Below are 135,345 nucleotides of genomic sequence, written 5' to 3' on the forward strand. Positions count from 1 at the left end.
TTATCAGGGTGTAGTTTGTCAGGGTGATCTTTATCAGGGTGCTCTTTGTCAGGGTGTTCTTTGTCAGGGCGTACTTTGTCAGGGTGTTCTTTATCAGGGTGTTCTTTATCAGGGCGTACTTTATCAGGGCGTACTTTATGAGGGTGTACTTTATCAGGGTGTAGTTTGTCAGGGTGTTCTTTATCAGGGTGTTCTTTGTCAGGGCGTACTTTGTCAGGGTGTTCTTTATTGGGGCGTACTTTATTAGGATGTACTTTATCAGGGTGTTCTTTGTCAGGGCGTACTTTGTCAGGGTGTTTTTATTCAGGGTGTTCTTTATCAGGACGTACTTTGTCAGGGTGTTCTTTATCAGGGCGTAGCTTTATCCGTAGCATGCCCGGCCTTATTAAGAAAGCACCCCTCCTTATGAGCTGCTGTGTCCTGCAATGAAGAATGTTGGGATACTGAAAAATGTGAGATATGATGGAAAATGCTCTGGAACATGTCAAACAAGTTGTCATTCCACATTTGTGCTTGAATGTGCTTAGCATCTTCAGAACTGCTACCAGTACGCAGAATTTATAAAACGTCAATGTCTCCTACAACGTTAACATAAATGTTCTACGTGTTCTATGTACTAGAATACCTGTTGGCAATAAATATGTCAATTGCAATAATCTGATCATTGTCACGGTACGGAGGGCCCCCTGCCGGTCGCCCCCGTCTACAGCGGCAGTTGTCCTGTTGTTGTTGCGTTGTGTTCGTCCCTCAGGTGGGCGGGGCCTATGATTCGCCTCACCTGATGGTCGTTTGTCTGTCTATATATGTCTTGTTTTTGTACCAGTTGACTGCTGGTCATTGTATCCTTAATTCGCATTGTGTCACAGGTTTTTGGTTTGCGCACTTTCTTTATTAAAACCTCCTTTTTCTCTTAGACTTGGCGTGATCACTTCCATTTTATTTCACACTCCCTGCCTGTCACAATCATGATGAATGAATGAAAAATGAATGTCAAATTTAGTTAACATGCAACTGGCCAAATATCTTGCCAAACACACTGTGCATATTTTGAAAAAAAAAACACATATTTTGATATATTTTTATAAAAGTTATTTCATGTTTCAGTACTTTGAAACCATTTTATCTAGATGAGAAATGTTATAAATAAGGGACATAAATGAATGTCAGGGTTCCCGATTGGAATCACAAGGGCCCAGTCTCTGCACGCCCATACTGTATGGACCCCAGAGTTATTACCTGTCCTTTTACCTTTTACATTGTAGAATATGGTTCTGTTTGCCTTCAGTGAACATGCTCGACTTTGTCAGAGCTAATAGTACGTCTGGAGGAAGTCAACCGTGACTTGGTTGAGTGTGACAACAATGACACTGTTTCCTCAAGTCAGAGATGAAAATGTTAACCAGCCTTTCGAGTCATCACGAGGAGCTGCTGTACAGCTCTGAAGGAAGCAGAGGACCCGAGTTCAGAGGAATCGATGCCATCGAGAGTGTGGAGAGGCCCGGGAGTGGAGAGTGCAGCATTCCTGTCGAGGACTTAAAGTCTCGTCCCCCAGTGGACAGGCAGGCCACTGTCCCCTCATTAGAAGCAGGCTGGACCAGGGAGCAGTAATGTAGCTGTGGGTTTGGGACACTGTGTTCCTGCTCACACTCATCAGCTACCAACGTCTGAGGCACAGTAATGTTGAACTGCAAACAAAGCCACTGAAGACCACCAAGGTGATGTTGGGCAGATAGAGCTAAAATGGCTGAATTTGCCAAGACAGTTGGTATACTCTTCTTTACTAAGCAGAAATACAATAAGGCATTAAAAAGCTGCCTCTAGTACTGTCACAAAACACAGCACGACAAGCATGGTGGTCCAAAATGAGTTCAGTTTCACGTTCCGTGTGACTTTGGCATTTGGTAAATGTTGCCTTCTGCTAAACAAGAAACAGCCAGTGTCTGATGTAATGAGTTTGAAAAAGGTTCAATTATAGGTCCAAATCAATAAACTGTCAGTACTGGTTGAGAAACACATTAATTGGTGTGGTACGCAGGTCTTGTTCCATTAATTGGCGTACACTGGTGTTCAGTGTGACATTTGTGAGGCTTTTGGCCATCATGTGCCATTTTGCAATCTCTCTGAAACTCAGGAGAAAGGGACGGCCAGTTCCAGGTGATCGGGGGTGTCAGAGGAGAGAGGCGTGAGAATTTGCCTTTATTCTGTCTATCTCTGCACTGACTTTTTCACAGAAGGGGCCAGATCTGACTGAAAGTGCCCCGCCTCAGTGACATTTAAATTAGGCAGAGGCCATTTGGGCCTTCCCTTGTGAGGTTCCTCTTCCTTGTTGCCTGAGGTTGCACACATCAAATATTAACTGCTGTGTTTTATACCTGCGTGGCAGCCAAAACAAATGGTGCCCCTCAGGGCGAAAATGTCAGAGAAACCTTTACTGGCTCTGATTTAGGCCCTTGGAGGAATGGGCTGTAATGGTAGCGTTTGAGGCTCTTTATCTTTGGCCGCTCTAGTGTGCAATTCCCCTGTTGTCCACCTTGACGATACCTTTTTTTTTAACAAGTTCTCTGCTTCGTCTAGAGGTCTGTCCCAAGTCTTGGACTGTTGACCTCTGACATATAAGGTGGAACTGGAAAGGATTTCCCATGAAAGTCCCAGTGCCGTTCTCATTGCCTGAAACAGGGAGAAGGGACCAGCTGTCGGGTACAAATGAAGTGAAAGGGACAGAATGAGTAACAAAACAAATGATTCGGGGCGTTTTCATAAATAACTAATGCCCTAACAACAACATAACATTAGTGTGGATGACACACTACTCATTTCACACGATTGCATGCAAGAATCTACGTTTTACAAATGTACAGAGTACTGTGAAGTGTTTTAAATGTAAATACTATGTTCATCAGTCCCACACAAAAGTGAAAATATAAGTGATGCCAGATTGTGGGTTTTTCTTTTGAAACAGAGCAGAGAACATTTGGCAAGAGTCCAAAAACAGCAGGTAAGTCGTCAGTGTGTAATGGTCAGGACCTCTAGGGAATGTCTCACTCATATGTCTATAGCACCATCGTCTGTCAGTGGAGACTAACTGTAGAATAGTTGTTCTACTCGCCAAGGCTGGCAACGTGATCACATAATGTTTAGTAACAAACCGCTGTGGCTTAGTTAAAAAAGCACTAGATGTGATGTTTCCACTAGACTCTTTAGACTTTGGTGGATGGAAATCAAAGCAAGATTAAGAAAATCCATCAGTGTACATCATGTGTGTTGTTATTATATAACTTCAAGTAATTACTATTTTAATTTATTTTTTAGTGTTTTGCTAAAACATAGGAAAAGATCATCCATGTTGACATATAGTGTAGTAAGATACATTTAACATTTAATATTGTTATAATTCTTGGTTTAAAATGATCATTGTAATTTGCTTTTCTTTTTCACTGTAGTATTCATGAAAAGCTTGAAAAAGCAGTACATCAGTAGCAGAATTCATTGCAAATGAATAATGAATTGCAATGCATAAATAGATCATTATATACAACCTTTATTAAATTAGTAAAATCATCACTCTACAAAGCATACAACGGTAGCGAGTAAGTCCACTGGACTAATAATGGCGGTACTGTGATGTCCGTTCACTCTAGGTGGCGCTCTCCTCCATTTTGTGTGTGTCTTTGGACAGCGGGAAATTTAGACATGTTCTGAATCGGATGGGTATGAGGCGTTCCTCTGAAGGCGTCTGCTTGGTTTCTGATTGGATGCACAGGAGGCCATCTTCTCCCCGGGTGCAGGTCAGCTTGGCTGGGTCTATGTGCTCTGGCAGTTCCACACTCTGAACAAACCCAGCCGGCTCGGGGTCCGTGCCGTTGCGAGAGTCCACATCTGTGCCTTTGGTCGCCATCATCTCCAGCCGTCGTCCGGACACGGTCACTGTGATGTCTTCTGGAGAGAAGCCTTGGGTGTCCAGTGTGACGGCCAGGGCTCGGTCAGGGACCTTCTGCGTTGTGGGGCCCGTGGGTCTGGAGGAGGAGAGGGGGCAGAGGTTGTCCAGGTTCTGGAGTAGGCTTCCTGAGAGCCCCTCACACAGCTCCCTCGTCAGCCTGTCTCGGACGTCTGCTCTAAAACTCTCCAAGAGCTGGGCGCGGCGATGGAGGAAGTGTTCTCTGAAACCGTCCAGTGCCGTCCTGCCTCTGGGCCACAGCAGATAGGTGTCGTCGTCAAAGAAGGGATCCTCTTTGAAGAGGCTCTCGATGGCTGACTGGCTCATGTCGCTGCCTTCTTCTCTGTGCTCTCCGTGGGATCTTTCAGGGTTTGCTTCAGCCAAGCTCTGGATGATCTGAGCACGCTGACGGCCCTTCCAGTCTTTATATAGGTTTCCTACAGAACCTCCTTCTGTTTCACGGTTCTCAGCGGTGAGGTCATTGCAACAGTATGGAACAAGAAGCCAACGAAAGGCATGCCTAGCACAGTCAGTCAAAGCTAAAAGAAGCTTTACTGTCAAGTCATGTTTAAATTTACGGTTGACTGGATCCTCTTTCTTGCTTCTGTGTTGGTGCTACTGTGAGGACAGCCATGGGCAGTGGGGCAAACCGTGACATCACCATGCTAATTTTAAAGCTTGTTTGCCAAGGCTACCCCTACTTTTGGTGAGGGCTTGTCTAAGACAGGAGCTATGCTGATTGTGTTAACATGATGTCACATCATGCTTCATATTCATTCATTCATTCATTCATTCATTCATTTATTATTAATGACCACACAATGGTGGAATTTGCTTCCGGTACAGCATAACATACTCACATCTCTGTGTCAAAAAAAAAAAAAATGCATAAATACAATATACAGACATAGACAGACAATTCTTTCAGGTCGTACATTGATTTAGTGACCGTACAGCAGTTGGAAAGAAACTGTTTTTGAGTCTGACTGATTTTGTTGGTAGGGGCCTGTAGCGTCTTCCAGAAGGCATGCGTGTAAACAAGTGATATGCAGGGTGAGAGGGGTCTAAAGTGATCTTTTTAGTTCGTTGTATGATGCGTTTTTGATACAGTGTGTCTATGGATGGGAGGGTGTGGCCTGTGATTTTGGATGATTTATCTATTATACATTGTAGTTTTTTCCGTGAATGGTTATCCAGATTTCCGTACCAGACTATTATAGATGAGGTAAGTATGCTTTGAATGATTGCTGTGTAAAACTGAAGGAGGATGTTCGGCCTGATTGTAAATTTTTTCAGTTGTCTGAGGAAAAATTGTCTTTTATTGTCTATTGTCTATATTATACATAGTATGTATATTTTTTGTGCTTTTAACCCTTACATATATATTATTACAAATTATTTACAACATGTGATACACAAGAAATAGTTACAAAGAGTTATTATAATTGTCACGTTACGGTCCCCGAACCCTTCCTTTGGGGCGTGTGTTAACGTAGTCTGCGTCTATTCGTCTGCGTCAGTGTATCTCCGTGGGTGCGGGTGCGTCTTGTCATTATCTGTCTCACCTGTGGCTCGTCTCGTCATCACGTGGGGTTGATGTGGTCTGTATTTAATGTGCGTTCGCGCAGTGTCTTGTGCTCGTCGTTGTCTAAATCTGCACGCTGTGAGCGTTGTTTTTATGCTACTCGTGCGCTATTGCGCAATACCTGTGCACTTAATAAAGTGACCGTGAGTGAAACTGAAGGATTCTGAGTCTCGTCCGTCTGCCGCCTCCCGCGTCACAATAATATTTCATTATATTTATATTATGTTATATATATATATATATATATATATATATATATATATATATATATATATATATATATATATATATATATATATATATATATAGAGAGAGAGAGAGAGAGAGAGAGAGAGAGAGAGAGAGAGATGTGCTGCATATCAAAACTTGCTATAAAATGTTTACTATCCCATATATGCATATATGTGTTCATGACAAACCCTGTCATTTACTCTTCTGGCCAGGAGATGACTGTAAGGGCCTATATCAGACTGTAAGGGCCTATATCAATCTGTGCCTGTAAATGATATTCCTCACAAATATAAATTGTTACTCCACTGTAAAACTCACCACCAGTTTGAGGCACACTGACTTGACTGAAAGGTTTTTTTTACATATGAATGTATCCAACCTGTCACAAGTACAGTATTATGATGATTTACAAAGACATTTTAAAAATAGTAAAGACAGATCTGAACTGAAAAACTGTTTGTCTTAGTGTCTGACAACAAATATGTGGTTTGGGCTGAGATCCATCTCGACTCTCTGCGAATGTCTTATGTACCCATGGCTGCCTGGGAGATTTACTTTGTGAGCTAATCCCACAGTCATGGCTTGGCCTGGGTGAGTTAACCTCAACTAATGGCCTGGTCTGGGTAAGCTAATCCCACAGATATGGCCTGGGATGGGTGAGCTAATCTCACAGGCGTGCCCTGTGTTGGACTGGGGTAGACTGGGTGACTGGGTGATTTTTCAAACATCTGGCCAGCACACAGCCTGGACATCCTTCAGTATCATCCTGATACGAAGATATTTTTAACTATGACACACTTTAAAACACATTCTGCTGGTCTATACCAGTGTATGAAATAACAATTATGAATATGAGTCAAGTCTTAATTGGAAAATAATGAAGATTTCAGGGGGGTGTTCCACAAAGCGGGTTAAGCGAGAAAACCCGGGTAAGTTAACTCAGAGTTCACGGAAACTCGAGGTTTTCCGTTCCAGAAACCGAGCTTAAAGAGAACCGGAGTCAGTTACTGTAGCAACTTATGCTCTGAAGCTAACCTGCTCGCTGGCAGGTTAACTTGGACCTGACCCAGTTACAAACACGTCATCATGACGTGTCCTTTCCTCTAGGATCATGTGGATATTGAAACTCAGTTTATTCGCTGAGTTCTTCGTCGGGAACGCCTTATAAAACCCCGAATAGACATAGGCCTATCATTTTCGGATTATTTTTTTAATGAACGTTATCGTTTTTCAGCACAATCCAATACTTACGTCAATAAAATTATTAAGCGTCACATTTCAAATATTACACATCGCGGATCAGCCCTAAATTCTCTCCAGATTGTTATACGTCGCTCTTCGTTTTTTGCTAGTGGAATTTTTTTTTATAGTGTAGGAGATGCGGGATCTGTCAGCAAAGCTACTGTATGTCGGTCTGTCCAAAAACTATGTCTGGCATCAAAATGACTAGTGCCCAGTTTTGTGGTGTTTCCTGGGCTTAAGCCAGTTATGGACATCAAAGAGGAATTCCACAGCATCGTAGGTTTGTCTTTAATTCACACGGACAATAAAGAAATTAAGCAAAGGAGAAGCAGTAGGCTATATAACAAACTTCATTCCATTTACATTTTAAGGATTTCCTAGAGTGATTGGCTGCATTGATGGAACCTACATATGCTACCTATTCCAGCACCATTAGAACATAAAGGCGATTACATAAACAGAAAATCCATCCATAGCATTAATGTACAGGTACTAACCTTTATAATCCTTAATGAATAATGTACTTATCTTTAATGGTAACAAAACTAACGTAGCTATTGCCACCAGCCACTTTCCCTCAAACTGGACATATATAGACTTACCTCCCCCTGACTATATCTCAGATTTGCCACCAGTCCAGAGACCAGTCCACCAGCCCTTTGGCACCATGCACCATGCACTTTATCCCTGTCCCATTTACCTACCTCACACACACTGTACATACTGTACTTATATTTTTATATTTCATACCTTATACTGTTATCTATTTTACATTTTTTTACCTTGCTTATTTAATGTCTATTGCCTGGCTTGCACCATGACCGTCTTGCACTATGTTGTCCTGCACTATGTTGTATGTAATTGCTGCTGTGATATTTTGTAGTATGTAATTGCACTGAGGCCTAGCCTAAAAGTGTTTCATTGTGCTGTACAACCCTGTTTCAGCATAATGATAATAAAGTTGAATTGAATTGAACTGACCGTTCTCCCCATCAAGATCATATGTGATGCTTCTCACCTCATCACAAATGTTGAAGCCAGATGGCCAGGATCCGTGTATGATTCCACACTGTACAACAAATCTGAATAGAGTAGGCCTGAGGTAGTGCAGTGTAATAGTTAAATCAGTGTAATGCAGTGTAATAGTTAAATCATTGCAAACCCTAGTGTGATTATAGGACACTATGACGGCCTCCTTCATGGAGACAGAGGGTATCCCTGCCTGTCCTATAGGCCTACCTTATGACTCCCTATTCAGATCCTGCACCTGGACCACAGTCCCGCTACAATCAGGCCCACAGCAAAACCAGGGCAAGAATTTAAATGATCCTAGGAATCCTCAAGGCCAGGTTCCAGTGCCTGAAGGGGCTCAGAGTTACCCCTGATAGGGTGTGCCACATAATAATGGCATATGTGGTATTACACAACATTGCAACTATCCAGGAAGAGCGACAGCCTACCATCTTTGACATGCCCACAGATGAGGAACCTTACATGCATGTGGGTGACAACAGAGATGGTGGAGTTGTCAGAGACTCCATCTGCAATCACTGCTTTCCACATTAAATCATGCACCACCACCCACCCCACCCCACCATCCACCCTGTAACCTTTTAATATACATTACAGTCAAATTCACTGTTATGTTTCATTATTTCATTTTTCTTGTAAATAAATATATTTTAGAATATATTTTAAGAATAAGATATAGTTATGTACTGCCATACCACTTTGTACTATATTCTTATACTTCATTTTTATCTGATGCCATGTGTGTTTCACACCACTCAGATTAGACCTGGAATCAGTAAGTGTTCAATTAAAAAATATTTAAAAACTCAATACAGTATTATAAAGGTGGAGAAAATAATAATATAATCGCACCCTTCTGCTAAATATAAAAATATCATTTTCACTCACGCATTAACTCTGTTGGCAATTTTTTGACATGCTGACTGCCTTTCTCTAGCAGCTACCGCAGTATTACATTTACGTTTAATAATATCTAAATATTCTGCATACGCAGTCATTAATACTCCTAAGCTACAGTGGTGTGAAATACGATGCTCGGCTGATTTTCGCGTTTAAGTCCATGATAAATCCTATTTATCTGCGTTCCATTAAGAATGCCTTTTATAGTTACGCGTGAACGCGCTTCTGTCTGGGTCAACCTACTCAGAGTTGAGCGACCCTGATTACTTTAACTCCGATCCGCCGTTTTGGAACCGAAAACTCTGAGTATGTCAGATCGGGGTAAGACAACTCAGAGTTCAGGGTTAAGTTTAGAGTTTGTTAACCCCGCTTTCTGGAATACCCCCCAGATGTATTTTAGTTTTGTTTATTTATTATTTGTTTGTTTATTTTAAAACAAACTAGTCGGCATACGCTTCCAGCACACCAGTCATGAATGAAATAAGATAGAAAAATCAACCTTCTTATAATCTTTCAATGTAATAATTTAATACATAAATGTGACATGTGATATACATGTCATATTACAAATATCGCATATGCACATTTTAAACGTGTTTTTTCATGTTTAACATATAGTTTTAACAAGATATTTAAAACATGTTATGTAAAATATCTGAAAGATTAAAATAGTCAAGAAAGATCTCAAATGAAAACCTGTCATTAGAATTTAGAACTCAGGTTGTTGGTCAAGACCAACAACTTGGTCTAGCACAAATCAAAAATATTTCCTCAAAGTAGTACAAAGCAATACTCATACCTGTAATTCATGTTTTGGCCTGTTGGGGCGCTGATGGGGTATATACAACATCTCCATAGCTTTTCAAAGCTAAACCAGACAAACTGCAGGACATAGTTTTGCTGAAAGGGGGCACTGTTGGATTAACTTTCATGGATTTTCAGACCCTGATTCCGTCTGATTTCCGGCTGATACGACTTCACTACTTGGACCTCCTGTTTCAGCTGTTTCAGTTCTTTTGAAATTATTTTTAATTTCAGAAATACATAAAGAAACCAACATGTTTTCCAAAGAGGCCTGTATAAAACACAACACACAAATACAAATACACAAACACAGAAGAGCACACACACACACACAACTGCAGTCTCACACTCAAACCATTCACCCCAACAATGCTAAATGCTACTGAGGTTTGCAAGGCTCTGTTTTGTGACATGTAGAATAGGGTTCAGTCTAAGAGCCCTCCTCCTCCCTCCCCCACTCTCCTCCACCCTCCTGCACCCTCCCCCACCCTCCTCTACTCTCCTCCACCCTACTCCACCCTCCTGCACCCTCCCCCACCCTCCTCCACCCTCCTCCTCCCTCCCCCACTCTCCCCCACCCTCATCCACTCTCCTCCACTCTCCACCACCCTCCTCTACTCTCCTCCACCCTACTCCACCCTCCTCCACTCTCCTCCACCCTCCTCCTCCCTCCCCCACTCTCCCCCACCCTCATCCACCCTCATCCACTCTCCTCCACTCTCCACCACCCTCCTCTACTCTCCTCCACCCTACTCCACCCTCCTGCACACTCCTCAGCGCTCCCCATGGCCTATAATTCTCATGGACAGGAGAATTATGGAGGAGGAATATGACCGGACAGACAAGGAGACAAGGAGGAAGGGGGGGGGGGGGGGGTGAGATTTACAATTTTAGAAATGGGGCCCACAAACAAAGGGAAAGAAACAGAGAGAGTGTGTGATTTTACCCCAGAGTCGGTGTGATTCAGGGTAATACCTTTTATGGTGTGCAACTAGCGACAGCCCTTCTGGCCTTCTGTTGCAGTTTAAATCCCAGGCAAAGGCAGTCACACCAAACACACAGCACTGAACCCTGATAAAATAGAGAGAGAGAGAGAGAGAGAGAGAGAGAGAGAGAGAGAGAGAGAGAGAGAGATGCTTGCATTTTGTCATTTAGCTCTCATTCTCCCTCCTGTACCCTGGGGGTCTGCACGAAGAAGACTGATGGTGGGTAAAGGCCAAAAACGGAGAGGAGAAGGGACAGGACAGGGTTGCACACACACACATACACGCCTACACACGCACGTACACACACACACACACACGCACACACACACACACACGCCTACACACATGCATGCACGCACACATACGTCTACACACGCATGCACGTACACACACACACACACACGTCTACACACACACGCATGTACACACACACACACACACACGTCTACACATGCATGCGCACACGCACACACACACACACACAAATAACATGCACACTGACACAGAAGCAGAAAGAGGACGAGGATGTGCATGTACACACACACACTCCTATACACACATACACACACATACACAGACACAAACAGAAGCAGAGAGAGGACAGACTTGCAGACACACAGGAGAGAGATGCAGTGAGATGACAGCATTGCAGACACACAGAAACACACTCATAAACACACTTCACCCGAAGACGATGCGGAGAAAGAGAGCTGTAAACACACACACATACACACGTTGGGCACACATTGAAGCAGAAGGAGAAAACGCACGCACACACACACACACACCGAGGTGTAGGCTGTAAAAGACACAGTGGGCTCACATACATATTCATGCATGCACATCCTGGGCTTCCCAGTTTAGGGATAATGTGTGAGACGAGAGCTGTGTGTCCGGAGTGCAGCAGTCTCCACAGTGTTGGGGCTCTGCTCGCCCTGCTGCAGGAATACACACACTGCCCCCTGGTGGAAACAAACAGGGGTGCAAACTCCCAACGCCAGAAGTCCATTATTGAAAAATGGTGCAGAGACTAAAGGAAAGACAGTAGTTTGAACTGCTCAAAGTCCCAGCATATTATTCACTTATTAGTCTAATCACAAACTCCAGACTTATCCCCAGTAGTAGTAATAGTAGGAGTAGTGGTAGTAGTAGGAGTAGTAGTACTAGTAATAGTAGAAGTAGTACAAGTAATAGTAGTAGTATAGTGGTGATAGTAGTAGTAGTAGTAGTAGTAGTAGTAGTGATTATAGTAGTAGCAGTAGTAGTGGTAGTGGTGGTGATAGTAGTAGCAGTAGTGGTAGTAGTAGTAGTGGTTGTAGTAGTTGTAGTAGTAGCAGTGGTAGTGGTAGTAGTAGTAGTAGTAGTAGTGGTGGTGGTGGTGGTAGTAGTGGTAGTAGTAGTAGTTGTAGTAGTGGTGGTGATGGTAGTAGTAGTAGTAGTGGTGGTGGTGGTGGTGATAGTAGTGGTGGTAGTAGTGGTAGTAGTAGTAGTGGTGGTGGTGGTGGTGGTAGTAGTAGCAGTAATTGTAGTAGTGGTGATGATAGTAGTAGTAGTAGTAGTAGTGGTAGTAGTGGTAGTAGTGGTGGTAGTAGTAGTGGTTGTAGTAGTAGTGGTGATAGTAGAAGTAGTAGTAGTAGTGGTGGTGGTGGTGGTGGTAGTAGTAGTAGTGGTTGTAGTAGTAGTGGTGGTTGTAGTAGTAGTAGTAGTAAAAGTAGTGGTGATAGTAGAAGTAGTAGTAGTAGTGGTTGTAGTAGTAGTGGTGATAGTAGAAGTAGTAGTAGTAGTGGTTGTAGTAGTAGTGGTGATAGTAGAAGTAGTAGTAGTAGTAGTGGTGGTGGTGGTAGTAGTAGTAATGGTAGTAGTAGTAATAGTAGTGGTGGTGGTGGTAGTAGTAGTAGTAGTAGTAGTAGTGGTGGTGGTGGTGGTAGTAGTAGTGGTGGTGGTGGTGGTGGTGGTAGTAGTAGTAGTGGTGATAGTAGAAGTAGTAGTAATGGTAGTAGTAGTAATAGTAGTGGTGGTGGTGATAGTAGTAGTAGTAGTAGTGGTAGTAGTAGTAGTAGTGGTAGTAGTAGCAGTCCTTGTAGTAGTGGTGATGATAGTAGTAGTAGTAGTAGTAGTAGTAGTAGTAGTAGTAGTGGTGGTGGTAGTAGTAGTGGTGGTGATAGTAGAAGTAGTAGTAGTAATAGTAGTGGTGGTGGTGGTAGTAGTAGTAGTAGCAGTACTTGTAGTAGTGGTGATGGTAGTAGTAGTAGTGGTTGTAGTAGTAGTGGTGGTGGTGGTGGTGGTAGTAGTAGTAGTGGTGATAGTAGAAGTAGTAGTAGTGGTAGTAGTAGTAATAGTAGTGGTGGTGGTGGTGGTAGTAGTAGTAGTAGTAGTAGTAGTGGTAGTAGAAGCAGTACTTGTAGTAGTGGTGATGATAGTAGTAGTAGTAGTAGTAGTGGTCGTTGTTGTTGTAGTAGTGGTAGTAGTAGTAGTGGTGGTTGTAGTAGTAGTACTAGTGGTGGTTGTAGTAGTAGTGGTGGTGGTAGTAGTAGCAGTACTTGTAGTAGTGGTGATGATAATAGTAGTAGTAGTAGTACACTGTAAAAAATTTCAAGTCTCACCAACTAAAAAAATCTTAGTGACCCGTTGCACCTAATTTTTTTAGTTGGTCTAATTTAAGCTCTGCAAATTGCAAATTTTAAGTTCTGCTGACAACTACAGAATTCAGTCTAATTAAAGAAAATAAGTTGAGCCAACAAAATGTTATATATTAACCAAATACACCTAGTGAGTCCAATAAAATGTTTTATGTTGTTCCAGCTACAATTGTTTAGTTAAGGTAATTATTCATTAGTATCCAAGTTGTCTGAACTATACATTTTATGCTTGATGAAGTAAATTCAAAGTATACAGAATATAATTAAGTAATTGTGCATTTTATTTGCATGTCAAAAAGTAAACATAAAATATTACCAAACAGGCATATGAGAGCTGCTTTATAAATGTAATAAAAATTGAAACGTCGTCGAGTCAGGAGGACAAGAATGAGCCATGACACCAACGTTAGCTCAATGCTAATTTATTAGCAATACGCTAACGGCAAAAACACACTGGTTCTAAGGGAGGGGGGACACTAACACGCATACAACACACATCCAGGGAAACGGGAGAACTGACCGCGGAGCTGTATGTGGTTGAAAAAAGTATCTAAAAAAGTACTTAATTAGAAATCCATTGGGCTTCAGCAAATGCTTAATTACTACGCAGATCTAGCTAGCTAAGTAGCTAACGTTAGTCCGCATGCTAACAGTTTGCCGACGTGAGGTAAACTTAAATTCCAAACGGACAGTTAACGCGTAACGGTTAACCGTTAATCGGTAGCTTGTCCTTGCCAACCACAACAGTATTAACACTAACATTACTAAACTCATAGCAAAGTTAAACACTGAAAAACAACTTGTTGGCTTAGCTCTAGTTTTGATAACTATACGTTTGGAAAATATGTTGAAATACGACCTAGTTCAAAATTCAAACTCAACAAACACCACCAAGTTAGTTGTGTTAGCTTAGTAAAGATCCACATTTACTTCACTCAGTGAACGTTTGAAGTCCTCTAGATAAATGGTGAACCGCTGGGTCTTCATTTTAGTTTTGGTGCAGAAGGCGCCAAGAAAATCTTCTCTCGAGCATGCGCATTAGTTTCACCACTACCACTATTGCTCGTCCAACACAGTTTTTTACTTTGGACTTGACATGTTGACTGAGAACGATAATGCTCATTCACTGAACACAAAATATTAAGTTGAATGGTAAAAATGCAGCAGCTGATGGCACAACTCGTTTTTTGTTTTTGGAGTAACTATTTTTATGTTTCATGCTTTGCCCACATAAATTTTTATATTCACAGAACATAAGCAAACAAAGATTTTTTACAGTGTAGTAGTAGTGGTTGTAGTAGTAGTGGTGGTTGTAGTAGTAGTAGTAGTAGTAGTAGTAGTAGTAGTAGTAGTAGTAGTAATAGTAGTAGTGGTAGTTGTAGTAGTAGTAGTAGTAATAGTAGTGGTGGTGGTGGTAGTAGTAGTAGTAGTAGTAGTAGTAGCAGTACTTGTAGTAGTGGTGATGATAGTAGTAGTAGTAGTAGTAGTGGTTGTAGTAGTAGTGGTGGTTGTTGTAGTAGTAGTAGTAGTAGTAGTAGTAGTAGTAGTAGTGGTGGTGGTAGAAGTAGTGGTTGTAGTAGTAGCAATAGTAGTAATAGTGGTAATAGTAGTAGCAGTAGTAGTAAAAGTAGTGGTAGTGGTGGTAGTAACTGCAGTCGTTATCTCAGAAACAAGCTCACAGGCTCAGACCAGACAAAAACAATACGCCTGAATGAATCAAACTCCAATAGCACTAAGGGAAATATATGTGAACAAACCAAAGCAAAACCTACAAATAGCTTTGTTTTGAATACTCAAAATTCAAGAACGTTTGTAAAAAAGATTCTTTCCAAAATATTATGTTAAATGTCTCAGATTCCACAGCCTCTCTGATATTCAGAAATGCCCACCCCTGGAGAGCTGGACACCAACAATACAATACATCCACGTCTGCCGCCGTAAAAAGGATGCTGAGTGACAATGGCAGGAGACACACACACACACACACACACACACACACACACACACACACACACACATACTTTCATACACATAGTTGTGGAAGAAAAACAAAAGAAAAACAGCCTCACTATAACTTAAATACTCTGCTGCTTTACTTTAGTATTTATTTACTTGGGTTTTATGGGATTTATGTTTTTTTCTACAATTGTCATAATACAGTGTCATATGGAAGAAAAGTTCAATTTTAATTTCCTTTTTCACAAATTATGTAATGTTCAATTCAATAGTCTCAAAGTCTGTAACTCAAACCCCTGCAATACACATGCACCATTATGTGATTGCCATGCCAATATAGCACCTTGAATTGAATCGAAATTGAAAGAGAGAGGGTGAGAGTGTGTGTGTGTGTGTGTGTGTGTGTGTGAGAGAGAGAGAGAGAGAGAGAGAGAGAGAGAGAGAGAGGGACTATAAGGCAGAAGGAGTCAGAAAGAGATAGACAAAAAGAAAGTGTATAAGGTCAATGAGCAGTGCTGACACAGGCTCGCGTGCGAAGCCGGCCCCTCGGGAGGAAGTGAGGCGTGTGAGAATGGCAGACAGCGATGTCTCGTCTCACCGCCTGCCCCCACTCCCTAACCCCTGGCTCCCTCCCTCAACCTTCTCACTTCCTGCCGTAGTTTTTCTGGGGCCCTGCCAAACGGCACCAGTCTCATTTCAAAACAGCAGCATTATGGAAGATGGAGAAGGAAGCGTGTGTTTTCGGCCGTGTCTCGTTGGTTCACTCCAGGTTGACACACACACACACACACACACACACACACACACACACACACACACACACACACACACACCCTTTTTTTTTTTTTGCTTTTTTGCTGATTCTTCAGAATCTGCCCTCCTCTGTTTTTTTGTTGTGTCTGGAAGTTGCCATGAGAGAACAATAAATTATTTCACTTTAATCTATTCAGAACAGCAGGCTTGTAGTTTATTGCATTTTCTGCTTTTTACACCAATCATATGCAATGTAGAGCAAAAGAGAGGGAGAGAGAAAGCCAGAGAGGGGGAGAGAGATAGATAGAGAGAGCGAGATGGTGAAGCATGTGTCAGTTAATTGACTGCTAGTTTCTCTGTAAACTAAGAGCGACTCAGGTGTCCAGAACCTTCTGTCTGGCTTCACTTGGGCCCAGCTGCTGTGTGACCTGCCTTCAGCAGCAGCACAGTGGCTCTGAGGGCATGACCCGCACTACAGACGGGAAGACCACCCCCACAGTCTGGCCGCCTCTCCCCACACACAGGTACCATGCTCTTACACATCGCAGAGGAGGTGGAGAGGAAACGCAGTCTTTGGAAGGTTCACAGACATATGTAAACTTGTGTGTGTGTGTGTGTGTGTGTGTGTGTGTGTGTGTTTGCCACTTATCATGACCTTGAGTCTTGGCATACTGATCAGAGAGCAAAACCTCTACAACCACCAACATTTGTGCCACTTCCTGTCCCAGCATGCTTTTCTTCCTGTAGATTCATATCACATATATCACATGACCTGAACATTCATGCGTTACACACAGACAGTCAACTCTTCACTGCTTCTTGTTTGTTTAACGCACCCTTTTCACTACTGGTGCCTGATATTTATCCCACTGTCATTTCATAACCCAACAGATTGGTAATAATCTGAATGATGGGTATGTATACAGCCTCTCTGCTCGTATGCAGTGTTAGGAGTTTAGTGCACACTTTGGAGTTCACACTGGAGAATGATTCAGTTCCATGCATCCTTTGTCTGTTTCTGACTCATTACAAGTGTAGAGACAGTGATAACAAAATGCTGCATTACAACTATAGTTCCTTGCACATCAAAGTTCAGAATATATACGCCGTATTCTTAATTGTGTAAAGGAATGTATAAAGGAATCGAACACCTCCCTTTCTTCCTCTCCCTCACTTTCACTTCCTGTGGTGCTGGCCAGACTCCACTGGCTGATTTACTGCCACGGGGTCAGAGTTTTACACCAGCTCCACATACGTCTTCTTCTCCCGTCTCCTTCTCCTCCACCACCTCCACCCCCACGTCCTCCACAGCAGTCACTAGACTTTCATCTGCATACCTGGGCTGTTGCTGAAGGGTGGGAGAGAGAGGGAGAGAGAGAGAGAGAGAGGAGAGGAAGAGAGAGAGAGGCACACATCTGATAAACATTCGGAAGGTACTTGTCTTTCACTCTCTCTGTGTTTCCACATATTTCCATTGTTTCCACATTTTCCCAGACAAACTTTTTTTTTACTTTTAAAATGAATTCTCCAGTTCCAAAGTTTCAGAAATAGTCTATTCTGTGGATTTATAGAGTCAGGACTATACAGGGCCTGTGTATCTCGAATAAACCTGTGGAATCATAGTCTTTACTTGAACTTGGAGACATATGTTTAAATATTTTTGTTATTATAGATAACAAACAAATAGATAAAAATCTATAAAATAACTTTAGCTATTGTTATGGTTACATGTGACCTGATTGATTTACAGCCAACTGAAGTATTTTTATGAGTCTATTAAAATGAAGTTTGGAAGACCAAACAGATTTAATATGCAAACAGTATCTATTTTCACCAAAGCCACAAAGTCCCTTCTGTGGCTACTTTATTAGACACGTCTGACCTTTCATGACTGGAGCTTCCTCATATGGAAATGAGACATGTGACCCTGGAGTGTAGCACAAAATCAGGTAGGCATGTTTTCTTTGGATCAGTCTCAGTGTGTGTCCACGTTGAAACGGGAACATTGAATGATCTGAGTGGCATTGAACGAGGCGTGGTCACCGGTGCTACACCAGCCAGTGCCTGTATTTTAAAAACCGACAATCGTGTAGGGTTTTCTCATACAGTGGTGTCCAGAATATATGGAGAAAGGTGTGGTTGATGTCCAGTGAAAAGGGACCTGGTTTATGTAAACAACTCGCTGATTAAGGTGGCCAGAGGAGGACGGCAGGAATCGTGCTAATGAAAAGGTGGTGCGCAGTCAAACAGATCGCAACTGAACGCACAGCTCATTCCTTAGTGGATCTGCTATTACTGCATACGGCCAGTTCAAGTACCACTGATCTGGAAACAGAATAGCAAGACAAAATGGATCCCTGAGCAGCGTAAAAACATCACGTTCTGACACAAATCCAGACTTCTGCTACACCGTGCTGATGGGAAGGACCATAAGCAGCAGTTCAGACTGGTGGAGGTGGAGAATGTTGTGGGGTGTGGGGAATGTTTTCTTGGCACACCCTGGGTCCTCAGATACCTGGGGATGGATGTCTGGACAGTAGGGCTCACCTAAGCGTCCCTTCATGGCAGGTGTTCACCCTCAGAGAGAAGGACACTTTCAGCAAGGTCATCCACCATGCCACAAGGGTCTTATAGTCATGGTTTGATGGCAGGAACACGGCAGCTAGTTCTTCTTCACTGGCGTCCACAGTCCCCAGATCTTAATCCTGTAGGGCATCACAGGGACGAGGTAGAACAGGCTGTTCAGAGCATGTCAGTACCTCCAACTCATTTATAGGCAACTTCGAGATGCTGTGCTGTCTGTTTCTAATAAAGTGACTATTTTGTGTATATATTTGTATAAACAGTAATACTATGAAAAAAAGATAGGGAAGAAAGTTTTTGAGTATCTTCACATCAAATAATTAGAAACTGCTCAGTATAACTGAGAACAGGGAAGTAATAATGCCCCATTAGTTTTCACATATATAAGGAAACCACAGCGAGAGAAAGGCACGTATATGTACTTACACATTTGAAACCCGCTCTGGTACAGACAGCACACAACACACACAAACACACAAAACACACACACAAACACACAAACAGTCTAGTGTCTTATTAGTTTGTATTTTTAATGAGCTGTACATTTTGCTTCGATCCAGCATGTCTCTGTGGATAATCGGATTTGTTTTGGTCCAGAGACACTTGCATTTGAAATACGCCTTTTATAACAGATCTGTGATCCAGGAAAAAATACTGAATGGTTGTGAAAGCAATTTATGACTTTCCATAATCCATAATTTGTAGTGTAGAAAAAATACTTTCTCATATATTTTCCCAACCTATTCCACTGCTCAAAAATCTATTGGTCTCTAGGGTGCAGATTCAACCTTCACGATCAAATGTCATCACGCACACACACACACATATGCAGATACACTCACACACATATATACACACACAAATACATAGACATGCACACAAGGACATGCACATATGGACATGCATACACAACTGCGCATACATGCACATTGACATAAAAGCTCTCACATAACTTGAGCATTGATCAAGCCTGGTGCTGCTCTGGTAGTGGTTCGGTCTGCTCTGGTAGTGATTCAGTCTAATCTGGTAGTGATTCAGTCTAATCTGGTAGTGATTCAATCTGCTCTGGTAGTGGTTCGGTATGCTCTGGTAATGATTCAGTCTGCTCTAGTAGTTATTCTGTCTGCTCTGGTAATGATTCAGTCTGCTCTGGTAGTGATTCGGTCTGCTCTGGTAATGATTCAGTCTGCTCTGGTAATGATTCGGTGTGCTCTGGTAGTGGTTCGGTGTGCTCTGGTAGTGATTCGGTCTGCTCTGGTAATGATTCAGTCTGCTCTGGTAGTGGTTCGGTCTGCTCTGGTAGTGATTCAATCTGCTCTGGTAGTGGTTCGGTCTGATTTGGTAGTGATTCAGTCTGCTCTGGTAGTGGTTTGGTCTGCTCTGGTAGTGATTTAGTCTGCTCTGGTTGTGATTTAGTCTGCTCTGGTTGTGATTCAGTCTGCTCTGGTCAGTTTGATTGGGGTTTGGTCTGTTCTTTTTGAGTTTCAGTCTGCTCTGGTAAGTTTGGTCTGTTCTTCTTGAGGTTCAGTCTGCTCTGGTATGTTTGGTCTGTTCTCCTTGAGGTTCAGTCTGCTCTGGTAAGTTTGGTCTGTTCTTCTTGAGGTTCAGTCTGCTCTGGTATGTTTGGTCTGTTCTCCTTGAGGTTCAGTCTGCTCTGGTATGTTTGGTCTGTTCTTCTTGAGGTTCAGTCTGCTCTGGTAAGTTTGGTCTGTTCTTCTTGAGTTTCAGTCTGCTCTGGTAAGTTTGGTCTGTTCTTCTTGAGGTTCAGTCTGCTCTGTTAAGTTTAGTCTGTTCTTCTTGAGGTTCAGTCTGCTCTGGTAAGTTTGGTCTGTTCTTCTTGAGGTTCAGTCTGCTATGGTAAGTTTGGTCTGTTCTTTTTGAGTTTCAGTCTGCTCTGGTAGGCCTGAGTTAAATCACTTAAACAACAGGGTGAACAGCCCTTAGCCACGTAGATGTTTGCCTCTGGGAGATTCACAGAAAAGTTGCTTCATATTGGTAAAGTGCATGTGAGTATGTGTGTACATATATGACATTGTATCACACATAAATACATGCATATAAATCAATCAGCTTCTCACATGTAAAGGTGTTTAAATATTTAAATAAGATTAAAAGAGCAAAGTTGAGGTGTATATATATATATTTGCATTGTATTACTTCCAGAACATGTTTGTCATGGTTTCATGTTCCCCTGTGATGAACCTCCAGGGCTCGGTGACTCATTCTCTACTTTGGAGAACTTACTTGTAGTAATATTTTTAAAACATCCAAATTTCTCATAATATGCTTCATTTCTGCAGCAGTTTGATGATGGTTACTGGATTAGACACACATTGTTCAATCCAGAAGATTTTGCTATGTCCCTTGCCCAAGTCCTGTCGTGCTTGAAAGACAACCCACCGTTCTGGAGCACCCACAAGGCTCAGGGGGGCGTGTCGGGTGTGCGAGGGAGAGAGAGGGAGAGCAGCTGCTCCCCAGCATGGAGGGGAGGTGCATGTCACGGCCCTGTAGTTTCTTCCCGGGCCCCAGTGACACCAGGTTTCACTTCTTGTCACGGAGGGTGTGGATGGCGACACAAGGGCACCGGGTACAGAGCAGCAGGACGAACAGGAAACACTTAGCCTGGAGCATTGCGTGCGAGATAGAGAGAAGTGGGCTGTGGTTTGGGTGTGTGCACATATGTGTGTGTGTGTGTGTGTGTGTGTGTGTGCGTGTGTGTGTGCGTGTGTGTGTGTGTGTGTGTGTGTGTGTGTGTGTGTGTGTGTGTGTGTGCGTGCATGGCTGTTGGTGTATATGTTTCTCCACCTCTGGACTGGTGTGTGTGGGTGGGTAGAAGACAACCAGTGGTCTTGGAAGAGATTACAGTTAAGCAAAGACATTTTAGTTCTGATGTCAGTCACTCCCCATGACTTATGAATGACTAAAACATGTGCATATAGAACAGAGTCTGAGAACCATAGCTGCATGCTCTGGTTTTCAGTCTAATAACCAGTCATACGTTTTCATCTTCATATGTTCATGTATAGGTATTTTGTTTCTAGTGTTGCACATCATCATACACTCATCTTACACAATTATGGTGCCCATCAACAAAATGTGAGGCTAAGGTGTGTGGTTTGGGTGGGGCTCTGGTAGGCCCAGTGTGTGCACACCTATCATCTGCACACCTGTCACTTGCACAACTAATCACCTGCACACCTGACACCTGCACAACTAATCACCTGCACACCTGTCACATGCACAACTAATCACCTGCACACCTGACACCTGCACAACTAATCATCTGCACACCTGTCACTTGCACAACTAATCACCTGCACACCTGACACCTGCACAACTAATCACCTGCACACCTGTCACATGCACAACTAATCACCTGCACACCTGTCACCTGCACAACTAATCACCTGCACACCTGTCACCTGCACAACTAATCACCTGCACACCTGTCACATGCACACCTGTCACCTGCACAACTAATCACCTGCACACCTGTCACCTGCACAACTAATCACCTGCACACCTGTCACCTGCACAACTAATCACCTGCACACCTGTCACCTGCACAACTAATCACCTGCACACCTGTCACATGTTCTCCCGGTCCCTGTGCACCCTGCATCTGCACACCCAGCACCTGTTCACACCCAGTGCGTGTTCACCATAACATGAAGTGACAGCTCACCTTCACGCACCTGCAGGCAGCAGATCCCAGGAGGACTCGATCAGAGAGAAGGAAAAACACACACACACACACACACAGACACACACACAAGGCTGAAGAAAAAGGAAGTAGAGGGCATGAGAAGGAAACCATCTCCATGGAGACGGTGGTGGAGGGCGGGGCACGAGTATGCGATGTGCACATTCGCTGGTAGCCGGTTCATCGCTCACTGGCTGTTTGCTCCGTGTTGTCAGTGTTGTGTGTGCAACCCCGCACTGAGACACCAGACATGCATGTCCCGTGTACACTGGACCCCTGCAGACGCACTTCAGAAAGTCATTGGTTTAAGTGTTTAGGCCAGCTTTGTTTGTGTTTAGACCAGATTTGCTTGCGCACACACTATTTTTCAAAGCTGTGGAGATGGAGTCAGGAAGAGGGGAGAGATGAGGTGAAAGTTTGCATCACATATTTTAACAGCCCATCCCGCCCATCTGAGTCCTGCTTAGCCGAGCTCTATGTGCCATGTTTCTGCAGACTAGCGATGTTGTGCTCGTGCAACGGGACAGATATCCGTGTCGTACCGTTTCTCTTCATCGTAGAGCAGCAACAGCGATGTGGCCCTACACGCCTGTTCTGTAAGTGTTCAGCTGAGTCTGTAAGTGCCTCGTCAGGCTCTCCACGCTCGTGACCTTTCAGGCTCTCGGCTCTCGTGACCTTTTGTCGCGTGTCTCCGTTGTCTCTGTTGTCCTCGCCCTGCGGTTTGTGTAATCTTATCTCCTCCATCTTACTGCGTAAGGGACTGTTTCCTCAGCTCTGTTTTCACAGCCTCTCTGCCTCTGTCCCTCTTCTCTGTCCTACGTGAGCATGTAGGTGTTGATACAAATGTGCACAAATGCAGTATTAAGATGGCAGTATTGGATGTGCTGGATATTGGATACATGTCCGTCCGCCCTCAGCCTGCTGCGGTTGCTGTAGTTACTGTTGTCATTCTCTACGCAGGATAATCTCTGTGAGCTCTCTCTCATACAACTCCTGCCTCTTCCCACACTTCTGAACCTTGATCAATAACTAATTAAAAAGGTGAGAAGTGGATTAGACCAGTGGAATTCAGGCTTTTACACACGTTCACACACTCAAATCCATCTTCACACTATACTCAGGCTTTTACACACGTTCACACACTCAAATCCACCTTCACACTATACTCAGGCTTTTACACACGTTCACACACTCAAATCTACCTTCACACTATACTCAGTCTTTTACACACGTTCACACACTCAAATCTACCTTCACACTATACTCAGTCTTTTACACACGTTCACACACTCAAATCCATCTTCACACTATACTCAGGCTTTTACACACGTTCACACACTCAAATCTACCTTCACACTATACTCAGGCTTTTACACACGTTCACACACTCAAATCTACCTTCACACTAGGCTTTTACACACGTTCACACACTCAAATCTACCTTCACACTATACTCAGTCTTTTACACATGTCCACACATGTTGTTTATACTAATAAATCATATATTAACCAATATAACCCATAGCTAACCCATAGCAATATAATTCATTATTATTATTATTACACATTACCCTTTAAGATGTTATAGATGTTATTTTGAAACCTACTGAAACTCAGGCCAGACACAACCTCATACAAACACATACCAATACATACGAGATACAAACAGATACAGCCACATACAAATACATATAAACAGATACAACCACATACAACCAGGTGTAACCAGACAGAACTGCTTCCTGCTGCTTTCTGCTTTGTGAGTGTTGGCGGCCATTTTGAGCCCCCTTGTTTTCCCTGGCTCTTGTTTAAAGAGCAGTAATTTCCACCTAATTAGTGCTCACTGCTTTAATTGCGGTTTACAGAGCTGTAGTGTTTTATTGGGCTTGTGGATGTGTGTTTGTGTACAGCCTCTGAGGTCCCGTTAGGCTGTAGTAGGCCACAGTGCTTTTTCTCCACTCTGTTGTGGTTGCTGCTCTGATGGCAGGCAGGCTGATGCATACAGAGAGAGAGAGAGAGAGAGAGAGAGAGAGAGAGAGAGAGAGAGAGAGGTCATTAGAAAAGACCTGCTCATTACCACAGCCAGTTCACCATTAGCGGTCAAACGTCCTACATGGGCTTTCTCCACTGGTGAGCGCTCTGTCATCCAACACCCTGGAAACTTCATTTAATTTCCTGTATGGTTACTCAGGACCAATGTAATCCGAGAGGCTCCCATTTACTGCTGGGCGTATAACAATTAGAGGGTAGATTTACAGCACATCAGCATGGTAGGACACCAGGACCAGTAGTGTACAGCTCTGCCATACATCTCAATATTTACCCACCTTTTACTACATTCCCTCCAGATAAAGGCTGAAATGGGTACTGATTGTGTGAGCAATGTTTTCTGACAGGCAGCGGTTGGAGAAGGCAGAGATGTGGAAAAGCCCGGCAGAGGTGAATAATTTATTGCAGAGACTGTAGCATGAGTATGGCTGAACTGCCGTCTGCCTTGTTATAGCTGTCATCGCACGGCTCGGTCCTCTATAGCACGATGGAGGGCCGTTCACTCTCCGATACCTCTGCAGCAGACCGACGGGCTTGACTGCTGATTACTGCCCCTCATAAAGAGACTGAAAGAGAGATAGAGAGGGAGAGAAAGAGACTGAAAGAGAGACAGAGGGGGAGAGAGAGACCTATCACCGCTTTCTAACATACACCAACCAGTGATGACACCAACTTTAGTGTGGATGTAATCAAGAAGCCCCATGTACGTGCACCAGCTACTTGTTGCTCTTCTCCAAGTTCTCCCAGTTCTCCCAGTTGATTACCAGTGCAGAGTTCAGAAAACAGCAGTGGACTCCTGTGAGGTGAATCCATTCGGGAACATGTGGGAACGACACCAAGACAGGAACACCTCTGCAGTATTGTAGAACCCTGTAAACAAATAAGCAAACATCACATAAACACCTGGTGGTGCTGAAAGAGGCAGACTTTTGTAGCCAATAGGAGTTGAGCAGGGGGCGTCGCTCTCTTTTAAGCTCGATCTCTGCTGTGTTCTGCCGCACAGGCAGCCCTAGTGACCCACATATCCAATGGCATTTTCCATCTGCCTTCATCCCTGTGTATTGTTATCAGGTGGCCTAAAAGGCCTTATTCCAGCATTTCACCTTGGCTGGCAGGCAGGCAAACTGGCAGGCAGTCAGACAAGCATAGAAAGCTCCAAGAGAGGGCAGGAGCAGTGAAGTGTGTGTGTGTGTGGGGGGGGGATAGTGCACTCGAGTTCATTTCTCTAAAGGATATCAACAATCTCTCTGTGCCCGCACTCAGACAGTGGGTTCATAGCACGTGACTTCCTACATCTCCTTTCAAGAGCAGCGACTACCCTGCCTGCGTTTCATACATATTAAGGGTGTTGCTACTCCAATAAACATCTACAAGCGTGTTAGCATGCTCGTAAAATGGCCGCCACAACAGTAAAGCTGGACTAACTGTTGTCATAAAGTTAACAACAACGTGTGGAGGGCTTGGGGAGAAGCTTCCGGATGTGTGCAGCAGCTGGAGACTCTGGTGAGCGCAAGCTTCTGCAGAGTCAGGAGAACATACGAGGGTTCTTCTCCCATCGGGATGGTGTTTCGCCAGATGTGTCATTTAACGGAAAAGCACACAGCATGGAAAACCTGTAAATGTTACATGTGATCCAGAGTGATGCTATCGTGACCCTTACAGATGTCATGGAGCGCGCTAAAACTGTACAACACCAGTCTTACTCCGTGTCAATCTTTATATTCCCATACAAACTGGTGTTCGTCAGCTAATTCACACAACACAGGGGATCATTCTGAAACACACTGTATATGATGAGAATGTCAGCATTGCTCAAAAGTGGGTACACTTACAATCTTCCAGCACTTGGGAGCCTCCCTCTTTCTTGTCTCGATCTGTGCACAGATGTCTCCCGAAGGCCCAGCCCCAGAGCTCCGGATCCAGCAAACACGCAGATAAGCTCAGCTCGGCGTCCAGATCCTCAGCCCACAGCACCTCGGGGGTTAAAGGCGGCCACTGCCCACATCTGGGAGTCATTACAAACATTCCACATGGCTTACCACATGTTTTTACACAGCCTAAACCCCACAAAGCACATTTTGCTGTCCAGGATTGGAAAAGTGACTTTTCAAAGAATGCATTTCAGATCATTAAACAGCGTTATAGCCTCTTTTTTTCTTTAACAGGACAGCCTGTCCCTGTATGAGACAGTAATAGAAAATAGTGTAGTGTGTGTGTGTGTGTGTGTGTGTGTGTGTGTGTTCTCCTCTCTGAAGCAGCAGACCTCTGCAAACATCACGGGTCCTGCTCTCTCTACCCCTAGGCAGGACTTGTGACCCATCAAAACTCAAATGGTTTTCAGGCTTTCTCAAATAACAAACCAAATCTAAACTAAACAAAACTAAACTAAACCCAGAGTGTGAAGGAATCTAAAATGAGACCCGGATCAAGCAATAGCACCATAGACCAAGCTCACGATTCGAGCAATCTAAAGGCCCACTGGAAACAGGTGTGAGGACCTCGGCTTTCTATGAGCATCGTTTACTCGGCCAATAACATGGAATCTTACACAAGACTCGAGTGATGTTACGGAGATGACCATAATCCATACGGTTTTATCAGTTATCCATTATGTAACTGAATACGGACATCGATTTAAGCTGTTGCTTCTACAGCGATTGATGTCACAAAACACTGCTGACGAATTAGTGATAAAGATATAACGAGAGTTATTTGAACGCAGATATCAGCTGCCAAAAATAAGGAAAACAGTAGTACAGCACATTTTAATTAACCAGGGGTTTGGGGGTTAACGGTATTGGCTTAGTGGCAGCATTTGTCCAATTTGTAAAAGCATAGGACTGTAAACCAGAAATGCTCAGCCATTAAGTACTACAGAAGCGTACAGAACTGCATCAATCAGTGGCAAGTAGAGGATCCAGAAATAGCCGGTGGATCCGCCTTCAGTCTGCAAATAGCACTTCGTGTTAACGAGGCAAAGGAGAGGAAGTGATGGCGGTGACCAGGGGGTTTCGTGTGTGCCAGCCTTTCACAATTCAAAGATGTCAGTAACGGCCTCGACAGCGTTGTGCACCTGTTGTGGTCAACAAAACGCCAACGCGCAAACTGCTCGTCTAGACCGAAATGTGGTGAGAGCTGCACTTTGTGTAGACAGAAATCGAGTGTCACTCAAGATGCCAGCAGTTTTACGGACCGCACTCATCCAGCTGTTCTCACACTTTCTAGAACACGAGCTGTATAGCCAAGTTCAACTAAACGTAGTATCTGCACCAGCAAACACACTGCACCAACACCGCCCCTTTTGAAACGGTGTTAAGGCATGGGATCTCCTACAAAGTAAAATGTCACACTAATCTTTCTTAACGTGAGAAAGATCAGTCCTGGGAAACAGAAGGCATCAGTATATCTTATGTGTACCAGTCACTAAGTTGCTGCGCTTTGAGCAGGTTTTATCATCAAAAAAGGCGCGTGCACGACGGTAGCGCGCCAGTAGCGTGCCCTGAAGTGACTCGACGGAAGGGATGAGTGGGAGGAGCCGGCGAAGAGCGGCGGGGAGGGGCTTGGCTTCGTCCGCGATCACGTGACCGCAATGGCTGCTCGTCTGCTGCGGGTAGAGACAGATTTGGCTGCCGCTTCTGCGCCGACACAGGATTCGTCTTGCTTCGCTGAATTATAAGAGGACGCGGTCGGCAGCGTGCGGAGTGAAAATACCCTCGCGGTCCTCGTCCGGTCGACAGGACAGCAACTGCGAACCAAAAGGACCCTCTGGCGGAACCGTTTCTGGACTGAACTTCCACCAACCAACGCGGCGGTGGGAGGAGTCAACAGGTATCGGCGCTCTTTATGTCACAGCCGCGCAGGCGACAGCCCGACAGGTACCGTAACTGTAGCGCGGTCGGGTTCACCTCGACAAACACAAGTGGAAGTAGCCTGTCGGGGAGCGGGTGTTGTTCGCCGCTCGGCGTCAGAAACTTGGTGTAAAGCACTCCGCGTTTCATTCCTGTCACGAGAGGCGGTTTGTGCGTGAACGCGCGTAACGTCGTCCGCGTTGTGCCGCCGCAGTGGAGAACCGAGACGGAGCCGCGGCGAGACGCGTGTGGTTCGTCCCGCTGACGGAACCGCGGCGAGCAGTATTTGGACCGTTTGGTGCCATGAGCGTTTGCTGGCCACCGGTGGAAAAACCTATATAATTTGTTCGCCATACACAACATGGCATTCTTATATGATCCTTAACTACTGTAAATAGTGACACGTGAGCGCGCGTCCCAAACTCGTTTTACTGTATGAAGCGTCTATCGTGTGAAATGCGCCGCTCAATCTGTCGTCTTCAGGATAACTGACTAAATGTGACATGAAATACGAGCATCCCGTGTTCCCAAATACGTGTGCCCACGTTAATGCACCACACTGGTGAATTCTGTCAAACACCCGGCACCTTCAGGCCCAGATCACTACAGTCGTTAGTGCACTTTCTTTTGAGATCCCTTACATTTTCTTTCGCGCGGGCTTTTATAAATCTGCATCTTCTCTCGAAAAAGGGTCTGCGTCTGTTCAGCGTGTTGACAACAAAAAACTGCCTTATCACCCATTCCGGGATGAGTTTGGTGGTTTTAAGATTGGTTGTCACCAACATGTTGCTATAACAGCTGATAACGTACTCGAGGCCGCCTGGTGTTCCAGCTGAAAGGGGAAGCTTCCAGGGGCGAGATGTCAGTAGTTGAAAGAGGAATGAACACCTCATTTGAGGATTGCTTCCTTAAAACTGCTGCCATTCATCTAGGGCTTTATTTATCAACTGGCCTTGGCTTTCTGATTTCATTGTGCATTGCAGGAACGGGACCCAGTGTAAGCTCCCTCCCCTGTTTCTTCTCCTTCTCTCTCTCTCTCTCTCTCTCTTTATCCCTCTCTCTCCAAGTTTCTCTCCTTCTCTCTGATTTCCTTCTAAACTCTGGGGGAGGGAGAACTGACTAAATGGGACGATGCCTCGTGTTGTCTGCAGCGCAGGGCGAGGGTGTGTGTGTGTGTGTGTGTGTGTGTGTGTGTGTGTGTGTGTGTGTGTGTGTGTGTGTGTGTGTGTGTGTGTGTGTGTGAGTGATGGAGAGTGTGTGCAGAACTAGCGCTCACACAGACTCATCATTTATGTCAAACATTTCCAGGAACTAGTGAACAGAAACTCGGGCAATCTGTGTGAAATCTGCATTCCTCACCCCCACCCTATATGATGAGACAGGCGTGTGTGTGTGCTGGTGCAGGTTCACTTTTGTGATTGTGATTTGAATGTTCCATCAGCACTGAAGCAATGTAATGTTTAGCTGTGATTTTGCTCTTTTGTAGAAGTGGCGTTGCTCCATGAACAGGAGATTTTCAGGACTCTGCTTCATAAAAGTCGCTGGAGTTCCTCCATTTATGTTCATTATCATTCCTCATACTCATATGGGGCTTGTTCTGATCTCAAAACCATCTGTCATTGGTGTCTAGCACATATGGACCAATTTGCTGCTGTTCTCTGCATTGAGAAACTTTAATAAAAGTTTCTTTTATTATTTAACACCTAAAATCATTTTGCTCTGCACTCTTTGGATCAATCAAATGTTCAAGGACACTCAGTCATGCAGTCAAGGATTCTGGGAAACTGGCCCAAATTTTCTTAAACAAGGTTACCAGCAGAGCTTACTGAATGGAAAATGTGAGAGACATGGAGTATATGACCAACCACACACACACACACAAGCGTGGAAGGCACAGATAAAGCCTGCTGGTTGAGACATTTGTGAGGACTCTGAATGTCAGCACAGAGTTATTACATTATTTCAGCAGTAAATACTAGCCAGACTACATGATTACTGTGTTATCATTTTTTAAATGAAAATGCTAATGTTATTATTTTTGACAACCATGTGTCTTCTAGCTTCATATTTTCAGTAAAGTGCTTGTCACTTCTGAATATCATATCACTCAGTAGGTCTCCCTGTCCCTGCTTTGGTATGCTCCATGTTACTGCAAGAGGACAGCCTCTTAACAAAATCATTTAATGAAGTCTCAGAGGGGACAGAAAGTCCCAGGAAACCCTGTGGTGACTTGGGTGGAGCCTGGTGGATGCCCTGCCCAGGTGGGGCTGTATCTCAGCTACTTTCATCCCTCCACGTGGGTCTTGTGCAGGCTCTCATCCATCACCCAGGAGTCCGGTGGAGGGCGTGGTCAGAACTGTGCGTAGCCTGGGATTCTCCTGCCTGTGGTGTAGGAGCATGCGACAACGAGGGCAATAAATTCCTGCCCCTTGACTTCTCCACCTGCACCCCCACCCTGGCTTCTAAGCCTCTCGGTGCTGCTACTGCATTATGGGTCTGCAGGCTCGTTCGTGTGTACGCTGCTCCAGTCTGTCCATGCATGCTGGAATGTGTCCGGATGCTTTGAGTCTGGAGAGGCGGGGTTTGCAATCCCGAGCCGCCAACTAAAGAGGTCAGGGGTCACAATGTCCTCCAGACAGACAGAGGACACCTGCGACTTACTAGAGAGGGACTAGGAAGTAAGTGGGTGTATTTTAAGGCAGCACTGGCCATCGGGACTGACCTAGACTCACTGGGGTTGGTAGTTCAAGAGGGGATGGTCTAAAGACCGTTGATGATCATATACTTCATCTCATCCCCACTACAGCCACCTCAGCAAACTGTGGAGTGCTTTCAGCTCCAGATGGACCCATTCACACAGCAGTGGAGGGAGTGGTATAAGAAGCCGTCTATCTCTGATTCCCTCAGGCTCTTAAACTCATCCATGGCGTCTCGGAAACGGTGGATAGTGACGTCACTCAAAACCAAGGTCCTTATACTGTAGCGCTTTGATTGTTTATATGCTCTGTGCTGGCCATGACACTTGGTGAAGCGTCAAGTGATTGATTTACTCGTTTAGCATATGTAGTCTGTAGTCTAGTCACTGTTTCCTGTCTAAATATCCTTTCTTGGTTTAAACCTCAAGTTCTGGGCATTTTTCCTTTTGCATCTGAAACTTAATATGAGGTCTGACGGTGACCTCATACTAAAGAAGACGCACTAAACAAATCTGCATCCTCCTTGCCAGTCCACAAGTGTCAACAAGCCTCACCGTGTCTACAAGGTGAGACGGCGTGAAACTCGCACAGCGCTACTCTGACGTTGTTTTCTTCTTTTGACAAAGGTGATGCGGTAGGCTGCTTGGATTTAACGCTCCCTGCTGTTACGGTGTTCTCGCACACATGCGGGTTCGCCTTTCACACCAAACATCATGCGGAGACACACCAGATGTGATCTCGTGCTCTGTCTGGATTTGGCTGGAGTCCAAACATGCGCGGCCTCAGCCGTCGCAGCTGTTTCGCTTCTGCGAACGTGGTGACGCTCTCCGCTGCCACACAGCGTCTGCTCCGCCCCCAGCCGAGGTGGCCGGTGAGGTCAGGGGTCACGAGCACAGCCACACCCACGTCTTCACAGGGTCGAACACTCCGCACGAACGCTGAATTAGGGCATTATTTTATTGTGCTTGTCTCCCTGAGCTGTTGTATGCTATGTTAAAATAAGTAAATCATATGTCCTTGGTGCTTGTAGTATATGTTGCACGAGTGCCGGTCTTTACTCACCGATGCTGTCGAGTGTACGGAGCGAGCCGAGACCTTCAGTTCATGCGGAAGAAGCTGAAACATCCTCTCAGGTCTTGTTGTTAGTGAGGGCTGCAGAGGGAATCTGCAAGTGTGATGGGGGGGCCTGAGCCGTCCCTGGGGGGCGTCTGCCGCACGAGACTGATGGAGCCGGGAAACACGCCAGGCACCGGTCCTGGTCCACACTCCCACCGAGCCGCTAGCATGGCAGTGGAGTCGTGGCATTATTTAACAGCTAGCGTTAATGGGCCCTGTCTACTGGCAGATCCTCTGTCTGCATGGAGAGAGAACATGATGCCCAGTGCAGTGTGGGTAGGAGAAATGAACTTGCTTCCTCTCCATGGGACTGTACTGCATACATTTTATCAGTGATTTGTCAATCACCTTTTCCACACACACACACACAGTGCTGGGTGTGCTGTCGGATTGCACACGCAGGGGGGCAGCAGCAGTGGGTTCGTGTTGATAATCCCACCGGAGGCCCTCAGTTGCACGGCCCCTTAAGTTCCGATCCGACTCAAAAAGAGCGAGTTTCACACCCATGGTGCCGGGACCAGCTTCGCCAGCTCAGCAGAATGGACCGGAAAGCCCGGAGACCTCGCCTAACTTCGCAGCTGTGTCGGAAACGGCCGTCCTGTCCTGTCAGCACACGTGCGACATGCGTCCTGATGAAGTGGCCCCAGTCTGGCACCTGCAGCTGCTCCGTGGTCCACAGAATGTCCCGCTGCGGCTCGTGTGCAGCCTGCGGGGTTAGCTGTGAGTTACAGGAAAGGTTGTGACCCTGGAGGAAAGACGGGGACATGGTGGGAGACCTCGGCTGGTCCTCGGTGCCCCCGAGGACGCGAGTCCTGAGGTAGCGTGAAAGAGTGAAGGAGGGAAACATTACATTTATTATACAAGTATCCATACTGTTAAAGGACAGTTAAATGGTCACAAGACTGGATGAGGAAAGCCGTGATTGATCGTTCGTGTCCATCTCTGTTACCTGTTCCTAAAATGGTACGTTCCTACCAATTAAGGGAGGAGTAAAGGAGCCCAGAGAGGCAGTAGTGAGAAATGAGCCAGTCACTGATGAGTCTAAAGCTTTGTGTAGTATGTTGTGGGACTACTTTGCTGTTTCAACCTTGCAGACTGTGCTAGTTTGAATAGCCTAGCCTGAGGACTGTTGTATTTAGCATAGAGCTAAACCGCATTGAGCCCTACCTGTAAACTGTTTTTATTGCCTTCATGGGAATATTTCATTCTTGAGCACCTGTAAATAGAATCTTCTGAGCACTAGAAAACCGGCTCGGAGAAGTTCTGGCTTCCCGTTTGGCAGGGTCTGCTTTCCTCTGCCTGATTACTAGCCTGACGACACCGCGTGGACCTTTGAGATTATGTACTCAATGGTTCACATGTGACCTTTTTGAATGCTGGGAAGTGGACATGAAAAAGCTGCGTGGATCTGGATGAAGACAAGCATGAATTTAGAGGAGTGTGTGTGTGTGTGTGAGAGAGAGAGAGAGAGAGAGTGTGGGAGAGAATGAGCGTGAACATGTATGTTTTGAATTAAACGTCTCATTCAAACCCCACACCATTAAAATGGGCCCGAGACCTGCAGTTGTGTGTCCAAGGCTTCCACTCTGTTGAAGAAGGCCCGAGGGACCGTGGACTGATTGAAATTCCATTCACCGTGCCCATTTCTTTTTGGCATCTCTAGGTCCACTGGCAGCCGTGAGCAGCTAGTCCCAGTAGAGCACAACTCCAGCTGTCTTCTGTTTGGACAGCCTTATTTATGCGGTGTCCATCACTTTAACTCGCATGTAACACAGCCAAAAACAGACATGTAAGGTGGGCCTGAAATAAGGGCCTGGATCCATTAAAGACATTTAAAGGAGCACCGGGGGAGGATGCCCCCCCCCCCCTTTCTGTTATGATTCCCTAGAACAAGTTTTATGGTCCAGGAGAGCTTGTTCAGCACTTGTATTTAAAACCATTCCTGGTCAAAGGCTGTTTGCATTTAGATAGCTCTTCGTTTTGTTTCTTGGTACCTCTTCTTAACTCTAAATGTGGTTTCTCTTCTTGCTGGAGGCTACAGGTTCACTGCTCTGATGTGTTTTGTTTCTAGCTCTGTTGGAACAGGAGATCAGAGTGCAAATGTGTGAATGGTCCAAAGTGTTGGACCTTGGGGCAGTGAGCCGTAGAACCTACAGAACCACGGTTTCACTTCATTATTGTAATGCACAGAATGATCTGGTATATTTGAAAAAAGCTTATATCCATTCTGGCCTTTGATTTCAAACACCTTCCACTGCTTTGTAGAAGTTTGCAAACAGGTAGTGAAGCTACTCGGATGCTTGTTCACCACACCTGATGGTCAAGAAGCTGCTAAACTCAGGCCCAGGAACAATGTTTGGATTTCAGGGCCTAAATGTCAGAGATGGTGATTCAAACTTGAGTCATTTTTTTCATGGTTAAGTTTGTGATTCAACTCATGACTTTTAAGTGTGGGTAAAGAAAAAGAATCTAGCCAATCATTTGAATAATACATCTCTTTTCTGCAGTATTTTTAATTTAGTCAGTCCCACCAGGATTTCGTGGGCCTTTTTTGTGATTGTTGCGGGCTAAAATGTTTGATGTTGCGGGTGTTTTTCAAAAAAATTGCGATGGAAGTTGCGGTGTGTTTTTGCTTTTTTGCGAGTACATTACAATAGGGAGTAAATGTTGTATGGTTTCCTCTATTTTGTAGTCCATTTTAAGTATTTTTTTACCTATTTAATCAGGGTTGCCAACTTTTCAAGATCGCTTGAAGTGAGATTTGAACCTGGAGGGAGTGGCGAACATTAATTGTTGACGGGGGGGGGGGGGGGGGGGGGGTTAGCGAACGTAAGTTGTTACCGGGGGGCCTGTAAAATGGACACAAATTAAGTATTATATCGAGATCGATCGCCAGTGGTTGGCGCCAGAGCGAACTAGTAACTCATAGATATGGATCAGAGATAAATAACCTTTATCTCAGTTTAAAGTTTAAACTTATAAACTTTATCTCAGACCCTCGCCACTTGCGTGCGCTGCAGTGACTTCGCAGGCTACCGTTGCATTGTGGGGAATGTAGTGTTTGTGCGTGCAAAACACCATCGGGCGGCTGTGGCCTGCGGGCAGGTTCTAATAGTAATTAAATATCATCCAGGGGGCCATAGATAATCAATTCGCGGGTAGGATCTGGACAGTTTACCCCCGCTTTCATGTAGTGTACCGGGATACTGCTTTTCCCGATCTTTTTGCCGTTATTTTCGTCGCTCATGCTACTTTCAGTCTGCTCCTCTTGAACGTATATACGGAAGTAAGCCGGGAGTTTGTCGACGTCACATCAATACGACATCAGTGATTGGTCAAATTTGCGGGAAAGTTGCGGTGATTGGCTGAAGTTGCAACACCGCCCTGAATTCGCGGGGTTTGCTTGAAGTTGCGTTGAAGTTGCAAATCGCAACATCGCGACTTTCTGGAGGGTCTGTTTAGTACATGAGACTTTACCCAGACTCCAGAGACTTTGACTCATATCTCAGAGATTCTAAACTTTACTCTGACTTGCTCCTTAGACACTCGAGACTTGACTTGCATTCATATACAAAGTGATTCTTGAACATCTCTAAATATAACCCAGCCACGGTCTCTTTCAGGGAGGGGGGACCAGGTGTTGTTTAGCAGCAGCACAGGGTGAAATGTCCAATCTGGCAGAGCCGGATCAGGTGTGAAGTGTCTAGTCCGGCAGATCCGGGTCAGGTGTGACGTGTCCCGTCCAGCAGAGCCGGGTCAGGTGTGACGTGTCCCGTCCGGCAGAGTGAGGTCAGGTGCCCAAGGTTCAAGTTGCTTTGGCAGACGATCTCTCTCCTCACCTTCTCAAGCTGACAGGTTCACTCCGGTGGCCTCATCACTAGGCTTCCAAGACTAAAGCTGTCGGGCAGATTTCAAACACTGACGAGCAGATGGCCCCAGCGTAACGGTGCAGCGGAACTTAGCGGGGGAGTGTACTCCGCCCCAGCTTCTCTGCAGAACACCCTTGAAGTATCCATCCATCCATCCGTCCATCCATCCATACACATCTTGTCTTCGATTTCCCTACTGCCTGCTTGGGTAGCTCAGGTCCATTCAGGGTTGAAGCTTAATTCAGTGGGCACTGATTAAGATGTTGTTACTCGTCAGGAAAAGGTTGTATGTAAATTAATAGCGGGATGAAAGTTTTTGGATGTGTCAAAACTCTGATACAGATAGCAGAACTGTAAAGATGAGGCTTCATTTCAAGGACCCGTGTGTTCCGCCACGAACCATCGAAAATATCTGTAAAAGAACGTTTTTAGCGCCCTGTCTGACGGGTGGAGACGTGGGTGGGGGTGTGTCCAGACGTGCGCTCCACTGTGACAGGACACACAGGATATCCTGTTGGGCAGGAGCTCGGATGGAAACTGTCACCATGCTGCTGGCACCACTTCTACAGGACGTGGCTCCCAGGAGAAGCCTGGGGTCTTGGCAGCCATATTGGAGGTGTAAAATGCACCACCAGTTCCGGTTTGAGGAGGAGGCGGTGGCGTTTCCTCTGGGAGTCTCCATGGCTGTGTTTGCATGCTGACATGGATCAGCGTATGCATTTGGGTGTAGGTTTGGTGATCAGCTCTGCGCTAACGTGTATTTGAGGGTTTCACATCGGACCACTGGTTAACTAAACACTTCACTTCTGCTACACAGAAGTTCATTACTGTCTCTATTCGTATTTTGGTCTGCAAAACTCATTGTGTGCATGTGTGTAAACCTCCTTTTTAAAAATCTTATTTATATATTTAAATATGGAACAAACCCACTGACCCCAGGGTCTCATTTAACTATAATTTCAAAAATTCAAATAACTTGGAATGTAATCTAAAACGAGTAACAACAAAACTTTAACACAGAACGTTTGTGTGCATGTGTTCATGCGTTCATGCATGTGTGTTTGTGTGTGTGTGCGTGCATGCGTCCGTGTGTGTGTTCATGCATCTGTGTGTGCTTGTGTGTGTGTGTGTGTGTGTGTGTGTGTGTGTGTGTGTGTGTGTGTGTGTGTGTGAGAATATAAGTTGGGATTTCACCTCTCCCATAATGTTCCAGCCTCTTGGGCTACATCACTAGCTGCTTTCTGCTGAGAGCGTTGGCGAAGGAGTCCTCACCCTCCGACTGTGTTTCCTCGTACGTCTTGTACAACACGTGGATGTGGTGATCTCACGCATGCATCACGCTGTGCACACGTGCAGACATTCAGACTGTTCAGAGAAAACCACTTTCACCCAAGCCTGGAAAATGTCTTCCCACTGCCTTAAGATTGAAGGGGTGTCGTTTGGGTGCTTACCTTGGCACACGGTGCTTCATAAAATAAGCCATCTTAAAAGTAGGTGGTCTGTGTGTGTGTATGTGCACACATGATTGTGAATTGCGGGAGGTGTGTGTGTGTGTGTGTGTGTATGTGTGTATGTGTGTGTGTGTGTGTGTGTGTGTGTGTGTGTGTGCGTGCGTCTTTGCACATCTGGGAGCAGATTTTTTTCTTTTTCCCCCCAGAACTCTTTTGGTCTTGTTTTATGATGAATGACCCGTTCACAGGGGTTAAGGGAATCCTCTGTCCTCTAGGGTTAGAGTAATCACACGTCCACAACGGGAGTGTGTGAGAGGCTGCGTGCATGTGTGTGTGAACGTGCATGTGTGTATGTGTGCATCTGCGTTGTATGTCCCTACGTTTGTGTGTGTGTGTGTGTGTGTGTGTGTGTGTGTGTGTGTGTGTGTGTGTGTACGTGTGCGTCATTTGGGTGGGATGGTCTTGATGGTTTTGCAAGTCTTGGTCTGGTAATAATAAATATTTGCGTCCAGCGGAGTGACGCCAGTGTGTCCTATTACGACACTGTGTGTGTGTGTGTGTGTGTGTGTGTGTGTGTGTGTGTGTGTGTGTGGAATAACTGGGCTGCTAATGACCCAGTTTGCCTGGTGCTGTGTGGAGCAGCTTCCACGGCAACTCGGTGTTCTGTGGTGTCACCAGCCGTACGTGTGTAGTCACAAACGGGTGTTTTCAGTCATGTACTGCTTTAACACACCGATTAAGCCCTTTGAAGATCTAGATGGCAGAACTGGTTTGCATCTTCCAGAAACTCGTACTCCCTCCAGAACACTACTGGCTACCAGTAAGGTGTATTCCCTGATATTGAAGGGCTTAGGCTGGTAGTGTCATCAGTAACAGGTTCGGTTGCACCTCTTGACCAGTCAGGTGGTGACCGTTTAGAAATGAACACGATACGTTGGTGAGCTGGTCTGGAGCGGCGCTGGAGCTGCCTGAGGCGTGTGGCTCCGCCCACCTGACTCACCCACAGCTGACTGAGCCAGAGGTCATTTGAGTTCATTATCAACCCGTGAGTCATACACAGTGTCAGTGTGGTGCAGTTCACTGTGGGAAGTTTAACGTGTGTGCGCGCGCGTGTGTGTGGTATAGCAGTTTATCTGGGCACTGGGTCATTTTTCATGGGCTTTTTTTTCTGTAGAGGTCAGAGGTTGAGGTAGTGTGCTATAGAGGTGTGGCTAGGTGTTGTTTACCAGAGTTTGCAGAAGTGAAATCTGGGATTTCTTTTCAGCCTGTAGAGATGTTGGGGCTGAGGTACCTTTACTCAAACCAGGAACCACTGGAAGCACCAGCCAGTCCAGCAGCAGGGTCATGGGTTCACCTGACAGGCTGTCAATTATCTGCAGTTCTCTAGATAAGAAAAAGCTGCAGACGATTGTTAAAACCCGAAAGCAGAAGACACCGCAGTTATCATAAACAATAGTGCTGTCACCCACTTCATTTAATCGTGTCTTACTTATCCGTCCCAGGAATAATGATGTCAGTTAATAGATCTCCAGTCCTTTCTGTGTCAGAAATGTCCCGTGTCTAAAAAAAAACAAAAAACAAAAAAAAATACCTCTCCATTGCTGGGGGGCTGCTGTATGTTTTATGTTTATTTATCTATTATTTGTGCAGAGAAGAACCACTGTAAGCATCATCACTGATGAAGAGGGCTTCCATAAACAGTGACGGTTATATAAACACCAGACGTTATAAATATATCCAGTGTTGGATGACAACTGGGTTTAAAAGAACCAGATGCTGTATATTCATCTGAGCATTTTACTGGAGGTCACTTCTGCTTTTGATCAGAGCTCAGATCTTTAAAACACTCCTGGAGAGCTACACCAGTCCTGCTGGCCTCCTCTTCATTTGTGTTCCACCTCAGCGGTGCCCAAGACAAAGGAATTGAACTAAAGGAACGAAACTTTTAAAACTGCGAGAGCGTAATTTTGTCATGCGTACGCTCATAATTGTTTTATATACTACTCTATAGTATTTATACTATATATATAAATCTATAGTTTTAGCACCTGACTGTAGTCTTACCCCCTTTTACCATGGTGCATCTGCGGACCTGCTGCCCTGTGGGACGTGGGCTGATCCCAGTGTCTGATCCCAGCCTGCAGTGGCGAAGCCCCAGCCCGGTGTCGGGTCAGTCAGAACCTTTCCGACCTGGGCCAGCTGTCCTAGAGCCCCTGCTGTAATAGCCTGCAGCAGAAAAGGACCTTTCTGCAGGAGCCAATAGACTTGTGTAATTGATCAGCCATAATTAAACATCAGTAATTAATTATCACCCGGTCCAGTCGTTTCTGGGCAGCATTGGGATGAGGTAGTAAGTCATTCGACCTTACAGGCTTTACAATTCATCTATCAAATGATTTGAAAATGATAACGGCAGCTGTGGAAGTGGTCTCGCACCTCTGTCTGTGCGCACACGTGGGCCCAGAGAGAGATGTTCTGCGTCTCCAGCCCGGTCTCCAGCGCTTCCAACATTGATCAGAGTGGAGAGCGACTGGCCTGCTGGTCGATAGCAGCCTATTAAAGAGATGTTTCTGCACTCACTGAAACGCCAGGGCATGTTGGGTGGGGGTCTGTGTGAGTGGGGGTGCGAACACCTGTGTTCTGGACTGTTTTGGAGACTGCCGTCTGGTTGTTCCTGCATCTGTAGCTTTGTGCAGTAAAATAAATGTTCTGACTTTGCATTAACATTGGTATTTACGATACTTTTTTACGTTTATTTTACATTGTCCCATTTTGCTGTTTTCTGTAAATGGTTGCCACAGCAAAAGCATTCTTCATAGGTACTCACAGGTGCACTTTGAGCCCGCCTCTCGCCCCAGACACCCGGGGAGTGGCGGCCGGATCCCACCCGCCCAGTCACGGTGCTCTCTGTGGCTACACTCGTGTTCCTCTCAGCCCGGTGGCTCGCTTGTGTGTCCTTCCTTGTCCTGCTCCATTTTGCCTGAGGAGAAGCAGTCGGTTCTTGAGTTGAGTGGGACAGCCTAAAACTGTCCTGGAGTTTGACTCCAGTGAAGAACCAACTCAAGTGGAAGTGGAAGTATTGTACAAAAACCAAACCTGTGCTAAAAAAAAAAACTAAAATACTCTAATAATGATTTACCTAAATGTAATTTATTAGTCCAGATCCATCTGTCCTTGTGAAAACTGATGTTTATTAATATAAATCTATCAGTCCTTATGAAAGTTGATTAGGTGCTGCTGTGGAGCAGAAGTCTGAGAAAATCAAACACGTCAGTATTGTGCATATTAAAATGTACATGTACCACTTAAATGTAACTTGCTGTGTTTTTTTACATTTGCATGTTGGGATCATTTGTGATCAGTAGTTCAGCAGATCTTATTACAAGAAAGTAATGTGAATGGTGTAGCAATTTGGGGGGATTTTGTCTGGTCTGACATTCTGACTGTGTTCTTCCTGCAGTCTGATCTGACTGCCTGTTCATATTGCCGTATGCCCTGTTTGTCTGATTGTATTCATACTGCAGTCTGACCTGACTGTGCCTAGCACAGTCTGTTCTGACAGACGGCCTGTTTGACTGTCTGATACCATGTGACTGTATATTCATACTGTTGTGTTTGTATGACTATTGATTGTGTTATTCGTCATTATTTATTATGGGTAGTAAATAATAACAAGTATAGTATCATATCATATATTGTATCATGTATTGTGTTGCCTGTATCATGATACATATATTGTGGCTTTACTTGCAATACCCAACACTAGTTCCGACTATCTGACACATGATCATTTTGACAGCGTTCTGTGTGCTGTCTGTTCTTCTGTCCTGACAGTCTGAGTGACCATCTGTTCTGATTGAATTACCACCTGTATTGACAGCAGTCTCTTCTGTCTCAATGAATGTCTGAATGACCGTCTGTTTTGACAGCCGTCTGTTTTGACTGTCTGTCTTTCTTTGGTCCATCTCTTCTGAATACAGTGCTTTATGACCATTTCTCTAACTGCCTTCTTCTGACTGTCTAACGGACCATTGCTCTGTTTGACTGACTGACCATCTGTTCTAAATGCAGTCTGTTCTGACTGTATTACTGTCGGCAGTTCTGACTATATTACTGTAGTCTGTTCTGGCTGTATGGCTAAAGTCTGGCTATATGGTTGTAGTCTGGCTGTATGGCTTTAGTCTGTTCTGTCTATATGGCTGTAGTCTGGCTGTATGGCTTTAGTCTGTTCTGTCTATATGGCTGTAGTCTGGCTGTATGGCTATAGTCTAGTCTGGTTGTAGTCTGGTCTTGCTGTATGGCTGTAGTCTGGTCTGGTTGTAGTCTGTTCTGGCTGTATGGCTGTAGTCTAGTCTGGTTGTAGTCTGTTCTGGCTGCATGGCTGTAGTCTAGTCTGGTTGTAGTCTGTTCTGGCTGCATGGCTGTAGTCTAGTCTGGTTGTAGTCTGGTCTTGCTGTATGGCTGTAGTCTAGTCTGGTTGTAGTCTGGTCTTGCTGTATGGCTGTAGTCTAGTCTGGCTGTAGTCTTGTATGGCTGTAGTCTAGTCTGGTTGTAGTCTGGTCTTGCTGTATGGCTGTAGTCTAGTCTGGCTGTAGTCTAGTCTGGTTGTAGTCTGGTCTGGCTTCTGTTTTGCCCATCCTGCTTTAACATGTGTTTTCCCCCAAGGGGACTCAGATAAGCCCATAGGGGACCTACAGTCCAGTCTGCCAATCTCTTAATTCCTGGCTGTCTCTTCAGGAAATTAGCTATTTATCTGAATTATGTGGGAGCTTGTTGGTAATGCAGCTGTTGGTCAGTGTTTGGCGGTCTGTGTGGTGGTGTGTCAGTCAGTGTGGTGGTCTGTGTGGCGGTGTGGTGGTCTGTGTGGCGGTGTGTCAGTCGGTGTGGTGGTGTGTGTCGGTGTGGTGGTGTGCTGGCCTGTGTGGACGGGTGTCTGAATGCTGTTCTCCATGGCTGGTGTTGTCTTGCTGGGAGGCAGGCCATCTGCGTGCTTGAGTGGTTTAGACGGGTGTTGACACATTGGAATACACATAACTTACACTGACTTACACACATGCAGAATCCACATAAAGCTATATAGTGTCTCTCTCGAGTGTCTTTTGCCTTCTATGTCTGTTTTTTTTCTTTCTCACTTTTTCTTTTTGCTAACACACACACACACACACACACACACACACACACACACACGTGCAGGCCAGCTCCTTGTCAAAGAGATTGGATTGCAGTATTCAGTGAGCAGTCCTCCATCTTGTTCCAATGCAGGGTGGTCGTGTTTGGATAGGCTAGGGTCAGGGGTGAGAAGAGTGTGACCTTTGACCCCCTTTGGGTCCTCATCCATTAGACCCTGATGTGTGAATATCATTGGCCACCCTGCTATGACCATTTGTCTTACAGAGGGTCATCTTACTCTCTGTCTGCGGGACTCCAATTTCTCTCCTTGTCTTCAGAGTTGTGGACCTCATCCACAAGTTCTCAGCGCTGCTGATCGTTTGTATTCACAGACCCACATCTTCCCGTCCTCCTCACCCTCACCCTGCTCTACAGTTCTCTCCTTCTCTCACTCCTCTGCTCTCTTGTTTGTCATGAGACAGAGCTCAAATGTCCTGCAGTGTTTGCCAACCTGTGATGTTTGAATTTTAAGCATCACCTGTTTTTCTCCTGGTACTTCAGCTCAGATGTCTCCTCTGTCATGTCAGAAGAGCGTTCAGGTGGGTCGGGTGGCCTGGTTTTATTTGAGCACGTGTGTTGTCTTGCCTTCTTCACCTCCTGAGTTCTGCAGGTCCTACTCTGCTCTGTCCTGCTGTACTCTTACCTGCCCTACTGTACTATACTCTGCTCTACTGTACTCTGCCCTACTCCGCTATACTCTACTCTACTCTGGGGCATTGTGACTTGCAGGTTAACTGCTAAAGTGGGTCATCTGATACGCTGGTGCCACTTCCTGCCGGGCCTTTTTTATCCCGGAAGGAGAGAGAAGAGGAATCACGTGAAGCTCTGGTCCTTTGGGTAAATGCAAAAGAGGAGCAGCGTGACTGTGTCTGTAGCTTTGTCAGGAAACCAACGGCCCTTTCTTCTTTTACAAAACCTGATCATCCAATCACGTGCGGGCGAGTTGTGTTCATACGGTGTGGTATGCAAACATTCCGGAAAGTTGTTTGAGGTTGTTTTTGATGTCTCGCTCTCAGACAAACTCAGATAACCTGCCTTATAGGCAGATAACCTGCCCTTAAGGCAGTGCACTACCCCAGTAATTGGCTGATGTCTTAGGAAAAGGTTGCATGCTGTTTTGGTCTCATGAGTATGCGGGAAGTTCATAACCTTGTTTTTGCTGAGCAGAAATGAGATGCAGAGGTCAAACAGTCTCTCATACAACATCAGACCAGACCAGACCAGACTTTATGGAATTCAAACATAAATATCTTGGTTAAAAAAAAAATTGAATGTCCCAGATAAGACACATGCCTCCCTCCCGTACCCCATCATGTGGTGTGTGTGTGTGTGTGTGTGTGTGTGTGTGGTTGGTGGGAGGTCAGGGGTCGCAGCAGGGACTGGCCTGATCCTGGGGTGGGATGACAGGACAGACGACCTGCTGACCAAGCCCCGCCCACTGCAGCCTGCTGTCTCTACCCAGGCGGGCTCCACGCATGGCTGGAGTTGAGCAGTGCGGCAGCCTGTGGAGCACCACAGCAGCAGGAACCTCTGGGTAGTCGGGCAACTTTGAACCAATCAGGAGGCTTGAGGTGGATTTGCTTTTTGCAGTGTTGCTGGGTTAGATTTGTTAGAAATGACTCCTGTTCGTCTGTTTGCATTGGGCAGGCTCCGAGCGAGAAGATTGTTCTTGGAAAGAGGCGCTCAGTGTGGCCGTGCGAGGGATCTGCTGATGCTACGCTACGTTGGTGTGGCAGACTAGATCATGTGTGATCAGGAGATGATTGTTTTGCTCTTTTGGATGTGGAAGCACATCCAGTCACACTTCAGTTTACCAGATTTGATCTAGTTGACCAGATAGGTTGTGAAATCACGATCGCTTCCACGTCAGTGATGGAAAAGCTAATACTAGCAACTATAGAGTGGATGTCTCTAAGCAGCTGATTAGCTTCTCAGTTATGCCATGTTGATGAAAAAAATTGAAGTTTACTTGAAAGGGGGCTTGACAAAGATACGTCATGTTTTGTAGGTTTATATGACAACACCAACCTATTTATTTGAATCAGTGAAACCCAATACTGTTAATGACAAAATCTTAGCTAAAAAGGGCAACAAAGAAGTCCTAACAAACATAATGTGAATATTGTAACAGCTACACCGTTTCGTCATGATATCCTGACATTTTCTACCACACATCACCCACCAAGTATTTTATGCATTTAGGAATAAATCATAGAAAAAAATGTTTAAAAAAGTTGTAAAGGGGGACCAAACCCACTGCTGTACTGGGGACCAAACCCACTGCTGTACTGGGGACCAAACCCACTGCTGTACTGGGGACCAAACCCACTGCTGTAATGGGGACCAAACCCACTGCTGTAATGGGGACCAAACCCACTGCTGTAATGGGGACCAAGCCCACTGCTGTACTGGGGACCAAACCCACTGCTGTACTGGGGACCAAACCCACTGCTGTACTGGGGACCAAACCCACTGCTGTAATGGGGACCAAGCCCACTGCTGTAATGGGGACCAAGCCCACTGCTGTACTGGGGACCAAACCCACTGCTGTAATGGGGACCAAGCCCACTGCTGTAATGGGGACCAAACCCACTGCTGTACTGGGGACCAAACCCACTGCTGTAATGGGGACCAAGCCCACTGCTGTAATGGGGACCAAGCCCACTGCTGTAATGGGGACCAAGCCCACTGCTGTAATGGGGACCAAGCCCACTGCTGTAATGGGGACCCAACACACTGCTGTATTGGGGACCAAACCCACTGCTGTAATGGGGACCAAGCCCACTGCTGTAATGGGGACCAAACCCACTGCTGTAATGGGGACCAAACACACTGCTGTAATGGGGACCAAACCCACTGCTGTACTGGGGACCAAACCCACTGCTGTACTGGGGACCAAACCCACTGCTGTACTGGGGACCAAACCCACTGCTGTAATGGGGACCAAGCCCACTGCTGTAATGGGGACCAAGCCCACTGCTGTACTGGGGACCAAACCCACTGCTGTACTGGGGACCAAACCCACTGCTGTACTGGGGACCAAACCCACTGCTGTACTGGGGACCAAACCCACTGCTGTACTGGGGACCAAACCCACTGCTGTACTGGGGACCAAACACACTGCTGTACTGGGGACCCAACACACTGCTGTACTGGGGACCAAACCCACTGCTGTATTGGGGACCCAACACACTGCTGTATTGGGGACCAAACCCACTGCTGTAATGGGGACCAAGCCCACTGCTGTACTGGGGACCAAACCCACTGCTGTACTGGGGACCAAACCCACTGCTGTACTGGGGACCAAACCCACTGCTGTACTGGGGACCAAACCCACTGCTGTACTGGGGACCAAACCCACTGCTGTACTGGGGACCCAACACACTGCTGTACTGGGGACCCAACACACTGCTGTACTGGGGACCCAACACACTGCTGTACTGGGGACCAAACCCACTGCTGTATTGGGGACCCAACACACTGCTGTATTGGGGACCAAACCCACTGCTGTATTGGGGACCAAACCCACTGCTGTACTGGGGACCAAACCCACTGCTGTATTGGGGACCCAACACACTGCTGTAATGGGGACCAAACCCACTGCTGTATTGTGGACCAAACACACTGCTGTATTGGGGACCAACCCCATTGCTATCTTGTACATTTTATTATAGGTGCCGTAGAATGGAAAACTATATTACTCCTTGACATAGTTAAATAAGGAGATTTTTGTACATGGAACTGACATTCAGTGAACCACAGACACTGCTGTTTCCTCATATAAATGTAAATCCCACATAAACAGAAGAGGGGGAATTCCAAAGCCTAAACTCTACCAGTCTTGGCTCATTAATATTTACACTCCCAAAATTTACATTCACGAGTTCACAGCATCTAGCCCAGGCAACATGGACCTGCCCGGCGGAAATTCAACAGTTCTGCATGTATTGTTGTGAACAAAACGACCACATTGGAGCGTTAATTCACTTACTGCTGGCAAGATCGAAAGTAAGTAGCTAGAGTAGGTAACATAAGCTTCCAAGTAACTAGCATAGCTTACTAGCAAAACAACTAGCTTTTTTTTACACAGGGTCTAATTTTTTTTCTACCTGTCCCATATTTAGGTTTAGGCCTAGTTCTCCTATTTTCAAAAGACATGGGTGTTGAAATTATTTTGCAATTATACAGTCTCTACAGTTATTAAATTTTACATCCTGGTAATGCTAAAATATGACTAAATCACCAAGCTGCATGTTCTAATGTCTGCAGGCCCATTACATAACACGGTGCCAATTATCTGAGGTTGATTATGAGGTTGATCTGTTTTTTGGTGTTCCTCGTGATTCAAAGCTGAACTGTTCCATACACAGTCGAGCTGGAACAGATCCAGGGTCAGACTGAGCATAGGATTCTTTGGGGACAGTTTTTTGAAGAGCATGGCTTAAAAACCAACAATGGAAAAACTGAAGTCACTTTTGTGGAGGACAAAGTTGTTTTGAAAAGATGACGAAAGGTTCTTTCACGCACCTGTTCTGGGGTGCTGTTGGGAGAAATGCCCCCAGCTGAGCCACTCCTTTCTCTGGGTTTCTTTTCTCTTTCTCTCTCTCTCTCTCTCTCTGTCTGTCTGTCTGTCTCTCTCTCTCTCTATCTCCCCCCTCCACTTCCCTCCCCTGGTTTCCTCAGTACTGGTTGAGTTTTTGATTATTATGCTACTGCATATTAAGTGTACTTCTTACCCAAGCTAAACGCGAGCAGAAGAGAAAATTCCTCCTGCAATACGAAGCACTCAGTGCAGTCTTGTCATAAATGAAGATCATAGAATGTTCATACATTTATAGAGTATGGTTTATATTTTACTTGGTGCTTGCATCCAAAATAACTGACACTAGGATTTATATCCCCACACCATATCCCCTTAATTCTGATTTTCTGAATTTCTCTATGGTTCAGTGTACAATGATGGGCCTTCAGACCTTCATGCATCTCGCCAGCTGCAGGCGTCCTGCCTCTTTGGGCGTACGTGCCCGACTCAAAGTGTCTGCCTTCCATCTGCAGATGTGCCTTAAGCATCTCTGAAGAGACCTAAGATTATTGTTCCTTTAACCAAGACCACAACCAGCAGGGAAACCTAATGGACTATTTCTGATTTTTTCAATGCTCTGAGCTGCTTCATTGCTGTTGTATTTAATATTGCAGCTCTGTGCGTCTTATAGGTTCATATCTTAGAGGGGGAAAAAACAAAACAATCAAGCAAAAAGCTACTTCAGAATTTAGTTGCTTATCATTTTGTTCCAGCTAGCCCTCGCCTGTCCCCATGATGTGTGTGTTTCAGAAATGGCTTTTGATTGGGTTGAAGTGGTTGTGGGAATCCTATGTGGGTATGATGGGACCCAGCAGCCCAGCAGGGTGGAGTCCAGGGGCAAAATGAAGGCATGAGACTAAACGCTGATGCCAGAGCTGTTCGGGTGACGAGTCATTTCATGTTCTCCCTTAAGGTCTTTTTTTATATTTGATTGTAAAGGTTAAAGGCGCCATGATGATGGTATTTTAATAAGAGAGCATGATTTAAATCATGCAGACTTCACTCTCATTTTACACGCTCAGCCTGGCGGCCTGGCCATGAATAATGTAATATTTATGTCATTTTTTTTTCCTGAATGCCTGCTGACATGAAGGAGAAAGCTGCTGTGAACAATTGAACATTCTAACACACTCACACACAGGTATTTACCGCAGTATATCTTTCTCTGTCTCTCTGTGCAGAATTCTCTATGGGAGGAACCTTTTCTTCCGACGTGGGTTTGTGAAGAGGATTTGAACGAGTCCAGGCTGCAGGTAACCACTCTGCAGTTCTCAGGCTTTCACTCCGTTTGAATCTGTAGTGAGATCAAGAGGAATTTTGGGGGAAGGGGGGGAGGATAAGCTGAGAGGAACCCACTCGCAGGTCACTTCTGCTGGGCTGTACCTCTCCTGTGGTCCAGGACTCTCCAGGCTGTTCCTCTGCCATCCTCCAGGACTCTCCTGAGGAGAACTGAGTGTTTCGGGCTCTCCACTCTGAAGGACTCCTCAGAGTGGGTCTCTGGCTGGTCTGGGACGAGAGGCATTATCTCATATGCGAATATGAACAGAGCCTGGAAATTCTGATATTATCTGAGCGATTGGCAGGAGGGTGAAAATGGCAGTCAGAACTTTGAATGCTGGCACTGTGACGGACAAGGGGAGAGGACTGGCTGATACGATGGAGAGAAGGAAGGTAGATGTACCGCTCCGTGCGGTATAGAGCCCAGGTGGATGGGAATCAAGACGAGGAACAACAGGGGTGGTTCAAGCTGTTCTGTCAGGGTGGATGGAGGTACAGGTAATGGGGTACAGGTAATGGGGTACAGGTAATGGGGTACAGGTAATGGGGTACAGGTAATCCAGAAGGAAAAGTACGCTAAAGTTAAGCGTGCTAGAGGTGAGAAGAGTGTTGGAACAAGTGATGAGTATGAAGTTTGAAACCGAAAGTGTGATGACAAGGTGTGATGTGCGTATAAGCCGACACATTGGGAGTGGAAAAGGAAGCGAGTTGGACGAAGTGGGTGGGAGGTTGGAGTGGACCTCTGTGGGTATGTTGGTGAAGGGGTCAGAGGTGATGAGGAGGTGACCTGTAGGTATCGTGTCAGGGAGAGGAAGGAGCATGGTGGTGGTTTTGTGACTATGAAGGAAATGGCCATGTTGAATACTTATTTCAAGACGAGAGTAAAAATAAGCTGACATGAGACGGAAGCAAGATGCTCACAGATGGATTATAATTTATGCGGGAGGCGTAACCTATAGGAGACCCCAAGATGGTGGCCGAGGAGGACGTAGCTGGGCAACATAAGATGGTGATCTGTAGGGTGACTTTGGAGACCAGGGGTGGAGGAAGCTGAAGAAGGTGCTGTGAGGAACTCGGGGAGGGGTTAAGGCTCTGAGCACTGAGGATGAGCTGCAGGTCGACTACACGTCTCCTGCAGAAGCGTGGAGAGAGACGGCTAGGGAGGTAGTTGGCACGTCAGGCGGACAGAGGAAGGAAGACGAGATTTGGTGGCGGATTGAGGAAGTGCGGGGCAGAATACAGAGGAAGAAGACGTGCAATAGGCGAAGAAGACAGGATGGCAGGGCTCAAGATGGAGGCAGTGAAGGCTGAGGGAGAGGCATATGGAGGGGTGTGAGAGGCTGGATGGCAGGTGCACTTGTACCACTAGGCTACACAGAAGGCCAGAGCTGAGAAGGAAGTCTACGGGGTTGGTGTGATGAAGGACGGTGATCGCAGTGTACTGACAAGTGAGGAGAGAGTGTTGAGAAGTTGGAAGGAGCACTGATGAACGAGGAGAACGGGAGTGAGAAGGTAGATGATGCAAGGCTTGCAAATCACCAAGTACAGGGGAAGAGCAAAGCTGAAGCGAGGGCAGCTGTGAAGCGGATGAAGACATTTGGTCCAGATGACACATTCCTGTGGAGTAGAGACGGCAGTGGAGTCCTTGACCAGATTGTTTAACACAGTCTTGGGAAGTGAGAGGACTGGGAAGCGGACTGGACCGGTTCTCAGGAATACGGGTGATTTATGTCTCTGCGGATGCTACAGCTTTGCACCACGCTGATCACTCACAGCATGGGGACGGTATGGGAAAGGTTGGCTGAAGCGAGATTAAGAGGAGGCGTGTGGATTAGTGCGCACCAGTACAGACTAAGAGCACCATAGGTGCCGTGTGTGCTCTGGGAATGTTGATGGAGAAGTTTTGAGTAGAGCACTTTCCCTGCACAAGAGGAGTTGCACTTTCTTTGCAAATTGTTTGACAGTGCGAGGTGCGGGAGCGGTTCTGGATCTGCGGGAGCGGTCCGGGATCCGTAAGGAGGCAGTGTGACGGCGGCAAGGTGGGCGCTGGGATTGATGGATGGTTTCAGGGTAGAAGTGGGTTTGCATCATGGATCAGCGCTGCGACAAAAACGGGAATCAAGGACACGCAGTGGTGACCCCAAATGGAAATAGCCGAACAATGAAGGTCTCGGTGTCTGGCATGTGATTGGCCTGCAGTGATGGTGCTCTAATAAAAAGCTGGAGGCTAATTTGGTCATGTAAAAAAAAAATATAGGCCCAATAGCAACGGATACTACAACTCCTCCTCCTTCTAATAAATAATAAAAATTCTAATATACTAACCTACCTGCCTATTCCACTCAAAGCTGTGTCTGTGTGTGTCTGTGTGTGTCTGTGTGTGTCTGTGTGTGTCTGTGTGTGTCTGTGTGTGTGTGTGTGTGTGTGTGTGTGTGTGTGTGTGTGTGTGTGTGTGTGTGTGTGTGTGTGTGTGTGTGTGTGTGTGTGTGTTTTCTTTTTCTTTATCGCTATAGTAGAGGATCAGGCCTGGAGCCTAAGGACGTTTATTATTTCAATCTGAGCAGGTCTTCATGAAGTTCAGATTATGTTCAGGAGGGATATTTGAGATATGAGGGTCCCAGGTGCTCTTTATCCCAGCTTAAGAGGAGACCTTTGGGTCTCAACAGTCATATCAGTGTGTGTTGACCGCGTCCTTATTATGAATTCCTGGCAGCTATTACCCCTGGGTTTTATAAGGCTTTTTTTTTATTTTACTTAAGTCCAGTCATTATGAGGGGCATTTATAACTAATGTTAATAGGACACATAACATGTTTTAAATCACGTAAAATGTACTGCATTAAAAATATATTCCAGTACATTGCATTTAGATTAACGGCCAATATGCTGTAATATGGTCAATTACAAATGAGCAAGCTAATTCTTATTGGCAACTTACCAATGAATACAACACTGTGCATGGCCACTGTGCAGAACGCTGTGTGGTGTCTGTGTTGGGGGACTTGACCTCACGTTGGCATCCCACAGCTATTCCCACTAGAAGTAAAACGCAGTTTGACCTGGTCTAGTCGAACGATCATGGCAGCTGTGTTGTGGTTTTCTGACATTATACAATCATTTTAAATGTGGAATATAACCAAACTCTCAAAATACTGTCAGGAAATTAGTGCTTATGGAGAATCTGCTCTACATAGTGTGTGCATGAAAGGGGGTAGGTACCATGTCTTATTTAGTCATCCAGTAAACATAATATAGGTCCTGTAAAACTGAAACTGGCATTTAGTACTTTAAAAATGTGTGCCAAGCCACAGCACAAAACAAGTGGACTTCCTGAACACTTGTGGACTGCACTGGGCTGGCATGCGCATTCCGTTTAGTGGAGGGTGTGTAAACGTGTGGTCACGTGCTCGTGTGTAAACGTGTGATCACGTGCTCGTGTGTAAACGCGTGGTCATGTGCTCGTGTGTAAACGCGTGGTCACGTGCTCGTGTGTAAACGCGTGGTCACGTGCTCGTGTGTAAACGTGCTCGTGTGTAAACGTGTGGTCACGTGCTCGTGTGTAAACGCGTGGTCACGTGCTCGTGTGTAAACGCGTGGTCACGTGCACGTGTGTAAACGCGTGGTCACGTGCTCTGGTCTTTCTGAAGTCCTGCGGGATGAACAGTGGTCTCTCTATATTCCTTCTTTCCTACTTAACTGGAGGACATTTCAGTTGTAATGAGTTGCAGGTTTTGCTGGGCCTGTGTTCCTCTCGGTGGGGGGGTCGCTGGCTCTGTGCCAGCCGCGGTCAGGGGCAGCTGGGATTACAGCGACTTATTGCATCTCAGCATGAAATCGAGATATCAGAGCAGCGTTTATTACTCCCGAAGTGGTGGTGTGGACATGAAGAGCACCCACCTGCACGTTTGGCTCCAACGTGTGAACACGCAGTTGTCTGGAGACGTTTCGTAGAATAATCCTCCTTCAGAGCAGAGTCTTGAGGTGGTGCTAGAAATATAGTTGGTGTTGCTATTAGGCGAGTGAATCATTGGTTGGACTTTGTAAGATAGTAGTATTTTTATTCATATCATGCTGCACTAACACGCGCTACAGGTCAATATTTTCAAGCGAGACCTCCACTTGGTGACAGGACTGTGTTGTGTAAGGCGGTGTAAGATACGCAGGGTAGAGGGCTCTGCTCCGACATGTTCCCTATGATGTCCACTAGATTTTCAACTGCTGCATATCATACTGACCATGTTCAGTGGACTAGGGGACAGCAGTTCCCTAGCTGACCTTTAACCTTTGCCTTTCCAGTTCTTGCTGTATTGCTTTCTGGTCCGATACTGCTTCTGCCCCCTTTGTGAACATGGCAGTAGATGGAGACTGCTGGGCATTAGCTGGGTCCCTCTCTCTCTCTCTCCCTCCCTCCCTCCCTCTCTCCCTCTCTCCCTCCCTCCCTCTCTCCCTCCCTCTCTCCCCCCTCCCTCCCTCCCTCCCTCTGTGTGGGGGTGTAGCAGGGGGCGGAGTTTTGTGGGGAGCTCTGCAGTGTTGTCCCTGATGGCGGTGTGCGTGCATATCATTGCTAATGGCATCATTAGGAAGGCAGTGTTCCAAACTGTATTAAAGGCCCCTAGCCCGAGCACACTTGAAGAATGATGGTCCATGCTCCACTCCGACTCAGGCAACAGTTGTCGCCTCCATCAACCTAGCCGCAATCCTCCTCCTCCACACTAATGCTGTGGATAGTAGTTTGCTTTTTATATTCTTTTTTTTATATAGTCATTTATCTCATTTTGAGCTAATCTTGTAATTTAGAATTTATAGAACTGTAGACAGTATAGTTTAATCAGTAATTATTAGTAATAACTTTATTATTCTTTAACATGAAGTCAGCAATAGATTACAGTGTGTGAATTTTATAGGTATAAATATATTCTTATTATATATAGTATAACAATTCAGCATAGTGTACAAGGATTACAGAGAAATAGGCCATTTAAGACAGAGGCTCCTTAGTCAGCTGTGCAAAGTGTGCGCATATATATTTAAATGTCCTGTTTCTCTGGAAATCTTTTGTGCTTCACTACTATTTGGAAGATCTCTACATCTCCTGCTACACACACACACACACACACACACACACACACACACACACACACACACACAATCATATATATATAAAGCTGGTGGTTAAAGTCTCCTTTTCAGGTTATTCTTATTCTTATCTTTACATATAAGTAGGCCTTGCTGTTCTGAAGGCATATTGAGAGAAGCTGTTAGTTGACAGCTACCCCTTCTGTGTGTGTGTGTGTGTGTGTGTGTGTGTGTGTGTGTGTGTGTGTGTGTGTGTGTGTGTGTGTGTGTGTGTGTGTGTGTGTGTGTGTGTGTGTGTGTGTGTGTGGTGTGTGTGTGTGTGTGTGTGTGTGTGGTGTGTGGTGTGTGGTGTGTGGTGTGTGGTGTGTGTGTGTGTGTGTGTGTGTGTGTGTGTGGGTGCCTGAAGTGGTGGTGGCTGTTGGAAGAGTGGGGGGGGGGGGGGTGTGGAGTGGCGTTCTGTGCTCACATGCACCGGGTGATGGATAATCGTGCTCTCAGCAGGCTGAGGGAGCTGGAGGCGTAGTGCTGATTAAAACTCAGTCTACTATCTATCACCCCCCCCCCCCCCCCCCCCCCCCCCTTATAGTGTCTCGTAATGGATGGATTTCCCAGAATCCAATATTGTTTGCTGCCGCCGAAGCCGTTTGCATGTGGCCGTCCTCCACAGTGTGGGGCAGTTTTCTGGGCTTCGTCCCCTTTCCCTTATCCCACTATTTCTCTCCCCCTTGTTCTCGCACACTCACCCTTCTCTTCCTCTCTTCTCTTCTAGCTCTTCCTCACCCTCTCCCACGTTCCTCAGGCCTCCGCCAGCTGAAGTTCCTCCTCTTATCTTCTCATTAAGCCTTCACAATGAAATACAAACTCTCCCCCTATCTCTCTCTCCTCCATCTCTGCCCCCACTCCCTCCCTCCCTCCCTCCCTCCCCTCTCTTCTCCTCCTTCGTGCTGCGGTGCCCTGGGTGTTGAGTGCTACTCTGACAGGATCATGCATACTGTACTTGCCTTTGTATAGAACAGGAGCCAATGACACGAGCACTGTGATTCAGACTGGTTGTGCACAGACTTCAAACGAGGCTTCAGACACACACCCAGCTCACCAGGATGTACACACACACACACACACACACACACACAGCTCACCAGGGTGTGTGGGAACAGTGAGCATCCTGTGAGCACCCTGGTCAGGCAGGCGATCGCCCACTGGGATAAATAAAGAAACACACACACACACACAGTTTCTGGGACACAGATGCAGGCCACTTGACTGCCCCATTCAGACCTATTGACAGATTTCTATTCACTCACTGAATTTTTCACTCTCTCTCTCATCTCATTCACTCACTCTCTCTCTCGTCTCATTCACTCACTCTCTTTCTCGTCTCACTCACTTTGACTCACACTCACATGCCTGCTCACTTGCTGCCTCATTCCCTCTCAGTCACTGTTACTCACTCACTCACTCACTCTTACTCACGTCATTATCGCGTGTGCGTGCGTGCGTGCGTGTGCTTGCGTGCGTGTGCTTGCGTGCGTGTGCTTGCGTGCGTGTGCTTGCGTGCGTCCGTGTGCTTGTGTGCGTCCGTGTGCTTGCGTGCGTGCGTGTGCTTGCGTGCGCTTGCGTGCGTGCGCTTGCGTGCGTGTGCGTGCGTGTGCGTGCGTGTGCGTGCGTGTGCGTGCGTGCGTGTGCGTTCCCTTGCATTACTCATTCTCCTTCAGTGAGGATGTGGCAGGAGTGGCTTCAGGTTAAAGACCGCCCAGCTGTCACCTCTACCGCCACTCCTTCTACACTGGGAGGAGCCAGAGGAGGTCGTCCCCCTCGGAGTGGCCTGACCCATGGACTAAAGGGGAGAGGAACTCACCTGGGTGGGGTCTTCTAAATGTGCTGCCTTTTCCTTTATGTGTGGCTGTGTGGTGGAACATCTGATTTTATGGGGGAAGCCCCTTGGTCTGGATCTTCTGAGGCTCCTTGTCATTTTTAATCATGCTCTTAAAGACAGATCAGCTCCCCCTTTTCGTTAGCTTCCTTATCTCTGTTTCCCAGGCATGGCCTCTCTCCCTGGTGCTGTCTCTCTCTCTCTCCCCGGTGCTGTCTCTCTCTCTCTCTCTCTCCCCGGTGCTGTCTCTCTCTCTCTATCCCTGGTGCTGTCTCTCTCTCTCTATCCCTGGTGCTGTCTCTCTCTCTCTCTCCCTGGTGCTGTCTCTCTCTCTCTCTCCCTGGTGCTGTCTCTCTCTCTATCCCTGGTGCTGTCTCTCTCTCTCTCTCTCTCTCCCTGGTGCTGTCTCTCTCACTTCCCGGTGCTGTCTCTCTCTCTCTCTCCCCCCGGTGCTGTCTCTCTCTCCCCGGTGCTGTCTCTCTCTCTCTCTCTCTCTCTCTCTCTCTCTCTCTCTCTCTCTCTCTCTCTCTCTCTCTCCCCGGTGCTCTCTCTCTCTCTCCCCGGTGCTCTCTCTCTCTATCCCTGATGCTGTCTCTCTCTCTCTATCCCTGGTGCTGTCTCTCTCTCTCTCTCTCTCTCCCTGGTGCTGTCTCTCTCTCTCTCTCTCTCTCTCTCTCTCTCTCTCTCTCTCTCTCTCTCTCTCTCTCTCTCTCTCTCTCTCCTGATGCTGTCTCTCTCTCTCTATCCCTGGTGCTGTCTCTCTCACTCCCCGGTGCTGTCTCTCTCTCCCCGGTGCTGTCTCTCTCTCCCTGGTGCTAACTCGGCTTCCCTGTCTCCCTCTCCATGAGTGGAGGTCTCTCGCTGCGGTCCCACGTGTGAGAAGTTCAATTCTGTTTTAGCCCGTGTCACTCAGCATGTGTTCTGTTGGAATGTGGCAATGCCCTGAGCTCACTCCGGCCCTGAGCTCACTCCGGCCCAGAGCTCACTCCGGCCCTGAGCTCATTCCGGCCCTGAGCTCACTCCGGCCCTGAGCTCACTCCGGCCCTGAGCTCACTCCGGCCCTGAGCTCACTCCGGCCCTGAGCTCACTCCGGCCCTGAGCTCACTACGGCCCTTAGCTCACTACGGCCCTTAGCTCACTACGGTCACTTCAGTCATTCAGAAGTTCAGTAGCGTGTGTCTGTCCTTTCACCACATGCGTCCTGCTTGCCTCTTTTTCGCCTCAGCCCCTTGTTCTCTCTCTCTCTCTCTCTCCCTCTCTCCCTCTCTCACACACACACACACACACACACACACACACACACACACACATAGAAGCACACATTCTGTAATTGCTACTTAGCTAAAGGCATGAGTACGCTGCAAGTGTGTGTGTGTGTGTGTGTGTGTGTGTGTGTGTGTGTGTGTGTGAGTGTGTGTGTTCTGCTTTAATTGCACTGTATCCTCAGTACCCTATACATGCATGATGAACATGTCCATTTAGCGCTGCCTGTTTCAGAAAGGTGATGGACCTCATTTAGTTTAACGATTTATTGCCTCCTCTTAGCTCATGGCTTCAGTAATGGCTCTCTCTCTCTCCTCTCTCCTTTCTCTCACTCTCTCTCTCCCAACCCCCCTCTCTCATGTGCCTCCTTTACTGTGTGCCTCTGCAATATCTCAATTCATTTTCTTTCATTTCATTTAGATGTCTTAATGGACGAGGGGATGGGGAAGTGGAAGCCATTACTGAGCTATGGACTTTCATTATTCTCTCTCTCTCTCTCTCTCTCTCTCTCTCTCTCGTTCACTTGCTCCAGTTCCCTTCTGTGCATCTTTAATGGCGAATGATAATGAACAGCGACATCTTTAACAAAAAGACATTGAACCAAAGAGCAGCCTTCTGTTAGGGAGAACGGATTACGTTGTATTGTTTCTGTGTGTGTGTGTGTGTGTGTGTCACGTGCTCTGGGGCGCGTGTTCAGTGCTGACGGGTTGTCATGGCTTTGCTAGTGACCGCTCTCTTTGCCCGTGGTCACTGTGCCCCCCAACCAGTTAAAGGAGACATGCATGGGTTAAATGGAAAACACCGCACACAGCACCCAGCTCAACTTGGGCAGGTTGGACAGGGTCCAGAAAGCCCTTCCCTGGTGCCTCTTCTGCTGAGATCCTGGCCCAGCTAACGTCCCGAGCCCTGCTGAGTCCACCAGAGCAGTCCTCCCCCATCTCTCTCCTATCTGGAGGGTTGCCAGATTCTCCCCACAGTTATCCCTGCCTTCAGCATACACTGCCCTGGCTAGATGCTCTTACTCTGGCCTACATTGCTCTTTCTCTTGGCTGGAGGGTTGCCAGACCCTCTTCCTTTTTTCTTTTTTTTTTAAAACTCTCCTTGAATGCAAGCTCTCTTTCCAAAAGTCCTTGGCTTGAAGTCTCCTGCTGAACGTTAAATGTCCCCAGGGGAGTGCTTGTATGGTAAGAGTGTCACATTCCTCGAACTTGCACATTTTCCTCCCCGATACACACATACACACATACACACACACACACACACAGCCACACGCACATATACACACATGCAGGCACACATAAATATAAAAATCCATTCCATGTGGGCGGTCAAACTGTAAATTTGAGGTGTGTGTGCGCATGTGTGTGTGTGTTTTAAAAATTATAGCAAGTTTATTTTATGAGTATTTTCTAGGCCTTTGTGTCTTGGGTTTTGTGTGCTGGGAGAATCCATTAGTCCAGTGGTGCTTTGTCACGGACTATGTGGGTGTGTGTCTTAGAGACGAGGGTGAGACAGACGAGGGAGTACTGCTGTGGATTTGATGTTATCACTGTTTGTCAGCATATTCTCCACCTCAGACAGATGAGGAGTGAGTTTGTGGGAGTGAGTGTATCAGCGGAGTGAGTTGGTGGGAGTGAGTGTATCAGCGGAGTGAGTTGGTGGGAGTGAGTGTATCAGCGGAGTGAGTTGGTGGGAGTGAGTGTATCAGCGGAGTGAGTTGGTGGGAGTGAGTGTATCAGCGGAGTGAGTAGGTCAGCTTCAGCGTCTCTCGCATTCCAGCCCTCCGCCTGTATAACCTGCTACATTCATTTATCCTCTTTTGGGGTTTCGGCTGGTGGGGTTTCTGCTGGGGGAGGCAGTGTTGGAGACATCACACTGATGAACACATCCAAACCAACATTCTGCCTAAACATCAGCGTTCCCTGTTGAATACCCACTACTACACACCAAACTCCAGCGTTCCCTGTTGAATACCCACTACTACACACCAAACTCCAGCATTCCCTGTTGAATACCCACTACTACACACCAAACTCCAGCATTCCCTGTTGAATACCCACTACTACACACCAAACTCCAGCGTTCCCTGTTGAATACCCACTACTACACACCAAACTCCAGCGTTCCCTGTTGAATACCCACTACTACACACCAAACTCCAGCGTCCCCTGTTGAATACCCACTACTACACACCAAACTCCAGCGTTCCCTGTTGAATACCCACTACTACACACCAAACTCCAGCGTCCCCTGTTGAATACCCACTACTACACACCAAACTCCAGCATTCCCTGTTGAATACCCACTACTACACACCAAACTCCAGCATCCCCTGTTGAATACCCACTACTACACACCAAACTCCAGCGTTCCCTGTTGAATACCCACTACTACACACCAAACTCCAGCGTTCCCTGTTGAACACCCACTACTACACACCAAACTCCAGCGTCCCCTGTTGAATACCCACTACTACACACCAAACTCCAGCGTCCCCTGTTGAATACCCACTACTACACACCAAACTCCAGCATTCCCTGTTGAATACCCACTACTACACACCAAACTCCAGCGTCCCCTGTTGAATACCCACTACTACACACCAAACTCCAGCGTTCCCTGTTGAACACCCACTACTACACACCAAACTCCAGCGTTCCCTGTTGAATACCCACTACTACACACCAAACTCCAGCGTCCCCTGTTGAACACCCACTACTACACACCAAACTCCAGCGTTCCCTGTTGAATACCCACTACTACACACCAAACTCCAGCGTTCCCTGTTGAATACCCACTACTACACACCAAACTCCAGCGTTCCCTGTTGAATACCCACTACTACACACCAAACTCCAGCATTCCCTGTTGAATACCCATTACTACACACCAAACTCCAGCGTTCCCTGTTGAATACCCACTACTACACACCAAACTCCAGCGTCCCCATGTTGAATACCCACTACTACACACCAAACTCCAGCGTTCCCTGTTGAATACCCACTACTACACACCAAACTCCAGCGTCCCCTGTTGAATACCCACTACTACACACCAAACTCCAGCGTTCCCTGTTGAATACCCACTACTACACACCAAACTCCAGCGTCCCCTGTTGAATACCCACTAGTACACACCAAACTCTAGCATTCCCTGTTGAATACCCACTACTACACACCAAACTCTAGCATTCCCTGTTGAATACCCACTACTACACACCAAACTCCAGCGTTCCCTGTTGAATACCCACTACTACACACCAAACTCCAGCGTTCCCTGTTGAATACCCACTACTACACACCAAACTCCAGCGTCCCCTGTTGAATACCCACTACTACACACCAAACTCCAGCGTCCCCTGTTGAATCCACACCAGTAGTGCCCACCAAACACCAGCAGTGCCCACCAAACACCAGCAGTGCCCACCAAACACCAGCAGTGCCCACCAAACACCAGCAGTGCCCACCAAACACCAGCAGTGCCCACCAAACACCAGTAGTGCCCACCAAACACCAGTAGTGCCCTAGATTCTTCTGTTTGCAGTTGGCTTTATATATGAGGAAAAGGAAAAACCCCGAAGCGCCAAATAAAGCCGTGTGAAATGGGGTGAAGATTTCTAGACGCTTTCCAGTTATGGCACTCAAGTACACGACACCAGCCCAGTGTGGGAGTCGTCTCGTATGAGACCAGAACACTTTATGGTTTGGTTTTATTGCTTGGAGGAAAGTCCATGAAACCATTAAAATGCCTTTATGGTTTAGACAAGATAAGCTGAGGCCAGCAGTAAGAGTAATCAACACATTCTCAGCAGCGAGTGAGTGAGGGTGAAGTGTGAAGAGTGGTTTGATTATAGGGCTCCAACAGTCCTTATAGAGTTGTTAAACCTTTAAAACATTGATTTGGTGATTTGGATATATCGATCAGTCATAAACAATAATAAGTCACTTGTCAAGGAGGAGTTACACGCAGCTGTAAACCGTACAAGGGACATTCCTGACACACCTGGCTTTACCCCCCCCCCCCCCCCCCCCCCCCATGTCACCTATATGTTGTCCTTCAACTCCAGCCTTTGTGTTTCTGATCGAGTCCAGATGGAGGAGTTTTCTGGAGCAGCAGGTCTCCATGGCCACACTCATTTCCTTACAAAGTGAAGGGTGTGCTTGTGGAACGTTCTCTTCTTCACACTGTGTCAGAAAGGGTCAGCACTGGAGACAGGACCGTCCTGCTGTGCTGGAGAAGGACAGGCCTGTCGGGATCACTTTGACCTTACTAAACAAAATAATGTGCAGTGAAAAGACCCCGGGGGGGGCAGCGGTGCCTGCTGGGTAGTCTTGGAGGGCCAGTGGGGGGGGGGGGGGGGGATTCCTTGTTTGGGTGGCTTTGAGAATAATGCTACGTGTTGCATCGTGATGCCCTGCAGACTCAGTCTGCAATGGTGTAACAAGAACAAACCCGTACGTAAAAGCCAATCAGATGAATCACCGTGGACCCAATCATCAAACTGAAGATCTGGGTCAAATAACCACATGATGTCAAACCTGTGTGAATATCGAACGTCGACATCTTTTAATGGATAATGGTGAGGTTGTCTGTGTGCAGCCGTATACAAGCGGGAGATGCTGTAATGGTATCAGTCCTCCCCTCCAGCGGTTGGCACTGTGTGTTTACAATAAGTAATTTTCCCATGGTGGTATATATTTGGCATGGAAGACTCCTGCAGACATAATGCCAAGAGTAATTGTTGCTGACAGTTGCCATCCACACACGCACATGTGCGTGCGCACACACACACACACACACACACACACACACACACACACACACACGAGTGCTCAGGGCTTCATGCTTCACTGGTTCTGACATTCTCATCCATTAGTGCATGTAGGTGAGATGCAGACCTGTGCCACAGGCAACCTTGGAAGGAGTAAAGGGGATGTGTGTGTGTGTGTGTGTGTGTGTGTGTGTGTGTGTGTGTGTGTGTGTGTGTGAGGCATGGAAGGATGGAAAGTCTGTAAAATTTGGCACAAACATCCTCCTACTGAAAACAACAAAGGTCAAAGGTCAAGTCCTATGTTACCTCCTCCCTTACCTTCTTCCTTCCCACCTCTCTGTCCAAGACACAAAGTCCAAAAACAAAAATCATGACGCGAGTATTTAAAATGTTTCAAAAGATTTGAAACGTTTCATAATGTAATATGATTCTCTTTACACAAGGCCGTGTTTTTGACCAATATGGGCCAGTGCCAATTCACATTCCTTTCTGATCTGTTGGTGCACTTGACTATAATTCTATTGCATATATGACGTGACCCGGTAGTAAGAGCGCTGTACAGCACACACTTGCACATGCACACGGGCTCAGTAACATGCCGCCCAGCAGCCCTGCTCCTGTGGGCCTGATAGGCGCTCCACACACTAGCCCTGCTCCTGTGGGCCTGATAGGCGCTCCACGCACTAGCCCTGCTCCTGTGGGCCTGATAGGCGCTCCACGCACTAGCCCTGCTCCTGTGGGCCTGATAGGCGCTCCACGCACTAGCCCTGCTCCTGTGGGCCTGATAGGCGCTTCACGCACTAGCCCTGCTCCTGTGGGCCTGATAGGCGCTCCACGCACTACACCTGCTCCTGTGGGCCTGATAGGCGCTCCACGCACTACACCTGCTCCTGTGGGCCTATTAGGCATTCCCTGTGGGGCAGGTTCCTCACACTAGTCCTGCTCTTCTGAGCCTGTTAGGCGCTCCCTGTGGGGCAGGTTCCTCACACTAGTCCTGCTACTCTGGGCCTGATGGGCACTACCTGCAGGGCAGGATCCACACGCTCTTGTGGATTTCATACCTGTTCCTCTTTGTAGTAACGTAGCATGTTTTGGTGACCAGTTAACCTGCAGTTTGCCCTTATTGGATCAGAACTAGCCCATGGGTTTTGAAAGGCATGTATAATAATGTTGATTAAAAATGCTTCATTTATAGTTCACACACACAGTGAACTGGTGTTATTTCACAGTTATTGTGTGTGTGTGTGTGTGTGTGTGTGTGTGTGTGTGTGTGTGTGTGTGTGTGTGTGTGTGTGTGTGTGCGTGTAAACAGTAAATATTATCTTCAGTATAAATGCACATACAGATAGTTGCATGTGCTTGCATGCCTAAACTCGCGTGCTCATTGCAGTAAAGGAGACCTATGGGCTTTAACCTACTTAGCACAGCATTTAAAAATGTATGAGTGCGATTTGAGAGCCGTGCACAGCACAATAAGGCATCCTTACCCACTTTGATCTCTCTCTCTCTCTCTCTCTCTCTCTCTCTCTCCCTCTCTCTCTCTCTCTCTCTCTCTCTCTCTCCTCTCTCTCTCTCTCTCTCTCTCTCTCTCCCCCCCTCTCTCTCTCTCTCATATATATATTCCCCTAACCATGTTCTGTATGCTTCTCTTTCTTTCATTTATTCTTTATGTATTTTAGGTCTCATATCTTTTAATTTCTCATTTTTTCTGTCTTTCTGTCTTCCTCTGAAGCGACCCATGCTGCTGGTGTGTGCGGCTTCTCCCTGTGCCTTCTGGGGAGATTTAGAATCCGTATTACACATGGGAGGAATTGTGAATGAGATTTATCTGTGCAGAATTTCATATCTTTTTTGCGTAGGCTCAGGAAATGGAAGGGCAAACGAGATTAATGAAAGATGGATGAGAGATGGAAAGATGCTAATATAAACAGATGGACTGAGTGAAGGAGAGATAGATGGTTAGATTTTAGCAATGAAGGAATGATGTACAAGCAGGTCTGTGAAATACACAGACAGGCACACACACACACACACACACACACACTCAGACACACAACCCAACGCTTGAGCTCCAAGAAGTCTGAGATCATTTAGCTCCTTTCGATACAGAGAGACTTTGTCTTTAAAAAAAGAGATTTCACATGATGTTCACTGGAGAGAGAGATTTCTGTTGCCCTAATGGTCCCCCGTGGAGTGTTCCTGTTCTTCTGTGATGTTCAAAGGGCTCGTGGAGAACCCGCTCCTCACTGGAGCTCACTCGGATCCAGGTCGTATCCAGACGGCTCGTGCTAATGAGCGCTTCTGACAGCCCGCGTGTGTGAGGAGCTTGCGCTGCGTTCCTGGGGGAGCGCGGCGGCTCACGAGGGCGTCGGGGAAGACCTTGGCCTCCTTTTCCCACGCTGTCATGCCGCTTCCTTCACACAAACAGAACAACTTGTGTATTCCGTCTGCATGTTGCTCCCGCTCTCTCCCTCTCTTTCTCCCTCCCTCCCTTTCTCCCTCCCTTTCCCCTCTTAATGTTGGATGATATCATTATTGCAAAATATATTACAAATATATTACGGTCTATGAACGAACAAGCACACACGCGCATACTCGCACGAGCACACACGGAAGAGTTTAGGAGTGCCTCAGTTTCATCCTCTAGGCCAATTTAATTTGTGAATTTGTTAAGGGAGAATGTCCTTATGACTAGAAAGTTTTCAGTGTAAAGGAGGAAGAGCGCCTTTGTCTCTGTTCTTTCAGGACCCGTCACAGGTCTTACAGAACCACTGTTTTCCATGAGAGGACTCGGGTCACTGAACAAATCCATACACAGCCTGTGTTTCTGCACAGCTTTGCATGAACAGACTCTTTATCACATGTTGAATGGATCCCATGCCTAACATCAATAGTCCATTTAGATTAAGGACCAACAGCATGCTAACGTCCAGATACATATTTTCTGAGTCACCGATTTTTTGTAATATATGTAGGACATATGAAATATGTAGGACAGTGCTTTTTGTTTATTTGTTTATCTTTTAAGCTGTCTTGTATCCTGCAAAGTGGATTTCTACAGGAAGATTACAGTTTTGGTTTGGTCCAAATGTTAGAACCTCTGAGCGTACTCCTCATGAGTGTCCAGGTGTTGCTGTAACCCTCTCTGTGTTGGTAACAGCAGTGAGAGGTGATGTGCACAGAGGAAGCATTTAACGTCTGCACTGTTCTGTAAGGGGGGCTGACAGATGTTCATGGAACGCCTCTAACGCATTTCTAACTATTGGAATTGGTATGCAGCTCAGAAAGTGTGTGAGTTAGAATCTCTGTTCTGACGCAGGACCATTTCACAGGCTCTGCTGGCATTCTGCTTCTAGGATTTGGACTCTCTCATTTCCTGTGGTGCAAAGAGAGCCCTACGTCCTATGTACAGTCCTAAAGAGGGTCGTCAGATCCTAGTTTTAAACACACAGTCCTACAGAGGGTCCTCAGATCCTAGTTTTAAACACACCGTCCTAAAGAGGGTCGTCAGATCCTAGTTTTAAACACACCGTCCTAAAGAGGGTCCTCAGATCCTAGTTTTAAACACACCGTCCTAAAGAGGGTCCTCAGATCCTAGTTTTAAACACACCGTCCTAAAGAGGGTCCTCAGATCCTAGTTTTAAACACACCGTCCTAAAGAGGGTCGTCAGATCCTAGTTTTAAACACACCGTCCTAAAGAGGGTCCTCAGATCCTAGTTTTAAACACACCGTCCTAAGGAGGGTCCTCAGATCCTAGTTTTAAACACACAGTCCTAAAGAGGGTCCTCAGATCCAACTGTTAAACATGTACAAACATAAACAGGGTGTTTATATCCTACTGTTAAACGTGTACTAACCTAAACCACTACTCTCTTTCTCTCTCCCCTCTCAGGGACTGCTCCACTGACTCATAGGGGCGGAGCTTGGCCCAGGAACACCATGTGACCTCCCAAGTTCATCCTCACTTCCTGTCACCCAGCAAGCCGAGCTCATTTTGGAAGCTTCTGAAGCTCTGGAGGCCCCTCTGTGGGCGGGACTCTCTACAGACCCTCCCTCTCCTCCACCTCCCTCTCCTCCACCTCCCTCTGCTCCTCTCTAGGATGGTAGAAGCAGTCTTCACCCCTTGGTGTTTAGTATTGCCCTGGTTGGGTTCTTGATGGAGGCAGACGGATTGGTAATTTATTGACTGGTTTCCTTGATCTTTGGGAAGTTAGGAAGCTGAACGGAAGGATCCCTCTCACGGTGCAGCGCTCTGGACTACCACACACACATCAGGGAATTCTCACGCAAATGGTTGGATGGGCTCATCAATATTTTCATAAATTGCTTGCACTGGATTGATAAAACTGGTGACCTCTTGCTTACACACACACACATCCACAGTGAGCGTCTTCATGCTGGACCACCCCAGGACCTCATGATGGAGTAAGTGTGTGTTGTCACCGTGTGTACTCTGCGTACAACTGTCAACGACCAAGGCCATGTCCAGCAACGGCAAGCCCCTCTCCAGCTCGGCTGGGGTGGGCACCCATTTGGGGGCCTTCCCTGTGCCTCCTTACCCATACTTCTTCCCCCATATGCTTGGGGGTCTCTCCCCACCTCCTCTGCCCGCCCTGCCAGTGAGTGGATACAGCACGCCTTCTCCTGCCAGTGAGTACCAGCACATTCCCTACAACTCCGTCTTCGTGACACTGCGTGGTCTTTAGGCAGCGTGATGGATCCTCTCTCACTGCTGGAAGTTTATGCACTTACCTGTCTCACCTGCTCGTGTAGCTGTCTGCAGACTCTAGCTCCTCCTCCTGGCTGGCCAGTCCCGTTTTTTCCCCACCGTAACATAGCTGTGGTGACGGCTGACCTTGGCCGGCTGACCTAGGCTGGCTGTTCAGGGTGATGACCTACAGGTCGGGTCTGTTTTTGTTTTTGCTTCTTTGGCTTTTCGCTGATGCTGCTTTCATGTTTCTTCATAATACATCATGTCACCTTTGATCTAGCTTTCAGAGTGGCTATTGCCCATGTAGGGCTTTGTTATTAGTTGTGTTGTCATGGATATGTCCCTTATTTATCATCACACAGCACGTGGTTAAAATCAGCATACGGCATCAACTCTCTCCTGCCCGTCCCCGCCAGTCCTGCAGAGCTTGTGTGAAATCCGAAGCGTCTCTCACCTGTACTCCTGTTAACACGCGTGTTGCTGATTCCTGACACATGCGTGAGACGTGGCTTCTTCAGGAAGCGTTTAGCTTTTGTGTGTCTTGATCGCTGTCCTGCCTCTGCGGGGGTGGGTGTCCTTCACGTAGATATGAACAGACTATTTCCGCTCTTCCTGTCTAAACGGCGTGCTGTCTGGAACCTCTGTCTGTTATTCTGGCCCCTGATTCGTCCAGCCCTGTTGGTGTGGTTATCCTCTGATTGGTCGATTTGACCTGACCTTTGTCTAAATGAAAACCAGCAGAACGTTCCAGAGCAGCATATTTACATCACATAAGCAGGTGGTCATCCATTATTACTATTATTGTTATCAACTTATTTATTTATTATTTTTATTACTACTACTAGTAGTACATCAAGTTACTTATATACCTTTCACATGCCCAAGGTCACTTTACCAAAAAAGAAATAAAAAACATTAGCCTCAAACAGGGAGTAAAATTATTCTAAGGAAAGAGGTCTTAAGTTGGACTTTGTAGGTAGAGAGTGAGAGAGATGCGAGTATCACTAGATGTGGGTAAGGAGTGAGTAGAACAGCAGTGCTAAAAGACCTGCTGCCCACACTGGACACAGCTAGGCACAGCTAGGCACAGCTAGGCACAGCTAGGCACAGCTAGGCACAGCTAGGCAAAGGACCATAGTTTGTGAGATGGGACATGTGGGAGTTGTAGTTTAGAAAGACAAGTAGGTGCAAGGCCAATCAGGGAAAGTACTACAGAAAGTGAAGATGTTTTGGAGATTAAACCATAGAACAGAGAGTTGCAGTAGTACTTGCTAGAACTTGTAGAGGGAGGGAGGCAGAGTGTGTGTGGGGTGGTGTGTGGGTGGTTGTGTGTGTGTTTGTCCTCATTTACAGATCTTTGGCTGCATCCAAAATGGAATATATAATGTAATAAAATATAGCACAGTACATAGTATTTACATTTTGGAATGTGATGACTGCATGATGTGACTCTTATACACAAGGGTCATTAGATTGTGACTGGATACTAGACTGGGTACAGCTGACTGGGGCTGTTGTGAGTGTGATCAGAGTGGCTAACAAGGGCAAGACTTGGAGGTCTAGCAGTTCTTGCTAGGCTTTAGATGACTTTAAAGAACACTTGGGCTAAAATGTCAACATCTGGAATGCTATGGCTAAAATAGTAGCACAGTCAGCAGCTAAACATGGTCAGGCTTTATTAACCAATCAGGTAATTTCTCTACAGGGAGACGGTTCTCCCTGCCTGCCAGTTATTCTACATGTACGCACACAGCAAAAAGAAGAATATGCTAAGCTTCACGTGTGCATGTGTTTGGAGGGAGGGACTTTGGAGAAAGGGGAGGGGGTGTGGCATTGATGGGAGGGGCATCTCCTGTGGTGTGGTGCAAGATCTCAAGAGCTGTGACAGCATATGCAGCAACTTTAAGACAATATCACGTTAGACGTTAGACACCTCTTGAGTCTAACGAGTCGTTGAAGTATTTTCTCAGCGATCTCCTCAGTTCAGCTGGGGTGGTAGGATGTTCAGAGACAGCAGGCTAGGGATGAAGCTCACCGCTGGCTCTACCAGATGCTGTGTCCTGTCAGCAAGAGCACTCAGCAGTGGGGCAGGAAACGGGGCTCCCCCTGGGGCTGGGGTGAGTAATGCTCCTGTCTGTATAGCGCTGTGTGACAAGCAGCTCTCTGCCACTTGTGCGGGCTAATTATCCACCACCCCTGCTGGCTTGTGAACAGACACCGCAAGCTGCACCATCAAGCAGGAAACTTTCAAGAATGTGTTGGGGTACTGTAAGCCTGTAAGGCAGGGGACCTGGGCGTGTCGTAAGCCTGCGAGGCAGGGGACCTGGGCGTGTCGTAAGCCTGCGAGGCAGGGGACCTGGGAGTGTTGTAAGCCTGTAAGGCAGGGGACCTGGGAGTGTTGTAAGCCTGTGAGGCAGGGGACATGGGGGTGTCGTAAGCCTGTGAGGCAGGGGACATGGGGGTGTCGTAAGCCTGTGAGGCAGGGGACATGGGGGTGTCGTAAGCCTGCGAGGCAGGGGACCTGGTCATGTCGTAAGCCTGTAAGGCAGGGGACCTGGGAGTGTCGTAAGCCTGTGAGGCAGGGGACCTGGGAGTGTCGTAAGCCTGTGAGGCAGGGGACCTGGGTGTGTTGTAAGCCTGTGAGGCAGGGGACCTGATGGCACTGTAAACCTATTAGGCAGGGAACCCTGGGGGAGCTGTAAGCCTGTGAGGCAGGGTGCCTGGGGACACTGTAGGCCTTCTAAAATTCTGCTTCTGATGGTAGATGGAGATTTCATAATGGGACACCCCACAAGTATACAACACTCCAGTTGGAGCGCGCGTGGGCATCTCGAGGTCTCTTCTGAGATCTGAGGACTGCCGGTTAAAAGGCGCCACATATAATATGACCTTGAAGCACGCATCCTGTTATTGCTGTTTTGCTTGAGTCTGAAAGCAAGCGCCAACATGAACAAGAACACTTTTAATATATTTATAAATATATATTATTGTATGCAGCATAATGGACGGGTGCGGGAGATCTGTGGACGTGATACATTTGACAGAAATGACTGTGTGTCCTTTGTGGCATTGAGGAGCCTTGAAGAGGCTGGAGTGTGAGAGAATGGAGACGTTGAGTTCAAATGAAAGCGAACCGCGTCTCCTCTGTCCACTCTGGGGAGTTTCTGTGGTGACACCACATAGTGTCAGATGTGCTGGTAGAAGATGAGGCCTGCTCTCCGTTCCAAAGATCCTCTGATCAAAGACTCTTGAAAACAGCTGCTGAAATCCTCCCCAGACCAACACTGTCTTGATCCTTGCTTGTCAGAGGAAGTGGGCTTGTGACAAACCAGATTTATTGTCATGGCGTTTACGCTCTGGGCCCAGTCCCTGCCGTTTGGAGGCTCTCCGCCTTGCAGGTGTTGTGTGGGAACGGAGCTCTGAGCTGTCCAGATCATGGTGGAGCAGCTACTCCACCCTGACTACACGCTGCACAGCCCTCCTCCCTGTGCACACGGGCCTCAGTACTTCTGGAAACTCAAAACCAGTAGTGTCAGAACAACAGAGTAACATGTAGTGTCACTCAGTTTCCATACAACGCGGATGGAATATTTGACATGGAACTTCTAAATAAACAGATATGCACAGGGTCTAAATCAAAGAAAGGCCATCATATAGCACGTAAAGTATTGCTGGTCATATTTGAGGAAATTACACATCTATAACAAATCGTCTTCAAGAATTAGTGTGATTAACTAGGCATACAAATTTTGACATTATTTTTCTAATTTAATATGTGGTTTGTTTGAACTCTTAACAGCTCTCTCCAAAGTTTCTTCCCATAATGTGCTGAGGCTGCACATTGTAATCACAATAATTTAAGGCACATCCTTGGTTTTCATGGTGATATTGGGGGTTGTGCTGTGGGCAGAGAAAAGCCCAGCGTTGCTTCTGTCCGGGTGCAGAGCTGGCCGGCTGCAAAGGTCACCACATTAGTACTGTGTAACACTAGAACAGTGTGCACAATGTGTTTCAGTCCTGAGTTTAGGGACACTAGTTCAGTTTAAGCAAGCGGGTCGTTTAGTCTTGCATGTGGCACACACCTTTTTTTTTGAACCGCACAAAATTTCAACGGCTAGCTGTAAATGGGTGTGTTTGCCCCACCCCTAGGGGCGGGCTTATCTGTTGATCTTGCCTGTGGGGCCACTCCCCCTACCCACCCTGGGAGGAGCTAGACTCCTTGGCCGGCCCCCACGCGCTCCGTCTCGGCAGGGCTGATCTGCTCATAGTCCAGCACTATTTCTGCTAGTCCTGGATGGTTTGGTTACCTAAAACACGCCCCACAGCTCTGCTTCAGGTAAATATAGAATGCCACTTAATGCCACAAAGTGGAGGGTGTTATTGATCAAGCCTACACACACTCAATCTTTCTCACACACTTAATCTTTCTCACACATTCTCTCTCTCTCTCTCTTACTCACACACTCTCACTATCAGTCTCTTACTCATATACACACACTCTCTCTCTCACTCTCACACAATCACTCTCGCCCTGTCTCCTCAGATGCCCCTGAAACAGGAGTAAGAGGAAGTGTATCCTGAGCTCGATGAGGTGACTCTGCTCTTCAGGGAAATAACGGAACGGATCACAGCTTGGCTGTGTTTGTTGTTGCTCTCTTGTAGTGCACCTTGGGTAGGATGTCCTCGGCAGGGTACTTTGGGTAGGACACCCTCAGCAGGGTACTTTGGGTAGAACACCCTCAGCAGGGTACTTTGGGTAGGACACCCTCAGCAGGGTACTTTGGGTAGGACACCCTCAGCAGGGTACTTTGGGTAGGACACCCTCAGCAGGGTACTCTGGGAAGGACACCCTCAGCAGGGTACTCTGGGAAGGACACCCTCAGCAGGGTACTCTGGGAAGGACACCCACAGCAGGGTACTCTGGGAAGGACACCCACAGCAGGGTACTCTGGGAAGGACACCCACAGCAGGGTACCATGGGTGTTATTGCACAGGGACACAGGTTTTGTAGTTCTGACCCTGTAGAGGTCATCTACAACCAGTCGGCCATATTGGAATCACACCCCTTTCCATACCGATGTAGTTACAAACTACACGGACTTTTTAACTGTGTGTCTAATTTCTGTACTGGCTCTAGTATTGATTCCGACTCTGATGTGTGGGTGACGCAGCCTTCATGCACGCTGTCCGACATACACACGTGCCCAGCAGCACGAGGATGGGGGGGGGGGGGGGGACGTCTGGGGTGCACAGTGTGTGTGAGACACTGATGACGTCCTCATGAGAGTTTAACAAGGACTGGGAGAGGTTTGATGGGGTAGGCGTGAGTGTTTGATGGTGGGCGAAGAAGAAGTTGCTCATGAGAGGATAATGGTTCGATAAAGTGGTTGAGATGTAAGTTGCTGTGTGTTCTGCTCGGATGTGAGGCCACCAACATAACTGTGTCTCACGGCACCAGTCTGACTCGGCATGGGCTTCAGGACACAGAGGAGATGAGCTCACCTGTCCATTTACTTTGTGCTGATTTACCAGCCAAGGATGTATCACGTGTGATGGCTAACTAGCTAGCTAATGAGATAGGTGAAGTTAATAAAGGTTGCGACTGTGGTAATGTTAGCTACAACTTGAACCCACGTGGAAAACAGAACGTGATCTGTACGCATCCGAATCTCAACAGCGGTCTGCCTTCATCAGCATTTACAGATAATGACTCTCGTCTCTGTAGCCTTGAAGCCTCATTGGTGAAATTCTGCTGTTCTGGGTGCTGTGGTGATGGCGTCGGGCGACCCGCATCGCTGCTCGTACCAGCGGGGCTGTTGATCGCACGTCTCCTCCACAGCGTCCTGTCGCCTCGTAAACAGCCCTGAGTACTGCCTCATAATAGTGATCTTTGGTGTATTTAAACTGTCAATAGAACAGTTGTTGCATTTAATATGGCCCCTTTGTTGAGAATTTCTCGCACACTGTCAAACTCGCGTACATACCTCACTGTATTTTTGACACTGTCAAACCCTCATATATACAACACCGTATTTCTGACACTGTCCAACCCTCATACATACACCACCGTATTTCTGACACTGTCAAACCCTCATACATACACCATCATATTTCTGACACTGTCGAACCCTCATACATACACCCTCATATTTCTGACACTGTCCAACCCTCATATATACAACACCATATTTCTGACACTGTCCAACCCTCATACATACACCACCGTATTTCTGACACTGTCAAACCCTCATACATACACCATCATATTTCTGACACTGTCAAACCCTTATACATACACCATCATATTTCTGACACTGTCAAACCCTCATACATACACCCTCATATTTCTGACACTGTCAAACCCTCATACATACACCATCATATTTCTGACACTCTCAAACATACACTGACATTACATGCACCAATATTTTATGGTGTGTCTGTTACACTGATGGTGTGTGATCTAAGAGTTTGAGTATGTTGTCATGTGAAAGAGAAGTATGATTGTGCATAACAGACAAGTATGAATAAGTATGTTTTGTCTGCATGTAGGCAGGTGTGTGTGTGTGTGTGTGTGTGTGTGTGTGTGTGTGTGTGTGTGTGTGTGTGTGTGTGTGTGTGTGTGTGTGTGTGTGTGTGTGTGTGTGTGTGTGTGTGTATACGAGTGTGTGTGCATAGCTGGGATTTCTGATGTGGTCAAGAAGAAACATGGTGGAATGTAACTGCACTATTAGCATCACTACACAGGGAAATATTTGGTGGTGTGTGCACACTGACCTTTGCGTCCTGTGTGAACAACCAGCGTTTCACTCGCCGCTCATCGCAGCCCGCTGGCTCCATGTAGGCCAGACGACACCACGCTGGTATTAAAGCAGCAGGACAGAACCTGAGCTGCAATGGGACACTGGGCCTGGAGAGACGTCCTGTGCAGGATACATGCCAGTGAAGCTGTGTGTGTGTGTGTGTGTGTGTGTGTGTGTGTGTTGGAGGTGGGAACAAGGTGATTGTCTCTTCTAAGTCTTTACGTCGCAGTGTGACAGCATTGCCATCGGTGTCTGAATGCGTTTGAGCATGTCTGATCTGAGGTTTTGGGTCTTCGGTTGCTCAGGCCTGACAGTATCTCTCATGGTTTCTCATCAGTCTGTTTTTCATTTTGTCTGATGTTTGTGCTCTCCAGCTAACATGACCAGGGGCTTTGGGTCTCTCTGGATTTTACTGATTGTTCGGACCTTTGAGGACACCGCCCTCTGATCTTTCTCACGCTTGAATTGCTTGCGTTTTGGTTTCTGGTTTCTGTGTCGGGTTCAGGTGCTGAATCAGGAGTGAGAGTGATGGGGCCACTTTCGGCCCCGCCTGTGCAGGACGACTGTATCAGAGCACGACAGCTTGCTCAGAAGTGCAGGACACACGGCAGCTTCTCTAACTGCTGATGGAAGCTTTAACTGGTCTCCCTGGTGGTACTGTTGCCACGGGTCAGCGCCACCACGCTGCTCCTGGGTCGGTCGCCCCTCACAAACAGAGTCCAGTTGCGCCTACAGTGATGTGTGAGCAGTTCACAGAGACAGGAGGGACGGAGTACACTACTCTCACGCAAACGTGCTAACAGTCGCCTGTCCTCAGGAGGTTGGGCACTGATAGGGACGTCACTGGCCCGTGTCCCGCTAGAGCGTGGAACTTCCCAGCATCAGCCAATCCTGCTTTGGCAGTAGGGTGTGTGGGCGGGGCCAGAGCAGGCCCCCTGTGTGAACTCAGCTGGGTTGGGTCTGAGAGAAGTTTCTCATTGGTCCCTTCAGTTTCTCCCTTCCTATCTCTTAAAAAAAAAAAACCCACACAGCTAATTTCTCACTCATCACATCCTCACGCCTTTGTTCAAAAGCCAAGAATTCAGTGTGTGTGTGCGTGTGTGTTTGATTGCGATCGTGTTCGAGCGTTTCAGCATATCAACCATCTTGCGATTGGCCAGATAGGAGGCCTGCTAGCGGCCAGTGTCCTCGGGCCTGCGCGACGTGGGCCGCCAGACGTCCTCACACACAGAGGCTTTTCTTTGGGCCTCCGTCCTGGCGTCGCGGGGGTCCGGCCCGGGTAGGGTAGGGGTCCGGCCCAGCGGGAAGGCTGCTCTGGAGTGGGAGAAGCTCTTAATGAGCCCATGGGAGCCTCTTCACTGTTAAGAGGACGCCAGTCCCCGGGTGTTGAAAGCCTGCTGACGGAGCTGAGGGGTTTTGCTGCCATGCTGTGGTCTCCACTCACTCACTCACTCACGCTTCCACACGGCTAACCTGGGTACTGTGAAGGGGAAGAGGGCTGTGGTGGAAAACGTAGTGCTGTATTTGTGTTGTATTTGTGGGGTTTTTCTGGTGTGTGGCTGCATATTACAGCTGCTGTAATACCAGTGTACAGCCAGCGCTGCTGACCGCTGGAGATGGAGCGTTAAGAAGGTCCTGCATGACTTTCTTTGACTTTGCTTGTAGGGGCCTTTGTATTACTCATACTGACATCACACAGTAAAAAACAAGCTCATATGTATATTTGAGCCTTCTGTGGTGGGTATTGAAAAGGCGGATGATGTGATCAACAAATTAGCAGCAGTACAATACATGATGTACAATATATAATCTACATCATATACAACAATATACAATACATGATGTACAATATATAATCTACATAATATACAACAATATACAATACATGATGTACAATATATAATCTACATCATATACAACAATATACAATACATGATGTACAATATATAATTACATCATATACAACAATATACAATACATGATGTACAATATATAAACTACATCATATACAACAATATACAATACATGATGTACAATATATAATTACATCATATACAACAATATACAATACATGATGTACAATATATAAACTACATCATATACAACAATATACAATACATGATGTACAATATATAATTACATCATATACAATATATAATCTACATCATGTACAACAATATACAATACATGATGTACAATATATAATTACATCATATACAACAATATACAATACATGATGTACAATATATAATTACATCATATACAACAATATACAATACATGATGTACAATATATAATCTACATCATATACAACAATATACAATACATGATGTACAATATATAATCTACATCATATACAACAATATACAATATATGATGTACAATATATAATCCACATCATATACAACAATATACAATATATGATGTACAATATATCATCTACATCATGTACAACAACATATAACCTCTGACCTCCTGGACAGTGCAGTGGTAGCTGATTGGTGGTGGTGGGTCAGTACGGTCCACTGGACCTCCCTGTCTGGAAGCTGCTCTCTCCTCCATATACGAGACTCAGCTGAGCAGTGAAGGAGCTTCTTACTGCTACACTACAAAATGCCAGACAAGGGGAGTCTGAGCTTGAGTGAGTGCTGGACTCTGTGTGTGTGTGTGTGTGTGTGTGTGTGTGTGTGTGTGTGTGTGTGTGTGTGTGTGTGTGTGTGTGTGTGTGTGTGTACACGCGTATGCATGCATATTTACGGGGGTCACATTCTTGAGATGACCCAGGATGCACTGAGAGGCCCCAGACACTTCACTCTTTCTCTCTCTCTCACACACACACACACCCCATGTAAACCAAAGATACTGGATGGACGCCTGGGCCTGTAAACTCCCTCATTGAGTTACTCAGCATGTTTTTATGGGGGTTTCAAGAATGCTTCAGCCCGTATGTTTCCTCTGCTTGTTTTCCTGCTCTGGCGTGACGTGTTGGGACGTCCTGAAAGCTGCTGGGGTCCTGGGGGTCAGGACACAGGAACACGAGCCTCACCGAATAGCGGCGTTGGCCGGGGAGACACGGAGCGGGTCATGTGTCCAGAACACTGGCCTGCAGAGGGTTCCGAAAAAGCAGCAGTACACGGTGATTGCAGAGGAGTGTGTGTGTGTGTGTGTGTGTGTGTGTGCAAATGTATGTGTTTGTTTATGCCAGCCTGCTAACAGATTTCTTGCTGTAACACAATAAACACACACTCACACACCCCAGTGAGTGTACGTCAGGTGAGCTGTGTTCTAATTACAGGGCTTGAGTCACCTTGCAAAGGGCTTAGCGCTTTAGAGTGTATTACTCATGATCGTGCTGTGTGAGAAGACCGGTGAAGTGTGTCTATTAACAGTGTTAACACACTGTCTGTGGTTTTAACACACACACACACACACACACACACAGTGTTAATGGAGCTGATGAAACATACTCTTAATCAGACAATGAAAAGCATCAATCATCTCTGCTTAAACATGCAATTAATGCCAGTAGGTGTCAGGGGTGTGTGTGTGTGTGTGTGCGTGCATGCATGTATTTGTATGCGAATGCACATGAGGAGTTCGTTTTTTGCTGTCTGTCTAATGGAGGTCATTTGTGTGTGTGTGCGTGTGTGAGTGTATTTGTAAGTGCATGCCATTATGATTGATTAATTGGGTGGTTATGTATCATATATTCTGAATACAAGCATGTGTTTGTGTATTTTTTGTATTTTTTATGTAAAAAAATATATAGGCTGTACTTTGTGATGTGCGATATGGTTAGTGTGTGTGCTTGTGTGGGTGTTTTTGCATGTGTGTATCTGCACAAGTGTGTGTGTGTGTGTGTGTCTGCCTGTACTTTGTGTCTTTTGTGTGCATGATGTGCACCACATGTAAGCTATCCGGTTAGTAGTGTGTATGCTTGTGAATGTACAACTGTGTGTGTGTGTGTGTGTGTGTGTGTGTGTGTGTGTGTGTGTGTGTGTGTGTGTGTGTGTGTGTGTGCCCTCTTTTTCTGCAGGTCTATAGTCTGGGCCTCTGTGCTGGTGGAGAATGAAGTGGTTTATTGGCTTGTCAGACAAGGACTGAATTTACTGCCTGCAGACAATGTTTATCCGTCACCAGCGAGTACTGGGAGTGAGGCGTGTGTGTGTGTGTGTGTGAGTGTGTGTGTGTGTGTGTGGGGGGGGGGGGGGGGAGCACATGAGGAGGAGGGAGCAGAACCGCCACAGTGTGGGGGAGGACACCCATCACCCATTCTCACTGTAGGCCATAAATCGCATGCACCCCCGCTTAGTCCTGACAGACAAGCAGGAAGGAGAGAGGAGCAGAGGGAGCAAGGAGAGGAGAGACAGGGAGGGACGGGGGACAGGGAGGGACGAGGGACAGGGAGGGATGGGGGACAGGGAGGGATGGGGGACAGGGAGAGACGGGGGACAGGGAGAGACGGGGGACAGGGAGGGACGGGGGACAGGGAGGGATGGGGGACAGGGAGGGATGGGGGACAGGGAGAGACGGGGGACAGGGAGGGATGGGGGACAGGGAGGGACGAGGGACAGGGAGGGACGGGGGACAGGGAGAGACGGGGGACAGGGAGAGACGGGGGACAGGGAGAGACGGGGGACAGGGAGGGACGGGGGACAGGGAGGGATGGGGGACAGGGAGGGATGGGGGACAGGGAGAGACGGGACAGGGAGAGACGGGGGACAGGGAGGGACGGGGGACAGGGGGAGACAGGGGACAGGGGGGGACGAGGGACAGGGGGAGACGAGGGACAGGGAGGGACGGGGGACAGGGAGAGACGGGGGACAGGGAGGGATGGGGGACAGGGAGAGACGGGACAGGGAGAGACGGGGGACAGGGAGGGATGGGGGACAGGGGGAGACGAGGGACAGGGAGGGACGGGGGACAGGGAGGGATGGGGGGACAGGGGGAGACGGGACAGGGGGGGGACGAGGGACAGGGAGGGACGAGGGACAGGGAGGGACGAGGGACAGGGAGGGACGAGGAACAGGGAGAGACGAGGAACAGGGAGAGACGAGGAACAGGGAGAGACGGGGGACAGGGAGAGGACAGACGGGGGACAGGGAGGGACGGAGGACAGGGAGGGACGAGGGACAGGGAGGGACGGGGGACAGGGAGAGGACAGACGGGGGACAGGGAGGGACGGAGGACAGGGAGGGACGAGGGACAGGGAGAGGACAGGGAAAGACGGGGGACAGGGAGAGGACAGACGGGGGACAGGGAGGGACAGGGAGAGAGGAGGGACAGGGAGAGGAGAGATGGGGAGATACAGCCTGATGACTGTCACACTCATCTCTTTGCCAACAACCTGAAAGTTATATAGGTGTGCACAACTGGTCAAGGTATCTGTGTGTGTGTGTGTGTGTGTGTGTGTGTGTGTGTGTGTGTGTGTGTGTGCGCGCGCGCGCGTGTGTGTGTGTGCGCGCGTGTGTGTGTGCGCACCCGTGCTGTATTCGTGTTTTCATTGTATCTGAGTGATGGACAGTATTGGCTTTATTCTATCGTCTGGTGTAATGTTGGCATTACTGATGCATGTGCATTGTGTTGTGTATTCGTGTGACGCACAACTAAAGGACAAATACCAGTCTCAAGCAGGAGGTACTAAACATGTTTATGTATCCCTCACCATCATCATCATCAACAGCATCATCATCAACAACACCTTCAGCATCATCAACACCTTCATCATCAATCCCAACAGCAGCCAAGAGTTTTTTTCAGAAGTTATCCAGTTGGATTCTGAATTTCAGCACATCTCAAAATTCCAAGCACACATTTCAGCTTTTAAATCACTTCAGCTGAAAAGCTGAAATTGGGCAGGACGGCTTTGCCTGCACACACACACACACACACACAGACCTTACCTTACCTTCTCTCCTCAGCACAGTGCAACCAGCCGTGTGTGTGTGGGTGTGTGTGTGTCTGCTTCACTTTTGCTTCCCTGTTCTGTCCTCATTGAAACCACTCTCTCTCCTCATCACTCTCTCTCCCTCTTCTCTCTTCTGTCTGCTCTTCCTCCTGCTCTCTTCCTGTCCATCTCTCTCTCTCTCTCTCGCTGGCCTCTCTATCCACCGTGCTGCTCAGTAATTAATGGAGGCAGTCTGTGCAGGAAAGGCACAATTCAGAGGCAGGAGGCAGTCGTCATGTCCTGCTAATGAGACATTATCCTGCATCCTGCTACCAACACATGACCCCACACGGTGTGGGCTGCTCTGTGGGCCTAGTACACACACACACACACACACACACACACACACACACACACACACAAGGCTTGTCCTGGGACTCATGCATTTGTTGGAATGCGTCTAGACACACATGTAGTAATATCTAGAAAGCATCAGTTTTATGGCTGGATAATGCATTCATGACCGGGGGGGTCGCACTTATGGGTTGAGTATAATATATTACAAAACACAAACACACTGTTCATGACCATTGGTTGCCACCCTGTGCCAACCTCCATTGACTGGACGGTGCCCCATGGTCCACGTGGCGGTGTATCTGGGCCGGTGGTGTCGCTGGGCTGGCCGCAGTGTGCCGTTTGAGCGGATGTGCCGGTGGACTGTGCTGATTGGTCCCAGACGAGCTGCGACTTTCACCCGATCATTTCCCACTCATCCGTGGCACACGGGCAGTTTCCTGTTGTTAAGTACGACTGTCTGCCGCCGACAGGCTGCCAGTTTGTGTCTCGCAGCTCCGCCCTGTGTGTGTGTGTGTGCGCGCGAGCGTGTGCACGTGCACTAGTGTGGTCCGTGCTCGTGCGCGCTGGAGTGTGTCGGGTATAACTGACGAAGCAGAACACCATTAACACTCCAGCCCAGAACTCGTCATGGAGTCACTTTGTTCGACCCAATAAAACACGCTTGATGGGTCACGTGTCCACGAGCAGCACGTCTGTCCTGAGACCGTGTCTCCCAGAACTCGGTGATCCTTGTGTATGACATCCTATCGCATCAAGCTCGCGCTGAACCCTCGTCCGGGTCCTGGGCCCAACCGTGTGTGACCCGTTCCCTCACAGCACACTGTGCAGTGCCGTTAATAAAGCCCGTGGACATGTAGGACTGAGAGTGTTTCAGCACATGCGTGTCAGAAGTTACATGGAGTAGATCCGTCTGAGGTCCATCACAATGGTTCCACGGCTAGTCCACATCAGTACTGAGACGTCTGAATAAACCGGTGTCCGTTTCTGAGTACAACGTTGGACAGTGTTGTTTGTATTGGTTGTTTCCTTGACTACATCTGTTTCCTTGACTACATCTGTTTCCTTGGCTGCATCTGTCGGAGGAAGTGTGGGGCTAAGTCCGCTCTCGTGCGGGGCTTTAGTGAGACGGAGATGTGTCCACACTCTTTCCAGGATTGGACCGTGATGTTGTTCAGGGCGGAGGATGGAGAACGCACTGAAGAACTACGTACCATTTTTAAAAACTAGAATCAGACAGGAAAGCTATTTTTAAGTGGCACATGAGGATCTCAGATTTATATATATAAACATATATACATATATATATAAATACATATATATATATATATATATATATATATATATATATATATATATATATATATATATATATATATATAAACGAAACGATATGCAAAATTCTAGATGTCAGCAAAGCTCAACAAAAGCAAGTTTCTCTTCTTGAAATCAGATCTTCATGTGATGCCAGTTCCAGCTTCTGTTCCTGTAGGCTTGAGCACGCGAAGGGGATTCTGGGATGCTGCCCTGCCTGTTTTCTCAGACTACAGTCTGGAGTCAGGAAGTTCACTGCCCCTCCGAGTGAGACTCCGAGAGCACTCCAAGTGGGCCACGGGTCGGGATATTTGTGCGTCAACCCCCCCCCCCCCCCCCCCCACCACCGGGGTTTGCATCTGCTCAGGGGGCTTTGGGGGAATCCCATCCAGGCTGATTTGCCATATCTGCTCTGAGAATGCGGAGGAACTGAGAAGGCTTGGAAGAGCCACACAGGATTTCTGGGCTTGTTTAGATTTCACTGCACCCGTGGTGCACACATACGCCGGGGCTGTTGCTTAATATCCGTAAAGAAAATCCTTTGGAATTTCGTCACCTGAATCAGATCTTTGCGCCTGTAAGCCTGTGGGCCCTGGGAGAGAGATTTCCTCGTTAGTCTGTGTCAGTGAGAACAGCTGGGCTCTGCCTCCCAAAGCATGTTGGGTAGGACTGCCTATCTTTCTGTTTAGAGAAGGTTCACCTTGGCAATGAGATGGATTTGTGAGCCAAATACTCAGGTAGACGGTTGTTGAAATGTACCGTACTGGTCCTGACCCGCTCTGTGTGTCCAGTACTGTACTGGTCCTGACGTCTTCGGGACGTTGGCTATTTCTCTGTAGCTACAAAACCCTGTAGCCGTCAAGCGGAGAGCAAGCAGGTGATGTTCGACAGGTGCTCACCTCCTAAAGGGGGGAGTTACTTGTTGTATACATGAACAGGAGATGGATTTGTGTATCACAAGGGGATGTGAAGGGATGTAAAAGTGTTTTTTTTTTTAAGAAAGTGACATACGTATTTATGTATGTATGTATGCGTGTGTGTGTATGCATGCATGCGCGTGTGTGTGTGTGCGTGCGTGTGTGTGTGTGTGTGTGCGCGCGTGTGTGTGTGTGTGCGTGCGCGCGTGTGTCTTTGAAAGGAGAACCCAGATGTGAGTATTGGGCTGGTCGGGGAGGGGGAGTGGTCCTTCCAGATGGTCCACTAGGGAGTGGGTTAAATATTCTCCCCCAGCTCACCCTGCTGCCGGGTAACTCACTGTCATCGGCCCCTCTTCCTCGGCCCACCACGGCCGCATTAGTGAAGATGCTGTCTGCTGGCCCACCGGGACATACATCTGAATCGTCCTCATGCATATGCACACACAAAATGTACACATAGTTTCAGCCCAGCAAAACAACCAGCGTCAGCGTGTCTACGATGAGACGTCACTATACATCAGTGCAACTGTGCAGTGCATTTTGGAGATGTATCATTTCGTATTCAGTGAAGTATATCTTTACTATGTACACATGCATTCATTGATGTTTTATTCATTAATAGTGAAAATGTACAGTACCTAAACATGCATACACTTCTCTACATGATTGTAATATTATATAATAATTAACCTAAAACCTTAATGCCATGCATGTGTCTGTTGCTGCATGGCTGTGGTGTACAGAACTGTCTTTTCTGTCTTTTCTTTCAAAAGTTTGCTACGTCAGCCCCGTTTGAGCAGCTCCACGGTTGGAGGTGGGTGGAGGTGGGTGGAGGTGGTTGGAGGTGGGTGGAGGTGGTTGGAGGTGGGGGGAGGTGGGGGGAGGTGGGTGGAGGTGGTTGGAGGTGGGTGGAGGTGGGGGGAGGTGGTTGGAGGTGGGTGGAGGTGGTTGGAGGTGGGTGGAGGTGGGTGGAGGTGGGAGTCCCTGCCATCCGCATTGGAATTCATGCTGTAATTCATTAACATTTCCCAACAGAAAGCATTCAGCAGACCCCACTGAGCATGTGATTCTCACCTTCGGCCATTTCCATGTGAATGAGCTGAGAATCCTCCAGATGCCCCCTCTCCGACCACGGGCCGCTAAATTCTCCAGATCAGGCTCGGTAACCTCTCCAGATGCCCCCTCTCCGACCGCGGGCCGCTAAATTCTCCAGATCAGGCTCGGTAACCTCTCCAGATCCCCTTCTCCGACCGCGGGCTCATAATCTGTCCGGGTCCCCCTTTCTTGCTGTGGGCCGGTAACCTCTCCAGACCCCTCCTCTCCGACCGTGGCTTTGCTATTGTAAATGAATCATAGGGAGGGGTAAATATGGGTTAATTGCCTCCCCAAAGTGGCCTGCGCACTCAAAGGAGGGTCACGCAGACATAATGGCACATTTTGCAGGCCATTGTGGTGCGTCGGGGCGAAGTGACTAGCACGGCTCCCCCTGTAGAACCTTTAGGAGCCTTTTAGTGATGAAGTGGAGGGTTTGCGTTGGCATGGAGGTCCTTGGCCTCTAGGATCGATTTGTCAGGAGACCTCGTATCTATATGCAAAGCAGGCTTGGCTAGCACACTTGGCCCTTTTGCTGTGTGTGTGTGTGTGTGTGTGTGTGTGTGTGTGTGTGTGTGTGTGTGTGTGTGTGTGTGTGTGTGTGTGGCTAAGCTGCTAAGGGATTAGGGGCTGCCTATTGTTGCTCAAGCAGCCTGATGCTCTTATGCACAGTGATAGGAGCTCTGCCCCAGGCAGGAGGCCTGCTCTGATAAGATAGAAGCAGCATGCCTAGGAGACTGCGCTGTGTGTGTGTGTGTGTGTGTGTGTGTGTGTGTGTGTGTGTGTGTGTGTGTTGAATTGCGTGCATGAAGAAATCACTGACTTTTGTTTTTTGTCACTGTATATGACGTAATAAGTTCTTGCTGCCTTGCCATAAGATCCAACCCACAACCAGTAGAGAGAGAGAGTGAGTCGATGAATGAGTGAGTGAATGAATGAATGAATGAATGAATGAGTGAGTGAGTAACTGAGTTAGTAAGTGGATGAATGGATGAGTGAGTGAGTGAGTAATTGAGTGAGTGAGTGAGTAATTGAGTGAGTGAGTGAGTGAGTGAGTTAGTAAGTGGATGAGTGAGTGAGTGAATGAGTGAGTGAAGGAACAGGATTTGCCTCTGGGGATGTATCAAGGTAATGGGCCTGTTTGAAAAGCAAATCTCTCTCTCTGTTACACACACACACACGATCATTCATTCACTGATGTGGTCTGTGTGGTTTTAGAGGGAGGGATCCTTTTCATCTCATTACCATCCACAGAAGATGGAGTAGCCCACTGACAGGGACTGGGGTCAGCAAACCTCCCCCAGCGCCTCACCCCTCACCCCACTCCCAGCCCCTTTGAAATGCTGATGATGAGGGGGTGACCCCCACTGCCCCCCCGATGTGCTGTCCTCGGTGGGCCTTGCGTTGGTCTGTCCACACCACCCCTGCCGGTCCCGCCCCCCCCCCCTCACAGCGTCCCGTTCTGCCCCGTCCTGCTGCGTTTGTCATGTCCTGAGTCAGGACCCTGCAAGCTGCACCTCTATGGCCCTTTGTTCCCACAGACCTGCTGGCTAAGCAGACAGTTTCAAATGGGCCATTAACATCTGAACCAGCGCCGCACGGTTCCCTGTTGCATCCAGCCTCTGTCTGGGCCGCAGTAGCTCGAGAACAACAAAGCCCATCGGGCCGGCCAGTGCGTGTGAGGACACCCGTATCCCATCTACACATACGCATGCGATTTCACACCTGACATCTGATAAAAAAACCCCTGCAAACACTGCTGTAGCCATACTGCTAATGACACATCCGATAGGGCTTAATCTGGGCTGTGCAAGCGTAATCTCTAATATCTATCACATACACTCCGGCTCTTTCAGTAACACGCACGCAACTCTGGTGTGAATACAGGCGCACACACACAGTGTAGCTATAAAGCCTCGAGCCCTGTGTTAGTGCGTGCATCTGTTATGATACTATAGCGATCACGCCACAGCCAAACCGTGACTCCCATCCTGACAGGAAGAGACCAACTGATGCCACACGGTACCGGCAAAAAACATGACGGTGTAGCAATACATTGTGATTGTGAACTTCCACACAAACTGGTGTAGTTACCGAGTGGCCAGCAGTATTTTGACTAGTATTGTTTGTATAGTTTGTGATGTATCAGAACATCATTTAGTATGTCTGAAACTGGTCAGGATGCTCATAGCGCATACAAAAAAATTGGATTTGTTAGAAGACTTTTTACATAGTGCAGCCTTTTGCAATTTTGTAAAGGACAATATCTCAATTACAATTAACAATGAATATATCGTGCAGTTTCAAGGCCAGCTACAATTTTTAGTTGTAAATGTTAGCAGAGCTGTCGTGGATGTAGAAATATGAAATGGTTCCAAAATCTTCACACACGCGCACACACACTAGAGGAGGAAAGACGCCGTTAAAAGTGACCTGGCGCTGAGAAGTAAATGTATGAATCCATTATTCGCTGTAGGGCCGTACGAGTGCGTGATCACAATAGGCCAAGCAGCTCCAGTCTGCACTGCGTTTCCCCCAGTCTCCCTCATCTGGAGGACATCTCACAGTAGCTAATCCACACCATATGCCAACCCCGGCCAGAAGCATAACTCCCAGAACACAGCCTGAACCGGGAGGCCCAGACACAAGCTGGGATGTTCCTACCTTCCGGAACTTTTTTTTGGAATCGTTTTAATGACTGCATGATTTACCCAGGCTTAATATAGTTGTATTTTATGCTTAGGACATTTGTGGGAAATGCATTTAATACAATGCATATTGGTAGGCTTGCTCCTGGTTGTTGATATAGAATCACACACAAAAGAGACTCGTATTTCAAAGGTCAGTGCTGATAGATAGGCCTTCTTCTAATGATTTTATAACAATGTTATTTGGTACACACTCTGTAATTAGTAGCCAGTTATATGAGGGAACGCACATAGTGAAAGGTGCATATTACAAGGCGTTTTGGCAATCATTAACAAGCTTGTTTTGTTGCAGTTGAGTTTTGGTGTTGAAGCAGTACAGGGTACCTTGGAAATATGAAAGATGCATCTGCTTTCTGGAGCAGAGCATGTTGGGTAAAAAGAATCATGCGACCGCCACAATTATGAAAAACAGCAGATGTGGCTATTTGAGGCTTGCTCTGGACTAAAACTCTTTCACATCCAGGTCAGAACCCAAATGAACCAGGTCTAAGTAACCGGACCCTTTTGGGTGTGTAAGGAGATAACCTTCGGAAACATATTGTGATTTGTTTCCAAATGTACACAAATAAAAAATTCATTTCACTAACTTTACAAACCTTTAAAAAAGTAGCAGATAGTGACTTTTGCGCGTGCAGGACGGCTTCTGATCTTTAACACGCACTCGTTCTGTTAAAAAATACAGTTAAGTTAATCCGGCGCAAAGTAGCCCGGCTTTAACGGCGGGGATACAGTTGTGCGCTTTTATTCCTGACTAAAGGTCAAGGCGTGTCAGCGGGGAGGGGACTGGGACAAGTGTCCTGTGTCCTGTGTGTGGACGCGGAGGGGACAGTGAAGGATGGAGCTATTTTCATGCTTATTTGAGGGTTGTGAGTAGGAGGAGGGGATCTGACGGTAATAAATAGTCTCAGCCTTTCAACTTGCCGGCAGGCTTTCTCATGCATTTCCTCCTACCACCATAAAGTCTTTGAATTCCTAACGGCCCCCCACGGTCCCCCCCCCCCCCCCCTCCCCTGCGAGCATTTCATCTGGACTCTCACCCTGACTGCCCGAACCTCGGCAGACTCACAACTTTGCCTAATTTGCTCCTGTCTAAGACTCAACTAGTTCTGTTTGCCTGATGGTTGTCATTCCGATTAAGATGTACTTGATATACCACCGTGTTCTAGTTGAGCTTTTCCTAGTTTAGCTCTGACTTCTAACTAGATTGTTTACATGTTTTAGAGGTTAATTAGATTGCACTAATGCAATTTAATGCCCAATGCAAAACAGGCCAGCGTTCTTGGTTTGTAGCCTTCTAATGCCCCTCACAGAATGCACAACTGATGTCTCTCTCCCACACACACACACACACTCTCTGTCTGTTTGAATCGAACCACCTGTATTTCCAATTTTCTGTGCACATCTTGTAAAATGCAAGTCATTCTTAAATACTATCAACCAGTTATGAGCATTTGGTCATGTGTGTGTGGTGTTGGCCAACCTTTGTGCGTAGTGTGTCATGAGCTGAACTAGATGTCCAAGTGTTGAGTCGCTCCTGGCCTGGAGTGGAATTGTTGGCGTTCAGTTTTGAACTCCCTCATGCCGAGAGTTGCGCTTGAATCGCATTGCATCTCACTGACGTGAGCGACGTGAGACGTTGTTTCCTGTGGACCATCTGTTCCGTCTACAGCCTTTCAGAGTCGTTAACTTTTTTGTGATGGCTTTATTATGTTGCCACTGGCACGCTAAATCCTTGAGGAGGGTCGCGTTCGTTTATTCAAGGTCGCGGCGTCAAATTTAGGTTCATTCAGTTCAAGACAGTTTCCTTACTCCGAGGAAAAGACTCTGTTAAAATATATAGCTTTAATTGATATATGACTGATGCTGTTCATTCTGCCTCGGGCCGCTCCCTGAGGAACCAGTTAAGTGCTTTTGGGCAGAATTATGTGAAACTCTTTTTTTAATAATTAGTCTGAGAGCGTCAGGCCGGTATCAATCACAGGCGGTTCGCTTGGTTCTCTGCGTGATTCGAGTCGGGGCGGATTTAAGGGGCACGTCCATTAATGGACGTGTTTTTTATTGAAAAAGGAGCCCTTTCGTGCGAAATCAATATTCTCGCTATTACATGTCAAGGACAAAAATCGTGTCGCAGAAGCCGGAGAATAAGGTGCGGCTAATACACGGGGGCCCTGATGGATGGAGCGACCAGAGGCGGGCAGCAGCCGCGGGGTGGCGGGGTGAGCGATGCTGCCGGGCCGAACCTGCTATTTGATCCAAGGCTGTTCTGCAAGATATGGTGATATTATTCACGATAAGTGTGTGTGTGTAAGTGTGTGTGTGTAAGTGTGTGTGTGTGTGTGTGTGTGTGTGTGTGTGTGTGTGTGTGTGTGTGTGTTGTTTCCCGGCGTGGCTAATAATATTTTGTAGACAGCCCGTATTGTTGCTAAATAAGACACTGCGGTTCCTGGTATTTCCAGTGTGGGCTGTTGACGTCTCCAAACATCACCTCCGTCGTCGGTACTTTTTGGCTCGCTTTGCTGTTGGTGAAAGAGCTGGACGTCAAGTTGAGAAGAATGGGGAGATGATTCTCCTGCACGACCAATGGGAGGCGCAGGGAGGCGGAGGGGAGTCGCGGCTGGGCGGAGGAGGTGGGCTCTGCGCGCAGCTGCTCACACTCCTCACACTCCGCGGTGTAGGGTAGCCTGGAGAATGAGCAGATCCGAGACACCCCTGAGACGGGCGCTCGTCTCCGAGCCGATCCGTCTAAAATAAAGGACGTCGGGGAGAGCGAACGTGCTCGCCGCGTGTGGAGAAGCAGGACGAAGTTGTGACGGAGACGTGGTGGTGTATGGGGACTTGTGGAGGAGATATGGAGCACAGCACCAGACTCTTCTGGATCTCGACGTCGCACGTTGTTTTGTTTTGAAACTGCAACTCCTCGGACTGCTGCTGAAACGCTTCTCCAACGCGATTTTGGAAGTGCGCGTTTTAAACGGGTTTCTGGTGTCGGGCGGACACGGCACCTTCACGGCACCTTCGCTTCTGCTGCACTTGAGGAGAGCTGCGGCGTGTGAGCGTTAATACGCGCATTAATGCGGAGTAAGCGTGCAACGACGAGACGAGCGATACCAGCACCGCGTCCATTACGTTATGGACCGTCGTCGAGTTTGTTAGGGTCGCTATCGGACTGACCCGGACGGTCCTGAGTTTCGTGTGCAAGTTTTCGAGAGAATTTCGAGAGTAAATACTATCTGGCCACGCATCGCCCGTTTTGGATCGGTCTCACGGAGTTGTCCGCCTGCTCGTTAACGCGATTACTTTTTAATCTTGATGTTTTCGAGCCTTCTGTTCGAAAACGAAGGTTAATACGGACGGATCGGAGAGACTTTTTGGGTTTTTTTGGGGGGGAGTGTTGAGTAGTTGATCATGTACGAGAGCGTGGACGTGGTCGGGCTGACTGCTGGCCCGAACCCGTTTTTAACCATGGATTACTACCACCAGCCCCGCTGTCTGGTCCCGGATAAAGGCCTCGTGTCTGGGTCGTCGCGAGGATACGGCCCGTCCATCCGAACCCAACACTGGAGCGGCTCCACTCACTGTAGGTAACGTTTTACCTCCTTCCCTGTGCGAACCGCGGTCCCCCAAAGTTGGGTCGGTCGGTACGAAACGCGTTTAACGTACAGCTCGCTGGTCTCGCGAACACCGGGACGTGCGCGCGCCTTATGACTTGTGCATGAGGGACGAAGTTTGCAGCTGTATGAGTGTATCATGTGGATAAGACGATTCAAGCAGTTTTCATTGTTAGCGGTGCATTAAACCCCGAAATGGGTTCGCCCGTTTAGCGCAGGATCCTTTTTGTCTTGTTATTAATGTTTGTTTTAGGTGGGGGTGTGCTTCTGGATCATTCATTAGCCAGTTTGCACTCCATTGTTTTGTACCTATAATTTGAGGACGTATTTCTTTTCTGCGCAGCAACCCATATCGAGTGGTTGTGCAGGAAAAGTTTTAAAAGAATGTATTTTCGAGATTTGTCGCACAGTAAGGCAGTTGTGTGTGAACGTAGAAGCCACGCTATTTGGGTTGGTACTTGTCACAATGTCTGGTATGGCCTCGCAGCACGAATGTGACATTTCAGGGGAGCGGATCTGCCCGGAAACACGGTCCCCAACGATTGTTTGGACGCGTCGACATCGGTAAGCTCGTGTAAGCCTGTTTGAGGGATGATTTGTTCTGCAGCTCAGTATTCTTTTCGTATGGAGAGTACCGCCACCAGTCGAAGTGCTTACCCCAGCCCCCTTAAAGGAAAAACAAACCAGGGGGATCAGTGAGCCACAGAGGCGAAGAAAACGTGTTAATATTGTCACACAAGCGCACAAACACACTATATATATATATATATGTGTGTGTGTGTGTGTAATATATATATATATAATATATATGTGTGTGTGTGTATATTACACACACACACACCATTAATTACATTATTATTATCTTTTGCAGTTTTTAGGCTTCCTTCTGAGTATTCCCATGGCCATGGATTGTGGTATGATTATGCACACAAGTCTTCGTTGTGATGATGCTGTATTTCCAGTTTTAGCTTTCCAAAACTAGGTTGGCTGAGCAGAGAGTGGGCACTCACCTTGGGGACGTGTGCCACACCATGTTGTCGTCATGCACACGCCATGCACTGTTTCTCTCACCAGAGTTACCAGACCCTTGCTCATTACGTCACGCGTGTGGCTAGAACTGCGATTTCCCTGACAGTAAAGGTCCGACAATTAAATTGGAACCACATGTGTTTCCTTATTGGACTATTAAGTGTTTTAGTATAGTGCCCTTACAGTCAGTTCTACACAGCGCACACAGCAATGTTTGCCTCTTGATCATAAGTTCCTTGGTCCTCTTCAATATTATAACTGAATTAATGACCCACTGTTTGGTATTTATAGAACTAATAAATACAGGTGTACACTTTGTAATTCAGTTCCACTGTGTGTTTTACTGAGGAGGATCCTGTAGTCATTCTTACTTCTACATAGTGAGTTTTTTATTAACAGACTCTTTGACCTTCTTGCACAAGTTTTTGCCTGCGTGGTCACCAGGGAGAGGTGGGGCCTCCTGGCTGGTTTATGCAAGGCCCCACCCACCATCTGAGTGAAGGGAGGGGCTAGGGCTCACTGGATCTCAGGAGGGATCCATCACAGGCTGTTTGAAAAGCTCTCCATCACACTGGCCGACACCAACAGAGTGACGGGAGGCAGACTTCTCTCCACACGCGCGCACACACACCCAAATATATACGCACACACACACACACACACACATTTCCCCCATGAGACTGCTGTCAGCAGAGAACAGGCCCTTCTTCTGAAACAAATGTTTATTTATAAGAATAATGGTCTATGGAAATGGTAAAATATGGGTGTTTGAATTTATATTTCTAAAGCTATAAACATTCCACTGGTGCCATGAAAATGGTAAATGTTAAACACTGTTCAATAGGTAGACACTGCGTTCTGTGTGTTTTGGGTGATTATGTGAAGGAGCCCTGCACTGTATATATTTTGTGTGTGTGTGTGTGTATGTGTACATAAATGCACATACACAAACACACTGTGTACATATGTACATATGTTGTAGAAGCAGTTGGAGCTCTGGTGCGGTCCCTGAGGAGTTTCGCTGATCATTCTGCAGCGTATCAGTAGATATAAGTACATCTCCTTCCGGCATGGTGAGACTGCTCTTCTCGCTGGTGGGCCCTGGGGAGCATCAGGACCAGGACCTGATAAATGCACAGGCTGATGAGATGTAGAAACAGACAGGGGAGCAGAGAGCCCGTAAAGAGGGAGGTTGATGTAGGTGATTGCCTGTCGAGGACAGATGGGGGTGAGAAGGTGTGGAGCGAATAGAAGGGACAAGAGGCCTGCTGTGTTATCCCAGTGAGGAAGTGATTAGGCTTTACAAGGAGATGTGAGAAGAACAGGAAGTAGACAGAGGTGGCCTGTTCTGCCCAAGCCCTCCAGGACCCTGACTCCGCTGACCCCCGCGTCACCCTGTATGTTGGCGCTTTGGCCTGTGTTAGCATTTCGTTGTGGATCGTTGTGTATTAGCATTTTGCTGTGGAGCGGTATGTATTAGCATTTCGTTGTGGATCGTTGTGTGTTAGCATTTTGCTGTGGAGCGGTATGTATTAGCATTTCGTTGTGGATTGTTGTGTGTTAGCATTTTGCAGTAGAGCTGTATGTATTAGCATTTCGTTGTGGAGAGGTATTTGTTAGCATTTCGTTGTGGATCGTTGTGTGTTAGCATTTTGCTGTAGAGCTGTATGTATTAGCATTTCGTTGTGGAGAAGTATTTGTTAGCATTTTGTTGTGGAGTGTTGTGTGTTAGCATTTTGCTGTGGAGTGGTATGTGTCAGCATTTTTGCTGTGGAGCGGTATGTATTAGCATTTCGCTGTGGGTCGTTGTGTGTTAGCATTTTGCTGTGGAGCAGTGCGTGTTAGCATTTTGCTTGCTGCCCTCCCTGCAGGCAGAGCTAGTCAGCACCTCACTGCGGTTTGGCTGCCTGGTCAGTGTGTTTGCTTCTCCTGATCTTAAATACAGAGCAGCACTCGTGCGGCTCCGGGAGCTGCAGCGTGTCTGGCGAAGGCGGTGTGTTCACAGGGGTCCGGGCTGGAAGCAGCTGCTAGGCTAGTAGCCTTAGGCGTTGTTTTGTGTCCTGTGGAGGGTTGTGAAGAAGCAGGGAAGGTTCTGCCTGTCCATGTCACATGGCACCTCTGAGTGTGCCATGATCCAGTCGATGTGAGATGCCCCCCATAGCTACAGATACTGCGGGCCGCATGACCGCATACTGAACGCTCCGCTGCCGAAGGGGTTGAGGTATTGATCCTGGAGAGCTCCGAGGGCCTTCTCGAACCATTAGCCGTCCTGCACCAGCTGAGCTGGGCGGGAGGGTTCAACCATTAGCCGTCCTGCACCAGCTGAGCTGGGCGGGAGGGTCGACCCAGATGGCTGAAAGGAAATGAGCAGTGAGCTGAACCATGACTTCTGCTTTTGGCTCCGATGTTCAGCACGATGCGTGCACAGTACATCATACCACACGCTCGTGCACACGGGGCCTCGGGTCACAGCCCACGGGCTGCCCCTCCCCTCCGATTCCCCCCCGATTGAACCGCTCTGTAATTAAAACTGAGGAAAGTCATCGCTCTAGTACCAACACGGGGCCAGAGTGAAGGGATTTCACAACACATGGCGCCCTTCCAGATTGTGCGGCTGGCGGTGACGGAGGCTGGACTGTGCTTTAACGCACTCTTCCGACGGGACCACGCCAAACCGCAGGCTTCTGTCTCGTGCACACGGGCCACACTCTTCCTCCGCTCCTGTGGAACCGCATGGGTTCCTAAAGCAAGAAGTATTTGGGATGTCGGGCTTTTTGTCTTGGTCACGTGTCTGGTTGTGCAATTTTGTTGAGGGAGTGTGGAATTTCTGCAGTCAGGAAACTGAGTGGCTGCGTATGCGCGCACACACACACACACACACACACACACAGCAGGAGCCGGGCACGGATGAAATGCAGAACGATCCCAAAATTACATGGTTGGGTGGCGGCCGTCCCTGGATGAGGACGGCTTTTCAGTTCTATTTGTAAGCTCTGGGTGATTGGTGTGGCGTGCGGTTTGACGGTGGGCGTGGCCTCTGAGGCCCGGGCCACGCGTGCACTTGCCTCCTCTTCCTCTTTGATTATGTATATGGGGGAAATAAGACCGGCACTGGTCAAATACTGCCACACTGGACAGATGTTTTCTGATGTTTTTCACATCTGGTCTGTGGGGCACTGGGATTCAAACCCCATCTAGACTAGGGCTACGTTACACCAATAAGAGACCTTGGGCAAGACTCCTAACACTACATTCGCCTGCCTCTGAAACATGCTTGAAATTGTAAGTCACTCTGAGTAAGAGTGTCTGCCAAATGCGTAAAAAAGTGGCGGTCTATTGATAGAACATGATATCAAGAACATTCCAGGGCTTGATTTCCAAGGGAAAAAACAACAGGACTTCGTTGTGGGAGGCACTTAAAATCGCAGTGCAGGGGAAGGGGGCGTCTTTTGTGTTGCCGGTCATAAAACGTCAAAGCAGAGAGAGCAGAAGGAGAAGGTAAGATGGGCCATAACGGGCTGTAAAGAAATAAAAGAAGACGGCTGAAGGCTGAAACCTGTTCTGGCTGGGTGCCAGTGGAGGCGGGGCTAAACAACCATGCACAGAGCCTGGAAGGTGGGGCTGACCAGCTGGTTGTGAAGGACAGTGGGCGTGGCTGGGCGGGAGGGCAGTCGGTGAGGGGGCGGGGCTAACGTGTAGCTTGGGGATTGGAGTGGTCTAGCATGATGGGCGTGTGGAGCTTGCAGGTGTGGGGCCGGGCCTCCGGTCCACCTCCCTGGCTGGAGCTGTAGAGCGAGTGAGAGTTCTGTAGAGAACCATAAAGCATTACCTTATCCGAGCGTGCCGAGCTGCCCTGGAGTTCCTGTGTTGTGTTGATTGTGTTGACTAGTATGACTCTCATGCAGGTAAAGGATGTAGGCAAGTGTGGATTGTGTGGTAGAGCGCGTCAGAGGGCTTATCTGCTGTTTGCCTAGTGGGGGGGGGGGGGGGGGGGGGGGTGCATGTTATTCGTAAATGATCTGTGAGGGATAAATCATGTTATCCTGAAGTGTGTTGATTCACCCCGATATGTGCGTTATCGTAAGGTGCGTTACCCTGATGTCCATAACACTGAAGTGTATTACCATAAGACGTGGTGTTCAATGATCCCGTGGGGGGGGGGGGAGGGGGGGGGGGATGAGGGGTTGTGGACAGTGATCCGCTGAAACGTAGACTGAAAGGGGTCGCTGGGGTCAAATCGCACTGGAGACACTGTAAGTTGATCCTACCACGCTGGTCTCAAGGAGTGAGGAGTTTGACCTTTGACCCTGTTTGAATTCTTTTTCTCTGTCTCGCCCTTCTCTAAACTAATTCATGTAAAATTGACAGAACAGGTGGATATGGAAGGAAGGACTACATTTGTTTCTTGGCACTACACGGACCAGAGTATTTGAGGAAAGATGAGTTGTGCTGTTCCTGTTACGGCAGTTACAGATAAACTGTCCCAAGTCAGTGGTTTCTCAGTTTGCTGAGAATGACGTTATTTTCGTGATTAAAGATTTAATTTAGGGATTTGGGGACCATGACAGTAAATTTTGGCTCCGTCTTCCTGCTCTGTCTCGTCTTTGGGGTATTTGTGTTTTGTACATGAAAGAAGAAAGTGACTCTCGGTTTCTCCTCCTCATATAGACTCCTGCTCTCGTCAGCCAGGTTTTCTGTGTTATGCTGTTTCAGTGGCCAGGTTTTGATCACTGATTCTGTACATTATTTAAACCTGTCTCTGTTGCCATTGGTTTTGATGAGATACTCTGTTCATTTGTACGGGTGCTCAGGCGCATCATAACACACGTGCTTCCTCTGTTTTCTCCCTCTCTCCCCATCTTGCTCTCTCTCTCTCTTCCTCTCTCTTCCTCTCTCTCTCTCTCTCTCTCTCTCTCTCTCTCTCTCTCTCTTCCTCTCTCTCTCTCTCTCTCTCTCTCTCTCTTCCTCTCTCTCTCTCTCTCTCTCTCTCTCTCTCTCTCCATCTGTGTTGTTTTGGATGCCTACCCAAGTCAGTCTCCACAGCAGGCTTCTGGAGCTGAATGGCGGTCATTGGCTGTTTGTGGGGAAACACAACTTTCCTGAGCTGCGTGAACATCTCTCTTCACTAGTGTGGAGGGCATCGATCTGGCTCTTGGTCATCAGCCTTCAGGCCCCGCCCCTGTGTGTGACTGCCTCCAGTCAGGCCCCGCCCCCGTGTGTGACCGCCTCCAGTCAGGCCCCGCCCCCATGTGTGACTGCCTCCAGTCAGGCCCCGCCCCTGTGTGTGACTGCAGTGTTTCAGTTGTTGGCTCCTCCAAACATCTTAGGGCACTGGTTTAATCTCATTACTGGCCCTTAACTTAATCTAATCAACTTCTGTTTCTCTGTTTGACCTGGCCTGGTGTGAGTTTGTGTGTGTGTGTGTGTGTGTGTGTGTGTGTGTGTGTGTGTGTGTGTGTGTGTGTGTGTGGGGAGAGGGGGGGGGGGGGGGGTGTCGTCTGGTGTGGGCGACTTACGTCTGGCCAGGTGTGTGTACATTTATGGTTTGTCTGGCCTGGTGTATGTGTTAGGCCTTGTGTGATGTGGCATGTGTGTGATGGGTCTGGCTGTTTGTGTGTGTGTGTGTGTGTGTGTGTGTGTGTGTGTGTGTGTGTGTGTGTGTGTGTGTGTGTGTGTGTGTGTGTGTGTGTGTGTGTGTGTGTGTGTTTTAATTTTTTTTTTAGTTTTGGTTTTGCTGTGGTGGCGGGCTGGCGGATGGCCCTGCTAGTGTTTGTCTGTTAAACCATTCTGGGAGTTATGAGGGAATTCTCCTCACACCGCCATCAGCTCCTCACCTCCGTCTGTGCTGCAGACGTCCCTCGCCTCCGTCTGTGCTGCAGACGTCCCTCGCCTCCGTCTGTGCTGCAGACGTCCCTCGCCTCCGTCTGTGCTGCAGACGTCCCTCGCCCCGTCTGTGCTGCAGACGTCCCTCGCCCCGTCTGTGCTGCAGACGTCCCTCGCCCCGTCTGTGCTGCAGACGTCCCTCGCCCCCGTCTGTGCTGCAGACGTCCCTCGCCCCCGTCTGTGCTGCAGACGTCCCTCGCCCCCGTCTGTGCTGCAGACGTCCCTCGCCCCCGTCTGTGCTTCAGACGTCCCTCGCCCCCGTCTGTGCTGCAGACGTCCCTCGCCTCCGTCTGTGCTGCAGACGTCCCTCGCCCCCGTCTGTGCTGCAGACGTCCCTCGCCCCCGTCTGTGCTGCAGACGTCCCTCACACCAGCCTCCTCTGTGCTGCCCAGGAAGCCCATAAAATGTGGTTTAATGGGAGAATGGGGGCTCTGAGGTTTGGGTTTGTCCTCGGCCGCCTGCTGCCGGAGCGTGCTTGCGGTCTCCGCTGTGGCCAGACCTGCATGAGGGCAGCGCTCGTGTGCGACGGGCCCGCTGCTGTCCACCCTGCACAGAACACTGGGTTCATACCGGCCCAGCCCGGTCCGGCTGGCGCTGGGCCCTGCTCTGCTTGTTTATATTTAGGGCCCTGGGCAGCCTGTGATGTGGGCGGGCAGGAGTGGGGTTTTTTTTGTCTTAATTGTGTGTTTGAGTTTTCTTTTAACCTGCGTTCAGTACATTTAGACATGTGGATGTTAATTTGAGATTTTAATGTGCAGGCAGTAAAATCCCTTTTCTGGCAAAACCCCAGGGGCTGCTGGGAAGTTTGTCAAGCGTGTGCTGGAGGGATTACAGGGCCTCTTTGAGGCAGAGGCACCATAGCTGGAGCTGTTCTATATCCAGAGGCCTCCAGTCTCATGGATCAGATCTGTGGGGAGGTCGTGAGCTGCTGAGAGGTCATGTGATGTCCTCGTCACACACTGTCCCCTTGGAGTGGTTCATGTGCTGCTTCGAGAGTCGGTGTTGTTGGGAGACCAGTGTGAGAGTCAGCTGTAGTTGGGTGACCAGTGTGTTTCTTCTGCCTGCTGCGGTCTACACCAGGTGAAATGGATCCTGCAGCTCACCTGGTCAAGCAGGTCAAGCGAGGTGACAGCAATACCGAGGTCATGGGTTTGATTCCCAGGAACACACACATGGTCACACTGAGAAATACGCAAGTCTCTCTGGGTAAGAGTGTCTGCCCGATGTTGTAAATAGATGGACAGGAAGGATCAGCAGTGTCAGAGCAGAAGTAGGAATGACAATCCCAGAGTCTACCTCACACTGCTACACCTGTACAGAAGACACACCCAGAGTCTACCTCACACTGCTACACCTGTATAGGAGACACACCCAGAGTCTACCTCACACTGCTACACCTGTATAGGAGACACACCCAGAGTCTACCTCACACTGCTACACCTGTATAGGAGACACACCCAGAGTCTACCTCACACTGCTACACCTGTACAGGAGACACACCCAGAGTCTACCTCACACTGCTACACCTGTACAGGAGAGACACACCCAGAGTCTACCTCACACTGCTACACCTGTACAGGAGAGACACACCCAGAGTCTACCTCACACTGCTACACCTGTATAGGAGACACACCCAGAGTCTACCTCACACTGCTACACCTGTAGAGGAGAGACACACCCAGAGTTTACCTCACACTGCTACACCTGTACAGGAGACACACCCAGAGTCTACCTCACACTGCTACACCTGTATAGGAGACACACCCAGAGTCTACCTCACACTGCTACACCTGTATAGGAGACACACCCAGTGTCTACCTCACACTGCTACACCTGTATAGGAGACACACCCAGAGTCTACCTCACACTGCTACACCTGTACAGGAGACACACCCAGAGTCTACCTCACACTGCTACACCTGTACAGGAGACACACCCAGAGTCTACCTCACACTGCTACACCTGTACAGGAGAGACACAACCAGAGTCTACCTCACACTGCTACACCTGTACAGGAGACACACCCAGAGTCTACCTCACACTGCTACACCTGTACAGGAGAGACACACCCAGAGTCTACCTCACACTGCTACACCTGTACAGGAGAGACACACTCAGTCTACCCCACACTGCTACACCTGTACAGGAGACACACCCAGAGTCTACCTCACACTGCTACACCTGTACAGGAGAGACACACCCAGAGTCTACCCCACACTGCTACACCTGTACAGGAGAGACACACCCAGAGTCTACCTCACACTGCTACACCTGTACAGGAGAGACACACCCAGAGTCTACCTCACACTGCTACACCTGTACAGGAGATACACCCAGAGTCTACCTCACACTGCTACACCTGTACAGGAGACACACCCAGAGTCTACCCCACACTGCTACACCTGTACAGGAGACACACCCAGAGTCTACCTCACACTGCTACACCTGTACAGGAGACACACCCAGAGTCTACCTCACACTGCTACACCTGTACAGGAGACACATCCAGAGTCTACCTCACACTGCTACACCTGTACAGGAGAGACACACCCAGAGTCTACCTCACACTGCTACACCTGTACAGGAGAGACACACCCAGAGTCTACCTCACACTGCTACACCTGTACAGGAGAGACACACCCAGAGTCTACCTCACACTGCTACACCTGTACAGGAGAGACACCCAGAGTCTACCTCACACTGCTACACCTGTACAGGAGAGACACACCCAGAGTCTACCTCACACTGCTACACCTGTACAGGAGATACACCCAGAGTCTACCTCACACTGCTACACCTGTACAGGAGACACACCCAGAGTCTACCTCACACTGCTACACCTGTACAGGAGAGACACACCCAGAGTCTACCTCACACTGCTACACCTGTATAGGAGACACACCCAGAGTCTACCTCACACTGCTACACCTGTATAGGAGACACACCCGGAGTCTACCTCACACTGCTACACCTGTACAGGAGACACACCCAGAGTCTACCTCACACTGCTACACCTGTACAGGAGACACACCCAGAGTCTACCTCACACTGCTACACCTGTACAGGAGAGACACACCCAGAGTCTACCTCACACTGCGCTCCTGTCCTGGCTGTAGGAAACTCTCCGAGCGACTCCAAGCTAAGATACAGCTGGCAGCAGCGATCTGGCCTCCCTCTGCAGTCTAAGCTGCCCTCCTCCTTTCTGCTTCCTGTGTCACGCCGAGGCGACCTCCGCCCCCAGCTCCTGCTCGCCGGGCTCTGTCCTCGTCCTGCTGATACCTGGTGCCCCTGTGGTAATGACGGGGGAGCGTGGTCCTGAAGCCACCCCGGGGTAAGAGTGGCAGAACCTTACAGGCCCGCCTGCATCCGTGTGTCACATCAGCATCAGAGACACGCTCGACGCATCACATGCAGACGCTAGAATGAAGCGGTGCGCACACACACTCTTCTCACACACTCTTTCAGGGCTAGTCCAGGCAGCTGGGGCCCGGCCCTTGAATATATGTGTGAAAGTGCTGTGAGCGACTTGGTGGAGTGGTATTACATGTCAAAAATCTCCTTTACGTTTCAGGTTTTTTTTTTTTTTTGTTGTTTTTTCACGAGAAGTTTAAACAAAAGCCTTTGCGTTAGTTTTCCTACAATGCTGGTTACTGGTTTAATCTTGCGCCTCATATGCAGGACACCGATACTATTTCTTGTATTGTCGTACCTAAATTCTGCTATCAAATAAAATATTAAGGTATAAATAAAGACGTGGTGTCAGTCTGCTTTCACACGCCTGGTTCTGAGGGCCGTTCAGCTGTCCTGTGGCGTCTCGTTAATGGTGCCGTGTACCATCTGACACAATGAGGGCAAAACGGACTCTTAAATCTGGAGCCTGATGCCAAGAATGTAGGTTTTCAGATGTAAACCAACAGTCAGGAGACCTGAAGTCTTGAAGTGGCCTATTTATTGTGTCGTGGCGTATATTTCAGAGCTTAAAGCTCTCAGACTCTGTCTCTTAACCTTTTCCCACTCTGGACTTCCCCCTCACAGCAGAACACCAGAAGCTCTGATCTGGACTAGACAATTTGGACATCAAAGCTGAACAGCAAACTGACAAATTTTCATCTTGTCTACATCTCACCAGGTCTCGAGTAAAAGGAATGCCTTGTAGCTGAACCTTATCAGCCAATCAGAGGCAAGGGGAGGGGCTTGGGAGAGTGTGAGTCACCGAGTTGGCAGGAGCTGTATCAGATCAAGTCCTGTGACTCACTGGCACACTGGTGCTAAATGACCTACATTGCCATCTCATTTGAGTGTTTTTCATCCCCCCCAAACACACACACACACACCTACTCAGTTTCTCTCTCTCTGTCTCTCTCTCATATTGCAGTAATGATAGCATTAATGATCACTCCCTGGGTTGTGTTTGCAGCTATTCCCTTTCCTGACTAATTTAGCTTTGAATAACAAAAAAAGTGTGTGTGTGTGTGTGTGTGTGTGTGTGTGTGTGTGTGACAGGCAGGGTGTAATAGTCGTAGCAGGATGTGCTTTTTCCCAGGAGAGCTCCAGTCTAGCACTGCCAGCTAGGCACTCGTTTTCTTTCATCCTCTGCCCTATTTTTTCCCACCTCTCACTCATACACTGTCTCCATCTCTCCTTCTCTCTCCCACTCCCTCTCTCCTTCACACAAACCCACCATCTCCTTTCTTGCTTCCAACACACAGTCTCTCATACACACAGTTTCTCTTATATTCTCAATCTTTTTCTCTCTCCACCTGAGCTGTCACTTGTGCTAGCACACAGCTGTCTCTCTCTCCGGCTTGCTGTTGGGGAATAACTCAATAAGTATTTTTTGTACCTCTGTGCTGTCTGTTTACAGCTTTCTCCTCCACTATTTTATGTATTTCCCCCCCCACAGTGTTGTTTGGTGTAGAGCCGGGTGCTGCAGTCCTCTAGCTACTCACACCTGTGAAAGAGAAGCAGCCTGAACCCACTAAACCCACACGTACTGGCTCTTAACTACACACACGTACTGGCCATTAACTACACACACACACGTACTGGCCCTTAACTACACACACACACACACGTACTGGCCCTTAACTACACACACACACGTACTGGCCCTTAACTACACACACACACGTACTGGCCCTTAACTACACACACGCACGTACTGGCCCTTAACTACACACACGCACGTACTGGCCCTTAACTACACACACGCACGTACTGGCCCTTAACTACACACACGCACGTACTGGCCCTTAACTACACACACGCACGTACTGGCCCTTAACTACACACACGCACGTACTGGCCCTTAACTACACACACACACGTACTGGCCCTTAACTACACACACGCACGTACTGGCCCTTAACTACACACACGCACGTACTGGCCCTTAACTACACACACGCACATACTGGCCCTTAACTACACACACGCACGTACTGGCCCTTAACTAAACCCACACGCACGTACTGGCCCTTAACTAAACCCACACGCACGTACTGGCCCTTAACTAAACCCACACACGCACATACTGGCCCTTAACTAAACCCACACACGCACGTACTTGCCCTTAACTAAACCCACACACGCACGTACTGGCCCTTAACTAAACCCACACACGCACGCACTGGCCCTTAACTAAACCCACACACGCACGTACTGGCCCTTAACTAAACCCACACACCTTAAATAAACCCCAATCTAGTGTAAAATCAAATGATTGAACCTAAAATCATATTTGAGCCTTAGCTAAACCCATTTCTACTGAGCCTTAAACATGAACTCAACCGACATTTTCTGGGCCCTAACTAACCTAAATCTGTCCTGCTGCGTGTGCCACTAACCACGCTCTCCCACTCACCCCCCCAGCCCAAACGCCTGCTCCACGTACTGTATTCTTGGACACTGAGGTGCAGGCTCTTCTTTTGGGGACCGCGGTTCTGATTAGTTCATTTGTAGTTCCTGCCTGGGCGGTGTGTGTTGTGAGGGGCGCTCCGTTGCTAGGTGTCATGCTGTTACATCATTAACTGGAATGCCTGCGAGCAACTCGGATCACTACAGCGTAACGTTCGGAAAAACAAGACGGTATTCCCAAAGCGACTGGCTGCGTTAGAATGCTTGACAGTGTCTTGGATTCCCATGTATTTCCATGTCACGCTCTCTCTGTGCGCGCTCTCTCTCTCTCTGTGCGCTCTCTCTCTCTCTGTGTGCTCTCTCTCCCTGTGCGCTCTCTCTCCATGTGCTCTCTCTCTCTCTCCATGTGCTCTCTCTCTCTCTCCCTGTGCACTCTCTCTCCCTGTGCGCTCTCTCTCTCTCTCTCTCTCTCTCTCTGTGCGCTCTCTCTCTCTCTCCCTGTGTGCTCTCTCTCTCTCTCTCTCTCTCTCTCTCTGTGCTCTCTCTCTCTGTGCGCTCTCTCTCTCTGTGCGCTCTCTCTCTGTGCTCTCTCTGTGCTTGCACTCTGCTCTCCCTCTCTCTCTCTGTGCTCTCTCTCTCTGTGCGCTCTCTCTCTCTGTGCCTTCACTCTCTGTGCTCTCTGTGCTCTCTCTGTGCTTGCACTCTGCACTCTGCTCTCCCTCTCTCTCTCTGTGCTCTCTCTCTGTGTGCTTTCTCTCTCTGCTCTTTCTGCACTCTGTGCTCTCTCTTCCTCTGCTCTCTCTCTCTTTCTCTTTGTTCTCTCTCTGCTCTCTCTCTCTCTACTCTCTGTGCTCTCTCTCTCTCCTGCAGTGTGGTAGTAAGTGTGTGGTGTACTGTGACGACCTTTAGTAACCTGCGTAGAGCTGCTCACTCGTGCAGGTGGATGTGTGCTGCTGGTCTGCAGGCTCGGAGGGTTTTGGCTTTGTTTACTGGGTTGGGCAGAAAGCTCCTCCAGCAGTAAGATGATCAGGTTCTTGCATGGTAATGTTTCAGAAACGCATGCTGTATTATGTTTACTATATTACTCTTATGCTACGGAATTGGTATAATCAGCAGAGAATATGCCTCTAAAAGTATGCTTGGATGGCAGTGTGAGTTGGGCGAAACTTTAGCCCTAAGCCCTTCCTGTGTGTGTGTGTGTGTGTGTGTGTGTGTGTGTGTGTGTGTGTGTGTGTGTGTGTGTTAGAATGTATCAAATATATATATATATATATATATATATATATATATATATATATATATATATATATATATATATAATACACACACACACACCATGAATATATTATTTCCATCAGCCACACAATGAAATCTGACATTTAGCTAACTTTAGCAGAAATAATAGATAACCTTACACAAAGTATCTTAACCATAGCAGTAATTTTCTTCAGGATGATGAAATTTAGCTCACAATCAAATCAAATATATTTGTTTTTGTGTCACAAAGCGCTTTACAGGATTTACAAGGTTAACAATACTATGGGTCCAATCAACTGTTGTTTCTGATGTTCACGTTATTTAATTTAATATAACATCACATGAACAATATTTTAATACTTAACCCAAATTAATGTTTGATTCAAAGCCCTTCAGGGCAATTTTGATAAATTAGCTAATTTGCTAACGTTATAGAAATTAGCACTAGCAGCTAGTCACTTGGCTTGCTAGAACAGTTCAAGGCTGAATGCTACGTTGCTTTACTTTAAAGATGACAACTCAAAGTTACCACAGCTTATTATAACTACTGTCCAGTCAGCTGCCGAGTTGTTTATGACGTTTGACCGTCAGTTTAACCGACCGGTACAGGTCTGTCAGTCACCTCATCACCACACCAAGAACCACCAGGCAACTTGTATACGATCCACACATCAGAATCACCGACTGTTGTCCTGTCCAGTCGTCGGTCTGTGTGTCCTGGGCTTTGTCTTCCCTGTGCAATAAAGACCCGTAGAGCCTGCAGTCGCTCTCCTGCAGCACTGCAACTGTGCAAATGTTTTTATTTCTACATGCGTGTTCCTATGGAAGGCGTGTGCGTGCGCACATGTGTTGTTGCGTGCGGGTGAGACCTGGGACAGTTTCGAGGCCTTGCAGCCTGCAGGAAACGCCCTGCCAACCCCGTCCCCGATGCACGTGGGTGCTGGCGCACTACACATATAGCAGCTCCACCTGCCCCACCTGCTGTTTGGTGCCCGATCCAGCTCCAACAGCTGAAATACTCCACCCACGCGCACGGCTCTGGACCACAGGAGTGCCCTGTGGCCCGCACGCTCCGACTGTACAAAAACCTGCTGCTTCTGCCACGCTGGGATGGGTTGGACCGTGTGGGCAGTTGAGGCGGAGTGGCTTGGGTGTAGCTGTGTCCGCCCCCAGGGTCAGGGGGTGGTGCCACCACCTTTGGCACGGGGGCTCCGTGCTGCTGGGCAAAATCCAGCAGACGGCAAGACAAAGAGGTGTGTGTGTGTGTGTGTGTGTGTGTGTGTGTGTGTGTGTGTGTGTGTGTGTGTGTGTGGAGAGAAAGATGTAGCAACAGATGAGTGAGAGAAATGTGTGCAAAGTACACACACAAAGTATACACACAAAGTACACACCCACTCCTGTTCGAGCGTGGTCCTCTTTGAGCTGTATCGTGTGTGTTTGCACACCCTGTGTTGCAGTATGCAGGTGAGATATTCTTTATTGCCGTAGATTTCGTGAATGTGTACGTGTGAGAACGCAGGTCTGTCTGTGGGGGTGTGGCTGGTGTCAAGTTAGCACGTGTGCTTTGTTCTGTCTGTGTACAGTGTGTTTGTAATTACGGATTACAGCAAATCACTTCTTACTGCTCTTCCCACTGGAAACGATTGCGGACTCTCTCCTTCCCCAGTCCGACCCGGTCCAACCTCCTGTATCCACATCTTCAGCATTTACTTAGTCTTCGTGGATCGGAGGCCCAAACTCCATCCATCCATTTACATCTACGAGGACAGGCGCCGTCTCATGCCGGGGACAGGCGCCATTTCCTTCTCCCCCGCCGAAGACGCGATGGCTCTCCATATATACACCCTGGAGAGCGGCTTCCTCTGCTGCTGACAGCAGCCTGGATTGCTGAGGGTTCTGCTAACGCTTCCTCTGCCTGTCACAGCTTTATTAATTAAAGGCACGAGAGTAGAAACGGGGACAGGGCGATGGTGACGGACAGACGGGGTTTGTGGGCCGCTGTTGTGTGGCTGCGCCCGGCCTGCCTGCCTGCTCTGCCTATCTCCTCAGGGGGTCTCGCTCCACACACACACACACACACACGAGTCTCCTCAGGGGGTCTCACTCCACACACACACACACACACACACACACACACACACACACACACACACACACGAGTCTCCTCGGGGTCTCACTCCACACACACACACACACACACACACACACACACACACACACACACGAGTCTCCTCAGGGGGTCTCACTCGCCACACACACACACTCTACTCAAGTCTCCTCAGGGGGTCTCACTTCACACACACACACACACACACACACACACACACACACACACACACACACACACACACTACTCACGTCTCCTCAGGGGATCACTCCCCACAGGTCTGTGAGACGCAGCACTTTGATATTTGAGGGACACAATCCTTCATGGTCAGATTTTAATAGCTTGCTCTGATGTCTGTTCCTATGGTTGCAGCACATTTATGAAGACGTAATGCATTGATATGGATAATGTTGTTTTGTTGTCGTTGTCCAAACAAAGCTCCTGCGTGGGCCGTTCTGATAGACGCCCTCAGCCGAGTGGCTGGGTGAGGTGGCCTGCTGGCTTTCTATCACGCCTCTGTGATTACTGATGCTGTTGGGCAAAATGTTCATTTTAGACGCAGTCGTTACATTACACATCTGGATCGAATGTTCACATGCCTGTGATGTGAATGGAGTGATTTGGAAGAGAAGCACTTTGATCCTGGCTGTAGGACGTGTACGCGGCCCGGCCCGGGGGGCCTGGCGGGGTTCCGTGTGAACGGTGGGACATTGATGCGTGCGTTAAACCGGGCCTTCTTCTCTCTCCAGCCGTGGAGACGCAGAGCACCAGTTCGGAGGAGATCGTCCCTAGTCCCCCGTCCCCGCCCCCGCCACCTCGGGTCTACAAGCCCTGCTTCGTGTGCCAGGACAAGTCATCGGGCTACCACTACGGGGTCAGCGCCTGTGAGGGCTGCAAGGTAACGCCCACCACCCGCTGGGACCACTCCACACACCACCCGCTGGGATCACTCCACCCACCACACACCACCCGCTGGGATCACTCCACCCACCACACACCACCCGCTGGGACCACTCCACCCACCACACACCACCCGCTGTGATCACTCCACCCACCACACACCACCCGCTGGGATCACTCCACACACCACCCGCTGGGACCACTCTACCCACCACACACCACCCGCTGGGACCACTCCACCCACCACACACCACCCGCTGGGACCACTCCACACCCCTACACCCCTACACCACCACACCCCTACACCACCACACCCCTACACCCCCACACCCCTACACCCCTACACCCCTACACCACCACACCCCTACACCACCACACCCCTACACCCCCACACCCCTACACCCCTACACCCCCACACCCCTACACCACCACACCCCCACACCCCTACACCCCTACACCCCCACACCCCTACACCCCTACACCCCTACACCACCACACCCCTACACCACCACACCCCTACACCCCCACACCCCTACACCCCTACACCCCTACACCCCCACACCCCTACACCACCACACCCCCACACCCCCACACCCCTACACCCCCACACCCCCACACCCCTACACCCCTACACCCCCACACCCCCACACCCCCACACCCCTACACCCCTACACCCCCACACCCCCACACCCCTACACCACCACACCCCCACACCCCTACACCCCTACACCCCCACACCCCCACACCCCTACACCCCTACACCACCACACCACCACACCCCCACACCCCTACACCCCTACACCCCCACACCCCCACACCCCTACACCCCCACACCCCTACACCACCACACCTCTACTCTCCCGCTCTCTCACAACCAGAGTTCCACTGCATGGTTCACTGTGCAGCAATATAAACCCCAAATTCCTGAAATACCTCAAATTCTTATTATGCTCAGATTTCTCAGCACTGCCCTCACTGACACGCGCACACACATGCGCACACACACTAACACACACACACACTCACACACACACACACACACACACACACTCACACACATATATATACAGACAAAGAAATCTAATCCACCCCTGGCACAGTGGGGAAGCCTAGCCCTCGGGTCTGTGCTTTTCTATAATTGAAGCGCAGTGTTGTACAGGATGTGTGCTGTGTGGTCATGGTCCACTCAGGTGTGAGCCCGACCACCAGAGACACAGTGGTCAAAGCTGTCCCCCTGTTGACACGCAGGCCGGCAGACACTGCACAAGCCACAAACACACAGGGCTGATCACGCCCAAGCCACACATATACGTGTGTGTGTGTGTGTGTGTGTGTGTGTGTGTGTGTGTGTGTGTGTGTGTGTGTGTGAGAGAGAGAGAGAGAGTATATCATGATGAATGAAATTTACTAACATCCACACTTCCTGCAACGAATGCACTCCTGGCCACATGTGCACCCTCCCAGCTACGCGCAGACACACGCATGATCCCATCTTTAATCCCAGGCCAGTTGGGAAAGATTCAGAGGAAACGGAGCACACACCCTCTCGGGAGATGAAAGATGGAGCTCGGTGCAGAACCCTGAGCAGCTTTAGCCTTCATCTCTCCCCTCTCGTCTCCTCTCCCCTCTCCTCTCCTCTCCTCCTCTCCTCTCCTCTCCTGTTCTTTGTTTCAAAACCAGAACCACAGCATGTATGAGTGTTCTTCTACCAGTGGGTCACATGGATTTTCTTTTAGTTTCATCCACTTGTACCTCAGCGTTCTCTGTCTTTTCAAGTAGATTTCTGAAACATTTGTATTTGTAATTTAATCAGCTGGTCATGGGGGCAAGATGGCCCAAGCTTGCTGTGCGTGTGTGCGTGCGTGTGTGTGTGTGTGTGTGTGTGTGTGTGTGTGTGTGTGTGTGTGTGAGAGAGAGAGAGAGAGAGAGAGAGAGAGAGAGAGACTATCCCCCCGTGTGTTTCTAAGCACTCCAGCTCTGCCCTGCTGTAATTAAAGGCGAGTGAGTGAGTGAGTGTCGGGGTTCTCCCTCCCTGCTGCCCTCATCTCTCACCTCTCTGTGCCCGCCGGCTGCTCCTCGCTAAGCAGCCCATTACGGGACTCGCCCCCCCACCCCTCCAGCTCATCACACTGTCATACTGAGAGATTACACGGCCAAACCCAGGCTGGGTTCACTCCGCCACAGCGCCTGCTAGTGGCAGACATGTGTCAGTGATACTATCAGGATAAATACTATCTGGATAGTTTATTGCGTTATGCAGCACAGGCCGGTAAACGGGGCTGTTCTGATGTGGCCCGGCGCTGTTCACCTCCCTCTCTCCTCTTCTTCTGTGGTGATGAGCGAGTTCACCTCCCTCTCTCCTCTTCTTCTGTGGTGCAGGGCTTCTTCCGCCGGAGTATCCAGAAGAACATGGTGTACACGTGTCACCGGGAGAAGACCTGCATCATCAACAAGGTCACGCGAAACCGCTGCCAGTACTGCCGCCTGCAGAAGTGTCTGGAAGTGGGCATGTCCAAGGAGTGTGAGTGTCGCCACGGCAACCCGGGGCACGCACGCGCACACACACACCATCACACCATCACACAGGTCATCTTTTGACCTCTTAAAATTCAGAGTAACCAAAAACTCCAACATTTCTCCAGCAGGATGCTATTGCACACCTGTTCCACTAGCTCCCCCTGGTGGCTGTGTGTGTGTGTGTGTGTGTGTGTGTGTGTGTGTGTGTGTGTGTGTGTGTGTGTGTGTGTGTGTGTGTGTGTGTGTGTGTGTGTGTGTGTGTGTGCTGTTGCACCATCTAGCAAAAACAAGTACGATGTTGAAATATATTTAGAAGAGCGTGTGTGTGTGTGTGTGTGTGTGTGTGTGTGTGTGTTAGGGCAACTCTTGATTAAGTTCTGACTTGGCAGGGCCAGCAGGTCATGTGATTCGTGACCTCTGTGCTGGTGCCTGTCAAGTATGTTTGGTGCGTCTGTCCTTCCCCTCTGCCAGCCTGTCTGACCTTTGACCTCCGTTTACCAAGCTGTTCCGAGGTCTGAGCCGAAGCTCTTCTCGGCCCTTTATCTAGCTTCTAGCTTCAGACTGGTGATAATGTCTATTATAAAAATTTGCCCATTTCAAAATGATGAAAAATATTTTATGTGAATAATTGTGCATATACTTATTATTATTACTATTATAACCTATTTAATATCACAAAAGCAAAATTTAAAGGAAAAAAATTTAATAAAGTCAAAAGACAATAAATACCGTTACATTGAAGAACTATTAAACACCTGAGCAAGAAAAGCTTCCACCTCACCTGCCCCTACACCTCACCTGCCCCTACACCTCACCCGCCCCTACACCTCACCTACACCTCACCCGCCCCTACACCTCACCCGCCCCTACACCTCACCTACACCTCACCCGCCCCTACACCTCACCCGCCCCTACACCTCACCTACACCTCACCCGCCCCTACACCTCACTCACCCCTACACCTCACCTACACCTCACCCGCCCCTACACCTCACCCGCCCCTACACCTCACCTACACCTCACCCGCCCCTACACCTCACCTACACCTCACCCGCCCCTACACCTCACCCACCCCTACACCTCACCTACACCTCACCCACCCCTACACCTCACCTACACCTCACCCACCCCTACACCTCACCTACACCTCACCCGCCCCTACACCTCACCTACACCTCACCCGCCCCTACACCTCACCCACCCCTACACCTCACCTACACCTCACCCACCCCTACACCTCACCTACACCTCACCCACCCCTACACCTCACCTACACCTCACTCACCCCTACACCTCACCTACACCTCACCCGCCCCTACACCTCACCTACACCTCACCCGCCCCTACACCTCACCCACCCCTACACCTCACCTACACCTCACCCGCCCCTACACCTCACCCGCCCCTACACCTCACCTACACCTCACCCACCCCTACACCTCACCTACACCTCACCCGCCCCTACACCTCACCTACACCTCACCCGCCCCTACACCTCACCCACCCCTACACCTCACCTACACCTCACCCACCCCTACACCTCACCTACACCTCACCCACCCCTACACCTCACCTACACCTCACCCGCCCCTACACCTCACCCGCCCCTACACCTCACCTACACCTCACCCACCCCTACACCTCACCTACACCTCACCCGCCCCTACACCTCACCTACGTAATCCTACCACTAGTGAATGTTCTGGAACTGTGATGCCAGTGAAAATGTCCTGCGGTCGCTGCTGCAGGATATGACCACCGTGTCCTTCCTCTTTGTCCTGCCCAGCTGTTGTTGAGCAGACATGACGTGAGGGAGGAACGCTCTGAAATCATTCCTCCAGATAGATTGCTCTTTGAAATATCCTTATCTCCCACACCCTCTCTCCTTATTAACGTATGTTCGAGAAGCAGCGGGTCTGTACGGCCTTGTTTTCTTGTGTGCATGTTTGTGTTGTTGTTGATGTCACTGTGAAGGATGACTTCCTTTCACTAATAGTTCTTTAATGGTTCCATTAGACGGTGTTTTCAGAGCTTACGCTGCCCCTTGCTCTCTCCGGAGGTGGAGTGGGCGTGGGCTACAGGCATTCCAACCCGTGTGTGGGTGTGTGTGTGTGTGTGTGTGTGCGCGCATGCGGGTGTGTGTGGGGGAGGCACATTCTTTTAGAAAAGGAGAAACTATGGTTCACATGCAAAAGCAGTCAGTTATGTGTGTGTGTGTGTGTGTGTGTGTGTGTGTGTGTGTGTGTGTGTGTGTGTGTGTGTGTGTGTGTGTGTGTGTGTGTGTGTGTGTGTGTTGCAATGGAGAGTGGTTGGAATAGAATAACAGTGCTGTCACATGTGGAGACTTTGCCAGGTGCAGGGGTAGAAACACCTTTTTTTTTTGTTCTCTCCCCACAGATTGAAAATGTTGCTGTTCAAATATTCACTGTGGGCAACACTGAAGCTCATCTGGAAGGTTTATTGCTTTATTTGCCTAAACCTGGCTGCTGAGTTCTGGGCTTAGTCCTTCACTCTGGATCAGGAGTGCTGGGAGTGGACGGGACCGTCCTGCAGGGTAGCCGTCCTGCAGGGTAGCCGTCCTGCAGGGTAGCTGTCCTGCAGCGCCGTTAGAGTCTGCAGCGAAGTAGCTGAAGTGTGCATGCTTTGGTGTGTGTGTGTGTGTGTGTGTGTGTGTGTGTGTGTGTGTGTGTGTGTGTGTGTCTCAGCGGGGGGACGGCAGTAGAGACAGGAAACGTGATTTACTGAGGGAGATACTGAAGCTCAAGGAAAATGGGAAATGAAAAGAAATGATTGAGCTGTTCATTGAGAGGCAGGCAGGGAGATTGTGGCTGGGGGGGGGGGGGGGGGGGGGGGGTCACTCCAGCTGGGCTCCGTCATGTGGGCTGATGAGATTAAGAGCAGCAGTGGCTACACACATAGACCGTTCATCACTGTTATTAACAGCTTCATCTGACAATGCCTAACGTGCAGGTGTGTGTGTGTGGGTGTGTGTGTGTGTGTGTGTGTGTGTGGGTGTGTGAGAGAGAGATAGGGGATGGATACTTTTTTTTTTCTTACTGTATCTAACTGTCACTAGTATCTTTAGTGTCTCACTCTTACCCTTCACAAGTATATTACTGTCACTAATATCTTTAGTGTCTCACTCTTACCCTTTACCAGCTCACACATTTTTACCCCTCGCCAGCTCACACACACACCAGCTCACACACTCTCACCCCTCACCAGCTCACACTCTCACCCCTCACCAGCTCACACACACTCACCCCTCACCAGCTCACACACACTCACCCCTCACCAGCTCACACACACTCACCCCTCACCAGCTCACACACACTCACCCCTCACCAGCTCACACACACTCACCCCTCACCAGCTCACACACTCACCCCTCGCCATCTCACACTCAGTGCAACCAGAGTCGATGCAATCTTGAAAGAGGGGGAAGGAGGAGGAGGATGATGATGATGATGATTTATTTACTCAGTAGACCTCCAAAATGCAACTTCAGTATTCCAGTCTAAGTAGTCCTGATCCCTGGTCCTGATCCTTGGTCCTGTACCAGCACAGCAGCCTGCCTGTGTCATCTGCTTATGTCCTGCTGTAGCGTAGTCCACCTGTCACCGGCGGAGCCTCTCGGGACCGCGGCCGTCTCCCGAGCCGGTCCTCTCAGGATGTCAGCATGTCATTGACCGTCATGTGTTTCCTGTTCACAGCTGTTCGGAACGACCGGAACAAAAAGAAGAAGGAGGAGAAGAAGGTGGAGTGTTCGGAGAGCTACGTGTTGAGTGCTGACACCGAGCAGATGATCGAGCGAGTGAGGAAGGCCCATCAGGAGACGTTTCCCTCACTGTGTCAACTGGGCAAATACACCACGGTGAGCAAGCCACTCCCACAGGGGGGCGCTAGAGCACCTCTCCTGACCTCATGGTCTCGAATTTACTGTCACATTTGATTAATCGTTTTAGAAATACCGTATTTTCCGCTAATTTTTTCCCCACGATTTGAACCATGCAGCTTATACTGACCTGCGGAGCAGAAAGTGAATCAGGTGATAGGTCAAAGTTGTAAATCAAAGAAGAAAGTGCTCATTTTCATTTAGCACACGCAAGCAGAAGGCACCACAAAGAATTTTTTTCAAACCAACATTTTTTTTCTGCCCGGCAAAATCCGACCCCCCTCATTTACACACACATAAAGACACTACAGATGATATTCGGGAGTTACAGTGATTATAACTTAGTTCATTGAGCACTCTAGTTTTGTCCTAACTAGATATTTATACATAATACTGCTGTAATATTGCAAAGTCGTTGTCAGAGGTGAACTTCGGTATAGCCAGTGAGTATTTTATTTAAAATAATTAACACTTGAGCCAGTGTGGCTTTGGACATAGATAATGTCGTGCCTTTTGCTGTGATGGACAATTAATGTCTAGCTCTTATTTATGCATAGACACGTAAATCGACAATATAATCTGTAGCGTATTTATGCGAGGATAAACGAGGGGAGTCAGAATTGGGCACAACACCGTCTGAAAGCCAAATCTGTCGCACGTGAAATGCTACAGGCACCGTTCAGAAACCATTCGGTTAAATATATTCAGTTCAGTAAATATATGCAGCTTTTAGCCCGGTGCGGCTTATACAACATTTTCCATAAAAATAAAAAAAAACCGTTGTAGGTGCAGCTTATATTGAGGTGCGTTCTATAGTCCAGAAAATACGGTGTATATATAAATGTCATAAAGGCATGAAAAGAATACAGGCAATCCTGTTTAAGAAGCTCTAACACCTTCCTCCTCCTCTCTGGTAGAATAACAGTTCAGACCACAGGGTGGCTCTGGACGTGGACCTGTGGGACAAGTTCAGTGAGCTCTCCACCAAGTGCATCATCAAGACGGTGGAGTTCGCCAAACAGCTGCCCGGCTTCACCACGCTCACCATCGCCGACCAGATCACCCTGCTCAAAGCAGCCTGTCTGGACATCCTGGTGAGCTGCTCGTGGACACGCCCTCAGACGCACACGCCCTCAGACGCACACGCCCTCAGACGCACACGCTGTCGTATGGACCTATTATTATAACACATTTAAAGTTGCATCTCATAACGTGATATCCCTTCACCTCGGTGAGCCTTGATCGGTTGTGTAATCAGTTGAATCCAGCGTTTATCTGTGCTGTCTCTCATTTCTTCTTCTCTACGTTCGTTCCTCCATCAGATTTTACGGATCTGCACGCGCTACACACCGGACCAGGACACCATGACCTTCTCGGACGGGTTGACTCTGAACCGCACACAGATGCACAACGCCGGCTTCGGGCCGCTCACCGACCTGGTGTTCGCCTTCGCCAACCAGCTGCTGCCACTGGAGATGGACGACGCAGAGACGGGCCTGCTCAGCGCCATCTGCCTGCTATGCGGAGGTACTGCAGGCCTTTTCTGAGTGTGGCTAGTAAGGGATAGGAAAGACTGAATTTTTGTACTGGGAAGAGTGTATATGACTGGGTAGCATAGACGGTGGGCTGAAATATGTAAATGCCTAAGTCTTTGTGTGTGTGTGTGTGTGTCTACAGATCGGCAGGATCTCGAGGAGTCAGATAAGGTGGATGTGCTGCAGGAGCCATTGCTTGAAGCGCTGAAGATCTATGTGAGGAAGAGGAGGCCTCATAAACCCCACATGTTCCCTAAAATGCTGATGAAGATCACAGACCTGCGGAGCATCAGTGCTAAAGGTGCGTTTAGCTTTCAGCAAATGATCTAGACTTACAGTCGTCCTGATGCACGTCAAGAAACAAGCTGCCCAGGTTTGACTTTCACCAGCAGCGTGTCACTATACTGCTTCTCAACTGTCTGTCTCTCCCTCTCTGTTTCACTTTCTATCTCTTCTTCTTTCTTTCTTACCCTTTTCTTCTCTCTCTCTCTCTCTCTCTCTCTCTCTCTCTCTCTCTCTCTCTCTCTCTCTCTCTCTCTCTCTCTCTCTCTCTAGGTGCGGAGCGAGTGATCACACTGAAGATGGAGATCCCTGGCTCCATGCCTCCTCTCATTCAGGAGATGCTGGAGAACTCTGAGGGCCTGGAGGGCGGCAGCGGGTCACGCCCTAGTGGAGGGGCGTGTCCAGCCGGCAGCTGCAGCCCCAGCTCCGCCCACAGCAGCCCGTCGCCACATTCCCCTTGACTCTCCCTGTGAGCACCAGGGCGCAGCGACAGCCTCCCGGGCTCTCGCGGCCCAGGGAGGGTACGCTTTGGTCCGGGGAGACGGAGCGGCCTGAAATGAAACGATAAACCTGCTCCGCTGTGGGCGGGGCAGGGGGGAGGGGTCAGGAGGCGGCTCCGGATCCCCGACCTGTGCTGCACGCAATCCCAGGATCCCCGTCAGCGGGGGACGGGGGGGGGACAGACAGGACGGAGAACTCGGACTGTAGGAGCTGGGGGGAGGGGCGTGGCTGTTGGAGAGGAATGTGCTCGTCCGCCACTGGATGACGCCCGCCGTGCACAGAAGCAGCCTCTCTCCCCAGCCCCCTGACCCCCGACCCCTGACCCCAGCCTCCTGCCCCCCTGGGCTGCCGCAAGTTGTGGAGACACAGCCGGGCTCTCCGAACCCCCAGCAACAGTGTAGGGGAGACACGACGGCTTCCCCTGTACTGTATGGATACTGTTGAATTCCTTTCCAGACTGCCTAAGGAAGGAACTTGGGGGATGAAGCAAATTAAAGACACAGGACGTCCTATGTCCAAAAGTCATCAGGGACATTTTGAACTTTGTAGCTGTTTTTTTTTGTTTGTTTTGTTTTGTTTGTTGTTGTTGGTGTTGTTTGTTTTCCTACGGAAGATATATGAATATATGACTATCTATATTAACAGGAAAAAAAACTGAAATGAAACTGAAATGTTGTCTTAGGTGGAATGATCCAAAAACGAAATCTTACCTTTACTCTTATTTGAATCAAGAGTTGAATATAGTTGTGTTCTGCCAACTGATTTCTTTATTACAGACGGTTGTTGTGTATGTTATGGAGATGGTTGGGGTTTTAGTTTTGTTTGCTTTTGTTTTTAAACAAATCACACCATTGACCATCTTGTGCACACACTCTGTCTCTGAGTAAAAGGTTTAAAAAAGAAAAGAAAAAAAAGACTTCACAACAGGGTTGAAATATTCCACAGCTTTGCAAGCAAAGCTCCGACGTGTAGGCCGAGCGTCGTGAGGTTCTTGATATCGTTGAGGAGCTTCTGAACATGCATGAGATTTCTTGCGTTCATCACCTTTTTTCTTGTTTGATTCGTTGTTTGCTACTCAGTACTTGACCACCTGTTACCATGCGGTCAGCGCTGAGGGAACGTTCTGGATCATTCTACATCAGTTCTGTGGAAGTAGAGGAAAGTGACGGATCTGAGCAAATCATCAGACCACTGACACCAAAAATTTATAATAAATAATTGGTTTCCACATAAATAGGCACCTAAATTAATCGACAGGTGAAGAGTAAAATAGCCTTTCATTTAAGTGTTCAGGTCTAGTTGTGGTTCACACACAAGGTATCATTGTTTCATGCCTTCTGTGCTGCTGTCCTGGCTAGTCATGCCCACATCATCCCATGCCACTTTGCCCCCCATTGTGTCCCACCCACATGTCCAACAACTGCCTCTGTTCTCCTGACCAATCAGCACTTCCCAACAACACCACTGCCTCTGTCCTGACCAATCACCACCTCCCACAACTGCACTGCCTCTGTCCTTCTGACCAATCACCACCTCCCACAACACCACTGCCTCTGGCTTTCTGACCAATCACCACCTCCCACAACTGCACTGCCTCTGTCCTCCCGACCAATCACCACCTCCCACAACACCACTGCCTCTGTCCTCCTGACCAATCACCACCTCCCACAACTGCACTGCCTCTGTCCTCCCGACCAATCACCACCTCCCACAACACCACTGCCTCTGTCCTCCTGACCAATCACCACCTCCCACAACACCACTGCCTCTGTCCTCCTGACCAATCACCACCTCCCACAACACCACTGCCTCTGTCCTCCCGACCAATCACCTCCTCCCACAACACCACTGCCTCTGTCCTCCCGACCAATCACCACCTCCAACAACAACACTGCCTCTGATCATTTGAACAACCACCACCCCAACAACAACACTGCCTCTGTGAGACAATCACGTTCCCCACAGCCCCTCAACACCACTGCCTCTGTAGAGCTCACTGGCATCACCCTGGCAGCCCGTTAGTACGGTCTAGCATTACAACTGCTCACTGCTCACCTCAGAATATTGGAACATGGGCCATTTGCCATCGTACTGGACCTGTCGATAAACTCTTCTTCACAGTTACGGGAGGGGTGTTCACTGGAAGCGGCTCCTGTAATGCCAACATCACACGGGCCGCTACAGGGCAGCCGCGGTGCCTGGAGCTCTCCTGATGTGTTAGGGTAACATGAACAAACGTGGTGCCTGGAGTCCAGCTGCCCACTAAGTTTGTGTTGGTGCCTGACGAGTAGACGCACGTGGTCCCTCTGCCCGTGTCCAGTGGGCCCTTCAGGGGCGCACAGCCAGGCCCAGCCGTGCTGGCTCTCACGTCCTCATTTCACTTCCACCACACACACCACCTGCACCATAACCAAACCACCACATCTAACTGCTTTAAAAGTCTACTGGCCTCGAAAAAGCCTCTCTCTTCATATGTGTGTGTGTGTGTGAGAGAGAGAGAGAGAGTTCATGTGAGAGTACTGAATGCTTCATGCTGCCCTAATGTACAGTGCTTGTGTTTCATAAACCTTCACCCACACCATGGATGACCGTTTGCAGACGTCAGAGCGTCCAGCACGACGGAGCTCTGGTCCACTCTAATACTTGTTACACAGTCAAACGCACAAAAGTAACGTTTCTGTTCTATCAGTTCCCTGGACAGTAAGAATAATCTTTAATAAAGATGTTTTGTGTGTGTTTTCTGATTGCATTCGGTGCTTCTGTGCATTATTAATTAGCATTTCATATTTGCAGGAGGTTTTCATAATTTATTTCAGGTGTTTTTTTTATTGTTTGTTTGTTCTTGACCACTCCTAGTTCAGGCCATATCCACATGTGCAGACAATACACTCTGAGCTAAACTAATGACATTTTCAGCTGTTGAGTTAAAAATAGAAATATACTTCACTCAGAATATACGCGTTTTCATTCCTGTTCCTGGACAGACTCATCCTCAAACCAGATGAAACTAACGTGGGGGGGTCTCTAAGATGAGAATGTACAATGCCAAAAGAATTTTGAAAACCATTTACCAACTAATTTTTGTAATATAAGTACAGAATGCTGCAAAGCTCTGAAGACTCGGGCGTGTTGGAATGGAGCATTAGAGCAATCGTTTGCATTTCCTGTTGCTAATTTAACGCTTCTTAGCAACTTCTGTACCTCCACCAGATGAGCCCAGAATAATGGACAGACAGGGAGGATAAGCCCCCTTTACAGCCAGACCACACTGTAGTTACCACATTTGTAGTTGCTGATAATAGCATTAAGGACAGTGACCATTTTCTGTAAGAAAATTATACGGTGGTGATATTTATCAGGAAGTGTTACATAGTTCTGAATGGGTCTAAATGAGTTGTATATCTGATCATTGTGAATGGGTCTGACAGGGGGTATGTGTGGTGTGTGTATGAGTAGGGACTGTATGAAAGGTGTGTGTGAGTGGTCTTTGTGTATGAATGGTGAGTGAGCAGTGTGGGGCCAATTTCTTTTCCCAATCCAACCGGCCCAAACTCCAGATTGACACGAGCTGCCCATCAGGAATCCCCTCGAACATCCTGAAGGTCCCGATTAGTCCCACTGGTTCTGGATTAGTGAATCACACTCTGGAGACTTATTCAAACTATATTCCTCCCCAAGGGCACATCAAATAGTTAGATTGATAGATACACCGCTTGATTAACAGATTAACAATTTCCCCTTGAAGTTGTCCGTGTTGTAGCAGTTATTCTCAGGAATGATGAAATATAACGTAGAATATAATTTAAATTAGAATTTAGCTTTCAGGATGTTACCAATGGTGATGTGAAGGTTTAGGTCAACACAAGTGTATATTTTTGCTCCTCTACGGCACAGAAGAGAGACACTTTTCACCACAGGGCGGAATCACTGACAGATGTGTCAATTCCAGGTTCAGAAAGTAAAAGTCCTCACCAGGATTTTGCTCAAGCTTGCTGGATTCTATTGATTCCACTAATTTTACCTGGATTACACTAATTGGAAAATCTAGTAAGCTTGAGCAAAATCCTGGTGAGGACTTTTACTTTCTGAACCTGGAATTGACACCTCTGCTGTAGATCACTATTGTGTTGGGCAGGAACACCCAGTAAGGTGTGTAAAGGTGTGTGTGATGTAAAACTGCCTGTTAAACATCATTCTCTCTTCAACTAACTCCAGAGTTTCCAAGGTCGTCCCAGCACAGATCCTTCATCAGTTTGTTCAGATTCCCCAGCTCTGATGTTGCTGCCCTAACAATGTCTGTCAGTTAACTCTGACATGTATTGTTGATTCGACAAAGGTCACCCATGTTAGTTGGTTCCTTCTGAAAAGCACCTGATCACAAATGTTGACAACTCCTTTATGTCAGGTTCCTATTGATGCAGTTTCTCCAAGGAAGCACCAGAGGGCAGCATGCTCACATACATTCAACTTCACTATGCAATTAACCCATGTAGCGATGGAGTAAGTAAAATAATTGTTTTGTGTTTACATAAGGGGGGTTGGGGTTAAAGTTGAAATCACGCAGCTCGATGTTGGACCTTCTCCATCTCTCCTGCGTCCTGCCGTGAGCAGTGACTGTAATGCTTTAAGGTGACTAATCTAAACTAGATAATTCTCCCATTTCATCATGATCTGCTTTAATCACTCTTATCACCTCAGGGCATTTCACAAAAACACGCAGATCATTCTCCATCACTGTGATTGGCCACCGCTGACCTCTTGTGGCGCAGCAAATGAAGTTCATCAGGAGGTGTGAACCTCCAGTGGCTGTTCATCGGGGTAATTATAATGTCATGAATGAATGAATGAATGAATGAATGAATGTTCAATTTATATAGCGCCTTTCAAGATACCCAATGTCGCTTTACAATTTTAACACAGGTACAAGTCTTGGGCAAAAGTGCCTAAAATCAGCTCACACCTACACCTACACCTACACCTACACCTACACCTACACCTACACCTACACCTTCACAAGCGTCACCACTGGAGCGGAGATAAAACGCCAGAGCATCAGATTGAGGCGTTACTGCCACTGAGCAAACTCTCCACCATGGTGTGTGTGAGTGTTTGTTTCGACTGGGCTTGAACAGAGAGCCAAGCAGGATCAGCAGTGTCCACATAAATTACAGACTTAAGCCCTATCCGGACGGGATTAGTTTTTCAGGGGGACGTCTGTGAAAAATATTTCACCCTTGTACTCAGTGATAAAACTCTTGCATCCGGACAGCAATTGAAAAACAGGAGGACCCGTGAGTTTTTGGCTTTCTCGGTCACATGACATCGCCTTGTCACGTGATAGCATGTTTAATAATGTCACACTGCCAACTCTGATGATTCCTTTTTAACTTTTAACTTTACTACTGTTCAGTTCAGCATTTAAGATCTCCGTTTAAGTTAAGCTATTTTGTTAAACCAATACAGAAAACACATTATAAAAAATCGCTAATGAATGTAAATAGCTAAATAAATCCGTTAAATAAAATAAAATAAATCCATTAAAAAATCCAGTAAATCCATTTTCGCTCGCCGCTGTCTTTACGTGGATCTCCGTGAAAACGCGCGCCCAACGTGTAACTACGGTGCGTGGCAGTGGACATATAGCTGTTTTATTAAACGCGAGGTGATGTCTGCATGTATAAACTCAGACATGTGGATCCGGACGGGACTAAAATTACCAGACGACCACGGAGTACAGCGAAAAACAGTAGGTAATTCCGCCTGTAATTTTCTCTGAGGACGTCTGAGAAAAACACGGACATGCTCGTTCCGGACGGGATTAAAATCACAGAGGACCCCCCGTAAAAGAGAAAATTACCCCAGGACCCCCTGAGAAACTAATCCCGTCCGGATAGGGCTTAATAGAACTTACATGTAGATATCCTACATCAGAAGAAAACTAGCATGAAAAAAGTCAGTGTGAACAAAATGATTATTTTCATGCAGAGGAAGACAGACAGGTAAAGTCAGCAATAGGGAGGACATTGTTTAGATGTTGTTTACTCATGTTCGTTCATGTTATTCATCACTTTACAAAAGTGTAGCCTGTGTGTCTGCTGCCATTTTGGCACGTTACTGTTTAAGGTTGATTTATATGGCAATGCCAGTGTATGTACAAGTTTAACTTCCTTAGCATAGCACGTTTCTCCAAACTCGAGGTACAGGCTGCCACCATCACAGAATTACACAACTTGCAGAGACGGGAGAGCTTCTCACGTTGTCACATCTTCTCTCTGGTTCCTCGCTGCTGCCCAGCTCCATTGGGTCTTCGAGGGAAGAACTACGGTGGAAGCAACACCTACACATGTAGGTGTTGAAGGTGTGCGGTGTTGTTGGGAGACACCACCCCCTGCTTGTAGGTCCCCTCCCTCTGCAGATTTTACGTTAAAATAAATTTGCATGTCATTTTAGCTTGAAAATAATGTAAAGTATTAGTGCCTGGTGCGCACCTTGTGTAGTGATGTGATTGGTTAACAATAATAGTAATTTACATGTTGCAAGCAACAAATGCTAAATTAAATTTATTTTAGCTAGCCTGGATGGCTAAATTGGCAAGGCAATTGTAAAACTATTGAGGTGGAGGTGAAAGCGGATACACTGTCCCTTTTGTCCACTAGATGGCACTGAAGACCAACTTTTCGGGGTCCGTGGCAACTGCCCTGGTAGAGTGGAGCTGGCTGGGATGGAGGATGCAGAGATGGTGAGCAGACGCCCGAGCTCGTAGTGTCCCGACTCCTGTCCACTTCACTCAGGGAAGTGTTCCATGTTCCTGAATGTTCTTGCTTGTTCTGGAAGTGAAATCAAGTGCTTTTCCAATATGGGGAAGATACACACCGGTACATACTGATGTTATATCGTATAAAATGTTATATTTGCAGTTTATTCGTTATTTTTATACAAAATGTTTGGCAGAAATAAACACAAAACACCTGGTGATTGTAGTTAGAAATTATCCAAAGGGTGAAGGACCCAGTGATCTGTCAATATATCACCCACACTGATCTCTCCTCCTCCTCCTCCTCTCACCCACACTGATCTCTCCTCCTCCTCCTCCTCTCACCCGCACTGATCTCTCCTCCTCCTCCTCCTCCTCCTCCTCCTCTCACCCACACTGATCTCTCCTCCTCCTCCTCCTCCTCCTCCTCTCACCCACACTGATCTCTCCTCCTCCTCCTCCTCTCACCCACACTGATCTCTCCTCCTCCTCCTCTTGTAAGACGATCACTGCTGGACTAAATCAGAACACTGATCTCTTTGGTGTGTTTATGTACAGCATCGCCCATATCTTCTGTTTCCAGGCGGTAACAGTAGATTTGTTTGTATACGCTCCATCACCACAGCCTTCATTAAGAGACATCAACAGAAGAAATAACCAGTAGCTGGATCACCTACACTGTGAGTGCTTTCAGTGCTTTTGTATTTTTAGACATAAAAAAATTACCTTAAATTATGGATGATCTAATAAATCAGGCGTGTTTCTGATAGGACATTGATGCAGTTCATTACATATTTGGTTGCGTATTTGATTGACAAGCCACCAGAAATGAGGGTGATACCAAATTCAAAAATGTTCTCTCTCTCTCTCTCTCTCTCTCTCTCTCTCTCTCTCTCACACACACACAGAGAACTGTAAATCTGGCCTTACCTCTGACCCAGAGCCGGAGTGGCTAATCGGGAGATTCGGGAGGATTCCCGATGGGCCGGCTCATGTCAGTCTCTAGTTTGGGCCGATAGGGAGGGAAAAATAATTTTGGGCCGGATTTGGGCATGAAACTCCCGGGCTGAAAAAGTGTCCCACTCCGGCCCTGCTCTGACCAGTGGCGGAGCCAGACTTTTTTTCAAGGGGTGGCCAAAGGGTGACCAAGGCTTTATCAGATGGGTCCATATACAAATGATGAACGAAAGGAAACACATATTTTCTCTTAAAATGACCATTTCCAGGGGGGTGGCACTAGGGGTGGCAAGGGCTCTGTTGCCCCCCCCTTTGGCTCCACCACTGCCTCTGACCTCTGACCCTGTTGTACCGCTGCACAAGCCCTACGCTGAAGATCAAACAGCCACACTTTCCCCAGTTAGGATCTAGGACGTTCGAGGCAGACAAAACACCCTCTCTCTCTCTCTCTCTCTCTCTCTTCTATCCCCCCTCTTCCTGTCCCTCTACGTTTGTGTGGCTTTTGTGTTGATAAAACCTTTCTGCACAACCATTTCCCAGGTTCTTTCTCTTTCTCTTGCCGCACGTTTAATACACATGGGCCTATAAGATAAACGAGCTCCTTTCTGAGTGATCTTTATTGTACTTCGTTCAAAAAGTATTCAGAGCTGAAACTCCTGAGAACTGCGACGTTTGCCACGTCGGGGGCCATTTACACTGCAGCGCTGCTGATGATTAGGGCACTAATGGATTCACCTAAAGGGCCAGTGTTGTACAACACACAGCCACACCGCACTCCTCACGCGATGTTTTCATACCTCCTGACCTTACTTACCTCTGGCTGTGTGTTCATATTCCCCACAGGAATGAATATGCTCAACAGAATCACAACAGTTACTGCCCGTGCGCCGGCGGGACCTGGTCATCCGAGGCCAGCGCGCTATTTTTATAACAGGATACGTTACATAAACAACTGAAGCGGTTTTACGAAGGGCGGATACGATGACCTTCGGCTTTTGACTACGACTTTAAAAATGAGTTTCAGGAACGTATGACGAATTCAGTGCCGCTTTTGCCAAACTGTTTCTTTTATTGTTTTTAATTGGATACACTGTTGGATACACTGTACAGTGATTTTATATTTTATCTAAAAAGTATACTTGCTCATACCCTTCCAGTACCAAATCGGTGCAGGTGAATCGGATTAATATTATTACTTAATATAATATCATATGTTGGTTTGATGAATCATTACACCTTTGGTATTTGTGAAGAATGTGTTATGAGCAGGTATGCGGTTTTCCTCGCTAGCACTGAAATTAAATCCACAGTAAATGGACGCATGTCTGTTTAAGGCACAGCTGCAGATGCACTACCCATCTAATCCACATGGTGGCACCAGACAGCCGCCGTCGGATGAGGCAGGGGGAGAGTATAATGAAATCTCATCTATGCTAGAGAGGACGGTAATGGAGGACCAGCAGAGCACTATAGAAATCACAGATCTTACAATTTACTCATGAGCGACCTCTAGTGTCTGGCATGTGAACGTTCCGGTTTATGGATATATGAGTGTTGGTTTTTATTATGCACACCGACAAACAATATCCAGCTGTGTTTGAATATCTCAACTTTATTAGCAGGAAGGACTCCTACATGCTCTCAGTGACATGAAATGTGGAATTGCATGTTGTTCCCACAGGTTCATGCTGTGTTACTTACTGCACTGTGTGTGTGTGTGTGTGTGTGTGTGTGTGTGTGTGTGTGTGTGTGTGTGTGTGTGTGTGTGTGTGTGTGTGTGTGTGTGTGTGTGTGTGTGTGTGTGTGTGTGTGTGTGTGTGTGTGTGTGTGTGTGTGTGTCTTTTAGCTCAATTGACAGTGGTGGCTGCATCACTGTCTCCCTCCCTCTATGGTCTACCATCATCACAGTCTGTCTCTCCTCTGACCAGCTCTGTGCACTGAATTTCAATGAGCTTTGTGGAAGAGTGACGTGCTGTTTCTCTGTTTCTCCCACCCTCTCTCTCTCTCTCTCTCTCTCTCTCTCTCTCTGTAGATGATGTGGGTAGGAAGAGAAGGTACAGAGCTCCACCCCATCCCCAGTTTATTTAATCAGGTTTAAAAGATAGAAAGAGTGAAAAGGATTGAGCGAGAGACTGAGAGATAGTGGTTATAGGTTTTTCCTAAAATGCCTCTCTCGTCTCATCTTGGCCTCAGAGCTCTCATACTCTATGTGCCCTGCAGTGTGTGTGTGTGTGTGTGTGTGTGTGTGTGTGTGTGTGTGTGAGAGAGAGAGAGAGAGAGAGAGAGAGAGACTCCTTTGCATGCACACACACAATTATCTTCATCCTCAATTCAACCTTGCCAAAATCATCTCCTTGAAGAACCCACTTCACAGTAGATGCACATGTAGTGGTGCATGCACTGGGTGAAGAAGAGGAGGAGAGGGGAGGAGGAGGAGGAGATGGGGAGTAAGGAGAAGGAGAGGGGAGGAGATGGAGAGCAGAGGAATGGTGGGGAAGAGAGGAGTAGAGAAGGATGAGACACTGATTAGCAGTGGAGCGGTGTGAGAGGCCGTAAAGGGGGCAGAGTGCATGTGCTCACTGGGCATCGGCACAATGGAAGCTCTGTCTGCCCCTCACCCCCCCCACCATGAGTGAGCAAAGGGACAAGTGTGTCCGCTCACTAGCTGTCCTGTGTGTGTGTGTGTGTGTGTGTGTGTGTGTGTGTGTGTGTGTGTGCGTGCGTGCATGCTTCTGTTTGTGTTGATAGAGAGAGTGCACGTTTCCACAGGCCAGGAACAGCAAAGAGCTCTGCTGATTTAGTTATTAACAAAGGCCAGCATTCAGTCCCACTGGGCCCTGCTCCACAGAGTGGGGGATCTGCACAGAACAGCTTCATACACATTTATTAAAGGCTTGGCATCTCTGCGTCACTCTCTCTCTCTCTCCCTCTCTCTCTCTCTCTCTCTCTCTCTCTCTCTCTCTCTCTCTCTCTCTCTCTCTCTCTCTCTCTCTCTCTCTTCTGTCTCTCTCTCTCTCCATCTATCTCTACTTCCAAGTCATGCCATATGCATGGTGCGTTTCTCTGGGAAAAACAGCTGTAGCTGTATTGTGAATCAGAACTAGAGGGTTCTGCCCTCTGTACCCTTAAAGCTGTCTCCCTCTCTCCTTAAAGCTGTCTGCCTGTCTCCTGAAGTCTGTCTCCCTCTCTCTTTGTAGATGTCTCCAGCTATATATTTAATTCCCTCTCTGTCTTAAAAAATGCTTCATTGGCATGACCGGTAATATCTATGTTGCTGTTCAATCCACTTTAACATTTCTGTAACCATGGTAATGTTAAAAAAGATTATGTGTTTACCTCTTGTATATCCTGCCCCACAATTCTCCCTCTCTCTCTATCCCACTCTGTCTCTCTGTCTTTGTCTCTATTTCTCTATTTCCTCTATTCACTTTCCTGTGTCACATGACTGATGCGTGCTCGAAGGGTCCACCATGATGGTGTGGGCAGCTTTTGTTTAGCACTGCATGCTACTCCAAAACAGAACCAATGCTAAAGGAAACTATTACAGTACAGCACAGCATACAATTATGCACACACACACCCACACACACACACACACACAGCGTGTGAACTGCAGCGTTGCTGGGATCGTGTCCTCTCCTGAAGTTGTCGTCATCTGTGCATACTGGGGATTGTTTGTTCAGTGGTTACACACAACCTCAGATTTTAATTGTTCTGATTGGAGCGGTGGTAGCAGGCGTGGTGATTGGATAACGACCTTCCTAGTTATTCCTGGATTCCTGCATTCAGGACTTGGAGAAAGGAAGTCCTGGTAATTAGCACAACGTGGGCAGGTGCCATCCAATTCTCTCTCACACACACATAATAGAGGCCAGATTTGTGCTGATGGATGTAGCAGAAACAGTTTGTCAAGCTGAATTAATGAGCAGTTAGCACCTAACGACACAGCCAGCCCTCAACAGACAGCGTGTGTGTGTCTGTCACGGGTGGTTGGCCGCTGGCCCCGGCCTCAGTGGCCCAGCTAATGTTTATATTTTGGTTTCACACATTCACGATCCTATCAGACCAGTGGAGTGTGTGGGAGATGTGGGGATCTGGCTGTGTGAGGAGTCCTTCCCTGGGTGTGGCTGTGATGTGTGTGTGTGTGTGTTGTGTTGGAGTGTTCTTGGTTTTGGGCCGAAAACTGTGATGTCACATAAGACAGAGTGGGAGCACCTCTCTCTGGTTGTGTGCCCAACACATTACTGATGATGTAAACAGAGAGTGTGTGTGCGTGCGTGCGTGTGTCTGTGTGCATGTGTGTGTGCTTATGTACACGCGTCCAAACTCTTTCTGGTTGCTTCTGCAGCTTTTAATTATGTCTGTGGTCTTTTTAACCCTGTGTGAATTACAAGGCTCATGCCTCTTAGAGCTTTAAATCTGCTGACTGGCACTGTGTGTGTGTGTGTTGGTTACTCTTTGTGTGGTTGTTTATACAGTGGCTGTGGTTTATGGCACAGAGCAAACAAACTCTTGTGTCTGTAAACCATGGAAGTGGCAGGTCACGTGCACACTCTCACGTGCACACTCTCACATGCACACTCTCGTATGTGCACACTCTCACACGTGTCTCCACACTCACTGTCTGCATGCTTAATGAGTGCTCTGCTCTAGCTTTGTGGGACTAGTGGGGTTTTCCATTTTGAGTGACTGAAATGTCACATTGCTTTACTTTTGATAGCATCAGTTTGTTTTCTATATTTTCCAACATCTCACATACACAGAATATACTCACACCACACTGATGGTTCCAACAAGAACATTTGATCAGCAAAATTACAGGTTTTACACTTTTATTAGTATTAATAACATTGAAAAATATTAGTGAATGTGTGTGAGGGTCATTTAGGATGTATATTATGGAGAAGAATGTCAGCCATTATAAATAGATCATTCATCACACTTCACATCATCTACTGGAAAAACACAACACAACATCTAGCCCAAGACCAGAGCATGACAACCTCTCCACAAAACGACTTACTTTCTAAACTTCTCACAAACTCGTGGGGCTGAAACTTAGAACAGATGGCACAGGAACAAAAGCCATCCTCGTCTGCCTGGTCTCCTACAGCCTGCCTGATTAATCACAGCCTTCCCCTTAGAGACTCCTCCCCCCACCCCCCCCCCCCCCCCCCCCCCTGAGAAGACACCTCTGCCAGAGAAGCCACCTCCCTGTAAGACACCCCCCCCCCCCCCCCCCCCCCACACACACACACCACCCCCCACTCCCCTCTGGTCTGTGGTTTCATTGTACTCCCTAAAGGTGGCCCTGGTCTTTTGTTTCCAGCAGAACATGAGCGGATGGGGCCCTGGTGCAGAGCCGGGGGGCTCTGGCTCGCGGCACAGAGGGGCTTTTCATCGCCTCCTGCCTCCTCCTCTGAGAGCCCACGCTGCAGCAGGCCAACACGGCCAAGATGGCTGTACTCAGACACAACACGGCACATCTGGAAAGAGGTACGAGACGTGCAGACGGCTCCGCTAACCCAGAGCCGATTTCATGAGAAACGATCCCGGGTGCTTCTGAACGCAGCTTCCAGGGTAGAGGAGTAAACGCAGGCCCTTCAATAATCTCGTTTTTCAAGGATGTTCAAAGATCTGTAGTTCTGAGTGGATATTTTGAGTGGAGTCCATCGTAGTTGCTGGAATGATGGTCTTTGAGGGTGGGGGCTCAGACGGTCTCTCCTCTGGTCTCTGGTAGTCAGGTGTCCCTGCACACACCACAGCCCCTTCTCATGCTTAGACTTTGTGTACTGACTCCCAGAGGCACAGGGCTCACTGCCTCCCAAGTGAAGGCAGATCACTGGACAGTTCTTTGAGCTGGGAGGAGCTTAGTGGGAGGGGGCTGGGTTTGTGTGTTGGAATGCCCCGCCCCTGTGGTGTTCTAGTGTTGAATTATATTGAAATCAGGGAGATGGTTTCTGCAGGTTCGGTGCAGTGGGTGGCAGTAACACAGGACCTGCTAGAAGGTGCGGGCCATTGTGTGTGTCACTGACAGGCGAGTGTGTCAGTGGTGTCTGTGATCACAGGCTAATGGTGAGACCATGGGGCAGTCACGGCCTGGCGGTTAGGGAACTGGTCTTGTGACCGGAGGGTCGTGGGTTCGATTCCCAGACAGGCCATGACTGAGGTGCCCTTGAGCAAGGCACCTAACCCCAACTGCTCCCCGGGCGTCGGGCTAGGGGTGCCCACCGCTCTGGGTACGTGTGATCCACAGCCCCCTAGTAATCACTAGTGTGTGTGTGTTCTGACTGCACAGATGGGTTAAAAGTGGAGGACAAATTTCGATTGGGGTGTAAAAATCACAATTGACAAAATATGGCTCATTTCATTTCTCATTTCATGAAAAATAATCATTCATTCATTCAAATAGACCCTCTGTATGAACCTGAAACACAGCAGGATGGGACAGCATAAAATATATCTGACCTGAACAACCTAACCAGTACAGGGCAACCCACCTGCATGTGTGTTTGAATGGGACGTCAAAGAGGAGGTCAGAACTATCCACAGACGGCATGCAACAGGGGTCAGTGACACGGGGTCAAAGGTGAATGCTTTGGGCTGAGATCAGTAGCCAAGTCGGGTCTTCAGGGGTCACAGAGAGAGTGACCAGGAGGAAGTGCTGTCCGTCATCCACCTGACTGCTTCCTATCAGGCTTCAGAAAACTACCCATGTCTATATTGTCGACTGTTTTATTTGCAGCATCACAATTTGAATACCAAACTGGACATTTCCTTCAAAGGGAATGAAATGACCACAGAGATGTGAGCAGGCGTATCTCACTACCTCCTTCCTCTGTGTGTGGTGTACACAACAAATCAGTCTTTGATTCTCTTACACTCCACAATGAAACCAAATCAAGGCCAGGCTACTGTGGAATACGCACCAGCCGAGCCTTTCTGGGAGCAGTGCCGATCCGTCTGAAATAGCACAGAGATGAACTGCAAGTCTGTGATAAGATCAGAAGGCCAGTCCAATCAGCACTCAGGGACACTTTGTATATATACTTTGGTGATGTTATAACTGATATAATATCCTCAAATAACTTAAGGGATTGGAAAGCCCAATGAGGTACCTGAGGAGAGACCAAACAAGATTAAAATGACAGTTGTGTGAAAGAACTTAAACTGTTGATTGATTCTCTGATCAGATTATCATCAAAGGTATTGGGATTATTCCCAACATAGTTGAACAACTGCTCACTATAGAATGAATTAGTATCTCAGCATTGGCTATATAATCTAATCATAATAAAATAATCAAACCTCAATCACAGAAAACCAGCTGTAGGCCATTATCAAACCTTCCATTTATGGCAAAAACCCTTCAAAAAGAGGTCCATGTTACAACAGAATTTTTTTAAGCATATTTTGAAATGTGAAACTTTTCAGTTCAGACATACATGGATCATGCCTCAATGCACAGGCCAGATTAGAGCAGAGTGCCCTAATGAAACTATTAACTCGAGTTGTCAATGACCAGCTGTTATCGGCTGATAGAGGCTGTGCCACTATGCCACTATCCTTGCAGTCCTAAATCTCAGTGTATCATTTTAGACCATACACCACAAAATCCTGATTGCAAGGCTTGAAAATCTTATCACAATGAAAGGAAACGCTCTCTCCTGGTTTAAATCCTATCTGATGTACCACTCTCCGTTTGTTTATGTGAACAGTGAATACGCTGGTTTTCCTAATATTTCTAGTTAGTATGGTGGCTCACAAGGGCCCTTTGCTCTTACCCCTCTTGGTGTATGATATTAGTTTTGATTGCTATGCTGATGACACCCAGTTTTATGCATCAGGATCCCTCCAATCTCAACAAAACAGAACAATGTGTAAAAGAAGTTGAAAACAATTGAGAGCCCCTTACTTGGGCCTAATGCCCAAGGTCTCAAATCACACTCTGCTTTTGATTTGATGCCCATATACATAAAGTCAGAAGTCAGCAAACGTCTGTGCTTACATATGCCTTTGTTTGTATATTTACTGTCATCTACCTTTCTCGTTTTATTCTCTATCCTTCCCTTTTCTCTGAGCTGTCTTTGCTTCATCTGGCTGTGTAAGTTGTGGAGTCCAGCTGAGAACAGACCTCCCAGTACCCTTCACTACCACCAAGAGGTCTCCTGCTTACTGCATGCCTGGTAACGGAAACCCTCTACCTACCCCGGGTGTCACGGTACGGCGGGCCCCCGACTGGTCGCCCCCGTATACAGCGCCAGTTGTCTTGTTGTTCCATCAGGTGGGCGGGGCCTATGATCCGCCTCACCTGACGGTCGTTTGTTTGTCTATATATGTCTTGTCTTTGTACCGGTTGACTGTTGGTCATTGCATCCTTAATTTTGATCTTGTCACGGGTTTTTGGTTTGCTCACTTTATTCATTAAAACCTCCCTTTTCCCTGAGACTTGGCGTGATCGCTTCCATTTTATTTCACACTCCCTGCCAGTCACACCGGGTTGATCCTGCACATAAATGTCAATATCTTACTCCCGCATAGTCCGTTCCTTCTGCTGTGTTTCTCTGCTATTATTATTGATTATTGATTATATCATTCACATCATTATTTTGTGATTATCATTATTATTTCTGTTAATGTCTTTGTTATTATTATGATTATTGTCTGTTCATATCACTCACATCTTTGCTCGACCAGAGGAGGATGGGCTCCCCTTTCTGAGCGTTGGTTCCTGTTGAGGTTTTTCTTCAGCCTCAGGGAGTGTTTCCTCTCTCACCTCGACTTGCTCTGTTGGTGCTAGGACAGACATGTGATGTGTAAAGCTGCTTTGTGATGATGGCTGTTGTAAAAAGTTGTTTCAAGACACCCACACACCCCTCCCCCAGCTGTGAGGGGATAGTCCCAAACCCAGTGTGAACCCCTGTTGAGGTCCATGGCTGTGATCCTGGATGAAAGGTGGTGGTGTGGGGATCACCCTCAACATCACGCCCAGAAAGAGAGGGTGGTGTAAGAGAGACTGATACTCAGTTTAGGTTGCTTTTCCAGAGAGCACAGCTGTTTTGGTTTAGTTTAATTGTGCATGTGATTTTTACGATAGTATAACACAGCTAACTGCTAAGATACATTTCTGACCCATTCTGAGATGCCATTCATGATTCTCATCAAAGCTAACTGTTAGCGGACTCTACAGTCAGTGTCTCAATGCCTTGTCCCTTTCTGCTGCGTAGACACACACACACACACACACACACACACACACACACACACACACACACACACAAAGAGAACTATGCTTGTAATTTGCTTCTTATGAGACCCAGCTGGTGACAGCAGTGTGAGTGAGAGGTACTGGTTTCTGGTAACACAGTGAAAGAGGAGGATGACCACCGGTGACCCTGTGGCTGTATTTTCTGCTGCTCCTGATATTTCTGGTTCTACTAGTACGTCTACATGAGCATTTGAGTTTGACCTGATGACTCACTGGTCAACAGCGAAGGTCAAACAAAAAAAAAAAAGGTCAAACAAACCTAACACAAAAATGACTTTGGTGCTTCTTAAACTTACCTTGAGGTGAACAGAACCATCATTACACGGTACACTTGTGAACGGACATAATGGCACATAAACTTACACTTGATTGAATTGTAATTAATCTAATTGAATTAAACTGAATGGAGCTGAACTAAATTGTTCATATATATAGCATTTTTGAAGACCAGAGAGCTGGATTCTGTATAATGAAAAGGAATCTAGTCATGGCCCTGTTAACTGGGATTGTTTTAGATAGTATGATTAGTATATAAGTAAACATTCAAAAATATCTAAATAAGACAAACGATGTGATAATTTCGTTTGTAAGACTATTAAGTCTAAGACTCTTTAGTAACAGGACTATTAAAGTCTAGGTGGTAGAATGTGGAGAGCGTTATGGGTGCTCAGGGACAGTTGTTGATTGTAAACTCACTGTTGAGGAGATGTGAGACTATGTGCATGAAGAGACAAAACAAGTGTTGTTGTCTCAAGAAAAATGTCTCATTCTAATCCAGATAAAAATGTGATTGTTTTCTATGAGGATTTTATTGAATCGCCATTTCTCTATTTTGTCATGCTTAAGAAGTCTGTTCCTCAAAACCAGGAACCTTCTAAACCAAACTGTTAGCCAAATGAATGAGCTGATGCTCACCACAATCTATAATGTCTTTACAACAGGCTGCTGCAATGGATAACCTGATCCATATTAAAGGCATGAATGTATTTTGTGTGTATATGTGTTATATGTGTTATAGATGTAGAGGTGTGTGTGTGTGTGTGTGAATATGTGTATGTACACTGTTCAAAAAAATAAAGGGAACACTTAAACAACACAATGTTTCAACCAAGTCAACCACACTTCTGTGAAACCAACCTGATCAGTTAGGAAGCAACACTGTGAATCAATTTCACCTGCTGTTGTGCAAATGGAACAGACAACAGGTAGAAATGAGAGGGAATTGGCAAGACAACCCCTATAAAGGTGTGGTTCTGCAGGTGGTTACCACAGACCTTTTCTCTGTTCTCATCTCAAACGTTTGGCTGGTGTTTTGGTCACTTTGTGTTTTTTGAGTTATATCACCATCGAGGCGGTGTCTACAAACCACAGAACTTGCTCAAGTAGTGCAGCTCATCCAGGATGGCACATCAATGCAAGCTGTGGCGAGAAGGTTTGCTGTGTCAGTCAGCACCGTGTCCAGAACATGGAGCAGATACCAGGAGACAGACCCATTGTGAGACCATTTGCTGGTGCAGTGGGCCCTGGGTTTTTTCTGATGCATGACAATGCTAAGCTGAAGTGTGTCAGCAGTTCCTGCATGATGAAGGCACTGATGCTATGGACTGGCCTGCCCATTCCCAAGACCTGAATCCAATCGAGCACATCTGGGACATCATGTCTCATTCCACCCACCAACGCCACCAACCACAGACTGTCCAGGAATTGACTAGATGCTTTAATCCAGGTCTGGGAGGAGATTCCTCAGGAGAACATGCGCCGCCTCATCATGAGCATGCCCAGGTGTTGTAGGGAGGTCATACAGGCACGTGAAGGCCACACACACTACTGAGCCTCATTTGAACTTGTCTTGAGGAATTTCCACTGAAGTTGGATCAGCCTGTGATTTGATTTTTCACTTTGATTTTGAGTATGATTCCAAATCCAGACCTCCATGGGATAATAATTTTGATTTACATTGATCATTTTTGTTATTTTCTTCTCAATGCATATAGTTCCAGGGCAATAGTGAAATTTGATGATAGCGGGAGTCAGTTTATGGTGAGTTAGAGGGGGAGGCGGGGCCTGTCCATGGTGGTGCAGTGGTACTGTGGTGAGGGAGGGAGGCGGGGCCTATCTGTGCTGAGTCAGTTACTCAATAATGAAATGAAGTTACAAACACTTCCAAACACCTGAATTCAGGCTCAGTGGCTGGGCTGGCAAGACAGAAGGGACTTGTTCAGACTGGTCAAGATGGAGGTGGAGAATTGCATTTTTTCTTTAACTGCCAATGAGAGAGGCAGAATGAAGAGAGAAAGAGAGAGTGGGAGTGGTTAGTGTGCAGGGTGTTAACACCATGGGAGAAGAGGCAGATAAGAAAGGTTATGCTCTGCTTCACACAGTAGTGGAAAACTTGTGGTAACTGATATATTTAATGACTATATAAAATGCATACAAATTATTGTCTTAGATTGTAGTTGCCGTCTGTAAAACCAGTATATTTTAAGATAATTTTGCAGCTATGGAACAATTTGTAAATAGATACAACATACCACCCTTCACTTCTCTTACTTCATAAAGTGTTAGGTTCAAGAGCTGACTCTCACTGGTGCTAATGAATCACGCAGACAGCAGAACGTTTGCATCTCAAGCCTGGAGTGTATTTGAATACATTGCTCTTTATTCTGGTCTTCTGGTCAGCAAACACAACTGAACATGTACATTAGCATCTCAAAGGCACAGAGAGCCTGATGTCATCTCATTGTTATGGAAATCACTGCAGTTGTATGTCGTGCCATTCCAAGTGTAGCACTATCCCCTTGTTCAGTGTAAAATATACCACAGAAAGAGGTTGGAAAGCTTTATTTTTAGCCGTTTGTCATTCAAGCCCAGTTTCATGTATTGTACTTTGAAACCTTTCATTCTGTAATTCTGTGTGGAATCATATGACAAAACTGGACTCTGTTCTACTAGGTTTTCTAAGAAATAAAGTCAGACACTGCAGACCAAGACCTTTCACTCCAGTTTCGTTCCAGTTTCGATACATTTAAATAAGTGAGATAAGTCATGTTTTGTGGCAACGTAATTCAGCAATGTTGATTTAAAAATCTTAATATTCAAATGGTTAAATGGTAATATACAGAATACTGTGATGTATTTTTTTACAGTATTTATTTAACACTACCCTGCATATCTACAACCAATGTACATCTTAATGCATTTATCTGATTAAACATTATAGCAATCATGTTGAAAAGAGTGATGTGGATTTCAAAACGCAGTCATGACACTATGAATTACAAAGTTACTCAACAAAAAAGAACAGAGGGAGAGGGAAAAAGAGAGAGACAGACAAAGAGATTTCTCCAAACCCCAAACCCCCAGTCTACCAGCTCCACCCAAGCCCCACCTGTAATCTGCCCCCACACAGCCCACAACTCCTTCATCCTTATCTAGACCAAGAAAAGGTGTCCTTCACCACAGACAAATCAAAAGTGACCAGATACTGGTAGCACATCACAACAGAACTGAGGTACAGGAACCTACAACTGGTAGACCAGGGATGTACAGTCCTGAATAACATTTGTGACAGGACAGGGTTAAGGTCACCATTGTCATGTGATCACTCCTAGCTCAGTGAGGGTAGACAAGAACAAGACTTCACAGACCAGAGCTTGACCTACTGTGATATATAAACTGATATATAAACAGTTGTGATAGATATTGCCTATAATGTCATATACAGTCAAGCAATCACTCCCAATGTTAATCTTGGTCCTATATTGTATTCCACGACACAATTTACTGGTGATCTGCAGACAAGTACAGTATAACCCTTGTTC

At 47.6% G+C, this 135,345-nt stretch overlaps 3 protein-coding genes and 2 long non-coding RNA genes across 8 annotated transcripts; 2 read left to right on the plus strand and 3 right to left on the minus strand.

Moving 5' to 3' along the window:
- Positions 1-3,518: 3,518 nt before the first annotated feature.
- Positions 3,519-4,338, minus strand: hspb9 (heat shock protein, alpha-crystallin-related, 9). Its single transcript, XM_076997504.1, has one exon. The coding sequence runs from the start codon at positions 4,259-4,261 to the stop codon at positions 3,635-3,637; it is 627 nt and encodes a 208-aa protein (XP_076853619.1). The 5' UTR covers positions 4,262-4,338; the 3' UTR covers positions 3,519-3,634.
- A 9,421-nt stretch (positions 4,339-13,759) lies between these two features.
- LOC143508310 (uncharacterized) lies at positions 13,760-22,408 on the minus strand. The gene is made up of 3 exons (XR_013129316.1): positions 22,331-22,408; positions 18,610-18,767; positions 13,760-17,410 (listed from the first exon to the last, which is right to left on the minus strand). It is a non-coding gene; the product is annotated as an uncharacterized LOC143508310 (long non-coding RNA).
- Positions 22,409-24,160: 1,752 nt separating this feature from the next.
- Positions 24,161-27,081, minus strand: LOC143508309 (uncharacterized). Its single transcript, XR_013129315.1, has 4 exons — positions 26,230-27,081; positions 25,162-25,267; positions 24,676-24,963; positions 24,161-24,340 (listed from the first exon to the last, which is right to left on the minus strand). It is a non-coding gene; the product is annotated as an uncharacterized LOC143508309 (long non-coding RNA).
- Positions 27,082-27,962: 881 nt separating this feature from the next.
- On the plus strand, positions 27,963-117,294 carry rarab (retinoic acid receptor, alpha b). 4 transcript variants are annotated; one of them, XM_076996737.1, is made up of 10 exons: positions 27,963-28,225; positions 48,310-48,381; positions 65,282-66,039; positions 105,665-105,813; positions 108,195-108,336; positions 112,046-112,206; positions 113,145-113,321; positions 113,550-113,754; positions 113,905-114,063; positions 114,318-117,294. In XM_076996737.1, exons 3-10 carry the CDS (start codon positions 65,871-65,873, stop codon positions 114,503-114,505), a joined length of 1,350 nt encoding a protein of 449 aa, XP_076852852.1. In that variant the 5' UTR covers positions 27,963-28,225; positions 48,310-48,381; positions 65,282-65,870; the 3' UTR covers positions 114,506-117,294. The 4 variants fall into 4 exon arrangements, with proteins under 4 accessions (XP_076852852.1, XP_076852853.1, XP_076852851.1 ...); XM_076996738.1 differs by lacking the exon at positions 27,963-28,225 and adding an exon at positions 28,251-28,272; XM_076996736.1 differs by lacking the exons at positions 27,963-28,225; positions 48,310-48,381; positions 65,282-66,039 and adding an exon at positions 87,584-88,752.
- Positions 117,295-119,849: 2,555 nt separating this feature from the next.
- On the plus strand, positions 119,850-131,261 carry LOC143508312 (uncharacterized). The gene is made up of 4 exons (XM_076996741.1): positions 119,850-120,291; positions 120,840-120,890; positions 121,202-121,284; positions 127,586-131,261. Exons 1-4 carry the CDS (start codon positions 120,219-120,221, stop codon positions 127,778-127,780), a joined length of 402 nt encoding a protein of 133 aa, XP_076852856.1. The 5' UTR covers positions 119,850-120,218; the 3' UTR covers positions 127,781-131,261.
- Positions 131,262-135,345: the final 4,084 nt, after the last annotated feature.

Source organism: Brachyhypopomus gauderio, chromosome 2 (genome assembly GCF_052324685.1).
Source record: "Brachyhypopomus gauderio isolate BG-103 chromosome 2, BGAUD_0.2, whole genome shotgun sequence".
NCBI classification, from domain to species: Eukaryota; Metazoa; Chordata; class Actinopteri; order Gymnotiformes; family Hypopomidae; genus Brachyhypopomus; species Brachyhypopomus gauderio.

Excerpts from the sequence above, each read along its gene's own strand:
- hspb9 (XM_076997504.1), bottom strand. The coding sequence starts at position 4,261 with ATGAGCCAGTCAGCCATCGAGAGCCTCTTCAAAGAGGATCCCTTCTTT.
- rarab (XM_076996736.1), top strand. The coding sequence starts at position 88,581 with ATGTACGAGAGCGTGGACGTGGTCGGGCTGACTGCTGGCCCGAACCCG. Across the intron at positions 108,337-112,045 it reads AGTGGGCATGTCCAAGGAGT|CTGTTCGGAACGACCGGAAC; the intron begins GTGAGTGTCGCC and ends TCCTGTTCACAG. Across the intron at positions 114,064-114,317 it reads GCGGAGCATCAGTGCTAAAG|GTGCGGAGCGAGTGATCACA; the intron begins GTGCGTTTAGCT and ends CTCTCTCTCTAG.
- LOC143508312 (XM_076996741.1), top strand. The coding sequence starts at position 120,219 with ATGTATAAACTCAGACATGTGGATCCGGACGGGACTAAAATTACCAGA. Across the intron at positions 120,891-121,201 it reads TGGAAGCAACACCTACACAT|ATGGCACTGAAGACCAACTT; the intron begins GTAGGTGTTGAA and ends TTTGTCCACTAG. Across the intron at positions 121,285-127,585 it reads GGATGGAGGATGCAGAGATG|CAGAACATGAGCGGATGGGG; the intron begins GTGAGCAGACGC and ends TTTTGTTTCCAG.